This window comes from Talpa occidentalis, unplaced genomic scaffold, assembly GCF_014898055.3.
Source record: "Talpa occidentalis isolate TD23 unplaced genomic scaffold, MPIMG_talOcc4v2.1 talOcc4.8, whole genome shotgun sequence".
Lineage (NCBI taxonomy): Eukaryota > Metazoa > Chordata > Mammalia > Eulipotyphla > Talpidae > Talpa > Talpa occidentalis.
Window position 1 is genome coordinate 32,125,155 of NW_023605194.1, and position 144,179 is coordinate 32,269,333.

The window sequence follows — 144,179 nt, forward strand, 5'->3', positions numbered from 1 at the left end:
ATAGAGGAAAATAAACACCTGCATATAGGAAGAGGAAACTAATGGAGTGGGGAGGAACCAGAAGAAATTTCAAGCCTAGAGAGCAGCTCAGCAATTGCTGCTTAGCGCAGACACCATGAATGTCATCTTTTAGACCCCATGCTCTGCATATCCCTGACCCCCAAACTGCTGCCAGGCCCACAGCAGTCCTTCACCATCTCCTGCTGCTGGTCCCACACCACTGACCTCCAAGCAGTGCACAGAATATTGGCAGAGATGTCAATATGGGAAGTACAAAAGTCATTCTCCAGCCTCACTACTTGTTCTAGTTGGGAGTCCTGTGAAGTTTCTGAGGTCTAAGAATTTAACCTGGGGATGTTTGAACCTTCCTTGGTGGCATCTCTATTCAAAGCAGCATTTGGGGGATAAGCATGGAGGTGAAGTCTTCCAAGAGGCCTTCTCATCAGCAATGCAATTTGATAAATTCTGGAATGGGCTGGTGTAGGGTAAATGATTTTTCAGGCTTTTCTGCCCTTCCACCATTAGGATTGCCCTCCCTGATGGGGCACCCTCAGTTGGTACATTGTTGCAAACTATCTTACTTACTTCTATGGGCCATGGGAGGAGTATTGAGATAGCAGCTGAGAGAAGCAGAAGCAGGAGAGAGGCAGGAGAGAGAAGGGGTGGAAGAAGCCAGAGAAGCACAGAGTGAAGACTTCTTGGGGGCTTGGAGGACTGCCTGCCTCCTGGCCCCTGGCCCCCGGCCCCGGCACCCCTGCCTGCCGTGTACCTGGTTGCTGCTCTATATGTAACAGCTCAATAAAAGCCTGAGAAACCCACTGAAGGCTCCAAGATTCTCCTTTACCCATCTGCCAGATCGTAGATAACATGCTCAGTGGCCATCCTGCCCCTACAGCTGGACTAAGGAGGTAGGGAGTGAAACAGAGAACACAGACATAAGTCCTGTCTCAGGAGTGTGCCAATCATAGTAACAAAGACAAACCTAATGATGACAAAAGGTAGGAAGCAGAGGGCTCTGTGTCAGAAGATTTAACAAGTTGTGTTATAGGACAGGAAGAGGGGTAGCCCAAGCCCCGCAAACCTGCCTATTTTAAATGGGTTCGGCCATCCGCTGCATCAACACAAAACATGAGACTTTAATGGGAAGGAACTTTAATAAAACTAGGGAACAATACAGGTAAGGCAAAGAGTCTAGTTTCTAAATGAAGCACCCAAAGTTACCCATCCCCTCGTGGGTAAAACTCCATCCAAATGGGATCGGCCCAGAACAAAGCCCCAAAGCCTGCTACAAGTCTAAAGCATCTTCCAGTGGGGACCCACAGAAAAGGGTCACAAACAACCGGACAAGCCCGGAAGGAAAAGAGCAAAATCAACATCAAGATAAAAGCTGCCATGGTCACCTCCCCACGGGTCTCACCCACATCTGTGTCACCCAGTCCACGACCAAAAGACAAGCACAGTTTCTTCACGTGTCTCTAGGCTCCATGCACCTCCTCCAGGTCTCCTTCTGGCTCCATCCTGCTTCCTTCCTCAGTCTCTTCTGCAGCTTCTCCCCTTCCTGCTCAGCTCCACCCTCCCTTGGGTGGGGCAGGGAACCTCCCCCTTTCCTGGGGACCACCCTGTTGCAGTTGCTGTGGCAGTTGGCAGGTAAAGATGCCTAGCTTTGGTGGAGGGAAAGGACTGCAAGGGAGGAAATTTTATAGGTAGCTCACTGCTAGCAAAAACACTGAAGCTGGACAGCCCAGGTAACTGCAGGAGAATAACAATTAGGTTAGCTTGGCAGGACAAAGTTGCATAAGCAGGGAAGTTGAGTCTGGGACTGTTCTCGGCAGGGGTCCTTAAAACTTGGGTCTGGATAAATTTCATGACCTGGAACCTGAAACCAGATGCAAGGTTTGGAGAGTGCATGCATTTTTCAGGACACAGGGTTAACAGAGCATATCAGTTTCTCAAAGTTTGAGACTGCTAAGGAGTCTCTGCATCATCAGGAGACTCACAGTGGCTTCTGGGCAGAGAGAGATAAAAACCTGCCTGGGATCTAAACTCAGTGTATCAAAGGGGGCTGAAGTCACATGGCCCTGAACTCACTGATGCTTTATAAAACCCTTTCAGGAGTTAGGAGGACTGGTATAATTGTCACGCCTCTGCGGTGAGTAGGGGAGGTCCTGCATGCTATAAACATCCATTCATCCAATTAACTTTTCTTAGGAACTGGGGCTGCCCATGGGAGGGAAACCTTGGACCCTGTCCCCAGCAAAGCCAAAGCCAGAGGAGGCCGAGGGTGCACACACCTAATTATAACTGTGACTTCAGCTTCGTGTTTAAATGCTACAAATGGGTGGCAAGCAGCTGAGGGCGGGGAAAATAGGCCAAGCGGGGAGACCTTGGGTTTGCTGTGCCAATCAGTTTCAGCCGGACCCAGAGCTGGAAGGGTGAAAGCTCGTGAGCCTTGCATCTGGCCGCAGAGCCCCGGCTCCTGGCCGGGTGGGCGCTGCAGCCCGTCGCGGTCCACGAGGCTGCTTCTGGCCCCCAGGACCTGCTCCGGAAGCCCAGTTCGTGGCCCCACTTCCTTCTTGGGGCTGCTCTGGGCGAACATCGAAGAGTCGCGGCAGGGGGGAGGCATGGGGACCACTTCGTCGGGGCTGGCTCAGTGCTGGTCGCTACTCAGCCCCTTTGCATTTAAAAGTCTGCGAAAAGGAGATCAAAACCCAGGAGGGGGTAAAAGGGCCATCGCGGCCGCCGCGCTTTCTCGGAACCCCTTAGGCTCGGAGTCCCGCGTCCTCTACCTCGGCTGCAGCCCCGGGACAACCCCGCGGCGGGGTCACCGATCAGTGCAGGAAGCGCCCGCCGGGTCATCCGCACAATAAAGGCGGCTCCCAGCGGCGCTTCTGTCTTGTAAATGCAGGGTCCGGCCCCCAGGCGGAGTGGAGGCCCAGGGGAGAAGCGCCCCACCTACTCTCTCCCATTTTCCCCTCCCGCATTCATTTGAAATGTTAATTTTTGAAGCTTCTTTCTAGGCCCAGATGTGTCCCCTTGAAAGCCGCCTGAGACCTCTGGGATTGAAAAAACAAACCGGCTTTTGGCCTGGGTGGGAACCTGGCAAGCATCTGATGGTCTAAGAGAGAGAGGCAGGTGTTTGCAGGCAAACGTCGGTGAATTATTACACAGTCCTGGTCACTGGCTTAAAAAAAAATCCTTTGTGCACCTATTCCGAGTTGGGGTTTTCCAATCAACAGACTCTTATTTGCACCCCTAGGCTGAGAACCCCTGTCGCGCCTCTTGCCACCCCCGCGCTGGCTCCCGGAATCCAGGTCACAGGTGGGAGGCGGGACTGCGAGGCGCTCGGGTGTAGGCGAGCACAGGCCCCGCCCAGGTGCTGCAGGCCTGGAGCCCCGCGGGCAGCTCCGGTGCCAAGTGGCCCCAAGGGCTCGGATGTTCCCGCGTAACTTGACCACCGTGCGGTTGGGTGTTGGCCGACAGACGTGAGCCTAACATGCCCGGCCACTGTGTGCGAGGAGAACTCAGAAGAGTGTCACCGCGGGTACTTTTAAAAAGTCTTGGCACGTGGGGCCTCCCTGCTGGCGCAAGGGGTTCAGTCTCAGCACTATGAAGCTATCCGAGCCACTGCAGCACGACAGGAGCTCTATGCCCGTTTGCCAGGGAGCTAACCCCGCATGGCACAGCAGATCTCTCCTGTTTTGCCTGCTGCTCCCCTCAGCAGTGTATCTCCCACCTCTGTCTCCGTGAATCCTCTCACACACACCCCCATACCTCTGGCCAGTACCCCAGTTTTGTATGCATAAATAAATAAATCTTGGCATGTGTTTCCTTGTCCACAACGACGAGCCTGTCAGGTTATTGCCAAAATATTATCAAGTCGGGTTCCTTGCCCAGCCCAGCTGCTGGTGACAATAGTAAACTCTAGCACCCGTGAAAACACCAGGGGTGCTGACACTGTCAGGTACTGTTCACATGGATTAACTTGTGTGACAAGTGACTCATGTAACTCGATTCTAGCATGAGTACATCACCTGCTCTCCATTAAGGCATGAGTTCCCGCTGGATATGGGAGCCCAATTATGCAGGTAAGACTCCAAGGCTCATGTGTGCTGGCAAGGGGCTTGGGAGGTCACCAGGGCACCATGATGGTCTTGGAGAGTTGCCAGCCTCCCTGCCAATTCCCCAACTTCAGCACTCTTTAATCCACTAAATCCTTCAAGCAGGCACTACCTGGTCTTCAAAACGCTTTTGCCTCAAGCTGGGAAAACCAAACAGAGAAATGATCACATTTTAAACATGGGAGCCAACAATACTCATACATAATCAAGCAAGTCACACAAAGGACAAAATTCTTTCTCACTCTCTCAGGAATCTGCCCAAACTATGAGGTTGACTGGGCTGTATACAGAGGGGTGAGATTTGTTGAGGAGTCTTCTTACCCACTAAAATGCTGGAGTTTGTCACCAGAAGAAATCCCAGCCCTAGTTAGTTAAGCATTTCTTAGAAATCCCAATTCCTCTCTTTTCTGTGCCCCAAGGACCAGTTGTGGATCCCGTAGGCCAACTGAGGGACATGGAAGGAAGAACAATTTACAGTAGAGGAGCCCCCTCTCTCCATTCCAGGCTCAGCATCTGCGTGCTGTCAAATGACTCAATGGGCAGGGTGGGAATAAATACATCATCCAGTTAAGACAAAGTGCTGTGACCTCAAATTGGTGAATAAACCTGGCCTTGTAGGCACCTGACTATCCCTTTACTCTTGGAGATCAGTTACATGATCCCTCAGGTCTGTTATGCCTTCTCGCAGCTACTAGACCATTCCTGACTCATTGAAACCGTCTCTTCCTCTAAACATCCCTGGGGTCTCTCAGCTGAGATCCTTACTCCTCCAAACAGAAGGATGGGGTTCCTCTACTTGGCTTGATATTGAGGGCTCAGAATGACACAAACTTTATGTCTGTGGCCTTTGAAGAAAGACAGATTTCTGTTACATAGCTGAGTGACCTTGGGCAAGTCATTTTTCTTTTTTAAAGGATTTATTTATTTATGTATACAAGAACAGGCCAGAGGTGTGGGTATGTGTGTGAAAGGATTCACCAGAGACAGAGTGGGAAACAGAACAGGCGGATTGACTGAAATACACATAGGAGGGGGGGCAGTGGGTGAGACAGGAGAGGTCTGCTGTGCCATGTGGGTGGCTCCCTGACCAGCCAGGGATCAAACTTGTGGTGCAAAGGCTGCGGATAGCTTCACAGTGCTGTGCTTGACCCCTTGCACCACCAGGGAGGCCCCAAGTCATTTTTCTTTGTATAGCATTCCTTAGGTTTCCCATCATCAGTCAAAAAATAGAACATTCTTGAAGAGGAGATTTAGGGAAATTTGCACTGTAAACTCAGCACATGCTCTCCTGAAGTTCACCTGTAAGACTATAGAAAGAGTAATGTCACTGCCACACTGTCATCTGCCATGGAAGTGAAAAACCTGAAACTGAATCACCTTACCATAGGTGAGCCCCAGACAGAGGCAGATTGGCTTTCAAAGCAGATGACAGACAGCCCTGAGCCTCTTTCCTATCATGCTAGGTAGCCAGTTCAGCTAACACCACTTCTCTGTTGGGATGGATCTTGAAATGAGTGGGTTATCCCCCTTGCTTCATGCCTAGGAGTTGAGGCCAAGTACATCTTCACTGATACTCAATAGCCTTTTTCTGCCTCCACTGTTTCCATCTCAAAGATATTAATCACCAGCTTGCCTGTAGCTATTGGAATTTTCTGTCAACATTTCTAAGAGACACAGACACACACATACACGCATATCATATCCACTTTCCAAATATACTAGGAAAAGCCACAGAAATTACCTAAATACCATATAGTTAGTTTTCTGTAATTTTTAGAACCTATGGGAACAAGGGTATGTATATGTCTCTTGAAGATTCCAAAATTGGAGAGGGAAAATGCTCCAGAGGGGACTGCATGGTCTGGGAATGGAGGTGTGACACCTTGAATAGTTTGGAATAACAGAGAGGGTTAGGTGACAGACAACTGTAAATGCCAATGAACTTTCTGATAGTGGGGAGCCACCAAAGTTTTCTTAAAAAAGGGAAGTGATTTGTTAAATTTTTGCTTTAGAAAATCATTCTTGTGACCGGGGTCGATTCATCTTTTAGAATATTTTCTGGTTTTAGAACAGTTTAAAGTTCACAGAAAACTTGAGCATAGAGTATAAAGAATTCCCATGTATGGAGCTACCTATTGCAAAAGTTATTAACATTATTAATATATTTCATTGGTGAGGTGTATTCGTTACAATTAATAAACTATTATCGATAAACTCAAGTCCACAGATTACATTAGACTTCATTTTCTGTGTTGTGCAACTAGTTCTGTAACAGGGTGGTCCCCAGGAAAGGGGGAGGTTCGAGGTTCCCTGCCCCACCCAAGGGAGGGTGGAGCTGAGCAGGAAGAGGAGAAGCTGCAGAAGGGACTGAGGAAGGAAGCAGGATGGAGCAAGGGGACTTGGAGGAGGCACATGGAGCCTAGAGACACGTGAAGAAACTGCGCTTGTCTTTTGGTCGTGGACGGGGTGACACAGATGTGGGTGAGACCCGTGGGGAGGTGACAATGGCAGCTTTTATCTTGATGTTGATTTTGCTCTTTTCCTTCCGGGCTTGTCTGGTTGTTTGTGACCCTTTTCTGTGGGTCCCCACTGGAAGATGCTTTAGACTTGTGGCAGGCTTTGGGGCCTTGTTCTGGGCCAATCCCATATGGATGGACTTTTACCCACGAGGGGATGGGTAACTTTGGGTGCTTCATTTAGAAACTAGACTTTTTGCCTTACCTGTATTGTTTCCTAGTTTAATTAAAGTTCCTTCCCATTAAAGTCTCATATGTTTTGTGTTGATGCGGCGGATGGCAGAACCCATTTAGAATAGGCAGGTTTGCGGGGTTTGGGCTGCCCCTTTCCCTGTCCTATAACAGTTCTATGGGTCTTGACAAATGTTATTATGAATCCATCATTACAGTATCATTTATAGCATTTAAAAAATCCTCTCTGCTTTATCTGTTCATTACTTCTCCCTCCTCCGTGTAATCCTTTGGCAACTACTGATCTCTATAGTTTTATCTTTTATAGAATGTCATAGTGTTGGAATCACATAGTGTGTAGCCTTTTCAGATTGGCTTCCGAAAATATGCATTTAATGTTCTTCCTTTAAAGAAGATGCTAAGGTTCTTAGCGTCTACTTTTGTTATAGAGCAACCCCGATATTAAACGGGTTCCTGGCTGTGGGTCCTCACCCGCGCGCTTTAAAGGGACTTATGAATACTCTACTACAGACACACGCAAAAGGGTTAATAAAAGGTTTATTTACAAGAGGAAAGGAAATAAGGAAAATGTACAACTCAGGGAGAAAATAGGGAAATAAAGTCTTTAATGCGTCCTACCCGATCCGACGACCTGGAAACCCAAAGTCACTCTCAGAGCTGGCCGGACGCTGTGAGCTGGTCCAGAGCCCAAAAATGGAGAGAGCCCCAAAGCCCACGTGTCTGCCTTTTGTATCCACCTGGCTGCTTAACCCCACCCTCAGGTCCCAGCCACCTTCCCTTTGGTGGTGATGGGATTTGGAGTTCCCAGTGTCTTTGGCTTTGACCTGGGGTGGGGGTGGAGTCCACAAAGCCTATATGGAATTTGCTTTGGGACATCCTTTTTCCCCTAACACTTTGAGTAAGGTTTTTAAGAGAGCCAAAAAATTCTCTGCCCTCGCATACTGGCTTGATAGCTCATTTCTTTTGGTAGATTATATTTTTAAATTTTTGTATTTTTTAATCTGGTAGTTTTTCTATTTCTCTTCAAAAATATTTACTTCTATATTGATGCTATCAGATATGAGCCATGAATTTAATTTTTCCAGTAGCCACATTAAAAAAAGGTAAAACATGACATTTTAATAATATATGCTCCTTAACTCAATATATTCAAAGTATTATCATTTTAACATTAAGTCATATAAAAATTGAGATACTTTAGTCTCTTCTTTTTGTATGAAGGCTTTGAAATCCAGTGTACATTTCATTAATCCAGTGTACATTTCAACTTAGACTAGCCAGGTTTCCAGCTCTCAGTGGACACACACAACTCCTGGCTGCCCTGGGGGACAGTGCAAGTACTGTGTGGGGTGCTGAGGCTAGAGTAGGGAAGAGAGCAAAAAAGTTCTCTGCCCTCACATAGTTGACAGTTCAGTGTGAGGGACAGATAACAAATAAAGAACTTAGAAGTGACAAGAGTGAGAAAAATAGCACAATAGTTTATTATACAGAGACTCGGGAGCTGATTTAGATTGCCTAGATAGTCAGGAAAGTCTTTCTGAGGCGGAGACCCGAATGAGGAAGCATTAACCATCAATTATTTATTATCACAATAATGTAGCAGAACAAACCACTCTAAAATTCAGAGGCTTAACGTAGTAACTAGTTATTATTGTTCATGAATCTACAAGTCAGGTGGGCAGTTTTTCTGGTCCGGGTGGGCTCACATGTACATCTGTGGGCAGCTGCCAGTAGGTGGCTATACTGATACCAGCTGGCTTGTATGTTTGGATTCTGCTGACTATTTAGTGGTGTAGGATGATCTTAGCTCTTTTTTTTTTGTGGCTTCTTATCCTCCAGCTCCAGCAGGCTAGCCCAACCTTGTTCTCATGGTGGAGGCAGGGATCCAAGAGAGAACATGGAAATATTCAAGGTTTCTTAAGGCTCAGGGTCAGAACTAGATCACTTCTGCTACTTTCTTTTGGTCAAGGCAAGTTACAAGGGCAGACCAGATTCTGGGGAGAGCTGTAAAGTTACAGTGCAAAAGGCGGGCATACACGAAGAGATGGAAAACTCAGGTGAATTGTGCAATTAATCTCACATATTACTTAAAAAGCTTCAAATTCAAGGAAGCTGTAACAATTCTCAACTTGTTTGTGCTCAATAAAATGCCCTCAAAATATAAAAATAAATGTAGAATCATAGGGAGAAATTGACAAAATTGTTTTTATAGTAGATAGTTTCAGTGTATATTTTGTAATCTTTGCCAGGTCAAATACATAAAAAAATTAGTAAATACATGGAATAGTTGAACACAATCTTCAATGTTACATTTTAAAAAGGCAGGTTTATTGGGAAAAGCATAGAGAAAAAGAGATACCTACATAGACACTGTGGGCAGGGAGCTACTGCTGCTTCTGTTGCTTTGCAAAAGGAAAAGGTTTGTGAAAAGAAAGAACAAATATTTATGGCATACTTTTTGTGTGTGAAGCACTATTCTAGGTGTGCTGGGCATACAGCTGTGAACAAAAATCAGCAGTCCCTGTGCTCACAGAGTTTATATCCTAGTGGATGTAAACATAATAAACAAGTAAACATGTAAATTAAACATGATGATTACTACAAAAAAACAACACTAAAAGACAACATGGAGTGCTGAGAGGGCAGAGCTTCACTTAAATGGCAGGGACAGGGCCTCCCTGCTGGCACAGGGGGTTAAGTTACAGCACTATGAAGCTACCAGCAGCCACTGCAGCACGGAGTTTGATCCCTAGCCAGGGAGCTACCCACATGGAGCAGCAGACCTCTCCTGTCTCTCTTGCTGCTCCCCTCAGCAGTGTATTTCAGTTGGTCTGCCTGTTCTGTTCCCCACTGTCTCTGGTGAATCGTCTCAACCCTCGTACCTCTGGTCTACACCCCAGCTCTTATATGCATAAAAAAATAAATCTTTTAAAAAATTAAATAACATGGACAGGGTAGGCACTACTGAGAAGACAACTGGGTGAAGGCCAAAAAGAGGTAAGGGAGTGTCAGGTGCACATCTCTAGTACTTGTGGAAGGAACAGCAAGCACAAAGGCCCTGAGGCAGAAGCTTGTTTGACAGGTTCTAGTAGTAGATAGAAGGCTGGTTTGGCAGGTGGAAAGGGATGGCAGTAGTCAGGGAACAGACCATGTTGGCATTGTAGGTTATAAGGATTTCTGTGTGTGATGGGAAATCCTAAGTGGGTTTTTGTTGGGGGCCAGGTAGGGATACCATAGGGCATTAGGGGTGAGGTCCCCGGAGAGAAGAGAGCTATTTCAAGATAGCAAAACCTCTTCCAGGTTATTGGGTACCAATCCTTATCAGGCAGTACATCTTCAGACAATTTACCTTGCTTTGTCTTTCAACTACCTACATAGCAGTTCATTCCCCAAAGGATGCCACCATCTCTAGAGAACATATTCCAATTATCCTGGAAAACAAGGTAATTGGGATTATAGTACTATTCATCTCAATTCTCAAAATGAAAACCTATCTGAATCAAGAAGAAAATAACTCCCCTACCATTGGGAAAATGCAGTCAACAATTCACGTGAAACTATTGTTAATTTCAAGTCATTTTTCTTTCAAGATATAATCGTAGATGAAAGGAAATAAATGGAGGCATTTACTCAACGAATATTTATTGAGCACCTATTATGTGCCGCATATTCTTCCAGGTGCTAAGGATAGAGCTGGAAAGAGAGGCAAAGATCTCTCTCCTTGTAGGGAAGATAAATACATAAACATGCAAATTATGTGATTTGTTAGATGAGGTAATAAATGCCCTGGAGAAAAAATAAAGTATGAATAGTGAACATTTGGGAGTGGGAATGTTTCATTGGTCAGAGTAGATTAACTAAAAAGTCATATGTGACCAGTATGGTATAGTAACACAACCACTACAATGTGCAAGTGTACAGTTTGTACTTTTATTTCACAGTCTATGACAAGGAAAAATTTCCTGCAGCCAAGCAGCAATTTTTGACTTCTAATTCCCTGAACTGTATTCTGTAAGTTGTAATATTTTAATACATGTTATCAGAAAAAGACTACACAGCTATTTAGCACCAATTGTTCTGACAATTCCTGTGCTGGGCTAGAACAAATTCTTTTACTATTTTTTTTTTTTAAGATTTATTTATTTATGCATACAAGAGCTAGGGTACAGGCCAGAGATGCGGGGGTGAGAGGACTCACCAGACACAGAGTGGGGAACATAACAGGCAGACTGACTGAAATACACTGGTGAGGAGAGCAGTGGGCGAATCAGGAGAGGTCTGCCTTGCCATGTGGGTTGCTCCCTGGCTGGAAGGGAATCGAACTTGTGCTGCAGAGGCTGTGGACTGCTTCATAGTGCGGTGCTTAACCCCTTGCGCCACCAGGGAGGCCCCTGTTTTGTTTTCTTTTATTAGATTTTCTATTTTTCAGCTAAAGTGAAATATGAGTTCATTTGAGTGGAATTCAAGGTAGTGGAGATTTTGGCCCCCTCCAGGTAGCATAAGGGAGAGCAGCCTGCAGTATCAGAGTACAGCTTGACTCAGATCCATGATTTCTCTCTGGCATAAATGTGACATTAAATGGGAAATAAAATCAGACTTCTGAGTTTGTATAGAGGCATTCCAGCAAAGGGGAAAACACCTACTGGCTACCTGTGTGTGTGTGTGTGTGTGTGTGTGTGTGTGTGTGTGAAAGAGAGAGAGAGAGAGAGAGAGAGAGAGAGAGAGAGAGAGAGAGAGAAGCAGATTTGAATGAAGTGAAGAAAACCAATCTAAGGTCTGGAGGGAATGGGCTGCTAGAGTGTGGAGCTGAGGGAATCTAGAAAACAAAAGCAGTAACATAAAAATAAAACAAAAATTTGCTTCCCTGTGTAATCCGCAGTGGAATTCAGGTAGCTTACTCTGGTGTGAACTCAGGGCTATAGTGGGAAATGGTGTGGGGACCTGAGGACATTTGCTTGCCTCAGTGGTGCCAGGGAGGAAAGTGGTGCAGTCTGCAGGCCATTTGAACTCCTCCAGAAGGGGTCTAGGATGAGTATTCTCTGCCTGTCTTTATCATCAGACATAGAGAGTGAAGATGGGGCCTCCTCGGTGGCGCAAGGGTTTAGGTCTTGGCACTATGAAGCTATCCACAGCCACTGCAGCTGACCCACATGGCACAGCAGACAGACCTCTCCTGTCTCACAGGCTGCTCCCCTCAGCAGTGTATTTTAGTCGATCAGCCTGCTCTGCTCCCCACTCTGTCTCTGTTGGATCCTCTTGGCCCCTGCACCTCTGGTCAGTACCCCAGTTTTTATATGCATAAATAAAATAAATCTTAAAAAAAAAAGAGGCTGAAGAGCCCTAATATAGCTCTGCTCAGTATTCATATAGTAAGCTTCCACAGGCTAAATACACATAATTAAAAAAAATTTCAAATCGTATACCATTTTCTACCAAGAATGTCTACAAGAAATAATGGGTATCCGATGTTTAAGAAGAAGTTGATTCCCTCATTAGTTATAATATGTTGAGCAAATGTCAGCCTCTTCATTTCCTTACCTATAAATAGGGATAACAGGCAGCGATGTAAATGAGGACTTCCATGATACCTGATGCACAGTAGGTTCTTAATGTTCTTTCTTTCCCCTCCTCCACCCTAATGAATATTAAATTGCAGTCAAATGCTATGGGTATACTCTACACCAATGCTGTCATCTTTTAGTGTGTGGCCCAATTACCTGGAGGAATCCTGTCAAAGTACTGATTCTGACTCAGGGGAGTTGGGGTGGAGTCAGGGATTCTGTATTTTTTAAAAAAATTATTTCCCTCCCCCCAGGGATTCTGTATTCCTAGCAAGCTCCCAGGTTATGCCTATAACCCACTGACCAGGACCACTCTTTAATTAGCAGTAACACTACCAGTTTCCATTACTTAACACAACTACCCCACAAAAAGCACTCAAAAGGATTCTGCAGATTAGCTATCTTTAAAAAAAAATAATTCTTCCATTTCAGCTTCATGTGGAGTCACTGACACAACCAAGTCCCCAGTACTAACTAGGCCAGGGCAAAATGAACTGTGCTAGGGTATCCTTTGGTCTTGGAGGAGTCACAACACTTTTCTATAGGAAGATCTTGCATTTGTCTGTCTACCACTTCTGGTTTTTTGATCTTAGCCTTTGCCTCTGATGATAATTACCTGTTAATTAGCACCCACCACAGTGTCATCTAAATAATTATAGTAAGTGCAGATTGCACCTTTGCCTGCAATCTTCAAACAAACTGACAAAACAAGATCCTATGCCTTTTTTTTTAAAGACAAAACTGACCCAAATAAAAGTCACTTGCACACCACCCACAGTGGAACACACAGAGACCTGCTAGAGCTTCCACTCAAATAAACTACCAAAGAATTGAAAGTACTGATACACTATTTGGGAAATAGTAAATGTCAGAATATAAATTTTGCAAGCAAGACCCTCAGAAGTAAAGCAACTCAATCATGCTAAGATCAACCTTAAATTCCAACTGGGGAGGGCTGCAGGATCTCTGAACTAGTTCTAGTTTTTCTTTATTCGCACTTTCTCAGGTACATTGGAAGAGCTTGGTAACTTCTGGGTGCACTCAAAGGCAATTACCCATTTGTGGAATAAGGGGAGGGATTTTCATTGAAAACAATTAGCATTTTTTTATTTTCCAAGTTGACTCTCCATTAACCTGCGACCAATGATACAAGCCTGATGCATCGTGCCCCTTTCCAGGAGGAATAGACTGTGCCACTCTAGAACTGTTTACCACTGCAGCCTTAAAAAAAAAAAAAAAATCCCTTCAAACTTTCCAGTTTTCTGAGTATGAAATACACTAAGAGGGAGAAACCTCACCATCACAAAGGGTGTGTAGGGAAAACACTCTTTCCTCCCGTCACCCGCCACCCGCCACCTCCTTTCCTTCCCCTGAAGCAATCACTGGTTCAGTTCTTTAAACATTTTATTAAGGAAAATTTCAGATCTACAAGTAGAGAGGCTAGAATAAAGAGCCCATGTTGATTACGCAGCATCCACAATTAAAAACAACCGACTGGCTTCTTTATTCTCCCTCCAGTTTTTTGGTAGGAGTTATTTGAAGGGGAATCCCGGACACCGCATCATTGTACCCGTCAGAGTTTCAGTATGCCTGTGTTTGTGTGTAACAAAACTCCATTACTGTTATAACACCCGACATGGGTAACATTAATTCCTTAATATTATCCAATTCTCGGGGCCAATGTTAACAGGTGTGAGACAGGCGTTGAAAGAAGTACAAAGGGCCGAAGAGTAGGAGGGAGAGCATTTAAGGGCTGGGGCGACATCTCCTCGCGACCCCTGCAGTCGGGTGTCTCCCAGCTCCCGCCGTCGGTACCCGCACGGGGCCAGCCCCGGGTCGCGGACAGCAGGGAGCCCCAAGTTCCCCGCCTCCCTTCTCCCGGGCGGCGGCCCCAGCAGGCCCGAGCAGCTGCTCAACCCAGCGTCCCCAGACACCGGCGGGTCCCTGGAGGGGAAGCGATTGATACAGCTGCCTGCACTGCGCCCTCGGCCCGCCCCTACGGCACCTGCATCTCCCGGTGGGGCTCGGAGCTGGAACCAGCTCCCCAGCCCAGGCGGGCCGGGCCTGCCCCGACCGCTCTGCCCGCGGCCGGCTCCCGCGCTGGGCTCTCAGCACCGCGACCTCGCGGACCCGGACTACAACTCCCGTCGGGCCGCGCGGCCGGGCCAATGGCGGGCGCCGGAGCATGCGGGACGCAGCGCTTGCGCGGCGGTTTGAGTAAGAGGCCGCGCGATTGGCTGCGGGGTCGGGCGGCCGCGCGGGGCCTGTGGGAAGCGGAGTGACGGAGCGAGCGGCTGTTGGAGGAAGGAGGTGGGGGCCGGGAGCGCAAATGGCGTTGAGATGGTTCAGGGCCCTGTTCAAACTCCAGCGCTGACCATTCACCGGCGGAAGCGGCGGCGCAGGAGGCGGCGGCGGCCCAGAGGGGGCACGTAGCTGGCTCCGGGACCGGCTGTGGCGGCGGCGGCCCGGGAGGCCTAGGCTCGGGCTCTGCTGGCGGCGCTCAAGGCGGGGAGGGAAGTTGCGGTGCCGCCGCTCCTCCCCCCCTCCGCCGGGTTTCCTATTTACCGAGAGCCGAGTCGCGGGTTCTGACGGCGGCGGAGCGCCGGGCCCCTCTTGGCGCACCCGCCGGCCCTCTTCTCCCGCGCGGGCTTCCCGCGCCACCCGTGGGCCGTTGGGAGCGGGAGAGGCGGAGGCGGCCTGAGGCCAGAGCACCCGCCAGGCGCCGAGGGTAAGTGAGGTCTCGGGCGGCCGCCTAGGCCCGGAGCTCGCCGGCGAGGGTGGGGGAGGCAGGGGCTCTGGACGGGGAGAGGGGAGTGGAGCGCGCTCCCCCGCCCGGCCTCCGAGGAAGTTGGGCAGGGGAACGACCTGAAGAACTCTTTTTATTTTCCTGCTTTTCCCGAGTTCTTTCCGGGCGCTGCTGATGGACGTCCCTCTCCCAGCGCGGTCAAGTGTGTTGGTTTCAGCCCTGAGCCCTTTGCCGGCTTTTCCTCTCGCCCCGGCCGCCCCCGAGGCCTCACACTGCCCTGGGGATTTGGTGGCGGAGGCTTCCGGGGCGTCGGAAGCGACATCCCTTTCCTGGGCGGTGGGGGTGGGGAGGAGAAAAGTTGTGCGAGCGTCCAGCCGGCGGGGGGGCGCCTCCCCGGCTACCTCCCGTCGCACCGACCACCCCCAGGTGAGGATTTCGGGGCGGTTAGGGCTGCCCTTTGCTGCTGCTGTTTCTTAGTGGAAGCCCCTGAACTCTCGGAGATCCGCCAAGACGCTAGACGTGGTGTCGGGGCTTAGGGGTGAAGACTTTCCATCCCCACGCACCTCCCTGAAAATTCGACCTGGCCTTGGGCTGAGGCAAAGGCCTAACGACCGAAAAGAATTGGTTGTGAATCAGTCGTTTTTTTCTCTTCAGTTAGGCTGCTCTTTGGGATTTGAAGCCTGAACCTTATAACCCTGTGCACTTGAAATGCACTTACAATACAATGTCGGATAGGGCTGCACTTATTTTTAAGTTTATGTATACTTCACACTCTAGGCTTAGCTAATGCCATTACAATAGACTACAGGGGCTTTCTGAAAAAGACGTGGAAAAACTATACAGGAAAGCAAAAGTAGGGGCTATTATATAATGAATTGCCTTGCACTTGGGTTCTGAACTTAGGTTACTAAGACAAAAGTGTTTCATCTACATTTTCCATTCCATACCTCTTAGAGTATGTATTTGTAAAAGACACGGACTATTAAAAGCCAAGAACGATTTTCTTAGCGCTTAAAATAATTAACTCCTTAATATTAAATATTCATCTCAGACTTTCAACTTGGAACAGTGAATGCTTTGTGTTTCTAAGACCATTTTTACAATGAGTATTTCTGGTGTGGGCCTAAAGGAGCTCAAGTCCAGGATTTTGGCTTGGCCTTTAGTCAGCATTTTTAGGTGATTACTGTGTTAAGTATATTCAAAGTGGTCCAGCTTTGTTGGTGTACTATATGTAAATGTAGGTCTGTAAATTAGTGCTTTACATTCTTGGAGCAGTGGAAAGAAATGACTTTGTTCTTGCAGCTGCTAAATATACTTAGTTTAAGTTTCACTTAAAAAAGACAACAGGCTCTAAGTTTCAAGAATTCAAGTTATTAAAGGAAAAACATTTGAAGGACAGATCGAAACATATCATAAAGTAAAGGTCAGATATCATTCCAGTTGTAAATTTCAAAATATGGAGCTTTTTTCTCTAAGCCTCTAAACTGTACCTCACTTTTTCCCAGTTATATTTAATAATTGATATTTAAACTTTAGAAGGTCAAAGTATGAGAAATGAATAAGCATTGATAGTATTTAAAAGTATTGTAATTTGTTTTAAAAAATGTTTGACTCTTGATTTACTGTCCTAAGATTTTTTTTATCCAGTATTTGTTATTATGTAGATAAAGCAAATTGATTTGCCCTTTTATACAGCAAAGAGGAAAATAGTGTCCTATGTTTATATTGCTTCATTTAATAATCCAAGGCTCCAGAAATGTAACTCAGCAAATGAGCACAGCTCTGTAGGGACAAAGAAGATAGAATAGGTATGGTTTCTTGCACTTAGGGAGATGACCAACTAAGGAGTATTTTTGAAGTTACAGTTCAAATTATATTAGGCCAAGAATCATCCTTAAGGTTGGGTTAATAGTGAGGGTTATAACACATGAAAAAATAGCATCATCTTTTCTGATTGTTTTTCCCCTTGTGAATAAATTTGAAATTTCTCTGAAATTTCAGAGAACTAGATTTAGTTAATTGACATTTTTGAAATCCTGAAAGTTAACGTTTTGTGCTTAATTTCATATTAGAGATAACTATCCTTCAGATTTTTTTAAGGGGAAAAATGATGTATATGAGGAGAATAAGTCGGTTCATTTGAAACTTAAAAAAAAAAACCCTCTTCCACTGTAACTTGGCTTTGTGGATGCTGTATAAGTTAGTAAGAAAGTGGTCAATACACTTTCTTACTTTATAAGTAGCATATGAATGAATATGTACTCAATGTCTAAAAAACGGACATGTAATAGAAAATAGAGTTAAAAAAAAAATGAGCCTGTCTTTATAACCCCCTTTATATTTATTTAACCATGTCAGAGATTTGTGTCTTGAATGTTAAAAAGCCACATGGGGAGAATCCTTAGGTTCTTATTTTTATATTTGCTGTTAATACTTGTTAAAAATTTAGTGATTATTTTTTTTTTTGTTTGTTTTTACTTTTTCCCACAGAGAATATGAAACAGGTGTCAAAATGACATCCAGATTTGGGAAAACATACAGTAGGAAAGGAGGAAATGGCAGTTCAAAATTTGATGAAGTCTTTTCCAACAAACGGACCACTCTTAGCACAAAATGGGGAGAGACCACATTTATGGCTAAATTAGGGCAGAAGAGGCCCAATTTCAAAGCAGATATCCAAGAAATTCCGAAGAAACCTAAGGTGGAAGAAGAAAATACTGGCGATCCTTTTGGATTTGATAGTGATGATGAGTCTCTACCAGTTTCTTCAAAGAATTTAGCCCAGGGTAAGGGTTCCTCTTATTCAGAATCTAGTGACGCTGCTCAGCTGGAAGACATCACTTCTGTACTTGAAGCTAATAGCAAAATTAGTCATATGGTGGGTGAAGACAGTGTTGTATCTGATAAATGCTTACATTTGGAGGATACTTTGCTTGGGAAAGAAAAGAGCACAAACCGTATTTTAGAAGATGATGCAAGCAAAGGTAGCTGTGCTAAATTAATGACTTCAGGTAAGTTTTGATTTTCTTCATTCTGATCCAAGAGAGCATTGTGTAAGCCACTTAGTTAAATTCTACACTGTTGTATGTACTTGGGATTTCTTTCTGAATGATGACTATTAGGGATTATAGATCATTTTTAAAAAGATTTAATAAACCAGTGAAGGGTGAAATTTTACTTAACCAACTTGGATTTCATTGTTTCTATACTATTACAATACTGTTACAGAAAGATTGGAAGCAGTTTTTATAAATCTCAAGCTCCAGTTCCAAAAAGAAATATCTCTTGTGTTAGGATTACATAGTATTTCTATTACTGGAAGATTTGGATAGTTATTGATAATAAAAATGAGATGAGCATTTCCTAGTACTGAATCCTTAAGAATAATTTGTCCTTTGCCCTTAATTTACGTGCCTCAAAGAGTACTATACAAGGCTGTCTTGCCTAGCTTCACTAAATATGCTGAACATTTTTCACTTTTCTTCTCACCCTTACATGAGAGGATGAGCTAGTTGTTACTGTCCTTCTCTTGGTTCCTCCCAGTTAATTTTGATTTGGTTGGCTAGTGGCAGAATTGGAATGAAATTCATTTATTGTTTTTCAACATGTTGAGCCACTTATTGTGTATCCTCCACTGTGCTAGACTCTGGGAATGCTGTTCCACATCAGTTATCCAGCATTTTAGTGTTCTGCTGATGCTTGCTTTCTGTTGGTAGTTAATCTGGAAAATGGGGCAGATAGGCTGGAGAAAGGAAGATGAGGCTGAGCAGTGGTGAAATTGGTCAAAGAAGGCAGACATAGGCTTCTCTAAGTGCTGTCCTGCAGACAAGTACATCATTCCAGGCAGAGATGTAGCAATAGGAAGAATGTTTAAGAAGAAAGGGAATAGGAACTTTGAAGCTACCATATTTATAGGCAACAATTGCTTGTATAGCTCCATCTATGTATGTCCAAACTGCCATTTGAAATTGTTTGTGAGAACTGGAAACTTTCTGTACAGATGAGATGTTAGCTTTCTGGTCTGATGTAACTAAGTTGTAATTTTAATTCTGGGGCTGATACCATTCTATAAAAATGGAGTTTTGTAAGAGAAAATGAGTATTAAAATGTAGATAAATCATGTTCAAGAACAACTTGTCCCTCTCCTTCCTTTATAAGATATCCTTTGTAGGAGGAAATGGTGTAACATACTCTTTTTTTTTTTTCCTCCTCTCCCTTGACTACCTAGAGTTGCAAAAGCCCTGGCAGCCCTCTTGAGGGTAAGAAGGGAAATTGTTTATAGTTCTGGGGATCCTTCTGTACCTTGTTGCTCCTTTTTGACTCTCTGAAATGTGCCTAGACACTTTTCTTGCATTGTGTCTGTCACATAGTCATTGCCTTTACTCATTCAGATAGCCTTCAGATTTTAGTCAAAATTTAGAAACCCAAACCTAAGATTTTTGATAAAGGGGGTCTCTGACAATTTAAAGTGTGATTCTTTACATTTAATGAAATTGAGATCCTTCTGAGAATAAAGTTTTGAACTTCAGATTAGAAATGCTTGAATATCTATTTAGGTCTTAGACATCCTGTACAGGTCATTTACAGGCATTTTATTCAAGAACATTGAGAAATTCTGTGATTAGCTTATTCGAGGTATACAAATCAATTTCCATTGTATTTTTCCAGTGGAATCTTCTGCTCATTGAGACCATTTTCACTGTAGAATTGTATTTTGTCAGTAAAGAGGGCTGATCCAAGCTCAAATTTATATCATCTCTCCTGGCATTGTTTTAGCAGGCATCTCTTTATAGGGAGGAGTATGTAGTTAATTTTTAGGTTCTATTAAATATTTTATACCCGATAATGTTTTTTAAAAGTGTGTCTGATTTGAAGAGGAAACTCAGAATGAGGGCATGATAAAATGTAAAGTGGCTGGTACTTTCCAAATAGATGCTAAGGGATCTGGAAACAAGATTACCAACTATGACTGACAACTTCAGGGAAAGGTTGACTTAATTAAAAAGAAAAAGAAGAAAACCATTACTATGGAGTGATTAGACACGTGAAAATAGAATGTTAAAAGAACCCTATGTATCCTCTTTCCATCTTAGGCAGATGTGTGTATATGGCACATCTTGTTCCATTTATTCTACACACTACTCTGCCTCCTATCCTTTACCTTTTGAATTATTTTAAGACAGAGTCAGGATTTCATCTTTTTATCTGCAAATAATTTAGTTACAGTTGCTATTAAACCCAGTGAGTTCTCAAACAGGTGTGCCATTTAAAAAGGACTACTAGCAGGACGTAAAGATTTACCCTTTTGAGAGATCTCAGAGCATTCCTTATAGTGTGGAATTCCAGGGCTATGTGCATTAGGGGTAAAAGAGTGAGACTACTTCTAGTCTCCATCTTTCTGCTGTCTGCTACAGGTTTTTAATCTGTACTCTAGAGTAACATGTGTAAAGACTTACATTTCTATTTGGCATACTTACCCTGCCAGCCAGCTGGGATTCAGTCTTCATATCCTGCCAAATATTAAAAGACAACTCTGGCATAGGCTCTTAATTTGCATGACTGGTTTTGTAGCCAGTAAATTTTTTCCCTTTGCTTAAAGCTGTTGTATATGTATAAGTTAGATGTTATTGTCAGAGAATTAAGAGGTTTGATTTAGAATTGAAGATGATTTTTAGAAAGGGAAATGAAAGCTTTAATTAGGCAAGGAATATGTGAGCTGAGATGAGATTGTCCCCTAATCATTGGATAAAGTTCAGGTGATTAATGTGAGTTATTAAATTCTGAAAGTACAGTATCAGCAGGAGTTAAGAGAAATAGATAAGAGACCTATTATTATGTTCCTATTTTGTGCTGAACCTTTTATATATCTATTGATTCTTAATCACAAGTATGTAAGGCAGGCTTTATTCCCAATTTATAGAGGTAAAACACAATTCAGAAAGATTGAATAGCTTACACTGTTAGTGGGAGAACTGAGATATCTATAGGGTTCTTTTCATAAAGTGCCGTTATATTCTGATGTCAGTGAGACCAGTGTTTTTATATTTAAAATAAGACTGCCACTGTATGATCAGTTTTCACTTTAGTATTGGAAATAACTTTGACATGGAACAAATTATGGATTCCCTCTTGCCTCTATTTAAATTTTTATTTATTTATTTATTTTTTTTTTAATAGAGGCATGTTTTTATTTATTTATTTATTTGTTTGTTTGTTTTGTTTATACATGCACTGGGTACAGTCAGAAGCGCGGGAGGGTGAGAGAATTCACCAGAGCCAGAGTGGGGAGCAGAGCAGGCAGAAGGACCGAAGGACACTGCTGAGGGAGCAGCGGGCGGCAGGAGAGGTCTGCGCGCCATGCGGGACCCTCCTCTGGTGGCCGGGGAGCAGCCGGGGATCGAACCGGCGCCGCAGAGGCCGCGGGCAGCTTCGCAACCGAGCGCTCAACCGCTGCGCCACCGGGGAGGCCCTCTTGCCTCTATTTAAATAATTTTTTTTAAAGATTTATTTATGCATACAAGAGATAAAGTGGGGAACAGACAGGTGAATCTACTGAAACACACTGCTTTGGGAGCAGTGGGGCAAGTCAGGAGAGGTTTGCTGCTCCATGTGGATTGCTCCCTGGCTGGCTGGGTGCTGCAGAGGCTGCGGATAGCTTCATAGGTTGCATCTTAACCATTGCGCCACCAGGGAGGCCCTATTTAAATAATTTTTTTAACAAAATAAAATGGTGACTGAACTACTTAAAATACTAGGTGAATAAAGCTGTCATTTTTTTTTTTTTTACAGGTAATAAGTATCTTGAACATTTTTTGTTCTGTACACAAATGGTAATTTAACATGCAAATTATTACATTGTAATTTTAAGTAAATTAATTTTGTTTCAAAGTAGAACTTAATGTTTAACAGATACCTTAGTGAATGAAAAAGGTCATTCTCAAGGTTTGAGCAATATCAAAAATATAGGTGACCACCACCAACTTTCTTCTCAGATTCACGTTGAACACCAGACAGGGACAGTACAAGAAAACTGTAGAAGTTTCTGCCTTCTAGGAATAGAGCCATTGACTTCTGCTGGTCATGATGAACAACTGTTAGAAGTGTTTGTGAGCTAGGTTCAAAGAGATAGTAGTATAGAATTTAAATAAGAAATCTTGGTTGGAGGTGATTAACTAGCAATTAAGTGTATGTTACTTGAAAGTGGAGGAGTAGAAGAAATTAAGGTGCATATAAGAGGAAAAAGTATTGCGTTCTGAAGAACTTGACTTGTGTAATAATGAAGAAAAATAAAGAAATAGAGGAAAAGCAACTAAAGCACCTGAATGTTATTTAAGTTAGTGATATTTTATAGAAGGCAGCAGAAAAGTGTTTTTATGATGGATCAACTGAATTGGAACTCTGCAGCAGAGTGAACAAAAACGAGTACTGCAAAGCAAGCATTGGTTTTTTTTTTTGGGAAGAGATTTATTTATGCATACAAGAGTTGGGGTACAGGCCAGAGATGGGGGGGGGTGAGAGGATTCACCAGAGACAGAATGGGAAGAGAACAGGCAGACTGACTGAAATATACTGCTGAGGGGAGCAGTGGGTGAGACAGGAGAGGTCTGCTGCGCCGTGTGGGTTGCTCCCTGGCTGGCCTCGAACCCGCGCTGCAGAGCCTGCGGACAGCTCCACAGCGCAGCACTCAACCTGCTGCGCCATCCGGGAGGGCCTAGCATGATACTTTTTTTTTTTTTTTATAGAGGCATGTTTTATTTATTTTATTTGTTTTTTTTTTTTGTTGTTGTTGTTGTTTTTACATGCACTGGGTACAGTCAGAAGCGCGGGAGGGTGAGAGAATTCACCAGAGCCAGAGTGGGGAGCAGAGCAGGCAGAAGGACCGAAGTACACTGCTGAGGGGAGCAGCGGGCGGCAGGAGAGGTCTGCGCGCCATGTGGGACCCTCCTCTGGTGGCCGGGGAGCAGCCGGGGATCGAACCGGCGCCGCAGAGGCCGCAGGCAGCTTCGCAACCCAGCGCTCAACCGCTGCGCCACCGGGGAGGCCCTAGCATGATACTTTTAAAAGCATTCCATGTTGTTGCATGTGTCATGAGTTCATTCTTTTTGCTAAGTAGTATTCAATCGTGTGTATGTACCACAATCCATTTCACTAATTGAAGGATATATGGCAATTATGAATGAAGCTGATATAAACAAACTCACATTTATGTGGACATGTCCTCATTTCATTTGGTGTGGGATTACTGATCATGAATATATTGATTTTAAAATACTTGCAGAGAACATAATTTTCTATAAAATATTTCCTGTAAATATTGACTTTTTTTTTTTAAATTTTTTTTTTTTAAAGATTTATTTATTTATTTCTACAAGCACTGGGTACAGTCAGAAGCGCGGGAGGGTGAGAGAATTCGCCAGAGCGGGGAGCAGAGCAGGCAGAAGGACCGAGGTACACTGCTGAGGGGAGCAGCGGGCGGCAGGAGAGGTCTGCGCGCCATGTAGGACCCTCCTCTGGTGGCCAGGGAGCAGCCGGGGATCGAACTGGCACCGCAGAGGCTGTGGGCAGCTTCGCAACCCAGCGCTCAACCTCTGCGCCACCGGGGAGGCCCCTGTAAATATTGACTTTTAAAAATAAAACTAAATTGCAACTTAAGTATCTAGTGATTTAACCTTTTTCTCTGTAAAATAAAAGATACAGAAAATCACACAATATAATACCTAGAAAGAAAGAAGTTTAGCTTATTCAATTAATAAAAACCACCACCCATGTCAAGAAATAGTTTTGCCAGCCACTCTACAAACTCTTCTTTGTGTCCCTCTTGAACCCCCCAAATAAATACTATACTCTTTTTTTTTTTTAAAGATTTATTTATTATTTATACATACAAGAATTGGGGTACAGGCCAGAGGTGTGGGGGGTGAGAGGATTCACCAGAGACAAAGTGGGGAACAGAGCAGGCAGAGTGACTGAAATATACTGCTGAGGGGAGCAGTGGGCGAGACAGGAGAGGTCTGCTGTGCCATGTGGGTAGCTCCCTGGCTGGGGATTGAACTTGTGCTGCAGTGGCTGTGGACGGTTTCATAGGCTGCTGCTTAACCACTTGCGCCACCAGGGATGCCCTCAGCTGGCAATTTAAAGCATTTTTATAGGGGCCTTCTTGGTGGCACAGGGGTTAACATCTTAGAGCTATCAAGCTATTGCCAGCCACTGCTGCCAGGAAGCTGATCCATGATGCCCAGCAGATCTCTACTGCTTCTCCCACTATTCCTCTTAGCAGTGTATTTCAGTAGAGCTGCCTGTTCTGCTCCTCACTCTGTCTTTGGTTAATCCTCTCACCTCCCATACCTTTGGACTACACCCCAGTTCTTGTGTGCATAAATAAATAAAAATGTTCAAAAAAATAAAGCATTTTTGTATTTTATAACACAAAAACTAAAATTTACATGTAAGTTTAAAGACAAACAGCAAACTACCCAGCTGGGCCCAATACACCAGGCAGTCAGTACAAGTCCACTCAATCCTCTCCCTTCCCCAAATCAACACAGCCTTACTGCCAACTTCCCTGGGCCACCTCATACCAAGGAGGCTATTCTCTCTAGGTGGCAATTGACTTTTCAAACTAAAATACACAGATTTTTGGGGTTACACAAAGACCTTCTAAAACATAGTTGGTTTTTTGACTTTTTTTAAGATTTAATTTTATTTATGCATACAAGAACTGGGGTGTAGGCCAGAGGTGCTGGGGCGGAGGGGACAGCGGCAGTAAGCGGATTCACCAGATTCCATGAGGAGCAGAACAGGTGGAACTACTGAAATACACTGCTAAGGGAAGCATGGGGCAAGCCAGAAGAGGTCTGCTCTTCCATGTGTGCTTTAGCTCTCTGGCCAAGGATCTAATTCAGACCATAGTGGTGAGAGTGCTGAGACTTAACCCCTAGACCATCAGGGAGGCTCTACATGTGTGTATTAAATCCTTAGACTGATAACTTACTGTTTTGTACCTTGCTTGTGATTTCACGTAATGTATTTAGACCTTTCTCCCTTTATTTAAAATACTTGCAGAGAGTATTTAAAATACTTGCATGGAGGGCCTCCCCAGTGGCGCAGCGGTTGAGCTCTGGGTTGCGAAGCTGCCCGCAGCCTCCGCGGCGCCGGTTCGATCCCCAGCTGCTCCCCGGCCACTGGAGGAGGGTCCCACATGGCGCACAGACCTCTCCTGCCGCCCGCTGCTCCCCTCAGCAGTGTACTTCGGTCCTTCTGCCTGCTCTGCTCCCCACTCTGGCTCTGGTGAATTCTCTCACCCTCCCGCGCTTCTGACTGTACCCAGTGCATGTATAAAAAACAAACAAACAAACAAATAAATAAATAAAAAACATGCCTCTTTAAAAAAAAAAAAAATAAAATACTTGCATGGAGTATTTAAAATACTCCATGGTCTGTCAATTTCTATACATGCTGTAAATTCCTTAACTAGTTCTTGGTTGATGTCACACTTTTGGATTGCTTCCATTGTTGCTTTATTTTTTTTTTAAGATTTATTTATTTGTGCATACAAGAATGGGGTTATTAAGGCCAGAGGTGTGTGTGTGGGCGGGGGGCGGTGAGAGGATTCACCAGAGACAAGAGTGGGAAACAGAACAGGTGGATTGACTGAAATACACTGCTGAGGGGAGCAGTGGGCGAGTCAGGAGAGGTCTGCTGTGCCATGTGGGTTGCTCCCTGGCTAGGGATCGAACTCCTGCTACAGTAGCTGCCGTTAGCTTCATAGGTTGTGTCTTACCCCTTGCGCCACCAGGGAGACCCTGTTGCTTTATTTTTAATTATTTTTTTAAGATTTATTTATGCATACAAGAACTGGGGTGTAAGGCCTAGGTGTGGGGGATGAGAGGATTCACCAAAGAGAGTGGGGAGCACAACGGGCAAATCCACTGAAATACACTGCTGAGGGGAACAACGGGTGAGGGAGGAGAGGTCTGCTGCCTCATATGGGAAGCTCCTTGGCCAGCCGGGGTTTGAACTCGTGCTGCCGTGGTTGGTGATAGTTGATAGCGTTTCCTTTAATCCCTGTGCCACCAAGGAGGCCCCTGCTTTATTTTTCAGACAATAAACACCAGTTAACTCTGACTGTCAACCAGTAACTTAAGTTACTATCCTTCATGTGCAGGATGGGATGGATACAGGTTTACTTTTATCTACTTAAAACCTTTGGTGTCAAATTTGTCTTGAAATTTACAAAGTATGTTTTTTCCCTTACCACCACCAGGGTCTGGTCTAGTGTGGCTTGCTGTAATCAAGGAGACTATTTCCTGAAGGAAAAAAATGACCCAAAAATGATCCGAAGAGGGTAAATGCTATAAAACCTCATTTAGGTTCAAAATGCATTGTGAGAAAACTTAAAATTTTCAGAGCTTTTTGGATGTTGAAATTGTGGAGAAGGGCTTGTGAACTCGTGATAGTATACACTTCAGATGGTTGCTATGAGATCAAATAAATTAGTAGATGAAAAATATTTTGAACAGTGCCAGACACATATTAAGTGCTTATAAGTGTAGTTTAGCTTTGTTTTAATTTTTTGTCAGCTTGATTGGGATGTAATTGACATGCAATATTGTATGTTGTTATTTTTATTTTTTTTAAAGATTTATTTTTATATATTTATGCATACAAGAACTGGGGTATAGACTAGTGGTGTGAGGGTGAGGATGCACCAGAGACAGAGTGGGGAGCAGAGCCAGCAGATCTACTGGAATACACTGCTGAGGGGAGTAGCGGGCCAGACAGGAGAGGTCTGCTGCACCATGTGGGTTAGCTCCCTGGCCAGGGATTGAATGGACGCTGAAGTGGCTGGCAATAGCTTGATAGTGCTGAGACTTTAACCCCTGTGTCACCAGGGAGGCTCCTGCTTTGATTTTAATTGTGAGTGAAATTATCTTTTTCAAAAGTTTCTTCTGTTTTTGTTATTGCCTTTGTCTCTTTAGTTTCTTCTTCTGGGACATATTGATGTGTAAGAGTTCATAACATAGTAAAGAAATTAGTCTTTTGTATTTCCCTAATGACACATGATAAATACTTTTGATGTGCTTATTTAATAACAGTATGGTTTCTTTGGTGATGCCTGTTCAAATTTTTGATTTTTTTATTGGGTTGTTTATTTACTCATTGAACTTGATTGATTCTGGATACAAATCTTTTTTCAGATACATTTATTACAGACATTTTCTGAGTCTCTGCTTTGCACTTTTTTTTTTTTAAAGATTTATTTATTTATTTATACAAGCACTGGGTACAGTCAGAAGCCAGGGAGGGTGAGAGAATTCACCAGAGCCAGAGCGGGGAGCAGAGCAGGCAGAAGGACCGAAGTACACTGCTGAGGGGAGCAGCGGGCGGCAGGAGAGGTCTGCGTGCCATGCCGGGGATTGACAGGCGCTGCAGAGGCTGCGGGCAGCTTCGCAACCCAGCGCTCAACCGCTGCGCCACTGGGGAGGCCCTTTCTTTCTTTCTTTTTTTTTTTTTTTAGATAAAACAAGAAGAGGCTTAAGGAAGTAATATGAATTGTCTAATTTTTACACATCTGGCTATTGGCTTAAATGCCTAGTTCAACTCCACATTCTTTGTATTTTTCATTATGCTAAATTTCCTCCCTTATATGTTATCTCATTCAAAGGATTGCATGCCAGTCTAGTGATACTAAAATCTAGTAATGTTTATTAAGCATCTGGTTGCAGATGGTACTGGACTAAGTTTCATATTGAGAATTTTCTACATACTCAGTCTTTGCTCTCTAACTTGAGCATTAGGCCTTAGAGTATTTTTTTTTTTTTTAAGATTTATCTATTTATACAAGCACTGGGTACAGTCAGAAGCATGGGAGGGTGAGAGAATTCACCAGAGCCAGAGCGGGGAATAGAACATGCAGATGGATGAAGTACACTGCTGAGGGGAGCAGCGGGCGCGGCAGGAGAGGTCTGCACACCATGTGGGACCCTCGCTGGTAGCTGGGGATTGAACCGGGCGCTGCAGAAGCTGCGGGCAGCTTCGCAGCCCAGCGCTCAACTGCTGCGCCACCAGGGGAGGCCCCAGAATATGGTTTTATATTCCTTTTAGGAAGCTGATAGATACAGGGTCTAAAGGAGTGTTGATGAATTTATATTAGTTTCCTCTATGAATCTTACTAAAAGATTAATTAAAAATATAGCCTGTACTCTAATATAGTTGTAATGATTATGATAATTTGCATTTGTGTGATGCTCTATAACCTGCAAAATACCTTTATTTTTTATATGTTCAACCTGCCTATGACTTTGATGTTATTAGCTCTTATTTTCAGATGAAGAAAGGAAACTTCTTAGGAGGTAACATGTCCAAAGTTACTAACCAGTAAGGTGCAGATCTGGCATTCATTCTTTTAACTCAAACTGTTAACTTTTCTAGAAATATGTTTTTCTTATATAGTCAGTTTAGATTAAAATGGATTAAATGTAAGAAAATAACTCATTTTCCCCCCTTTCTCCTTTTTTAGTTTTTATATAGTCATATTTAATGATAGGGATTGGGGGTAGTTAAGCAATTTTGGCATTGTGGAACACCATAGAGTATAATTAACACAAACATAGGTGATGTAGCCTGCTGTACACCTAGACTCTATGATATAGCCCGTTGGGACTACCCTTGTATATCTGTGGTCCAAGACTATACTTGATGTTTTGAAATGTTCAGTCTGTCTGGAACTGGGAAGCTGGCATGTTTGAGGGAGGAGGGCAGTTGAAAGTACTTGCTGTTCTGCATTTTAGGATAAGATAACCTTGCTCTTCTGAAGGCATAATTAAGACTCTTGGAGAGCTAAATTATGATGAGTGATATAGAAACTATTTTGTAAGAATACTGTTGTGAAGAAATAGGACAGGAGAACTCTTTTATGCAGAACTCTTTGTAAAGTGATTCAAAAGTTTAAAAATACATAATATACTTCATTTACTTAAAAAAAATGATTTTATTGGGCCTCCCTGGTGGCACAGGGATTAAAGACAGTGCTGTAAAGCTGTCACCAGCCACTGCAATATGACTTCAATCCCCGGCCAGGGAGCGTCCCACATGGCGCAGCAGACCTCTCCGGTCTCACCTACTGTTCCCCTCAGCAATGTATTTCAGTAGATCTGCCTGTTTTGCTCCTCACTCACTCTTGTGAATCCTCTCACTCCTCCTCCCCTGCACCTCTGGCTTACACCCCAGTTCTTCTGTGCATAATAAATAAATCTTAAAAAAATGATTTTATTTATGCACACAAGAACTAAGGTGTAGGCCAGAGGTACCGGAGGTGAGAGGATTCACTGTAGACAGAGTAGGGAGCAGAACAGGCAAATCTACTGAAATATACTGCCGAGGGGAAACAGTGACAGTGGGTGAGATGGGAGAGGTCTGCTGTGCCATGTGGGTCAGCTCCCTGGTCTGGGATCAAACTCATGCCGAGTGGATAGCATTACCATGATAACTTTGAGACTTTAACCCCTGTGCCACCAGGGAGGCCGTAAGAATACATAATACGTGTGTGTGTGTGTGTGTGTGTGTATTTTTTAAAATACCAATTTTTTTTAATTGATTTATTCATGCATACAAGAACCAGGGTACAGGCCAGATGTGCGGGAGGGCGAGAGGATTCACCAGAGACAGAGCAGGGAACAGAACAGGCGGACTGACAAAATATACTGCTGAGGGGAGCAGCGGGTGAGACAGGAGAGGTCTGCTGCTCCATGTGGGATTCTCCCTGGCTAGCCGGGATCAAACCTGCGCTGCAGAGGCTGCGGACAGCTTCACAGCGCTGCGCTCAGCCACCTGCGCCACCAGGGGATGCTCTAAAAATACATAATATATTTTAATTATAGTTTATCTGCTAAGGCCATATAACTGAATGCATGTATAGATTATACTTGCTAATGGTATAACTTAGTTAAAACACTTATTTTTATATTGCTCTTTATTACTCTTTGCACAGAAAACACATTTACAAAATAAACTCACAAGGTTAAACATTGTATGAAAGGCAACCTACAGATGAGAATAACTATACGTAATGTGGACTTTGATTTTAGGGGAAATGGGAGTAAAAAGTAAAGCTTATAGACATTTTAAAATACATGGGTAGTGAAGCTTGTTCACATAAGCTTTTTTTTAGTCAGAAGAATTTTTATTTTTTTAAAATTTTATTTATGCATACAAGAACTGGGGTACAGGCCAGAGGTGTGGGGGTTGAGAGGATTCACCAGAGACAGAGTGGGGAACAGAACAGATGGATTGACTGAAATCCACTGCTCAGGGGAGCAGTGGGCGAGGCAGGAGAGGTCTGCTGAGCCATGTGGGTAACTCCCTGGCCGGGGAGCAAACTCATGCTACAGTTGTTGTGGATAGCGTCATAGGTTGCATCTTAACCCCTTGCACCACCAGGGAGGCCCAGAAGAATTTCATTATATATAACAGTTAGAAATAGTCAAAACATTCTGTGACTTATTTTTTATATTTTTTTATATCATTCTTCATTTTTGTACAGTGTATGCTTTCTCATCTCAGTTATAGTCCCCGTGAAATTCCCACCACCAGTTCACCTGTGTACCATTACCATAGTCCCTTGTGTTCTTCCCACCCCTGTTTTGATCCTACTCCCTTCTCCCTCCCAGCAGAATGTCTCTTGTTTATAGTTGCTTGTTGATTTTGATTTTCACTTTATTTTAATTAATTTTTAAAAAAAGATTTATTTATTCATTTATACAAGCACTGGGTACAGTCAGAAGCGCGGGAGGATAAGAGAATTCACCAGAGCCAGAATGGGGAACAGAACAGGCAGACTGACAAAATACACTGCTGAGGGGCGCAGTGGGCGCAGCAGGAGAGGTCTGTTGTGCCATGTGGGACCCTTGCCGGCGGCCAGGGATGGAACCTGTGCCTCAGAAGCCACGGGCAGCCTCGCAGCCCAGCACTCAACTGTTGCGCCACCAGGGGAGGCCCTAATTAATTTTTTTTTTTTTCTCTTCATGTTGCTGCGGCATTCTGTGACTTTAAGGTAGTAAGTAGTATGTGGGCCTCCCTGGTGGCATAAGGAGTTAAGTCTCAGCACTGTGAAGCTATCAGCAGCCACTGCAGCAGGAGTTAGATCCCAGGCCAAGGAGCTGACTGACCCACATGGTACTGCCAACCTCTTCTGTCTGGCCCGCTGCTCCCTTAGCAGTGTATTTCAGTCAATCCACTTACTCTGCTCCCCACTCTCTCTCTGGTGAATCCTCTCATCCCCCAACCCCCGCACCTCTGGCCTATACTTCAGCTCCTGTTTGCATAAATTAATAAATCTTTTTAAAAGAAGAAAAAGATAGTAGGATATAAAAATGAAGTACTATAGTTTTTAATGCTATCTCATTAACTGCTCTCTGTGCAGCTAAGCATACTAAGCTTTCCCATTGTCATTTGTTCATAATAATTCCTTTGACAGGGGTGTATAGAATAGTCTAGGTAGTGGCTTCCATTTTGAGCAGTGAGGAAGTTGAGGCCCTCAGGAAAACTCCCAAATTTAAGAGTCTTGTCTAAGCTGCTAAGAGCTAGTTTAACCAGAGCAGCAGAGGTCTCAGGACTTGGCTACCCGTGTTCTTTCCATTTGTTATAAAAGCAGTGCTGGTATTTTTTTAGGTTTGGTTTTACACTTTGCTTCTACCTTAAGTTATAAGATGCCAGGCAGCTTGTAATTTTTAGCTATTTTTAGTATCTTATGGTTTAGTGAGTTGCACTTTTTAAAAAAAAATTATGCATACAAGAATTGGGGTACAGGCTAGAGGTGCGGGGGTCTGTGTGTGTGAGAGAGGATTCACTAGAGACAGGATGGGGAGCACAACAGGCAGACTGACTTAAATACACTGCCGAGGAGAGCAGCAGGCCAGACAGGAGAGGTCTGCTGCACCATGTGGTCACTTCCCTGGCTGGTTAGGGAATCGAACTCATGATACAGAGGCTGCGGATAGCTTCACGGTCCTGTGCTTATCCCCTTATGCCACCAGGGAGACCCTGTGATTCACACTTCCAAGATTAAATCTAAGAATATAAACAGGTAGGGCCTCCCTTGCGGTACAGGGGTTATATTTCTGCACTGTCAAGTTATCATCAATCCACTGTGGCAGGAGTTTGATCCCCAGACAGGGAGCTAACCCACATGGAGCAGCAGGCCTCTCCTGTCTGGTCTGCTGCTCCCCTCAGCAGTGTATTTCAGTATATCTGTTCTGCTCCCCACTGTCTCTGGTGAACCCTCTCACCCTCTGTACCTCTAGCCTGCACCCCAGTTCTTGTATGCATAAATAATATAAATAAATCTTAAAAAAAGAAACAGGTATATCTGTAAATTGGATGATTTCTAAAGGTAAGCAGATAACAAATCTTAACATATTAAATTAGGTTTAAACCCATTGGACATTTAAAAATTACACAGTAACTTTATGGTAAAGCATTTCCTTTGTCTGTATTTGATATTTTGTTAATTGAAGGTTGTAAATGACTTTGCTTAAATGTGGGTATACCCTTTTTTATTTTAAAGATTTATTTCTGCATGCAAGAACTGGGGTGCAGGCCAGAAGTGTGGGGAGAGGGGTGAGAGGATTCACCAGAGACAGTGGGGAGCAGAACAGGCAGATCTGTAAATCTGCTGAAATACATTGCTGAGGGGAGCAGCGGGCCAGACAGGAGAGGTCTGCTGCACCATGTGGGTCAGCTCCCTGGCCAGGGATGGAATTCATGCTGCAGTGGCTGGTAATAGTGGTAATAGCTTGACGGTGCTGACTTAACTCCTTGCGCCACGAGAGAGGCCCAAATGTGGGTATACCTTTTTAAAGTAATTTTTTTGTTTTATATAAGTATTTTACCAGTGTTTTGTTTTGTTTTGTTTTACCAGTAAGTGCTGGAAGAATTAATCATACCACCAATTTGAATCATATTTCTGTCTCAGAAAGGTTAAATGTTTCTAATGATGGAAGACTGCAGAAGTGAATTCTTCAAGAACATGTGAATAAGCAGTTTAAGATTTACTTTTGATTAATATGCATGAGTAGCTATTGTAGCTACCTAACATCAGAGTCACTGCTAAAAATAAAAAAATACTGAAATTATGTGGTATTTAGAAATACAAGAAAGGATTAGAGGAAAGAAATAATAGCTAATGAAATCTGAACCAGGGACAGCTTTCTAGATAGAACTGGTATGCGCAGCCTATGGGCAGCCCTAGCCCAGAAAAATAAATATTGCCAGAATGTTTTCATTTGTTGTGTTACAGTGTTTAGGTTCTAAATAAGTTTTAATTTAAGCATTTTTATTTGAGAAACCCATAACATTTCTGTTTCTGAACATTCTCATTTTGAATTGATGGAGTTGCTCTAAATACTGCTGAAATCTCTTATGTTTAGGATAACAATATTAGGGCACTGGGGTGCCTAGGGAGAGGTCATGCTAGAAGATCTGAGAGCTGTATATACTGAATGGTGGAAAGGAAAATTTTCAGATGTGTAAACAGTAATTTCTGCACACTTTAAAATTAGTGCTATTATTTCAAGATTGATTCTATACTTCTGGCCAATTATTCCTAATTTTTGTTAACTTTTACATGGATGTCACTCATGTTTTTATCCTTCGACTTCTTTTTTCATTTTTATAGAAAAAGTGGAGAATTTTAGTGAAGAACATGAAAAGAACAGTCACCATATTTACAAAAATGCCGAAGACAGTACCAAGAAACCCAGTGCAACAACTACAGTGACTTCTGGACACAAAACTGATGAAATCAAAGAAACAAATGATACTTGGAACTCCCAACTTGGAAAAAGATCAGAATCTCCATCAGAAATATCCCCAGTTAAGGGATCTATAAGAACTGGTATATATGAATGGGATAATGATTTTGAAGATATCAGATCAGAAGGTTGTATTTTAAGTTTGGATAATGATCCTCTTTTGGAGATGAAGGATGAGGATTTTAAAAATCGGTTGGAAAATCTAAATGAAGCCATTGAGGAAGACATCATGCAAAGTGTTCTTAGGCCAAGCAACTGTAGGACGTACTGTAGGGCTAATAAAGCAAAACCCTCACAAGGAGCATCAAATTTTGATAAGCTAATGGACGGCACCAGTCAGGCCTTAGCCAAAGCAAACAGTGAATCAAGTAAAGATGGCCTGAATCAGGCAAAGAAAGGCAGTGTAAGTTGTGGGACCAGTTTTAGAGGGACGGTTGGACGGACTAGAGATTACACTGTTTTGCATCCATCTTGCTTGTCAGTTTGTAATGTTACCATACAGGATACTATGGAACGCAGCATGGATGAATTTACTGCATCAACTCCTGCAGATTTAGGAGAAGCTGGACGTCTGAGAAAAAAGGCAGATATTGCAACTTCTAAGACCACTACTAGATTTCGACCTAGTAATACTAAATCCAAAAAGGATGTTAAACTTGAATTTTTTGGTTTTGAAGATCATGATGAGACAGGAGGTGATGAAGGAGGTTCTGGGAGTTCTAATTACAAAATTAAGTATTTTGGCTTTGATGATCTCAGTGAAAGTGAAGATGATGATGATGATGATTGTCAAGTGGAGAGAAAGACAAACAAAAAACGAACTAAAACAGCCCCATCACCCTCCCTGCAGCCTCCTCCAGAAAGCAATGATAATTCCCAGGACATTCAGTCTAATACTAATAATGCAGGTAAGACTTTAATTTTTTTAACTTTAAATAATTGTTTTTCTGGCTTAAATCAACAGAGACTTAGATTTCAGCTTGTTCTGTTTAATTTTAATAGATGTATACCTATTCAGAGTCACAAATTATCAAAGATACAATTTTTAAAATGTTAATCAAGTTCTACCCTAATAAGGAACCATTGTGTAGACTGAGGAGTCTTCATATATGGATTTTCTGGTGTGTGTGTGTGTATCAAACATACTGAGTTTTTTTTTTTTTTTTGGTGTAGAAGAACTGAGGTGTAGGCCAGAGGTGGGGGAGGTAACAGGATTCACCAGAGACAGAGTGGGTTGCAGAACAGGCAAATTTACTGAAATACGCTGCTAACGGGAGCAGTGGGTGAGACAGAAAAGGTCTTCTGCACCATATGTAGAATAGCTCCCTGGCCAGGGATTGAATTTATGGGATCAATCTGGGGCTGTAGTGGTGATAGCGCTAAGACTTAACCCATAGACCACCAGGGAAGCCCAAACATACCGAGGTTTTAGCTTTGAAAATCTAAATGCAGTGGAGACATAGGATAGATTTTTAGATGATTAGAACTGATGGTTGTAATGAGGGCTATATTAGGAAATTAAAATTAGTAAAAATTCTTTGACTTTTTTTCAGTGAATGAACTGCTAAATGTTAAAAAGCATCTCAAGAAGTCTTCAGTTTAAAGTTGAGATTAAATCTCGATCTTATGAATCATTCTCTTTAATTGATTAATAGCATTGGAAAGTGCTGGTTAAGTCTTTATTCACTCTTAATAGTGAAAGGATAGTAGGACCAGTAATGGTCCTGAAGGAGTTGACTGTCTTCTCTGTGAGAGACGAAAGATATAGCTTAGATTTGCTATAATTAAGTCATACCTGAGGACGGCTATATGAATGAGGAAGAATATGTGAAATCCTCTGGGGCCATAGGAGCTTTAGTTATTTATCCTTAGTCCAAAGTAGAGTATTTTTGTATGGGTTTACTTGTTAAATAAAGTTTTTGTCCTCTCAGGATCACAGGAGTGTCATAGCAAATTAGAATTATAGTAGTGTTCTTACACGCACAGTCTTAAATGTAAGTCATACTTGAGACTACATAGCATTTTGCTTTATTTGGCATAAAAATAGTTTCGCAAGATTAGAATTATTCTTACCTTCAAAACTAGAATTATACAAGGTTAGCCCTTAGCAACTTAACCTTTATTCCCTATTGCAAAAACTAAATTAGAAGGACGATATTTTCAGAATTCACTAATGCTGTCTTGACTCTCTTCTGGAATACTGGAATTTGTAGTAGTTTTGCTAGCAACTTCAGACCTGCCTGACAATTTTAAGGCTGCTTTCTCAGGAGGAGGATAAGTAACCAGGAATGAAACCTGTGCTCCTATTCTACTTAGCTCTTATGCTAATCTTGATAACAAGTTATCCTGGTCTACATTGAAAAATCTGTGGCTAAAATTTTTATATTGGGGTAAAGTGATCTTTTAAACTTTAAAATGTGAAATCATTAGCTTCTTTTCAAAAGCTTCAATTTGGTGCCAAATAAATTTAAAAATTAGAGTATTTGATATCCAGAGTAGAAATTTGAGTCTTAATATATATGAAGCAGCAAACATTTTTAAGGTTTGGGATTGAGAAAATTTCTCTATTTTTGTTTAGAGTAAAAAAATGTAGCCATTTGATAATTAGTCCTTTGGTTTGTGTGAAGACTCATATAAGTCATTAAATACATTGCACTGGGTCATTTTATATCTTTTGCCAAAAGTAGCGTTTGTTGTTGTTTTTTAAATTGTGTTTGTAGATGAATGCTCAGGCTTTCTTTGAAGGTCAGTATTAATCATTGTATTTAAATTCTAGAAAATTGTTACAGGTCGATGTTAAAGGGGGGTGTGTGTGTTTGTACACACCAACCCATATTGCATACTAAAAATCTAGCAGTAATGTGAACTTTGAAGAATAAATTATTTTGGAAAAGAATTGATTTTGCCATTTACACAAAAACTAGAACACATACACAGCAATAAAGTTTCTGATTTTTTTTCTTGGTTGGGGAAGACAGCCAGAGGTAAAGAATGGTAAAATGAGACTTAAAATTGTTGGGAGTATTTTGGCAACTACTGGTCCTTTATTTTCTCCTCACAATATGCCTGTTCCACAACTATATTCTTAGGTTGTCTGGTAGATAATTTGAAAAGCTAGCTAGTTTTGATTACCATTTCAGAAAACTTGGATTTTACAGAGGACTTGCCTGGTGTGCCTGAAAGTGTGAAGAAGCCCACAAATAAACAAGGAGATAAATCAAAGGAAAATACCAGAAAGATTTTTAGTGGCCCCAAACGGGTAAGTACATCACAATTAATGATTTGTTCTATTTCTTATCAGAGGGCTCAACTCTTTTTTTTTTTTTTAAAAAGATTTATATTTTGTTTACTTATGTATATAAGAACTGAGGTGTAGGCCAGAACTGTGGGGTGGGGGTGAGAATTCACCAGAGACAGAGTGGGGAGCAGAACAGGCAGCTCTACTGAAAATACACTGCTGAGGGGAGCAGCAGGTAAGACAGGAGAGGAGAGGTCTGCTGTACCACGTGGGTTAGTTCCCTGGCCAGGGATGGAACTCACGATGTAGTAGCTGGTAATAGCTTGGCAGCACTGGGACTTTAACCCTTGTGCCACCAAGGAGGCCCCTATAAAAATGCTTTAAATTGCCAGTTGAAATGCTTTTTCACTTGAATACTTTCAAATTTGTTAAGGAAAATTGATCGACTGAGGAAGATGTGCTTTTTTGATGCCTCTGATAGTCATGAACTCTTGTTGAAAGTGAAAACTCCCTTCCACACAAGCAGAGGTTGTTAAAATACATATCTTCTCACAATCTTTAATCATCATAGTATGCAAATTATGTATCCTCCCAAAACACATTGTGCCACCAGGGAGGACCAGAGGGCTCAACTCAATTTCTCTTCTAAAAGTTACAAACATCATGACAATTACAATTTGTCTTTCAAAGATAAGTGTAAGTTTTAAATATTGAAACCATTTTTTAATTGTAAAATGTACATTATGTTTGTGATATGCAAAAGTACAATTTAGTGACATAAAATACATTCTTTTTTTTTTTTTTTTTTAAATTATTTATGCATACAAGAGCTGGGGTGTAGGCCAGAGGTGCGGGGGTGCGAGAGGATTCACCAGAGACAGAATGGGGAGCAGAACAGGTGGACTGACTGAAATATACTGCTGAGGGGAGCAGAGGGTGAGACAGGAGAGGTCTACTGCCCCATGTGGGTTAGCTCCCTGCCTGGGGATGGAATTGGAGCTGCAGTGGCTGCTGTTTGCTTCGTAGTGCTGAGACTTAACCCCTTGTGCCACTGGGGAGTTCCCCATAAAATATATTATTAATGTTGTGTATCCATCACTGTTATCTATACCTCCAGTTTTTTTTTTGTTATCTTTGACACAAACTCTACCCATTAAATCATTACTCCCCCTGTCTCCCTCAACCCCTACTATATGCTATTCTACTTTCTGTCTCTATGAATTTGCCTATTCTAAGTATGTCATATAAGTGGAATGATACCTTATTTGTCTCTCTCTGGCTTATTTCATTAAGTATAATGTTGTAAAGGTCCATCCATATTCTAGCATATAAAAGCATTTCATTCTTTTTTTCTAGACAAATAATATTACATGGTTATATACACACAACATTTTGTTTATGCATTTGTTGGTAGACACTTGGATTATTTCCATGTTTTGGGTATTGTGAATAATGCCATGAATGTTTGTATACAAATAGTTGTATGAGTCCCTGAGTTTAGTTATTTTTGGATAAACACACAGCCTTTCATAGAACTGCTTTCAAACACCTAAAGAATGAGTATCCATTTTTTTTTTTTAAATGGCTTCATCTTTTCATTCTTTTATTTCTTGGGAATCTGTTCAAAGTACTATACTATACTTCTGCACCCCCAGGTGCCTTCTCCCGCTTAAATCTGATTGCAAGAGACCTAACTTGCTCTAGAGTGAGAGTAGTGTGGTGCAATGATAATAGTTATTAAATGCTTAGGTGAGGTTTTGGCTTGTATAAAATCGTGTATTACATGTGTAGACTTCCAGAACAATAGGTACCTTTTTTTGGTCTTAGGACCCCTTTCCGGTGAATTTCCTAAAAGCTTTTTATGATATGTGTTTCACCTATCAATATTTATCAAATTAGAAGTGAAAACATGTTTCAAAGGTACTTATAATATTCACTTAAAACAATAATCCATTAAATGTAAATAAAATGTTTAGGAAAATTCTTTTCCTAAACATAAAGAAGTAGTGAGAATAACACTGTTTTACATTTTTTGAAAATATCTTTAAATTTTGACATAATAAAAGAGAGGTGGATTCTCCTATCTCTTGTGTGCAATTATTTTTTTTGTAAAGATTTATTTATTTATTTATACAAGCACTGGGTACAGTCAGAAGCATGGGAGGGTGAGAGAATTCACCAGAGCCAGAGCGGGGAAAAGAACAGGCAGACCGATGAAATACACTGCTGAGGGGAGGAGTGGGCGCGGCAGGAGAGGTCTGCATGCCATATGGGACGCTCGCCGGTGGCTGGGGATCGAACCGGTGCTGCAGAGGCTGCGGGCAGCTTCACAACCCAGCGCTCAACTGCTGCACCACCAAGGAATTTTTGTGTAGTTTATCCCCCAAATCTCCTGAGACAAAAGAAAGACTAGGGGCTAGGTACGTGGGCGTAGGAAATGTTCTCAGCAGTTGTTTCATTTGTCCATCATAATAGAAACATGCTCATATAGTTGATAAGTCGCTGAGAGTGTCTGGGTCTCTGAGAATAGTTCTCTAATCTGACAAGATTTAAGTCCCCTGTGACCTGGTTTCACAGTGGCAAATTATTCAAGATAGCCCATTTCTTTTAGTGGCAAGTTTTCCTTCTCCTACCTATGAGAGTTTCATAGCCTCAATGCTGTTGATGGATTGAATAAATTTTTTTTAAAGATTTATTTATTTTTATACAAGAGCTGGGGTATAGGCCAGAGGCGGGAGGGTCAGAGGATTCACCAGAGACAGAGGTGGGGAGAAGAACAGGCAGATGACCAAAATACTCTGCTGAGGGGAGTGGCGGGCATGACAGGAGAGGTCTGCCGTGCCATGTGGGAATCTCCCTGGCCAGCTGGGAATCGAACCCATGCTGCAGAGGCTGGGGACAGCTTCACAGCGCTGCGCTCAACCTGCTGTGCCACCGGGGAGGCCCCGGATTGAATACATTTTTGTTGTGGAGGGTCTACTGTTCCTTAGAGGATATTTAGCTGTATCTGACCTCTACCTACCAGATGCTAGTAGTACCAGCCTCCCCAGTTATAATTAAAAATGCCTTTTAGACATTACCAAATGTTCCATGGGGGTCAAAATAGGTCCCCTTCGCATTGGGGTGTGTGTGTGTGTGTGCACACACCACACTACTGTGACCACGCTACTATGAGCTACACTGAGTACAGCTGTTCATCAAAACCAGGAGGCCAGTAACATTGATATAATAATACAGCCTAATCCTAGGTACCATTCATATTTTACTAACTTTTTAGTAATGGCCTAATACAAACAAAACATATAAACCATACTCCCACATCTCCCAGAATGCCCATGATTCAGTCCAGAATTAAATGTTGTGTTTAGTTGTCATCAGTCTCTCTCGTTCATCAGTCTAGAGCAACATCCATGTCTTTCTCTATCTTAACCATGATTGGTATTTTTAAAGAGTTAAGATCATTTGTTTTCTAAAATGTCCCTCAATTTGTGTTTAATGTTTCTTCACGATTAGATTTAGGTTATATGTATTAAGTGGCAATACCACAGAAGAGGTGCTATGTTCTCACTACTTTGTACCACTTGTACCATTACTGTTTATTTAACTGATTACTTAGTGTCCGTTAAATTTCTCGACTTTCATCAAACTTTCACCCGCCAGTTTTAGCTTTTTTTTTTTTATTTTTTATTTTTTTGCTCGAGTCAGTTTTTATTATGATAATTGCTGGGTGTTTTTACTAATGTAATTCTTTGTACATTTATTAATAGTTGGCTTTCTACTTTAAGGTAGGACCACTTTAAGGTAGATCTTTTCCTCCCCTCCATGTGTATTTATTATTATTTTTAAAATATTTAGTTATTGGGCCTGCCCTGGTGGCGCAGTGGTTGAGCGCTGGGCTGCGAGGCTGCCTGCAGCCTCTGCAGCACCAGTTCATTCCCTGGCCACCGGTGAGGGTCCCACAAAAAAAAAAAGATTTGGTTGTTTATGCATACAAGAACTGGGGTATAAGCCAGAGGTGTGGGGGATGAGAGGATTCACCAGAGAGAGTAGGAAGCAGAACAGGCACATCTACTGAAATGCACTGCTGAAGGGAGCAGTGAGCGAGGCAGGAGAGGTCTGCTGCACCATGTGGGTCAGCTCCCTGCGGCAGTGACTAGTGAGAGCTTGATAGCTGATAGTTTGATTGCGCTGTCTTTAACCCCTGTACCACCAGGGAGTCCCCTGTACTTATTATTTTATTTATGTCAGTATGAATATTGACTACTGTTTTATTCAGTCATTTGTTAGCTTTATTTTTTAAAATATTTTGTTGATTCATTTTTGCATGGAAGAACTAAGGTGTAGGAAAGAAGTGTTTGGAGTGAGAGGACTCACCAGAGACAGAGTGGGTAGCAGAGCAGGCGGATTTACTGAAATACACTGCTCAGGGAATAAACAGAAGAGACAGGGAGAGGTCTGCTTTGCTGTATGTGGGTTAGCTCCCTGGCAACCTAAGTGGGCCATCGAGGTGATAGCGCTAAACTTAAACCCTAGGGCACCAGGGAGGCGCACATTATTTATTTTGATGATAGTACTATCATTATTTTGAAGCACAGATTTTCTTAAATCTGTAGATGTTTCTTCCCCTTCACCTAACAGTTTGCATTTTCTTTTTTAATGATATAAGATAAACATCAAAGTTTATCATATTCATATGCAGACCTGAAATCAGCAATTTCTCTAATAATCTTAGTTTTGTTTTAGGGGAGAATGATTTTTAGAAATAAAGATCTGGCCACATGTAAATGTATGCATATACTGTTCTCTCTCACGATACATACCTATATCGAATCTGTGCATATTCAGAACCGTGTGTTCACCCTGATACCTCCAATTCTAATTCAAACCCAAATTTTATTCTAGCCTCCTCACTTCCCATATTTTACTTTGCTGACAGTTAGAAGTCTGTTTCCCATTATTCTCAGTATATTTACATATTTGCTCAAGCTTAATGTACATAACCAGTTTCCTGACCCCCACAGTCCTCTGTTTTAATGCCACTGATTTGGACTAAGAGGTGTCTATTCCTTTTCCCCACCTCACCATGTTAGAAAACTCTTTAAGCATGCCAGCTGTGAAAATTTTTATCAATCCTTCACCAGGGATACAGAGAAAGGTTCATACCAGGATTGAGGGCTAGCTGGGGAACACACCCCACAGAAATGTCATGAGGAGAATGACAATTTCTGGTAAGAACGTTGTTAAAATGATTACTCAAACATCCTCACTTAAGAAAAGTAAAGATAGGATTTGGGGTTAGGTTGGAACTTAACCTGAATATTTGAATACCCATTGTCTCTATGCAAGGTTATATTGATCGTTTTGCGATTTTAGTGCTTTTACTCTTAAAATGCCACCCTGTTTCTGATTGGTGGCTACAGTTTCTCTGTATCCCACTTTTTGCAGTTGTCATATATTTGCTGATATTAGTACATCTATTTCTTCTATCTTCCTTGCTTTTAATTTGATTACTGCTCTGTCAATATAATTATCTGACTAACCTTCAGGACTTGGAGGGCTGCATTTTACCTGGAACATTGGCCATCTTATTTTACTAGCCAACACTTTTGGGTTATTGATGAAACCAACGATAATGTCAATCTCAGTTTCAGTTCTCAAATATTTATACCTTCACTTTCATCTCCCTGTGGTTTAATGCTGGGCCCATCTGGCATTATCTTTTGTCTGATTCTCAAAGGAACATTATGGGCCTAATTTTTTTCCCTCTCCTTCTGTCATTCAATATGATACTGGATAATGGGCTTCTGGGCAATTAAATTAAAATTTGGTTGTCAGTATAAATCCTAAATATGTATTTAGTTATATTAGAATGTTAAAATTACACAAAACTAGTTTTAAAGTTACGTGTAGCTTTATAATATTATAAGCTCTTTTGTTTCATAAAGTGATTTTAGTTTGTCAACTTAAAAACAGAATCTTACACTTGAAGCGATTTTAAAGGACAGATAGTCCCACCTCCCACCCAACAAATGTTTCTTCCACACACTCCTGTAGCAGTTAGAACTCACTCTCATGAAGCAGCTTGTTTTTCTGTAAAATTCTTGTACCCGTGCTCCTTTCTTTCTGTTTCTGAGGATTCATTGACCAACCAGGCATCTAGAGTCAAGATGCAGGTATAAGAGCCACTATAGTCCTATGGACTCGATATCTTAGACATGATAAATGAAGCCTGAAAAAAAGAAAGACTAGCAATGGTCTGCTGATAAGGAATATTGGTCAAAGTATAAAAGTAAAAAGACCACTATCACCCATTTATAGCTCCTAGTTTGATAATCCAAAGAATTGTTGAATCTGAACATGTTTCTAGATGAGTGTGAGTTCTGGGTTAATTTTAGTTGGCTTTTACTTTTTACTGTTCTTATGCAACATTTATGTTGCATATAGTATGTGCTAGTGGATACAAAAAGGAAAAAGATAATGTCTTTAAAAGACAAGTGAGGTATAAAATTTGTACCCCATTGGAAAATTTTGAGTGGTTTTATTTCCTGAGTGTATGTATTCCAAAGCAGAAACATCTCTTCCTTTTATAGAGGTATTATTTAGCTTTTATGTGAAGTCATGTACGTAACTCATTGATTTTTGTTACCCAAGACTTAGGGAAATGAAAACTAGTTTCTCTGTGATTTAATTCTTCTGTTTTTCCTTTAATAGTTTATTCTAGAAGGGCTTTAATAAGGAATAAAAGTACTATTAATTTTTAGGTATCTTTAAAGTTTGAAAGGCTAGAATACTTAACTATAACTTATTTCCCAGAAAATGAAGTTTGAAATGAGAAAATTTTGCCACAGTTTAATGAAGAGCCTGAGAGTGTTGACACACATTTGAAAGAAAGAGAAGAAAGAGAAAATAATAACATGTATTTAGGGTCTTTATAGTTCAGAATTTCATTTTTTTTTCCCCACTGTGTAATGCTTTATCCCATTAGAACTTTTATCTGTTAAAGTATATTTTATATCTTTTTAGTATCTATTTACCATATTCATTGTTTCCTCTACCTTCTTAAATACATGGAATATAATAGTTTTTTTTTTGTTTTTTTTTTTGGTGGGACCCTCGCCGTTGGCCGGGGATCGAACCGGCGCTGCAGAGGCTGCAGGCAGCCTCGCAATCCAGTGCTTAACCACTGTGCCACCAGGGGAGGCCCTGTAATAGTTATTTTTAATGTCCTTTTCTACTAATTCTAGCATCTGTATTTCTGGGTCTGTTTCTTTGCATTGATTCTTCTCATTTTGGGTTGCATTTTCCTGCTTCTTTGCATATCTGATAATTTTTTGAGACATGCTAGTTATTTAGAAATTTCCTTTGTGGGTGCTGGATATTTCCCTATAGGTATTCTGAGATACATTTAAAAGTTATATTTGATCCTTACAAGACTTACATTTTGGATGGGTGAGCAGCCTTTGGGGCCTGTATCCCAAACTTCCCACAAAATATATCTACCTGATTCCCCTGAATTATAAGGCTTTCCATTGTGGGTAGTGAGAACATGAACTTTTTTGCAGCCATAGAACAAAACAATTTGGAATTGTTTGGTTTGCTCTTTTTGGAAACATCCTTCCCCTTGCTTCAGTGACTTCACTTATTTGCTCATCACTACTTGGCTATATATTTGACACTATAGATTCACCTGTCATCGTCTGTCAACATTGGCCAGCCTGCTCTCAAGACTGTTATAAGCCTGAGTCTCCCCTTCTTTGTGTTTGTTTTCCTTTATTAGTATTGACTCATGGATCTTGGGGTTTTTTTTATTTCAATGGTTCATAATTCATTGCTTATTTTGAAGCTAAACTTGTCCTGATTTGGCTAATGGAGCTTCATCAAGCAGGCTCTGTTGATCCTGCGATATATCACTATCATTCTATGAGCACTTACTTTTTGGGGGCCCATTCTTTGAAGAGTCCTTATTCCTATTAGTGGAGTATGATATTAGACCAAGATCGGGCACTAGATGTGCTCATTACTTCCTGACCCTTAAAGCAGATGGAGCTAGGAAACAAACATGTGTATACATGTGCATTCATTTCTATACACCCATACATCCCTGCATATACACATGCCTAGAAATCATGAATTCGAAGTATTGCTAATCCATCCCTACAGAGTTCTTTCTTGCCTTTGGTCTTCATCTTGACTCATGTGGACACCAATACATTTACTCAAAACTTAAATAGTTAAAGAATTTTTTTTGTCTGTTGAAGGATGTGTGTGCAGTCTGCACTTCTCCCATTCTATCTTACTCATGAAACACTATGTTCACAAATTACTTGGATTAATTTTACCTGCCTCCCCTTTAGTCTCTGTCTTCCTTTCACTGTGTTTGCTACTCATTTGAAATATGGTTAGGTTTATTTGTTCGTTTGCTTTTTGGGTTGTATTTTCCCTTTCATTCTCAGTGGTGGTGGTGGTGATTGTTTTTGAGAATGTACAATGTTCACATGCCCCCAAAAGTCAAAATTTTTTATGCAAAAGCGTAAGTAAGGTCAGTGATGTTCATTCTAGTCCATCACACACACTTTGTAGGGAATGGACTTCTTTGTTGTCTGCTTTATCTTTTTTGTATTTCTTTTTATAACATAAGCACTGGTTTTCTTTTTCTTTTTCTTTTTTTTGCATAGAAAAGCTGGGGTATAGGCCAGAGGTGTGGAGGGTCAAGAGGGTTCACCAGAGACAAAGTGGGGGAGCAGAACAGGTGGATTTACTGAAACACTGCTAAGGGAGTAGCGGTTGAGACAGGAGAGGTCTGCTGTGCCATATGTGGTATTAGCTTTCTGGCCAGGGATCCATGTTGGGCCCTAGTCTAAGGGTGATAGTACTGAGACCTAACCCCTAGGCCACCATGGAGGCCCACCACTGATTTTCTTATTTTCCTTCTTACATAGCAGCTAAATGTATTTTTTTGTACATGTTTATTTAAAATTTAGTAGTAACTTGGAACTCACTCTCTGTGGGCCCATGGAAGTCTTCAGATTATGTTTATAATTTTTTTTTTTTTTTATAGAGGCATGCTTTATTTATTTGTTTGCTGGTTTGTTTGTTTTGTTTATACATGCACTGGGTACAGTCAGAAGCGCGGGAGGGTGAGAGAATTCACCAGAGCCAGAGCGGGGAGCAGAGCAGGCAGAAGGACCGAAGTACACTGCTGAGGGGAGCAGCGGGCGGCAGGAGAGGTCTGCACGCCATGTGGGACCCTCCTCCGGTGGCCGGGGAGCAGCCGGGGATCGAACCGGCGCCGCAGAGGCCGCGGGCAGCTTCGCAACCCAGCGCTCAACCGCTGCGCCACCGGGGAGGCCCTATAATTTTTTTTTAAGTTGGCTTTCAGAATGTATTTTTTACTTAATTTCTTTGTTCTCTTGTTTCTTTTTAAGGTTGCATGTGTTTAGGTTATGTATATATACAAATTATGTATTGATATGTATGTATATTTAGCACATCCCTGTCATTATTTGCTCCTAATTTCAGATGAAGATTATTGCCCAAATTTATCTTAGTTAGGACTTGGTACGGCTATTGTAAAAGACCTTGGATTGTTTTTTTTTTTTTTTTTTTTAAGATTGATTTATTTATGCATACAAGAACCTGGGGTGTAAGGCCTCCCCTGGTAGCGCAAGGGGTTAATTCGCAACATTATCTGCAGCCATTGCAGCATGAGTTCGATCCCTGGCCAGGGAGGTGACCCACATAGTGCAGCAGCCCTCTCCTGTTTTGCCCGCTGCTCCCCTCAGCAGTATATTTCAGTAGATCTGCCTGTTCTGCTCCCTACTCTGTCTCTGGTGAATCCTCTCACCCCCTGCACCTCTGGCCTGCACTGCAGCTCTTGCATGCATAAATAATTTTTTTTTTTTAAACAGGGGTGTAGGCCAGAGGTATGGGGGGGAGGGGGCAGTGAGAGGATTTTCAGAGACAGAGTGGGGAGCAGAACAGGCAGATCTACTGAAATACACTGCTGAGGGGAGCAGCAGGCTAGACAGGAGAGGTCTGCTGCACCATGTGGGTCAGCTCCCTGGATAGCTTCATAGTGTTCAGACTTAATCCCTTGTGCCACCAAGGAGGCCCTTAACAAATGTTTATTGAGTAACTACTAGAGGTGCTAAAATGATTGGGTCAAAAGGAGGATATGTTCACCTCAAGGAGTTTACAGCTCCCCTCTGCTACTTCCCCTCCCCCTTCATACACAAACATAGAGTTGTGCATCACAGTATTTTTTACTTTTTAAACTTGCTTCTAGAGCATGCTGATTAAATTACTGGTGAAGATGTGATTATGTTCTCATGATATCCTTGTGTGGGTTAATACTGGATGAATTCTAATCAGTTTACTATTTCTGTCCTCTTCTAGTACACAGTCTTCTTTAAAGCTTAAATTTGGTACTTAATGAAAATTCTTATCCTTAAAAGCAGTAATTTCCATATTTTTCCTTTTTAGCAACCAAGTAAATGAGGGATAACACATAATAATGTCATTTCTTCTCAGCTTTTCATGAAGGAATTACTTCCTTTGCTTTATAATTGTGATTCAACAAGCCAATCTTATTAACTACAGCTTTGGAATTAGAATTGTTAAAACCTGCAAATTATAATAAGTTAAAACTGATTTTTATTTATTGTTTTCATACATAGAAACTTAATTCTTCCTTATGGATAAATGCTTCATAGATCTCCCATTGGCATGCATTTTTCCTTAGCTGAAATAGTGTTGCTTGTTCTTCAGACCATTGTATAATAAATAAAAAATGATAATATGTTTAGGAATACCAGGACTGAAGTATGTGAAAATGGTTCTCTATCTTTAGACTGTTAGAGTATTTGTAAGAGCTTTCTACCTATTTTGTCCTGTTTTTCTCATTAGGTTGCAGAACATATAATTCACAAATATTTTATATTTTAACCAAAAGTTAAGGAAGTGCTTAATATGCTTTTTAAACTGGAGTAAAAGTAACAAAATTGAAGATAAATCTGGTTGTACAATTCAGGTGATAATTTCTTAAAACTTAGCTAGGCTGTTAAATATTGCTAAGGGTGATTTTTCATTTTCCATGAACTGTGTGGGTTTTTTTTTTTTTTAAAGATTTATTTATTTTATGCATACAAGAGCTGGGATACAGTCCAGATATGTGTGGGGGTGTGTGTGAGAGGCTTCACCCAAGACAGAGTGGGGAGCAGAACAGGCAGATGTACTGAAATACACTGCTGAGCAGAATAGCGGGTGAGTCAGAGGAGGTCTGCTTTGCCATGTGGGTCACCTCCCTGGCCAGGGATCGAACTCCTGCTGCAGTGGCTGCAGATAGCTTCATAGTGCTGCATCTTAACCTCTTGCACCACCAGGGAGGCCCCTGTTTTTGTAGATACTGTAGACAGTCATTTTCACAGAATGATACTAGTATGTGATAGAGTATTATGTGGTTTTTAAAGGTTTTTATATACAATTTAAGTGCATGTGGAATTGTCATTTTGAAGTCTTGTAAACTCAGAGTCAGTCTTTAATCCTCCCACCCTCCCTCCCTATTTCATTCTTCACTGATCCCTATTCTCTGTGTGTGTGTGTTTGTGTGTGTGTGTGTGAGAGAGAGCGCGCGAGCGAGCGTGCGCACACACAGATGTTATTTTCTATTTTTGTTTTTAGATACTAGAGACAGAGTGGGAAACAGAACAGGCAGATCAACCCAAATACACTGCTGAGGGGAGCAGTGGGCGAGTCAGGAGAGGTCTGCTGCACCATGTGGTTAGCTCCCTGGCAGGGGATGGAACTCATGCTGCAGAGGCTGCAGATAGCTTCATAGGTTGCGTCTTAACCCCTTGCGCCACCAGGGAGGCCCTATCCCTATATAATTCTTCTCAGTGCTGTTGTAAAAAGGATTTTCTTAAATTTCACTTTTGGATTGTTTTTTTTTTTTTTTGTTAATGTGTGTAAATGCAACTAATTTTGTATGTGGATTTTGTATTGCACAATTTTATTGAATAAATTTATTAGTTCTAACAGGTATTTCGTTAGAATTTTTAGGATTTTTCTGCATCTCATTTGTGAGAGATAAATTTTACTTTTTCCTTTCCAATTTGTATGCCTTTTCTTTACTAATTATTTTTGCTTGTATGTGTCTGGCACTCTGTTGATATAAGCAGTGAGAACTGACAATCCTTACCTTATTTCTTATTTACTATTGAGTATAATGTTAACTGTGTGCTTCTCATAGATGACCTTTGCATTGTTGAGGTAATTTTCTTCTGTTACTAGTTGTTTGAGTGTATTTACCATGAAAGGGTCAAGAACTTTTTTCTGCATCAATTGAGATTATGTGATTGTTAATGTTCTGTTTCCCACTCTGTCTTCTAGTATCTAAAAACAAAAATAGAAAATAACATCTGTGTGTGCGCGTGCGCTTGCTCGCGCTCTCTCGCTCTCTCTTCTTTCTGTAATGCAAATCACATTGGTTGATTTTCATATGTTGAACCATTCCTCCATCACTGTGTATAAATTCCTGTTGGTCATGGTAATGGTTGGTCTTAACTTGGTTTTTCTGGTATTTTGTTAAGTTTTTTTGCATCTTTATTTTGCAAATAATATTTTGTTGAGGCCTACACTAGAGTGTAGGCCAGAGGTGGAGGGGTGGGGGGTTGGGTGGTGAAAGGATTCACTAGAGACACAGTGGGTAACAGAACAGGCCCATCTACTGAGATACACTACTGAGGGGAACAGCAGGCGAGACAGAGACAGGAGAGGTCTGCTGAGTAGTCTGCTTTAGCTCCCTGGCCTGGGATTGAACTCATGCCACAGTGGGTGGCAATTGCTTGACAGTGCTGAGACTTAACCCCTGCACTAGCAGGGAAACCTTGAGGTAGATTTTTAACCAATTTTAAAGTGTTTCTCCACTGGTAGTCTTTTTAGATATGGTGCCAAAATAGGAAGATGATTATACTCCTACAAAGAGAAAATCTCTAATGAGAGATCACACCATTTATTTGAAGTTAAAGGACATAATTTTAACATTGCTTTTGTGAAGGGTGGAAATGTTGTCAGTCTTCACTTAATCTCCTTTTGAAAATGAAAATTTGTTCCTCCGATACAGATTTAATCCTATGAATTTCACTGTGCATGCTCACACCTCCTTATTTCAATTTTGAAATAGTTTTTTTGTAAGTTTATCGTAATTGACAGCAAGCTAACCTGAATGGAGGTGAGGAAAATTATGGCTTTTTCTTATTCCGTGTAAATATTTATATATTTTGCTGCACAAATCAATTGTTACTAGATGGCACTGCAATGAACTCCACTGTTATATTTATCATACTTTATATAATTTGAGAACTTCTGATTGGTAGTACTCATCTGGCCCTAGTATTTTCACATACATGAATATGGACAACCTGTATCACCTGCCATAAGCTGTCTGATTTCCATAGTTGGAAAAATATAGGGCATGAATCAGTAGTATGAGGAATAAAGAACATGTTGCAATAACTTAATTATTAAGTTAGTACACGCCTAGCAAGAAGTTTAGTGTGTTCTCTAGGTTGGTAATAGTTGCTCAGAGCACTCATTGTCAATTTTGTGGTAGAATACCACAGTGATACCATGTATGCCAGAGGCGAGTCATGGGAGGTACAATAGGAATATGAGCCAAGTATTATCCATCCTACTCTGTCTTGAATATATGTTTACTAAATGAGCATTTTTATAAGGGCGCAAAACAGTCCATCTTTTTCTTATTTCTCTAGTCTCCCACAAAAGCTGTATATAATGCTAGACATTGGAACCATCCAGACTCAGAAGAACTGCCTGGTCCACCAGTCGTAAAACCTCAGAGTGTCACAGTAAGTGTACTGTAGTTTTTAAGTCCATGTTTGTTTAATAGATTATAAATTAATCTGCTATGATAATTTGGAAGTCTCTGATTTTTCTATTTAACTGTCTATTTTGGTCTTCTACACTGAAATTTAGTGGCTTTGATTTAATTCCTTGGAAAAGTGAGGATTGTGAACCAGGACAGCAAAAATTCTGGTACAGCTTCTACGTAATAAATAAAAACCTTAGAAAATATTGAATGACTTTCTACTCCACACCCACATTTTGTAAAATTACAATATCTAGTGTCTTAAGAGCAAATTATTCCATATTTGAAATATGTATTCGCTGTTAAAAACTACATTGTAAATCACATCTTGTACTGGTCTTAAGTGACTGAGTGCTTAATTTCAAAGGAGAACTTTCCCCCTGCATTTCAGTAATAACCTTTCAATTCAAAATACATTTGAAAGATTTTTTTTTTTTTTTTATTATTATTTTTTATAGAGGCATGCTTTATTTATTTGTTTGCTGGTTTGTTTGTTTATTTTGTTTATACATGCACTGGGTACAGTCAGAAGCGCGGGAGGGCGAGAGAATTCACCAGAGCCAGAGCGGGGAGCAGAGCAGGCAGAAGGACCGAAGTACACTGCTGAGGGGAGCAGCGGGCGGCAGGAGAGGTCTGCGCGCCATGTGGGACCCTCCTCTGGTGGCCGGGGAGCAGCCGGGGATCGAACCGGCGCCGCAGAGGCCGTGCGCAGCTTCGCAACCCAGCGCTCAACCGCTGCGCCACCGGGGAGGCCCTGAAAGATTTTTTTTTAAAAAAGGTTTATTTATTTATACGTATAAGAGCTGGGGTACAGGCCAGAGATGTGGGGATTGAGAGGATCCACCAGAGACAGTGGGGAACAGAACAGGCAGATTGGCTGAAATACACCAGTGAGGGGAGCAGCAGGCGAGACAGGAGAGGTCTGTTGCGCCTTGTGGGTTGCTCTCTGGCCGGCCGGGGATCGAATTTGTGCCGCAGAGTCGGGAGAAGCCTCTGAAAAGCAGGCTGGGGACTGCTTCATAGTGCAGTGCTTAACCCCTTGCGCCACCAGGGAGGCCCAAGATTTTTATTTTAAAGATTCATTTATTTATACAAGAACCGGTGTACACGACAGATGTGTGGAAGGGTGAGAAGATTCACCAGAGACAGTGGGGAACAGAACAGGCAGACTGAATAAAATACACTGGTGAGGGCAGCAGCGGGGGAGACAGGAGAGGTCTCCTGTGCCATGTGGGGTATCTCTGTGGCTGGCCGGGATCAAATCTGCACCACAGAGGCTACGCACAGCTTCACAGCGCTGCACTCAATCCTCTGTGCCACCAGGGAGGCCCTACATTTGAAAGATTTTTACTAAATTATTTTCTTCAGAATAACTGGTCTTATCATACATTAATACTTTAGATTAATGGTAATATCTCATGTCTGAAGCAATCAGTGAATGACTTCATAGAACTAGGGAAAAGTTAGAAATAAAGGTCTTTTAAGAATTTCCTGTCTTGAGTATATCAACTTGATTATTTATTATTTTGCTAATACAAAATCGTTCTGCATATTTATAATTTATACAATGTTGGACTATACTAATCTCTTCCTACGATTATTTCTACCCTAAACTGTAGACTACTTTGCTTTTATTTTTTAATTTTATTGTTTTTAAAGATTGATTTATTTATGCATACAAGAGCTGGGGCACAGGCCAGAGATGCAGGGGTGGGGGTGGTGAGAGGATCCACCAGAGACAGAGTGGGGAACAGAACAGGCAGATTGACTGAAATACACTGCTGAGGGGAGCAGTGGGTGAGATAGGAGAGGTCTGCTGCGCCATGTGGGTTTCTCCCTGGCCGGCCGGGGATTGAATTTGTGCTGCAGGGGCTGCGGATGGCTTCGTAGTGCGGTGCTTAACCCCTTGAGCCACCAGGGAGGCCCCTACTTTGCTTTTAAAGTAAAGTTTCCCTTTTGACTTTTCAGAGGCTTCTCCCCACCTTTTGTTTTCTTCTTGTTTGGCGTTTATCACTCTGGGTTTTTGAAGCTTAATTTGCTAGGTAATATTAATATTTTTATATATTTAAACAACTAATTTAATACCTTTATTAATAGGTAAGGCTGTCTTCAAAGGAACCAAATCAAAAAGATGATGGCGTTTTTAAGGCTCCTGCACCACCACCCAAAGTGATTAAAACTGTGACAATACCTACCCAACCCTACCAAGATATTGTTACTGCACTGAAATGCAGAAAAGAAGACAAAGAAGTAAGCAGACTTACACAGTTTTATTGCATATGGATAGATTTTTGTATGTAATGTTTAGCTTTTCAGCTGTCTTGAACAAGTATCAGTACACAGATAATCACATTTTTTAAATCATAAACTTATTGTGTCCTACCACTACAAATATTTTTTAGACATTTCATCTGATTGACATTAAGGAACTATTTTATATACATGTAAATAAAGTATATGTGCTGTTCATAATTACAAAAGAGTTGGACTTATTTTTTGTTGGCAGTTATATACTGTTGTCCAGCATGTGAAGCACTTCAATGATGTGGTGGAATTTGGTGAAAATCAAGAGTTCACTGATGACATTGAGTACTTGTTAAGTGGCTTAAAGAGCACTCAGCCTCTAAACACACGTTGCCTTAGGTAAGATCTTATGTTTATATTTGATAATATATGCTTGCTATATATATCTCATTAAAAATATTCAGCTGGATAGAACCATTTATGATTTTGTTATCATGGATGTAGTTTATGGCCTGTCATAGTCAGTTAAAATGTGTTTACTTATATAGAACATGATGCTACATGAATAAAGAAAATTTGGGTGACCTGTAGCCTTTTAGCATAGTAGTCTTCAGTTTTCCAGATGCTTAAAAAAAAGTGTTATGCTAAAGAATCTTTAAGTTCTCTTTCAGCCCAAATTTCTGGTCATGAAAGGGATAAATTAGTTTAAATATGTTGATTTAATTATCCAATCAGTTGAATCTATCCAAATATGATTTGTAATTTTCTTGTGACCAAACATTATAAAAGGTAGATGATTTGTGCTTTTTTTAATGGTGGTAATAAGGCATAATCTAAAGATGATCATGTAAATATAATTACTTGTATTTTTTAATAGGGCATACCAAATCACATTAGTAAATTCTTAATTTCTTTTGCCTGCGATTTTTATATTGTGATTTGTATGGGCAATGCTTTAAACCCTCCCCCCCCCCATTTGCTTGGTTTTGTATTGGGCAAACAAACTAATGCACTAGCTATTTTCAGTCCCTCTAATCTAGTGTATTTTTCTTCTAGTGTTATTAGCTTGGCTACTAAATGTGCCATGCCCAGTTTTCGAATGCACCTGAGAGCACATGGAATGGTAGCAATGGTCTTTAAAACATTGGATGATTCCCAGCATCATCAGGTATTTTTAAGTTTCTGAAATTGAGAAGCATTATTTAAAAGTTCTAGTCTATTTGGCTATCAAAAAATATCTTCATTGGATATTAATTTGTAATATTTCCTAATTAAGTTAGTTTTATTCATTAAATATGTAAAGCTTAATGCCATAAGTTTTGTGGCTTTTTTAAAAGATTTATTTATTTATGCATACAAGAACTGGAGTATAGGCCAGAGATGCAGGGGGCGCGGGAGGGGGAGATGACTCTCCAAAGACAGAATGGGGAGCAGAACAGGTGAATGTACTGAAATACACTGCTGAGAGGGGAGCAGTGGGCCAGACAGGAGAGGTTTGATGTACCATGTGGGTTAGCTACCTGGCCAGGCATCAAACTCGTGCTGCAGTGGCTAGTGATAGCTTATAGTGCTGAGACTTAACCCCTGGGCCACCAGAGAGACCCTATGCCATAAGTTTTTACTTAAAAAAATACTTAAGATTGGGCTTCCCGGTGGCGCAGTGGTTGAGCGCTGGGTTGCGAAGCTGCCGTTGACCTCTGCGGCGCCGGTTCGATCCCCGGCTGCTCCCCGGCCACCAGAGGAGGGTCCCACATGGCGCGCAGACCTCTCCTGCCGCCCGCTGCTCCCCTCAGCAGTGTACTTCGGTCCTTCAGCCTGCTCTGCTCCCCGCTCTGGCTCTGGTGAATTCTCTCACCCTCCCGCGCTTCTGACTGTACCCAGTGCATGTATAAAAACAAAACAAACAAACAATAAATAAATAAAAAAAAAAAATACTTAAGATTATTTTCTCAGACCGCTAATATACCTACTATACTAGCGATTTAATTCTGTTAACATTGATCCTTTTAATTGCAAAGTACTATGGAAAATCTTTTAGTATTTGATATTTACAGTGTGGAAAAATGGCTTTGAAATACAGCCTTAATTTTTTTTTTTCCTATAACATTTTATCTGGATGTAGAATCTAGGACATAACCCACTGTGAAAAGGAATAAATTCCTCATTTTCCATTATAACTGTCTTCTAAATTTTAGGCAGTAAAAATAATAATTTTGAAAGTAGAAGAAAATAGGCAGTGATCAAAAGGGGTATTTTGAGATAACTTGATTACCTTTTTGTTCAAGGAAGTTATGTTCCCAATACAGATTAAATGACATAATGCAGTAATGAGTCTGAATGAGGTAACTCCCATTACCACGTTTTATAGCATCTACAGAATAATGAGGGAGAAAACATGGGAGCTAAAATTAAACTTCTTTGTTTTATACTTATGAGAGGACCAATGTGTTCTGGAGGGCAGTGGATCTCCCATGGCCTATATTGAGACATCTTAATTTCCAAAAATAATTTTTGTATAAACATTAATTAACTAGTCTAAACTTTTCCTACTTTTTTTTTTTTTTAAAGATTTATTTATTTATTTATACAAGCACTGGGTACAGTCAGAAGCGAGGGAGGGTGAGAGAATTCGCCAGAGCAGGGAGCAAAACAGGCAGAAGGACTGAAGCACACTGCTGAGGGGAGCAGTGGGCGGCAGGAGAGATCTGCGCGCCATGTGGGACCCTCCTCCAGTGGCCCGCCCTCTCACCCTCCCGCGCTTCTGACTGTACGCAGTGCTTGTATAAATAAATAAATATTTAAAAAAACTAAATGTTTTTTTAAAAAGTATATTAATAATTTTTTAAATTAGTTGGTTCAAACAGACTTGATTCATTTATTTTAAAGATTTATCTATCTATCTATCTATCTATTTATTTATTTATTTATTTATTTATTTATTTATTTATTTATACAAGCACTGGGTACAGTCAGAAGCGCAGGAGGGTGAGAGAATTCACCAGAGCGGGGAGCAGAGCAGGCAGAAGGACCGAAGTACACTGCTGAGGGGAGCAGCGGGCGGCAGGAGAGGTCTGCGCGCCATGCGGGACCGTCCTCTGGTGGCCGGGGAGCAGCCGGGGATCGAACCGGCACTGCAGAGGCTGCGGGCAGTTTCGCAACCCAGCGCTCAACCGCTGCGCCACCGGGGAGGCCTTCATTTATTTTAAAGAAAGTGGTCCATGTGTTAATTTGATCATCCAAGGTTTATATACTATATCCTACAGTTTATAAAAACTCACTATTTTGCAGAAAGTAATAGCTAAATTGTGGGGAAAGATTTTAAAACATTCAGTTTATTGATTTAAAAAAAACTGAGATTTGATTTTATTATATCATAAGTATTAGATACACGTATTATAGTAGGATATATATTTTGTAAAGTTTTTTGTTTTTAAAGATTTATTTATTTATGCATACAAGAGCCAGGGAATAGGCCAGTGTTGCAGGGGGTGAGAGGATTCACCAGAGACAGAGTGGGGAACAGAACAGGCAGACTGACTGAAATACACTGCTGAGCGGAACATTGGGTAAGACAGGAGAGGTCTGCCTTGCCATGTTGGTTTCTCTCTGGCCCGCCAGGGATCGAACTCATGCTGCAGAGGCTGCGGACTGCCTCATAGTGTGGTGCTTATGCCTTGCGCCACCGGAGAGACCCTATATTCTGTACAATTTTTACTTAACTCAGAATGGCCAAAGATATGTAATTCTACTTACACTCTCCTTGCTTTGGGGTGTTCTTATGGGGAAGGTTTCTAGGAAGGAAAATTTTAAGCAAGTGATTATTTAATCTATGTTTCCTTAGACTATTGTAAAAGGGGGAAATTTTACTGAAAACATTTTCAGCATGTGCACAAATGTCAAAACGATGGTCTTATTTTTGAAATTGTCACTAATTGCTTTATATTACCCTTTTTTTTTTGGGTCTGTTGAAGAATCTCTCCCTTTGTACAGCTGCCCTCATGTACATATTGAGTAGAGATCGTTTGAACATGGATCTTGATAGAGCTAGCCTGGATCTAATGATTCGACTCCTAGAACTGGAACAAGATGCTTCTTCAGCTAAGCTACTGAATGAAAAAGACATGAACAAAATTAAAGAAAAAATTCGCCGGCTATGTGAAACTGTACACAACAAGCATCTTGATCTAGAAAATATAACGGTAGGTTCCTTCTTTCCACTATAAAATGAAAATATTTTAAGAATGTTTTTAATTAGTCATAGCAACTGTGTGACTTTGGGTAAATCATTTAACGTCTCGTAACCTCTCTTAGTTTACAGTGCAGCAAATTCTTGCAGGTTTTCTGCTTATAATTCCTAAACTAGCCCATTTGTATTTAAATTTCTTAACACTAATTTTCTATTGCATTTTGCCTTATCCTTTTTCTAGATTTTTTTTTTAAATGCAGAACCTACATTTAAGCTATTAAGAATTTGAAGTCTTGGGCCTCCCTGATGGCACAGGGGGTTAAGACGCAACCTACGAAGCTGTCTGCAGCCTCTGCAGCACAGGTTCGATCCCCAGCCAGGGATTTGCCCAACATGGCGCAGCAGACCTCTCCTGACTCGCCCGCTGCTCCCCTGAGCAGTGTATTTCGGTCAGTCTGCCTGTTCTGTTCCCTGCTGTCTGTGGTGAATCCTTCACCCCCCCACACCTCTGGCCTGTGCCCCAGTTTTTGTATGCCTAAATAAATAAATCTTAAAAAAAAAATCTTTATTAAAAAAAAAAAAAGAACTTGAACTCTTGCTTACTGTGGGCTTCAGGAATAAAGATTCAGAGGATTTGCAAGAGTCATTTTCAATGAATATTTTCTTACTCTGGAGTGTCTCAAGGTGTCTGATTAACTGCTTCAAAAACCCATGACTCAGAAGAAAGATTTCTGTGCACCTGCCCTCTTTCTTAGAGCACAGTCCCATATAATTGGAGTCATGGCTAGCTGCAGACCTCAACACTCAAAACAACTCCCCATGTTTAAGATGACTTACGTTGCCTTTGTTTGTTTCCAGTTATTTTAGCTTTTTCACTTGTAGAATCAGTAATACCCCAGAGGTTACTAGGCCTGTGAAGATAAAACTATTTAGGGCCTCCCTGGTGGTGCAAGGGGTTATTAAGATGCAACCTATGAAGCTCTCCACAGCCACTGCAGTACGAGTTCGATCTCTGGCCAAGGAGCTACCCACATGGCGCAGCAGACCTCTCCTGACTTGCCCGCTGCTCCCCTCAGCAGTGTATTTCAGTAGATCCCCCTGTTGTGTTCCCCACTTTGTCTCTGGTGAGTCCTCTCACCCACCACAACTCTGACCTGTACCCCAGTTCTTGTATGTATAAATAAATAAATCTTTAAAAAAAAAGAAAAAGAAGATAATTTAAACATTTTTCTAAACTGTTCTTAGTTAACCAAACTGAGGACTGTAGTGTTTGCATCAAAAATGGTAGAATATTTTGTGCTAGCCAGATACGATTTTGGGATGTTGCTCTGTTAAGGTAGAGTAGGGAATTGATTTGGATAGTGTGGGAATTAAGGGGAAAAGCAAGTTAACTTGAAATGGCAAGATACAAAATTGACATGTATTCATTCCTTTCTCTGACTAAAGTAGCTGCCATGATCAGATGGTGGATAAATGGTTCCTCTGTCTCGACAAATTATTTAAATATTGGGAATTTTTATTTACTTGTACTGTTTCTGCAATATATGCTATTTTTAAATGATATAAATAATACATTTGAACCTATAATTTGCTGCATAGCTGAATAAATTTAGCTTTATTTTTTTGCCTCCCATATTCTTCAAATTTTAGATTTTGTCTAGGCATTTGCTATTAAGTGGCATGATAAACCTGTTCATTGACCTTTTCCTCCATGGTTTGTTGAATTTATTAGGATGTCAAATACCAGTGTTGTAACCTTCTTACAACACTTCTTATCTTCTTTTTTTTTTTTTTTTGGTGGGACCCTCGCCAGTGGTTGGGGATTGAACTGGCGCTACAGAGGCTGCGGGCAGCCTCTCAACCCAGCGCTCAACCACTGCGCCACCAGGGGAGACTCACTTCTTACCTTCTTAAATAGTTTACTCACGATTAAAATTAAAACAGTTGCTATTTTTTTTAAGATTTATTTGTTTATTTTAAAGATCTATTTATACATACAAGAGCTGCGGTGTAGGCCAGAGGTGCGGGGGTGGTGAGAGGATTCACGAGAGACACAGTGGGAAGCAGAACAGGTAGATCCACAGAAATACTTGGCTAAGGGGAGCAGCGGGCAAGTCAGGAGAGGTCTGCTGTGCCATGTGGCTCAGCTCCCTGGCCAGGGATCGAACACATGCTGCAGTGGCTGTCGATAGGTTCATAGTGCTGAGACTTAACCCTTGTACCACCAGGGAGGCCCCTAAAAGATTTATTTTTATTTATTTATGCATACAAGAACCGGGGTGTAAGGTGAAGGTGCGGGAGGGTGAGAAGATTCCCCAGAGACAGTGGAAAGCAGAACAGTCAGATTCACAAAAACACACCGCCGAGGGGAGCAGCAGATGAGACAGGAGAGGTCTGCTGTGCCATATGTGGGTCAGCTCCCTGGCTGGGATCAAACTCATGCCTCCATGACTGGTGATAACTTGATAGTGCTGAGACTTTATCCCCTGTGCCACCAGGCTCTAACAGTCCACCCTTGAACCTCTGTTCTAAACAATAACATCAGTACATATTTTATTGAACAGTTAAGTACTTAAATATTTTTTTTAAAGATTTATTTATTTATGCACAAGAGCTGGGGTACAGGCCAGAGATGGGGGGAGGGTGAAAGGATTCACCAGAGACAGAGTGGGGAGCAGAACAGGCAGACTGGCTGAAATACACTGCTGAGGGAAGCAGTGGGCGAGACAGGAGAGGTCTGCTGCACCATGTGGGTTGCTCCCTGGCCGGCCAGGGATTGAACTCGTGCTGCAGAGGCTGCGGATCGCTTCATAGTGCGGTGCTTAACCCCTTGTGCCACCAGGGAGGCCCCCTGTCGGGTACTTTAAATGGTGGATTTTTTCTGTTAAACCAAGCCAGTGTTATAATAATTTCTTCAGCTCAGACTTTTCTGATAAAATTTAAAATTAGTTCACTTCTACTTCTAAAAGTATTTCCTATAATAGAAAAAAAAAAAGTGGGGCAGGTCAAATGCAGTGAACTTTCGTATAGCGAAACAAATGGCTAGAACTTTGCTAAGAGTCAATATTGCTAAGAGTCAGTATTCATTAATGGTGCTTGTGATTTTTTTAGACCGGCCATTTAGCAATGGAGACATTGCTGTCCCTCACTTCTAAACGAGCAGGAGACTGGTTTAAAGAAGAACTGAGACTTTTGGGTGGTCTGGATCACATTGTAGATAAAGGTATTGTATGCATGCTTATAATATTTTAATATACTATTTAAAGCCTGAAGAAAATAATTTTATTTAAATAATTCAGTAATAATTGTCCTTTTGTAGAAATCCTGTGTCAGCTTTTAATTTAAGATGATCTATATATTTTTCTAATCATTTAAAGGAAAGGCCTATAACAATTTGATATTGGGTTTTATGGAAATAAGGTTATAATAAAATGGAATCTCATACATTTTAATATTTCATAGTATAAGCCAGAATAAAGTTCTGAGAGGTTCTAGCATATGTACTCACAATTTTTAATGTAATTTAAGCTTAGGTAAGTGTGGAGATGATGAATATACTAACATTTATCCATTTCATTTTTCCTAGTGAAAGAATGTGTAGATCACTTAAGTAGAGATGAGGATGAAGAGAAACTAGTAGCCTCACTCTGGGGAGCAGAGAGATGTTTACGAGTTTTGGAAAGTGTAAGTATGGACAGCTACTTGTTTTGATTTTGGTTCCCAAGTTTTATTCACAAACTCATACAAAATATTCCAGATAAATGAGCTTTAATCTTCATCTTCCTCCTCTTTATCCTGGTTAATCTGGAAATAATGTAATTTGTAACCTCCTTGCTGTTGGCAGGTACATCTAACCAATCACACAAGTGATTATTCTTCAGATACTCTTTTTTTGGTGAGATAATTTCAAAAACCTTTTAGAAAAAGGCACCTCAGAAGTTACAGTGATCTTGTTCTTGCTTTAGTCAATGGTCACACCCCTCCACTGCTTTCCCTTTCACTTTGATTCTCTCCTGAAGTAACTGCTCAAAATTGACAACATGCATGATTCATTTTCAAGGGTGGGTGTAATCAAGGGTGCACTTTAGAACCTGCTTTTTTTTTCCTTTTGTCCCTTTGTCACAGTTTTTTCATGGACCCCCATGGTAGCAGTGGAGGCAGAAAGGGTTGGACAGCTATTTGGGGAAAATAATCTTAATCATGACTGAGTTTGTGTGAGACTGCCAAATATTTTCACATTGGTTAATCCAAATTGAAATTGTAACACATTCTTTTAGCAACCAATGTTAATGAACAAATTTAATGAGCAGCTTAATTTTGAGAGAATATGCATATTGTTCCATGTGAAAGTCAAGTTTGTTATATTGCAAAATATTAATATTCTTAATGTGTAATTTTGCTTAAATATATTTACTTGTTTGTGAAAAATAATAGTTAAATCTAGTCAGGGTTTTTTTTTTTAAATTAAGGATTTTCTCTATTTAGCTATTTGAGACAGTTTGTAATAAAATTTGACTTTGAAGTATGATACCTGTTATATGTCAAAGTATATTTGTTTTTTGGATAATAGTAATGACTTAACCTGGATCAGCATTGATTAGAATTCAAGCTGTCTCTGAATTTCAGGGTCATAGATTGTGTTACCACATTTTATTTGCTGGGTATTGAAATTGAAATAGCCTGTTCTCTCTTCTAGTATTTCAGTTATATTGGATAACAGATAAAATTTTAATAATTCTGAATGAACCCACTTAGGCACTTTAAAGTATCATTTGCTTATAAATTGGAAACTCTTCTTTTCTTACTTTCAAAGTGGTTGGTAGTTCATTACAGTGAATATTTAGTGTAGAAAATGTTAATTAAGAACAAGCACTTAAAGCAGTGATGTTTTAATTGTGTAATAAATCAGTGGCTCTATTATATTAAATCTAAACATGTGGGTTTTTATTTTCTTAGATATAAAGGGCTGACTTACTCATGTTAGAGAACTAGACATAGTGTTTTATATATGAATGAATGAAAATTATAGATTGCCACACATCATTTCAAATTTTCACTTTTAGGTAACGGTGCATAATCCAGAGAATCAGAGCTACTTGATAGCGTATAAAGATTCACAACTCATTGTTTCATCAGCTAAGTAAGTTTTCTGAAATATTTTATCTACTTAAAACATTTGGATTGGTCATAAAGTAAAATACAATATGTATGTTATGTAAATATTGTGGATTATATGTAACATTTAAAAATAGAAACTAATGCATATTTTGAATTATTTTTTTAAGATTTATTTATGCATAGAAGAACTGGAGTGCAGGCCAGAGGTTTGGGGAGGGTGAGAAGATTCACCAGAGACAGAGTGGGGAACAGAACAGGCAGACTGACTGAAATACACTGCTGAGGGGAGCAGCGGGCGAGACAGAAGTCTGCTGTGCCATGTGGGCAGCTCTCTGACTGGCAGGGATTGAAGTCGTGCTACAGAGGCTGCAGATAGCTTCACAGTGCTGTGCTTAACCCCTGTGCCACCAGGGAGGCCCAATTTTTAATTATTTTAAACGTGTGTTGCCTATAATAATACGTAAATATATAGAAATGCATATTGTATGACAAGTGTATGTATATATGTATGTGTGTGAAACCTAAAGTAGTGTTTGGCATGTAATTAACACTTAATAGTCCTTATTTTATTATAAATGAACTTTACTAGATCTGGTCTGCACTTTATTTATACCTGTTTTCCCAGACCTGTATCTAGCTTCCCCATTCCACACTCTTCCCCATTTGCCTTGCATGACAGCTGGCCAGTGCTATCACCTCAGTGATGTAAAATTTCCAAATATGTCTGCAGTCCTGGTTCTAGCTTGGTACAACAGCCTCTTTCTATCTTTATCCTATTTTTTGGTGTCTCTGCCCTACTTCTCTGACCTCTAACCTAGCATAAAACTACAGGGAGTTAACCTTTTCCAAATCTCTGCTTTGTAAAAATAAGCCCTAATTCTTATGATTTCTTATTATCTTTAGGTATATGTCCTAAGTCCCTAGAGTAGTATCAAAGGTCCACTACAGTCTAACTCAAGTTTATGGGTTTTTTTTTTTTTAACCTTTTATTTTGGAGAATTTCAAGCATAGACAGAAATAGACAAATTGTATGATAAGCTCCAGTATACATGTCAGTCAGCTTAAATAAGTACCAATCATGGCCATTCTTATCTCCATCTGTAATGCTATATATTCCCTGTTCTATATTTTGTAGCAAATTACAGATTTCATATTTCATCTGCAAATATTTGCTTATATAATCTCTAGGAGGACCCTAAAAATATAGTCATAATACCATTTTCATACCATAAAAATTAATCACTTAATATCATATATCTAGACAGTGTTCAAATTTGTAGTAGTCTCTGCTATCTTTAATCTATAAGGTTTTTTCACATCTCTTTTTGTCTTGCATCTTAAATTTTCTGTCATACTGAGTCCCCTTAAAAGCATGTATTCTAATTGTTACCATGTTTTACCTTCCCTTACCAAAAGAATATTCTTACTAGTTAAATCTGTCAGTTTTCAAAATGCCTGTATATATATCAAGATCTCTGACAGGCACCTTTTTAAGAGAAGTTATTTAATACAACAGCCCTATTGTAGTAGAGATGGTAGTAGATGGTACTATATGGTAGTAGAGATCAGAATTAGATGTGTTTGATAGAGCATTCATCTGACTTTCACACACATACATATATATGTTTCAATAGAACCCTGGTAAATATAGGGATCCCATATTGCAAGATTAATATATCCCTGTCATTCTCCCTTGCATTTCCCAACCAAAACCACAAGTTAGCACCATCCCATATAAGGCACTTAACAACAAAAGCATGGTAATTCTGGCCAGCATCCCCAACCATCCTAATGATTTATTTTAGAATAGACAGGAGGAACACTTCATGTCTACTAAAGGGTACGTTTTGCTCTAATCAAAGGATATGTTTTCAAGAGCAGCTAGAGGGTGATTTACATATAGTACAGTTTTCATTAAGGGTTTCCTGTGGTATAAAATACAGAAAAAATCAGTTGACACAATCAATTTACCTTCTCTCTCATAGATTTTATCTTTTAATTTATGGACTTGGTGATTTAGAAAGTTTTCAGAAATACTAGATTATTTAAGAATCATGTTTCCTTGTTATTTGGGTTAGCATCTTGAGAATTCTTGGGTGCACCTAATAGGCTTGTGTGGCTGGCTAGGAAACAAGCTAACTGACCTCATGTTAAAAAACATGATTTGCATTAATGCTTATAAAATGTTTAATACCTGTTTATACAAGGTCATTTTATTATGAAATAATAATAGTATATATAATATTCTACCTGCTAAGCACTTGCATTCTATTTTTGTTTTAAAGATTTATTTATTTATGCATACAAGAACTGGGGTACAGGCCAGAGGTGCGGGGGGCGGGGCGGTGAGAGAGAGGGTTCACAAGAGACAGAGTGGGGAACAAAATAGGCGAGTTGACTGAAATACACTGCTGGAGGGGAGCAGCGGGCTGCGGATATCTTCATAATGCTGCAACTTAATCCCTTGCCCTACCAGGGAGGCCCCAAAACACTTGCATTCTAAATGAAAAAAGCATGTAAATGAAATTCAGAAGTGTCCAGTGTTAGCTCTTAAAGATTTCACCTTGTTTGGGGAGGGGTTGTGGTAGGTCTGTTGTGTTGGAGAGATTGGTAAAATGGGGAACAACTCATGGGAAATAAGGAGCCGACTAATAGTAGAGTAGGTAGTATAGATATAAACTTTTGCATCCATCATTTTTAAAATTGCTTAGAAAATTTAAAATTGTGTTTTTCCTAAATCAAATTTACTACCCAGTGTGGTATTAGACATACTTGGTATATAGCTGACTTGTTAATACATTAGAATTTCTGGAAAACAAAAATGATTTTGATAGTATTTATTACAAATTAAAAAAAAAACTATTATCTAAGTAAAAATAAGTTCTTAGTATAGTTATTTTTTTGTTTAGCTTAACAGTCTTAATTTTTGTTTTCTCTTTAGAGCATTACAACATTGTGAAGAATTGATTCAGCAATATAACCGAGCTGAGAATAGTATATGTTCACCTGACAGTAAGTCTCTGCCTCACCAGAATGTAACTAACCACGTGGGCAAAGCAGTGGAAGATTGCATGAGGGCCATCATTGGGGTGTTGCTCAATTTAACCAATGATAATGGTAAGTCATTTTTTCATTATATTCTCATTGAAAGATTGCATAGTAGAAGTAAAAGCAAATTATTTCTATTTGTATCTTTTTCCTTGTAATTATTCATATATGAATTTAACTGCTCATAGAATTTGCTATTTTTAGAATCAGTTTAGAGCCATTTGATATTTTTAGCTTGACTTTGAAATATTATAGTTCTAACAGTGTATTTCACTAAAGGAATACTAACACATTTTCTAACTTTAATATTCATTTTATTTTGATTTAATTTATTTTATTTTTTGTGGGACCCTTGCCGGCGTCCGGGGATCGAATTGGTGCTGCAGAGGCTGCGGGCAGCCTCGCAACCCAGCGCTTAACTGCTGCACCACGAGGGGAGGCCCTTAATACCCATTTTAATAAATAGTTGTTGTGACAAAGAAAAATGAAAACAGCTTTTATACTCTTCCCATTCTTTGTTTCAGAGTGGGGCAGCACTAAAACAGGAGAACAGGATGGCTTGATTGGCACAGCAATGAACTGTGTGCTTCAGGTTCCAAAGTACCTACCTCAGGAGCAAAGATTTGATATTCGAGTGCTGGTGAGTTGAAGTGACTTTCAGAAATGCATGCTTGAACCTAGTAAAATGATGAGAATGTCTTTTTTGCCTTGAAGAGTCAGTTGTTTGATGTATGTTTCAGTGGGTTCCTTATGAACATACCTCTTACTGTACTAAAGAAAGCCATGACAGGGCCAATGTAAAAAATAAAAAGAAGGTAACTAACAGGGATTAAAAAGTAAATCTTTTTTTTTTTTAAGATTTATTTATTCATGCATACAAGAACCAGGGTACAGGCCAGATGTGTGAGAGGAGGGTGAGAGGATTCATCAGAGACAGAGCAGGGAACAGAACAGGCAGGCTGACTGAAATACATCGCTGAGGTGAGCAGCAGGCGAGACAAGAGAGGTCTGCTGTGCCATGTGCGTATCTCGCCGGTTGGCTGGAATCAAACCCATGCTGCAGAGGCTGCAAACGGCTTCACAGCACTGCGCTCAACTGCCTGCGCCACCAGTGGTGGCCCAAAAATTAAATCATTTTAAAAAAAGATTTAATTATTTCTTTATACATAAAAGAACTGGGGTGTAGCGGGTGAGACTTTTCACCAGAGATAATAGGCAGGGGAGCAGAATTGGCAGATCTACTGAAACATACTGCTAAGGGGGTACTGGGGCTAGACAAGAGAGGTCTGCTGTGCCATATGTGGATTAGCTCCCTGGCTGGGGATGGAACTGAGGCCATCACGTGCCCTCTCGGTGACAGTGCTAGACACTTAATCCCTATGCCACCAGGGAGGCCTAAAAATTAAATCATTCTTTTGGAAGGCTACAGTCATACATGATGACTTTGAACCAGTTTTTTGTTTATAGAACAGATAATAGGTTTCTAACTACCACTGAAAGTTATGCATTTTGTACTCATTTGCTTTTAATTCTCTTTAATTTTTTGTAGGGTTTAGGTCTACTGATTAATCTAGTGGAGTATAGTGCTCGGAATCGGCATTGTCTTGTCAACATGGAAACATCGTGTTCTTTTGATTCTTCCTTTTGTGGTGGAGAAGGAGATGATAGTTTAAGGATAGTAGGACAAGTTCATGCTGTTCAGGCTTTAGTTCAGGTAAGCAATAACTTAACACCTTTGATTTGTTGTACCTGTCCAATTTCTTTATCAATTATACCTTCTTTTCCTCCCTCTTCCCCTCCTGCACCAGTCAGCGATCTTAGGTAAACTGGGTTATAGTGTGCCATTATTTTACTCTGCTAGTTGTCTTCAACTGTGTAATGACTCATTAGGCATTGTTAACAAAAAGCAGAAGGCATATTTATGTCTCACAAATAGATCATTAGCAACAAATTAGGACTCAGTCTCTAGCTCCATCCCATCCAGATAAATTCCTCCAATATATACTATCTGATCTGTGCCTGGACTATGAGTAATTTCCTGACTTAGGAATTATGTCAGAATATACACACTTAAAATTCATGTCCCCATCTTTTCCCACCCCGATCACCAAACACACACCACCACATCTCCAGTATTATTTATTTATTTTTTAAAGATTTATTTATTTATACATACAAGAACTGCAGTACAGGCCAGAGGTGTGGGAGGTGAGCGGATTCACAGAGTGGGGAGCAGCACAGGTAGACTGACTGAAATACACTGCTGAGGGGATCGGCGGGCAAATCAGGAAAGGTCTGCTGTGCCACATGTGTCAGCTCCCTGGCCAGGGATCGAACTCGTGCTGCAGTGGCTAAGGATAGCTTCATAGAGCTGCGTCTTAACCCCTTGTGCCATCAGGGAGGCCCCACATCTCCAATTTTACTTCCCCACCAAAATCTGTATATGTCCTTGTATCTTGACAATGTTGGGCATTAAAATTTTTGCCCATTTAGTGGGTTCCTAGCTACCTTTGTCACTTCCTTAAGTGATAGTTTGTACCTGTTTAGAAGCAGTAAGGAACCATCCCATTCATTGTTTCCAAAGCCATTACCAACCTGTTCACCCTTTTTATTTTTAAAACCTGTACTGCTGTCTTCAGAAACAGCTTCATTGTTTTGAGTCATGAGTAGCCCATCAACTTCTCAAACATTTTGATCTCATTACTTTATATTCTTAAAAACGGTTAGGAATCCCAAGAACTTTTGCTTTCTATTGATATTTACTGAATTAGAAATTAAAACTGAGGTAATTATAAAACAGAGGCACTTGTTTTGTTACCCATTGAAGCGATAAGTCAGTTGACTTCTTTAATACTATTATGAATATAATTTTGACCTCACAGATTTCTTGAAAGGAGCGCCAGAAACCCTGGGAATTTCTTGAGCCAACTTTAAGAAATTTTGCATTATATAAAGCTTAAATTTATTTTTTAAGAGTATTAAACTTTATATACAAACTCTTCTATATAACAAGCAAATCTTTGAGTTCTACTTGGCATTTAACTTTCAGATATTTGTATTTAACCCCAAATCATAACAGTGAGTATATTAAATGTTTTCTGTATTTCAACACTATACCAGCAGAGAGGGAAGGAAAAGGGAAAATGAAGTAAGTGAAGACAAGGGATTTGGTGTGTTCCCTGTTGACTAAGAGTTTTTAATGTGAACTTTCACTGACAGTTATACTTCCATTGTCAGTACCAGTTGAGCTACAGTTCTGGGTTTTTCTCTGAGACCTTTCCTTCTTATTTTTACTGATTGTTGTTTATCTTTTTGAATTTCTTTCAATGAAGTCATGTTCCTTTTCCCCAATGTTAAATAGTTTTACTCAATGTTCTTTCTTCCTTCCAGTCTGCTCATGAAATTTTTTTTAATCAAGTCTGTTTTTTTTTTTTGTTTGTTGTTTTTTTTTGTTTTTTGTTTTTTTGCCTTGAATTTCCTGTCATATTCAAATTAAGGGGCAAACAGTATTAAGACTTTCATTTTTACAAACAATGCCTGCATCATTGGTAGATACACTTAACTTGATTCACTCTCAGTAGCACTTACACTTTGGTTTTGGTCTCTAATAGGATCTAGAGCACGGGCTTTTACTGGTACCCTTTTTACTAGACAGCATGCTTCTTAGAGCTATTGATGCTTAAAAGCAAACAACCTTTTATTTGGGTACACACATGTTGATTGATGATCTTCTCTTTTTAATGATCTTCAAAAATAATTTTTATCAGCTATTCCTTGAGCGAGAGCGAGCAGCCCAGTTGGCAGAAAGTAAAACAGATGAGTTGATCAAAGATGCTCCCACCACTCAGCATGATAAGAGTGGAGAGTGGCAAGAGACAAGTGGAGAAATACAGTGGGTATCAACCGAAAAGACTGATGGTACAGAAGAGAAACAGAAGAAGGAGGAGGATGATGAAGAACTTGACCTCAATAAAGGTATAATTATTTTGAGTGGTGTATTCAAATTGAAAATAATGGTTTGATTTTATTTTCTCCTAAACATACTTTATGTGTTGTCATAATCTTGCTATTTTTCTGGTGCCTCTAAAGTGCTGACAAGCTTTGAAATTACAGTGCTCATAGGTGTTCTTTGCTGGCTTCTCAAAAGTGAGGGGAGGCACATATATAGGTCTGCCTAACCAAGTCACTTTTCCTCCTGGACCAGCCTTTATTTACTCATCTCTAAAGAGAAGTGACTGAACAATATGACTGTTAAAGGCAAACAATTTTGAAATTTTGAGAGTCTTTTATTTTTCCCTTACTTCATGAACAGGTATATTTGTCATAAACTACAGTAATACTTCTGAAATGGCATATAGTAGGTGGCAAACACAGTAAGGAATACACTAAAGGTAATGTCTTCATTAATCAAACATTACTATTGTACAGAATGGTATTCCGAATGGTATACTTGATTTCATACCAATTCTACACAAAAGCCATTTGTAAGATATTACTGAAGTTTCAAAGTTGAAGTAATATGTTCAGCCTTACCCAACTAGGAAGCAACCTCCAGCATTGCTTGATTCTGAGTCTAATCTTTTTGTCTTATAGATAACCAACTTAGCTCAGTTTTCACATGGTCTTCCCTTTTTTTATGAAGCCATCAGTCATACTAGGATTAGGACTCATCCTAATTATCTCATTTAAACTACCTCTTTAAAGATCTTCCCCAGGCACCGCAGACTTCTCCTGTCGTGCCCGCTACTCCCCTCAGCAGTGTATTTTGTCAGTCTGCCTGTTCTGTTCCCCACTCTGTCTCTGGTGAATCCTCTCACCCTCCCACACATCTGGCCTGTACCCTGGTTCTTGTATAAATAAATAAATCTAAAAAATGGCACTTCCCCAGTGGTGCAGAGGTTGAGCGCTGGGTTGTGTCTGCAACGTCAGTTTAATCCCCAACCACAGGGTGAGCATCCCACATGGCGCACAGACCTCTCCTGCCACCCGCTGGCTGCTCCCCTCAGCAGTGTATTTCGTCAGTCTGCCTGCTCTGCTCTGCTCTCCACTCTGCCTCTGGTGAATTCTCTCACCCTCCCGCGCTTCTGTCTGTACCCAGTGCTTGTATAAATAAAATCTTTAAAAATAAATAATAAACAAACAAATGAATAAATAAAGCTCTTTGCCAAATGATATCATATCCTGAGGTGTACTGGAGGGTAGGAGGTCAGCATATGAATTGACGGTAGGAAGGAGGAGCCAGTTCAGCCCATAAGATAAATTTCATGTACTATAAAATCCACCCTTTTTTAAATTATTTTATTTTATTTATTTTTACTTTGTTTTTTTATTATAAATTTTATTTTTATATTCCCCATACAATTACAACCCCTTTATTTTGACCCCAATCCCTCCCCTTCCTGCCCCCCACCTCCATAGAGTGTCTCTGGTTCATAGTTGTTTGTTGATTTTGATTTTTACTTTCTTATAATTATTCTTTTCCCTGGTCCCTTATTTAAATTTTCTAGATTCCTGCTATGAGTGAGACCATCCAGTATTTTTCTTTTTCTTTCTGGCTTATTTCACTGAGCATGATCCCTTCCAGCGCCATCCATGTTGCTGCAGATTGCATGTGTTTATCTTTTTTGAATGCTGAGTAATATTCCATGGTGTATATGTACCACATCTTCTTGATCCAGTCATCCATTTTTGGGCATTTGGGTTGTTTCCAAAGCTTAGCTATTGTAAACAGTGCTGCTATAAACATAGGGGTGCAGGTGCTCTTTGGAATTGATGTTTCTGTGTCCTTTGGGTAAATACCTAGGAGTGGAATTGCTGGATCATATGGAAGCTCTATGTTTAGTAGGTCCAGAAATCTCCACACAGCTCTCCATAGTGGTTGGACCAGTTTGCACTCCTACCAACAGTGCAGGAGAGTTCCTTTTTCTCCACAACCTCGCCGGCATTTGTTGTTGCTAGTTTTTTTTTTTTTTTTTTTTTAAAGATTTATTTTTTTATTTATGTATATAAGAACTGGGTACAGTCAGAAGCGCTGGAGGGTGAGAGAATTCACCAGAGCCAGAGCGGGGAGCAGAGCAGGCAGAAGGACCGAAGGACACTGCTGAGGGGAGCAGCGGGCGGCAGGAGAGGTCTGCGCGCCATGTAGGACCTTCCTCCGGTGGCCGGGGAGCAGCCGGGGATCGAACCGGTGCTGCAGAGGTTGTGGGCAGCTTCGCAACCCAGTGCTCAACCGCTGCGCCACAGGGGAGGCCCGTTGCTAGTTTTTTTAATATGTGCCATTCTCACTGGTGTAAGATGGTATCTCATGGTAGTTTTGATTTGCATTTCCCTGATTACAAGTGATGTTGAACATTTTTTCATATGCCTGTTGGCCATTTGCATTTCTTCTTCAGAGAAGTTTCTTTTTAACTCTTCTGCCCATTTTTTGACTGGATTATTTTCTTTGTTTTTGTTGAGTCTCATCAGCTCTTTGTAGATTTTTATGATCAGTCCTTTATCATTAGTGTTGTGTGCAAAAATGTTCTCCCAGTAGGTGGGGTTTCTCTTTGTTTTGGTTATTGTCTTTTTTGCTGTGCAGAAGCTCTTTAATTTGATATAGTCCCAGCTATTTATCTTTGCCTTCACTATCACTGCTTTGGGTGATGTGTCTGTAAAGATGTCTTTGATGTGCTTATCATGTAGTGTTTCGCCTATATTTCCTTCTATGTGTTTTATGGTTTCAGGTCTTATGTCTAGTTCTTTAATCCATTTTGAGTTGATTTTTGTGTTTGGTGTGAGGTAGTGGTCAAGCTTCATTCTTTTGCATGTAGCGACTCAGTTTTCCCAGCACCATTTATTGAACAAACTTTCTTTGCTCCAATGCATAGTCTTTGCTCCTTTGTCAAAGATTAGTTGACCATAAATCTGTGGGTTTATTTCTGGATTTTCTATTCCATTCCATTGGTCTGTGTGTCTGTTCTTGTTCCAATACCATGCAGTTTTGATGATTATGGCTTTGTAGTATAGCTTGAAGTCTGGGCATGTGATGCCTCAATTCCCTTCTTTTTTTTTTTCAGGAGAGCTTTGGCTATTTGGGGTTTTTTGTGATTCCATATGAATTTCATCAATAATTGTTCTATTGCTTTGAAGAATGACATTGAAATTTTGATTGGAATAGCATTGAATCTGTATATTGCTTTTGGTAGGATGGCCATTTTAATAATGTTTATTCTTCCAATCCATGAGCAGGGGATGTCTTTCCATTTCTTTGTGTCTTCTCTGTTTCTTTTAACAGTGTTTTATAGTTTTCTTTGTATAGGTCCTTTACCTCTTTTGTTAGATTTATTCCCAAGTATTTGATTTTTTTTGTTTCGATAATAAAAGGGATGGTTTTTTGATTTCTTCTTCTTCAGATTTATTGTTTGTGTATAGGAAGGCTACTGACTTTTGCATGTTGAAAATCCACCCTTTTAAAGTAGTATTTGTTGGGCCTCCCCGGTGGCGCAGCGGTTGATCGCTGGGTTGCGAAGCTGCCCGCAGCCTCTGCAGCGCCGGTTCAATCCCCGGCTGCTCCCCGGCCACCAGAGGAGGGTCCCACATGGCGCGCAGACCTCTCCTGCCGCCCGCTGCTCCCCTCAGCAGTGTACTTCGGTCCTTCTGCCTGCTCTGCTCCCGCTCTGGCTCTGGTGAATTCTCTCACCCTCCCGCGCTTCTGACTGTACCCAGTTCATGTATAAACAAACAAAAACAAACAAACAAATAAATAAATAAAACATGCCTCTATTAAAAAAAAATAAAGTAGTATTTGTTATATTTACGAGGTTATCCAACCACTCCCACTAATTTTAGAATTTCTTCGTTACCAAAATAAATCCCATAGCAGCCACTGCTCTTGTTCTCCCTTCCCCTAGTTATTGACAACCACTAATACAAGAATCTGTCTCTGGAATTGTCTATTCTGGATATTGCCTATAAATGAAATAATAGGTTGCCCTTTGTGGCAGACTTCTTTCACTTAGCCTAATGTTTTCATTGTTCATGTTGTAATGTCATTGCTTAATTGGTTTTTTATAGCCACATAATTTTCCTGTGTATGTGTAGAGCACATTTTGTTTAGTCATTAGTTGATGTGCATTTGGGTTGTGTCTACCTTTTGACTTACGAATAATGCTTCTATGAACATTAACGTACAAGTTTTTGTGTGAACATAGGTTCTTAGTTCTCTTGGGTATATATCTAAGAGTGGAATGAATTGCTGATTTGTCAGCTCTTTGTATTATAAGGAACTGCCAAAATGTTTTCTAAAGTAATTTTACCGTTTTCTTCCTGTCATCAAACACTAAAGTTCTAGTTTCTCTTCATCTTTTTAATTTTAGCCTTCCTAGTGGGTGTGAAGTGATAAATCACTTTATTTCTTTATTTGCCACTGCCAGTTCCCTTAAAACGGTATTGAATGTGTTTCCACATGCTTGTTGACCATTTATGTATTTTTGGAGAAATGTACAGATTTTTTGTGCATTTGAGTTGGGTTGTCTTTTTTTTGTTGTTGAGTTGTAAATATTTTTTACATTTTCTAGATACTTGACCCTTATAAAATTACGTCTTTTGTAGATATATTCTTTGTGTGTCATTTTGTGAATTATCTTTTTAATTTCTTGATCTTTTAAGAATTTTATTATTTTAGAGCGCGTATTTAATCCCTGTTTTATTTTGAGTTGTTTGTTAAATTGTGTGGATTTTCAGTTTTCATAGCAGGTTAACTGGTGATTACCAGTTTTTTTTTTTTAAAAGATAATGGACAGAGTTGTTGGTTTCCTGGTTTTTTAATTTATTTTTTGATAAATCTGTTACAATTTGTTTAAATATTCTCAGCCCTTCAGCATGCTGGCAAACACATGGAGGATTGCATAGTGGCCTCATATACAGCGCTGCTTCTTGGGTGCCTCTGCCAGGAGAGTCCAGTAAGTAATAGTTCAGTAATAGTAATAGTTGTGATAGCTTCATGCCATTAACTAATATATTTATTGTTCTGTTTTCCTCTTAAAGTTAAAAACTATTTGGTGAACTTGAAGGGGATACTCCAAAATAAGAATATGTTGGGCTTATATTGGGCTATTGAATGATAAGTGAATTGATAGATGAATCAATTCATATGTAAAAAAAGCATAATATAAAATCTGCACTCATTTTACTTTGGGAAAGTCTCATTTAGTTTAAATGCTTCAGAAGCTTCCCCTTTTCTTATGTCCCCAGATTTTAGGACAACATATTTTTAGTGAACAATCTTAGAAGTGGTTTCCTCTTATTCTTTAAGCACCTTTAACACATTTTTAAATTATATTGAATTAAAACAATTTTTTAAGGCCATATTTTCCTTTTAACAAATTGGCTCCTTCTTTGTACCAATGAAGAGAAACACCTTTATCTCCTCTCCTGATGTTGCTAATAGTCTCCTCATAAATAGATTACCTTTGGGAACTCTGCTTAATTCCTGGGCTACATAATTAAATTCGCCTGTGGAACATGAGTCTGTTTTTTTATTCTGCAAGCAGGTCTGTGAGTATATTAAGTATATTTAAAGTCTGTACTCCTTGCCCTTCCTCTTCTGTCACCCCCAGCTCAAGCACACACACCTCTATTCAATATATTTTATATTATTTGAGGCATTTTTTAAGAGTAAATACACAGAAATGTTTCTTTGTAACTTTTGCCCACTTTGCCTTCCTTTCTGAGGATGGGGTGGGATAAGGAATGAAGATCATACATGCATGGTTGCGTGCAGAATAGGAATTGCATGTTAAACAGGGAGTTCAAGGACCTTGCAGAAATTTGGAACAGGATGTGGGCCAAGACGAACAAACAGTACAGTGCAAGGTGCGAGTTACGTTTCCTGCTGCCTGACCGGTATGTCTTTGTGATCTGTTTCCTCAGATCAATGTGACCACTGTGCGGGAGTATCTGCCAGAAGGGGACTTTTCAATAATGACAGAGATGCTCAAAAAATTCTTGAGCTTCATGAATCTTACTGTAAGTAGTTTCTGTTGTAGTTTTTGTGATTTTAAGTATGTGTGATACATTGTGACAACAGAAGTAAAAATACTGTGGCCGTAGTGTTTGGAAACAAAAATGGTTTCTCTTGATAATTACATTGTTTAAGATAATCGTTGTTGTGACCAAATATGTTGATATTATCAAAGATACATTTTAACTCATGTTTTGAATCATTATTTTAGTAAAGCTAAAAAATAAGCTTTGTTATAATGATTTTTAAAAATTTGTCAAATAATAACTATAACTTACTTCTCCCCCCCTTCAGTGTGCTGTTGGAACTACAGGCCAGAAATCTATCTCTAGAGTGATTGAATACTTGGAACATTGCTAGCTGCTTTACCTTTGCTTCAGGTGCTCGGTATTGCTGGAGCTATTGTTAGACAAAGAAAGAAGTCCTTGAAGATATACCAAGAACATTCATCAGTATCATGTTTGGATTTTTAAGGCCACCTGATTTCTTCGTCATGCGTTCTGCATTTGCTAAATGACAGTTACTACATCAATCTGCAACTATCAAAAATGAGGGAAAAGGTTCAGGCTGTTAACAATTTCCATGCAGTATTTAAATACACTTACTTTGGCAGAGTTTATACTCTCCCCTTGTTCTCTTGCTTTATTCTGGGCAAGTTTTAAGGGGAAAATTTGCTGCTGTTAGTGCAACTGCTGTGTATGTTGAGCCACTGTTGTCATGCCAGCCAGGTGCAAAGGCAGCTTAGCTACTGAGGTATTGAATGTTCTAAGGACATTCTAGACAACAGCTTAGTTCCTTTTTCAGGCTCATTTGCTTTTGCTTTTTTGTTGAATGATTCCAATCGTAAATAAAGCTTTTAATAATTTTGTGAATTTTTTTGTTGTTGTTCCCTGAACTACTACTGTCTATTTAAAATTAGATGGAATCCAAAGACACGAGGGATTAATAGTATATTTTTTTATTCTTGATTTGGTTTGGGTTGTCAGTCTATTTTTCACTCTTAAGACCATGACCATGTTCATTATCATAATGAGTCATAACTATAGATGCAAGAAAGCAAATAACAGTTTGAGGGAATATTATATGAGATGAGCCCTGTTAAAGGCTAAATCAAAAGTAGATAAACCCAGGGTAGTTTACATTTAATGCTATGGGGGGCTGTCGGGTGGGGGGGCTCTTGAAACATTAAGTTTTGAGGGAGAACTCTCTAGATATATTTTCTAATGTTCAGTACAATAAATATAAGGAAGCTAAAACACCAATGTGGATTTCATGTTTCCAGATAACGTGTATATTCTTCTATAGAGTGACAGGATCAAATGCATAAACGCAAAGCCTTAAATTGCTGGTTTAGAGAAGGTCCTTTTTTTTCATTCAGATTCTTAGTTCATAGAAGAGTGTGTTTGGAAAACAGTCATAGAACACACAAGACACATTTTTAATACTAATTTCACAACATCGCAAATTTTTCTTGTTCAGACCACTGGTATACATTTTTCTTTTTATTGATCAGGCCTGAATATAGGCTTTCCAGATACCTATTTCATTAATGCTTTTCAATACCTTTACGGTAGTTATATCATGTTTCTTCATTGGATTTGTAAAACTTGAAGCCATAAAAATATTAGTTTGGTGTGTATTGGGAAAATAACTAAAAGTCTAACTTTTACCCATTTAGACTTTGTTATTTCCTTGTATAAAGTGACAAATCGGGGCTCTTGTTCAGTGCCAGCTGTAGTTTTTTTTTAATACAGTGGCTGCCTTCTATTGTCTTCCTATTTTTGATAATGCAGATTGTTGGGAAATCTATAAGGAAGTAACTGATTCCAGGCAAATTGTTAAAATTGTTCCTACCCACCCTATCCCTACCCATCACCTTTTAAGAGCATAGTATGCCAGTGTAACTTGGGAAAGATTGAGATTGTATTTGCCCTGAGTATAAAAGATAGTTTAGCAAACTATTTTAAAAACATATTGGTAAATAATCGTAAAATTAGATATATTTTGTTATTTTAAAATAAATTGATATTTATTAATCATTGGATTTAGGTAAAGGAGCAGATTTTTGGTAAAATTGACTTGTAGCAGATGGTAAGGAATATTATGAAACATTTGGATGCGAACAATCAGGGCGAACTACATTTTTCTGTTACACTGGTAATCATTTGAGAATTGATTTACCTCAGTGTTTAACAGGTTTTTTTTGTTTCGTTTTGTTTTTTAAATAATTAATTGTCAAGCACTGATAAGAGATGCAGATTTTGGTGAGGGGGGGTGAGAAATCTCACCAATTGCAGTGCATTTGTGTGTTTTTAATCCTCAGAGAACTCTGCATTTTAGGGTACTTGAGGCTGACTTGCAAATTGACTAAAGTTTTAAAAGTAACCTTTTTTTTCATTGTAAATAATTATGTAAATACTACCAATTGGAAATTAGAACAGTAGAGTACTTTTCTGAATCCAATCCTATTTTTATTTTATACAGTATTTCTCAGCTGTGACCTTTGGAGCAAAAGCCAACGGCAGGAAAAAAATAGTTTGTACCAGTTTCATGAAGTATGTCTTTGGGTTTTTGTAAATAATTTTAACTCAAATAAAATTGCTACTTTCAATACATATGTTGTCTTTAACATAAATCTATTGAACTATTTTGGGAGGAGGAAGTCTCATGAAGTTGATACAGCTGGCTAATGGGAAACGTCACTTAATTTTTCACAGCAACATACCTGTAAAACTTTGACCCATTTTTGTTAAAAATTATGTATTTACCCATGTTTTTAATAATACTCATCTGAATATAATGTCAACTTTCAGCAACTCGGGTTCTTTCCTTAGGAATGGTGGGTGGGTTTTTGGTTTGGTAGTTAATATCCCTGGCGTGTAAGTTAACTTTTAGTGGGTATTTTTTGTTTTGTTTTCAGTTTTCTTTGTCAGTCTTAAGCTTTCTGTTTTTACTGCAAATGGGTTCTTCAACCTCTCCTAACTGCTTTTAACCACAAAACTATTCTCCTAGTGTTCCAGCTCCTCTGTTCTCTTATACACACAGATCAAGTCTCTAAGCATGTTTAAGAACACAGGCTATGGATATGAAAACACCTAAATCACACATAGAAATTTGGAATATTAGTGCTGTCACTCCCTTTGACCAAAATACTGAACTAATATTTACTCTTTATTCAACTAGAAAATAGAAATGATTGTCTTAGAGTTGTGAAGATTAAATAAGACAGTGCATATGAAGCATTAACACAGAGTTCCCAGCGTAGTTCTTGGTAAATGGTAGCTTTTACCAAACAATTATGCTTTGGCTTTATCACGAAGCTGTGACTATTTGGACACGTGGGATAATGCCTTTACATGTCACAGGGCATTGAGTTTTCCTTACTTTAACAGCAAATCTCTAAAATTAATTGGTATTACTAATACCTTGGTAGTCACTAATAGAGCAGAGGGGGAAGTAGATCATTAAAATCTTTCAAAAATGTCCATCAGAAAAAAAAAAAAAATGTCCATCAGACTTTTTTTCTTTAATTAGAAAGGATTAGAAGAGGTTTGTAAAATTCACTCAGTTAATGGTCATCTGATTTTGGATGCAGTTTAGTAACTAAAGTCTTTAAACTGAGCAAAGAATTTGAATAAATACAGAATGTTTTGGTCAAATGTCTTTTCCTAGTGTCCATGTTTACAATTTGAATACTCCAAAGGCGTGTACTCTCTTAAGCAAGGGTAGAAAGCCATGCCTGTTCTCAGTCTTACCTACTTAGAAGGAGTTGTTTGCTTTTAAAAAAAAAAATTATGTATACAAGAACTGGGGTGTAGGCCAGAGGTGCAGGATGGTGGTGGGGGTGGTGAGAGATTCACCAGAGACAGAGTGGGCAGCAGAATAGGTAAATACTGAAATAAACTGCTGAGGGGAGCAGTGGGCCAGACAGGAGAGGTTTGCTGTGCCATGTGGGTCAGCTCCCTTGCCAGGAATCCAACTCATGCTGCAGTGGCTGCCCATAGCTTGATAGTGCTGAAATTTAACCCCTTGCACCATCAGGGAGGCCATGACTTGTTTACTTTTTAGTTAATTATATGGGCTTGTTTGCTATCCAGAGTTGTATTACAGAGGGTTTGGGTAAATGAAACTCTCAAGATTCATAAATTTTACTATAAAATAGTATAATACTAAATAGGTTGTAGTACATTAAAGGTGAATGTTATATAATCTCTACAGCCTCCAGTAAAAAAAATTATGTAAAGAAATATAGCTAGAGCTGCTTACAGGAACCAAATGGAAAATGAAAATATTTGATTAACCAAAGGCAGGTGGGGAAGGAAGAATAGAAACAAAAATAAGATGAGAAAAATAGATGAATAGCAAGAAAAATAATCGTAAGTATAAGCCCAGGAATAGGTCAAGGATGTCCACTAAATTATATCAATAATTATACACTTATTTTTATATACTAAGTATGAGTACACTAAATATTCAAATTGCCAAAAACAATACAAATATACAAATGGTTTGAAAGAAAGGATAGGAAAAGATACTGTGCAACACATCATAAGTAGGCTTAAGATAGGAATAGTAACATGTCTTAATTAAAACTTATTGAAATGGGTGGGTGGGGGGAGAGGATATATCAATAAGAAATAATTATGTCTGTGCACCTAGCAAAAGAGCTTTAAAAAAAGAAATCACAATTAGATATTTCAGCACCCCTTAGAAATTGATAGAATACTATCTTTAAAAATCAGTAAGAAGAAAAGCTTGACATCAACTACCTTGGTGTAATTGACATCTATGCATCACTACATTCAATAGTTTTTCAAATGGACATTTGAAATTTTGAGATGCAAATTTCACCAAGACAGATCACATGATGGGTCATGAGAGTCAAATTTCAGGCTATTGAAGCCTTAACTACAAAGAGAAGTCATAAGAAGTACATCTAGAAGATACATGAAAATTGTATAGACATATAAACCCATGGATTAAACAAAAGAAATCACCAGGGAATTTAGATCATTTGAACTGAATGACAAAATACAAACAAAATTTGTAGGATGTAATCAGTGCTTGGAGGACAATTAGCTTTAAATGAAGGTTTAAAATGAACTACCATAATTTCTACCTCAGGAAGCTAGAAAAAGATGAGTAATAAAAAAAAAAAACCCCATGTAAGTTGAAAGAAATGAGCAGAAACCAATAAAAAAGGCAAGCAAAAAAGAAACTACTAAAACCAAAAACTGACTTATTGAGAAGTCAATAAATTGATAAACATTTAGCAGTAGTAAATAAAAAATAGTCACAGACTGCTAATGTTAGGAATGAAGGAAGAAATTATATTTTCAATAGGCATTAAAAAGGATAAAGAATATTATGAACAACTTTTTTTTTTATAAGTTTTACAACTTATGTAAAATGACCAATTTTTTTGAAAAATAGCTTACCAAGACTGACTCACATAGGAACCTTAAGAAAGGCCACACTAAGCACAAGGGGTTAAGCGCTGCAATATGAAGCCATCCGCAGCCAGCCAGGGAGCAACCCACATGGCGCAGCACACTCTCCTGTCTTGCCTGCTGCTCCCCTCAGCAGTGTGTTTCAGTCAGTCTGCCTGTTCTGTTCCCCACTCTGTCTCTGGTGAATCCTCTCACCCCTCGCATCTCTGGCCTATGCCCAGGTTCTTGTATGCATAAATAAATAATCTTTAAAAAAAGAAAAAAGGCCACTAAGGCTAAAGAGTTTTACTATTCTAAGCTTTGCTGTTAAAAAAAAAAAAAGGAAACCCGATTTGCCCAATATCTACAAAAAGCAATTTAAAAATCTTCCTACAAATAAAAGTTCTGACCCATTAGATCACTTGTGCATTATAAAACATTTAAAGAAAAATATTCACAAATACATTGAGAAAGTAAAAAAGATACTTCTACAACCATTTTAGGACGCTTATATATCCTCAATATAAAAGGCGGACAAAGCTACAGACCGTGACTATAGATGTAAAAATTAAAATATTACAGGAGGGCTTCCCTGGTGGCGCAAGGGGATAAACAGTACTGTGAAGCTATCTACAGCCTCTGTGCAGCACGAGTTCAATCACCAGCCAGGGAGGTGACCCACAAGGCACAGCAGACCTCTGACTCGCCCGCTGCTCCCCTCAGCAGTGTATTTCAGTACCTCTGCCTGTTCTGCTCCCCATTCAGTTTCTGGTGAATACTCTCAACCCCGCCCCTGCACCTCTGGCCTGTACCCCAGTTCTTGTATGCAAGAATTCTAATGATAAATGGGTAAGTTAGATTTTACCAAAAGAACTTCTGCTCTTAGAATGACACTGCTCAGAATACGACACATAATCCACAGAATGGGAGAAAATATTTGCATATCTCTTGTCAGATAAAAGTACTTGTATATAGGGCCTCCCCGGTGGCGCAGCGGTTGAGCGCTGGGTTGCGAAGCTGCCCGCGGCCTCTGCGGCGCCGGTTCGATCCCCGGCTGCTCCCCGCCACCAGAGGAGGGTCCCACATGGCGCGCAGACCTCTCCTGACGCCCGCTGCTCCCCTCAGCAGTGTACTTCGGTCCTTCTGCCTGCTCTGCTCTCCGCTCTGGCTCTGGTGAATTCTCTCACCCTCCCGCGCTTCTGACTGTACCCAGTGCATGTATAAACAAAACAAAGAAAGAAAGAAAGAAAGAAAACATGCCTCTATATATAAAAAAAAAAAATTAAAAAAAAAAAAAAAAAAAAAAAAAGTACTTGTATATAGGGCCTCCCTAGTGGCGCAAATCTCAGCACTATCAAGCTATCAGCAGCCACTGAAGCAGGAGTTCCATCAGGGATGACTGCTGATAGCTTGATAATACTGAGACTTAACCCCTTGCGCCACCAGGGAGGCCCACCTAGTTGAATTTATATCAGGACGAAAACCAATCAGAGGAAATGTACAAAAGCTTCTTGAGTGTTCCTGATCTCTATCTGTGGCTCTCTTCTCTTACAACTTGCTGGTCTTATCCAAACTCAAGGTTTGGTTAAGGTAACTATGTATTCAAGACTCCCAAATTGATACCTACAATCCTCATCTTTCTCTGAACTTACCTATCCAGGTACCTATTGACACTTCCCCCCCATTGCTTAGACTCTCATACCAAATACATCTAAAGTGAGCTCTGGGTCCCTTCCCACCCCCTAACTGTACCTAATCCACTAAGCTATCTCATCCCATCCTTTCATTTCACTCTAAGGTTCTCCAAATTTGAAATGACTTGAACCCTCCTTTACACTGATTTCATCCTCTCATTTACATTTTTAAATACACCCACCCAGAATTCAATGACTGTATCATCTCTGCCTGACTAAGATTGAGTTTCTCAAAGGCAGAGTCTCCTTCTCACCTCTTTCCTTACTAATAATTCCAGTGCCCAGAACAGCACCTGACAGAGCTCCTGACCAGTGTTTTTACAGTTAATGACTTACAGTGATTTTTCACACATCACAAAACTTAAAAGATTGATACATGGGCACACATTCATACACTGTGGCTATGAGTATAATTGTCACATTTTTTAGAAGTAAATTTAAAGGGATCTATTGAAATTTTAAAGATGTTTATCTTCTGACCCATAAATTTTATTTCCAGCAATCCATTGCCGACAACACTTGCATAGAGCATAGAATGAACATGAATATGTTCTCTGCAACACTGGAATAGTGACAGGTAAAACTACCTGAATGTTCCCAAGCAGGGTAACTACTGAAATGTCATACATTTAATACTGACAAAGTTGAAAGTCATATTGTTGGGGGAGTATTGCATAGTAATAAGTACTGTATATCACAATCAGATAAAATATGTAATTACACAGTATCTACATATGCTTGCGCATATACAGATAGAAAAAATCTGGAAAGTTATAAATCAAACTAACAACAATGATTATTTCTGGGGGACAGTGAGATTAATTTGAGGGGAGATATCAAAGTGATCTTTAGTCTGTATTGACTAGATTTCTTTTTTTTTTCCTTTTTAAAAGATATATTTATTTATGCATACAAGAGCTGGGGTATAGGCCAGAGATGCAGTGAGTGGGGGTGAGAGGATTCACCAAAAACAGAGTGGGGAGCAAAATAAGTGGATCTACTGAAATACACTGCAGAGGGGAGTAGCAGGCAAGACAGGAGAGGTCTGCTCTGCCTTGTGTGTCACCTCTCTGGCCGGGGATAGAACTTGTACTGCAGTGGCTGCAGATAACTTCATAGTGCTGAGCCTTAGCCCTTTGTGCCACCAGGGAGCCTCTTGATTAGATTTCTTTTAAAGAAAATATATTCATTTGAAATATATTCAAATATATTCATATGAAAAATAAATTTGGGGGGGCCTCCCTGGTGGCGCATGGGATTAAGACGCAACCTATGAAGTTAACTGCAGCCACTGCAGCATGAAGTTCGATCCCCCGCCAGGGACCAACCCACATGGCACAGCAGACCTCTCCTGATTCGCTCACTGCTCCCCTCAGCAGTGTACTTTGGTCAATCTATGTATTCTGTTCCCCATTCTGTCTCTGGTGAATCCTCTCACCACTTGCACCTCTGGCCTATACCCCCGTTCTTATATGCATAAATAAATAAATCTTAAAAAAAAAAGAAAAAGAAATTTGAAGAACCAGAAAATCAAATGAACAGACAAAAAATTGGTATCATTGACAGATACATAGTCACAATATGCTAAATATTGAGCCAAGCTTAAATAATGATTTGGATATATCCCAGCAAACCATGCTTCACCTAGTTGAAAGCGTCCAGTATCGGGAGAGGGAGGCAGAGGAGAAACTGGCATGGTGGCTTGGTGGAGAGTGAGTGGAACATGGGCTCAAATGAAGACAAAAATCCAAAAATTACTCCAAAATTAAATTAAAAATTTTAAAAATGGTTTAATAGCTCACTGAAAACATTTGTGGGAACAGATTATCATTATTCATATGATAGGCAGTGACTATAACTAACATGTTGCATGCAACTAACAAATGGATAGATTAATGCAAATTGGGAATGGTTCTTAGGTCTTTCTGCTGAGTGTCTCCATGTTCTAAAACAACCCTGGAAGAGTGAATACTATTGAAAACAGAATAGCTTTCCAAAGTCTCTGTTGAAGGTATTTAAAGTGTCTAAAAACATCAGGAGGAGGGGTATAACTCCAAGTAATTCCACACAAGCATGACAATGTGGCCACTATTTTGCTGATAAACAATCAAGACTAAGGGAGGAAAAGCAGGAGCCCAGCCCTCTGACCGAGTACCCAACTGAGCTGGGCACTGTCAGGTCACCGTGCTTTTTATTTTTTAAGATTTATTTATTTATTTATACAAGCACTGGGTACAGTCAGAAGTGCGGGAGGGTGAGAGAATTCACCAGAGCCAGAGCGGGGAACAGAACAGAACAGGCAGACTGACGAAATACACTGCTGAGGGGAGCAGCGGGTGGCAGGAGAGGTCTGCGCGACATGTGGGACCCTCGCTGGTGGCCGGAGATCAAACCAGCGCTGCAGAGACTGCGAGCAGCTTCATAACCCAGTGCTCAACTGCTGCGCCACCAGGGGAGGCCCAGGTCACTGCGCTTTTAAACCTACCCCTTAGCATTCAAGTAATGCTAACTGATGGGCCAATTGAAAGTTTATACTCCTCTTTGAATGTGAAACATCAGAATACTTACTGGGGGGACTTTTCTCACTATTACAAGAATTTCTGACACGCAAAACTTGAATCAAGTTCTGAAATGGCCATGAACTGAAATGAAGTTTTCACCTTCCAGTAAAATTGAGCTTTTTATTCCCCTGGTTATAAAAACTAAAAATGCAAGTTTTTGTGGAGACTTTTGGCAGGACAATTGCAATATGGAATTCATATTGGTGCAAATCCTAGGGTACGTGATCCTTGGATTTTATTGGAGAGTTTGTCATTGCAACTGTTGAGATTAGGAATTGGCTACCAATACAAGGGTCCAATGTGGTGCTAGGTGACCCCATACGTCTCTCCTCTAATATAATCTCTTGGTGTCCTGTAAAGGTGAGTGTGTGCATTTCACAGAGAAAAGTTCTAGCCTCTGGAGGCTTGGTTGGTTACCTGAGATCCCACAAGCGGTAGAATCAGAATTCAAAGCCAGGTCTGCTAATATCAAAGGCATACAGGGGTCCCAGCACCCCATTCTGTCCTCCCTGGGGTGACTTCTCATTGTATCTCCAAATCTGGTCTCTGTTAGTGTCCTAGTTCCTTTCTGTATCAAGGGTTTCCTGGTCCAGACTCAGTTTGTTGACATGGAGTTACCCATGTTTGAATGTTTGTTTGGGGTCCTGATTAGCTTAAAATAACTAGAATTTAACAAGAATTAAAATAACTAGAATTTCAAAAACAAATTCTGATTTCTTACAGCAAGGACAAAAACTTTTTAGTTTTATGGAAGAGGGTAATTAGAAATAGGAAGACTCCAGAAGTGTCATTGCTAAGAATTAATAAGCTAAACTGATATGCTACCTCATTGGTTTGAATTTGTTAAAGATTTTTTTTAATTGATGCATAGAAGACTGGGGTGTAGGCCAGAAGTGCAGGGGGTGAGAGGATTCACCAGAGACAGAATGGGGAGCAGAACAGACTGATTGACTGAAACACACTGCTGAAGGGAGCAGCGGGAGAGACAGGAGAGGTCTGCTTCGCCATGTCGGTTGCTCCCTGGCTGGGGATCGAACTCAGGCATGGTGGTGATAGCATGATTGCACTGAGACTTAACTTCTAAGCCACCGGGGAGGCCCTGGTTTGAATTTTTTGAGAAGCAATTATGTGTCAGTGATTTGGGGTGAATTATAGTTAGGGACAACAAAAAGCAGCATAAGAAATATAATCATGATAGAGTAATATTTGCATAGTTATAATAATGAATATTGAACACTGATCTTGCCAAACTTGGGATACAGCTGTATTGGGAGGATGAGTATGTGTGTTGGGGGAGAGGGGTATAGGTGAGGGGAATTCTAGGGTGGTCAGTTAATGGAAAAAATCAGTAAATAGCTGCATACACATATTGTTTAGGAATATGTAGGTAACAGAAGAGAGTGGAAAGAGATGGAAGTAGGTGCTTCTGGGGGCTAGGATGAGAGCCAAGGGAATTGTTTTTCACTATAAAACTTTGGCTTTGTCAGGTGCCTACACGTATTGCTCTGACAGAGGTGAAATTTCAATTATAAAAGTAGAGTTGAGTGGCAGCTGCAACTGGCTTGGGGTGGAAACCACATCCTGAGTTGGGCCTGCAGACCATGGAACAGTTTCTGAAGTGCCTGAGCATGAATTCCTGCATGGCTGACCATCTGAAGCATCAAATAATCTTTGATGACTAAACTGAAATAATAAAAATAACTCTCAGGGTTTCAGTGTTATAGTTGTCAGCACTCTAGCTAGATGGCATGTTATGGAAAATAAGACAACATAAACCAATTGTTATTTAAGTACATATTGCTGCTCCAGCTTTTCCTGTTTTTTTGTTGCTGCTGCTGTCATCCAAGGTGAAAATGTAAGCACAATTTTCATAAAAATCTCTCACCCGTCCTGAGCATTCACCATAAATATGCCAGACTCTGTAGAAACACATCCTGCCTTTAAACTTTGGATCACTGAGCAGCATCTGAAATGGTAAGCATGAATTACTGCACAATCTACCATGTCCAGAAATAGTTTAAGTGGACTAATATTAAATACAACATTTATTTTTAGGGCTCTAGCAGTGACATAGCAAAATCACATTCAAGAAAAACTAAAATGGAGTAAAGCAAACCATCTTTTTAAAGCACCTGGTTATTTTCCCAACTACTACTACACATCTTGCCTCTCCAACTTAGGAAGACATTTTGAGGGATGTTCTTATAAAAACTACTAACGTTTTCCTGAGTCCTTAGGATATGCCTAGCAGTCTTTTTAGATACTTCCAGAAGAGATGATGTTTCAGTTCTTGGTTTCCAGATTTGTGCTTGGAGAGGTCATAAAGTGGGAATGTGCTGACTCTTAACCAATATTCAAGGTAACTGAGGTTAAAAAAAAATTAGGTTTATATAGGACTCTTGCCGCCATTTAATGAGTTGCTAATTGGTGGTGTAGCATGTAGGTTTCTTCTATATATAGGATTAAAACGAAGGCATTTTAGTCAACTCTCTTATCTGGTAAAATGACTTCAGGCTAGGAAAATGAGCAATCCCTTTGTAAGGGGCAGTGCCAAGTGGGAACATTCTGCATGGGCCTACTTCCAGTTTGGTTGACTAAGTGGATGGACATGGCCAGCAGCCTGCAAGGCTGAGTTGCTCTGGTTGTCCCCCTAGAAGCCAAATTCTACCAAACATCTGCTGGGTCCATATGGTATGGTACTAGGGGTTTATGCACAGCCTCATCAATCCTCACACTGACAGATGTGGCACCTACGGCCTAGAGTCAGCCAGGAGCACAGCAGACGAGGCCTGAGTCAGTGCTGCTACCCAATTCTCCAAGCCTGTCCAGTAATGCTGGTGCTCCCCAAGTCTGCTAGCTCTGAAGGACACAGCATTTCCTGTCTGATCTCCGTGGGTGTTTCCTGGAATAATCTGCTGCTTTAGAGGCTGGTTGGTGTTTTTTATCTGTGCAATCTTTGACAATTATTTCTGTTTACCCCTTAAATTTGTAGCAAGGTTTTGGTTTATGAAGATCTAGTCCAAATGGGAGATCTAGGAAGAAGCTGGGAGTAATGGGGGCAGAGTTAAGAGAGAGACTGACTTATTTGTCTAACCTGGGTTATACCCAGGGTAAAGTTTTCTTTCCTTTCTTAAATAAAGAAAATAATATATGTTTAGACCAGGCTTAATTTCATAGCCATAGTATGGATGGTATTGCTGTGTATTCCCTTTGGCATGGTTTTTTATTTATTTTATTTTAGTTTTTAAAAGATTTACTTTTATACAAGTAAATATATACAAGTACAAATATATACAAATATATACAAGTAAATATATACAAGTTCTTATATATACAAGAACTGGGGTACAGGCCAGAGGTGTGGGTTGTGGTGAGAGGATTCACTAGAGACAGAGTGGGGAATAGAACAGACAGGCTGACTGAAATACACTGCTGAGGGGAGCAGCAAACGAGTCAGGAAAGGTCTGCTGTGCCATGTGGGCAGCCCCCCTGACCGGGGATCGAACCCGGGCTGTGGTGGCTGTGGATAGTCTCATAGGTTGTGTCTTAACCCCTTGCGCCACCAGGGAGGCCCCAGGCATGGTTTTTTAGAATCAGGGAAGGTAGTTACTTGGTGCTGGTGCAAAGTTCCATCCCTGGTTGAATGTTTATGTCTGGTTTAGGGGTTGTGGAAGTCACAAGAGCTCAATGGGAAATGAGACAGTGTCTTAAAGTAATGCCTAACGAGCTGGCGTCTTAAGAAGAGGGAAGTCCTACTTAAGACACTGCAGATGACATCGTGTGGAGGATAAAACTGCCCCCTGGATCCTGCTCATATTTCCAACTCACAGAATCGTGGGTGACACACTGACCATTGCTTTAAGCTACTGAGCTTTGTTGTTGTTTTTGTTACACAGCTATTGCTGACTGAGACAAATGCTTATCTGGGAATAACCTAAGTTGGATAGATTTATAGGCCAAAGTTGAATCCATGTAAGCTAAACTCATGAGATTGGAAGGTCAGAGGCACGCACAGTGGGAAACCGTTTGTGGGGACGATCAAGCCAGTTATGTCACTGAGTGGTAAATAAGATGGCCTGATCTTTAGAGGAGAGCTTTGCATGATGTGTGCACATGGCAGAAGTCTGGAAAGTATTTGTTGAATAAATGAATTCATATGGCAGTCAGCTTCCCTGTGCCTCTTATCTCCATCACATCAGCAAAATACATTCCATTTAACTGTGTCAGCTGATTTCTTGTTTATCTTGTGAGCCATTTTTGTGCTCTGATTAATACTTAGTTTCTGTGCTGAGTGTGTTTGCTGTGATACAAGTGGCTTTTCTCAGGCAAAACAGGAGTTCCAGAATGTCTATACAAGACATGCTGAAGAAGAAAAACCTGGATGAAAGGGGATACTAGAGGACTTTTTTTTTTTTTAAATAAGGTATTATAAACTATATATAATAGACTACACAAATTTTAATTGTACAATGCTATAAAATCTGCATATGTAACCAGTTAACCACTACTCAGATGAAGATCTCTAAATCTTCATTTCTATCATCCCATCATTCTATTACTATACATCTTCCTAGGAAAGACCTTCCCCCACCAAGAAGTAGCCACTATTCTGTCATCTTAGATTTATTAACCTGCTCTTGAGCATCATATAAATGGAATTTCATAGCATGCATGTGTCTGACTTCTCTTGCTCAACATAAAGTCAAAAATTCATCTATCCTGTGTATCATTTTTTTTTCATTGCAATAATATACCACAATTTACATTGTTGATGAACATGGAGATTATCCCCAGTTTGGAGCTATTATAAATAAAACTCACAAATGTCTTCTGTGATCACAGATATCCACTTCTTTTGTGTAAAAAATATAGAAGTGAAATTGCTAGATCATAGGGCTGGGTATATATTTAACTTGAATAGATAATATCCAACGGTTTTCTGAAGTGGGTACTCTCCCTCTGGCAATCAATGACAATTTTAGGTTCTTTATATCCTCCTCAGCACTGAATAGTGTCAATATTTTGTGCATTAGCCAGCCTGGCTGGTGTATAGTGGTATCTCACTAAAGTTTTTTTTTTTTTTCAATTGAAGTAACACTCAATTCATATGCCAACAGGCACATGAAAAAATGTTCATCATCTCAGCCTCCCTGGTGGCACAGGGTTTAAGTCTGCACAATCAAGCTATCACCAGCCACTGTGGCATGAGTTCCCATTCCCAGCCAGGAAGCTGACCCGCATGGCATAGCCGACCTCTCCTGTCTCGCCCGCTGCTCCCCTCAGCAGTGTATTTCAGTCAGTCTGCCTGTTCTGCTCCCCGCTCTGTCTCTGGTACATCTTTCTCACCCCCCATACCTCTGGTCTACACCCCAGTTCTTATACACATATATAAATAAAAATAAATCTTAAAAAATGCATACAGCTTTGGAAAAAAGTACAATTAAAGTCACAGTTTCATTTTCCCCCTCTCCTCCCATTCCCCTTTATCTGGCTCCCTTCAGAATAACCTCCCTTACAATTTGGGATTCCTTCTGACCTTGAATCACAGAACTAAGGTTTTATTGATTTTTTTAACATAAATTATATCCTATTTTATACTTCAGTGACCCCTCATCATCTTTCTCACTGTTTATTTTGCAAGGTTTTCTGTTGAGCTACTGCTTGGAAATGAAAGAGATGATGAGGTAGCACACTCACAAGGGAGACCTGGATAAACAGCTAAACTCTTTACCGGTCACAGGAGGGAGACCCTCTGCACCTCAGACACCTCTCCCACCTTACCCTGATGAACTTGTTCTCAAGGTTCTTGTTGCCAACTGACATAGAAGAGGAGCCCGTTTTGGCCGCTCCCTGGATGGTAGGAGGCTGCAGGAGAGGAGGAACCGAGTCTGTCTCACCGCGCCTCTCCCAGCTTCGAAGCCCCTCCCTGCTCTCAGACCTGTGCCAGGGCCCAGACGGCGGCTCTACCTGTCCGCGCAGGGCTAAGGGAGAGCCCTGGAAAGTGGCCAGAGAGGGCTGGGGAGCGGCAGACCTGGGAGTGGAGCGATGTGCGTTGAGGAAGGGCACAGACAGAGAGTTGAGGACAGAGGTCAAAGTGGAGGGAGTGAAAGGATGGGGGTGGGGGTGGTTGACAGACGTCTAGGGCGTCTAGGGCGGAGTGGGGACCCCTCGAGCGCAGAGTCTTGCCTGCTCCCTTTCCAGAGCACTTCTTTGTCGAGGGCCTCCAATGAGTCCTCCCACCCCCTTGGCCTGAGCCGACCTTGCAGTAGGCACTTCAGAGGCCGGCCTCCTAGGGCTGACTTGTCCTTCTGACCCCAAACGAGCTCAAACCAGTCAAGGGGGGGGGGAGCGGCGGGGGGAGGGGGCGATGGGAACTGCCCCCCAGGGCCTACCCTGGCTGGATAGCTGAGGGAACCGGTCTTTGATCCCAGCCACTCCAGGCACTTCCTTCGCTGACCTGCATTAGCCAGCAGGAGAGGAATCGGAGGCACCTGGAGGGGCGCGCCGCCCACCTGCTGCCCACGGATCCCCGGCTGCTGGCAGAGGGCGGCCTTAGCCCCGCATCTGACCTTCGTCCTTTCTGGCCTCTCCTGGCTTCTCGCCAGCACCTGTGGCTGGAGGATCCGGCCCGGCCTGGCCTGGCGGAGGGTGTCACCCACTCGGGTAAGTAGTGGGCGGAGTGACGCACGGAGCTTTCCTGCCCGAGGCTCCACCTGAGGCCCCAGGGAGTGGCTTTTGGAGGCACCCCTCCGACCCCCAGACTTGCGGCAGATCAGTCCACAAAGTGGGTGAACGAAGTCAGGCAAAGCTGCGTCTCCCACTCTGCACCGTCCGTGCAGCAGCCTGTCAAGCCCAATCCACACCCCGGCCCCGGGCCCCACGCCACCCCCCGCCCCCGGGCCTGCCACGGGGACTGTGCGAACTGGGAGCGGCGGGCACGCTGGCCCGTCCTTCCCTGGCGTGCTGCCAGCCGCCCTCGGGGCCTGCCAGGGCTGAGGGTGGGGGCAGCCGGCGACCGGGAGGCTGACGGAAATCCAGCACCCGCAGCTTCAGAACCCAGAACCACGCTGGAAGCTTGCCCAGGCGTGGGCAGAGGGGTCGTCCACGAAGGTTTCCCTGCAGGCGACCCCGAGCCAAGGCCTGGGGATAAGAGCCCCACCCCAGCCTCAACAATCCCCCCTCTTTCCAGAAGTCCATCGACCGAAGGAGCCTGGCAGCGACGCTGGTGTTGGCTGGGGCTCGGCTAATTGCAGGCCGCCGCTCTGCAAGCTGGTGCTGCCCACCGGGCCAGTTCTCCTGGTCCTCCGCCGCCTGTCCCGGCCTGCCCGTCTGACCCCAGGTCGGAGCCAACCCGCGCGGGGTGCCGAAGCCCGCCCCCCGCCCCCGCCGGGTCCTGCGCTGCGCGGCTCGCGCTGGGTCAGAGCGCAGGACGCGCTGACCTCTAGCCCTGTGGCCCCGGGCTAAGCTGCGCAGCCACCAAAGTAACTTGGGGGCGCGGGGGAGGGAAGGGAGGACTGCCGGCTCTTTCTGCACCCCTCTCGGTTGGGTTGGGGGCCAGAGAGAGGCCGCCGGGAGACCTGGGCCAGGGCGGGAACTGCGGTCCTCTCCCGGCTCCAGGGCGCCTGCCTGCGGCGCCCCCTGCAGGGAGCCCCCCCACCGCGACCCGAAACACACCCACAAACCCCGCGGTGACTGATCCCCCAGGTGGAGCCGCCTCCTGGCCTGTAGCCTTGAGCACTGGAGTTAGAAGTTTGAACCAAATCTTCAATACGCAGAAAAGGGCCAACACAATTGTGAAGCTAAGCGAATTATTATGAAATGAGCGCTGGTCTAACCACCATCTAGGGCAAGAAATACTTTTCTAACCACCCTAGAATCCTTTCTTTGTGCCTCATCCCATTTATTTATTTATTTATTTTTAATTTTTTTTATTATTATTTTTTTTAATTAATAAATTTTATTTTTATATTCCCCATACAATTGCAATCCCCCCAGTCTGACCCCAATCCCTCCCCTCCCGCCCCCCACCCCCCAAAAAGTGTCTCTGGTTCATAGTTTTTTGTTGATTTTGATTTTCACTTTCTTATAGTTATTTATTTTCCTGGCCCCTTATTTAAGTATTCTAGATTCCTGCTATGAGTGAGACCATCCGGTATTTTTCTTTTTCTTTCTGGCTTATTTCGCTGAGCATGATCCCTTCCAGCGCCATCCATGTTGCTGCAAATTGCATGTGTTTATCTTTTTTGAATGCTGAGTAATATTCCATGGTGTATATGTACCACATCTTCTTGATCCAGTCATCTGTTTTTGGGCATTTGGGTTGTTTCCAAAGCTTAGCTATTGTAAATAGTGCTGCTATAAACATAGGGGTGCAGGTGCTCTTTGGAATTGATGTTTCTGTGTCCTTTGGGTAAATACCTAGGAGTGGAATTGCTGGATCATATGGAAGCTCTATGTTTAGTAGGTCCAGAAATCTCCACACAGCTCTCCATAGTGGTTGGACCAGTTTGCACTCCCACCAACAGTGCAGAAGAGTTCCTTTTTCTCCACACCCTCGCCAACATTTGTTGTTGCTAGTTTTTTTAATATGTGCTATTCTCATCCCATTTAAACCATCTCCTCTTCATGGGAGTAGATCTTAAAAGTTCTCTTAAAAAGTTAGAACATTTTTTTTTTCCTGTAATGTATGGGGACAGACTTATTGTGGTATTATTCTGCAACACATAAATATCTAATCTTTGTGTTATATATACATCTGAAACTAATATAATGTTGTATGTAGTTGTACCTCAATTAACAAGCTAATCTAAACTAAACCAAAATCAAATCTAAAAAATTTATGTAAAGTGAAAAACACATTGGAACTGTATATTCATCATTAATGGAAATAGACACATATATGAGAGGATAGAAGAGTCAATTAGACCTTATGGCAGCATACTTAACCCAATAACTGATACTGTACCCCAGCAGCCATGTGGCCCTGAGGATTCTGGGTTAGGGAGGAGAGTGGGCCTCAGCTAGATCCAGGATGATTTATGTCTATTATATGAAGACAGTAAGAATTCTACAGCAAAAGGACATTGTGGGTTATTTCTGTACCATGGGTCTAGAAGTATGGTTATATATTTACTTTTCTGTATGTTTAAAAATGTTATCTAAAAAATGTTATCATTGGAATATATTAGCTCTGTATTGAAACTTCTTTTTCTTGGAAGTACTAAGTACTTCCAAGTACTGAGTTGTAAAAAAAAAATATGAAGGTTGAAATAACTCTCATTCTGTTATCTCTGTGATCAGTGTTACTTTTTTTTTTTAAGATTTATTTATTTATTTATACAAGCACTGGGTACAGTCACAAGCGCGGGAGGGTGAGAGAATTCACCAGAGCCAGAGCGGGGAGCAGAGCAGGTAGAAGGACCGAAGTACACTGCTGAGGGGAGCAGCGGGTGGCAGGAGAGGTCTGTGCGCCATGTGGGTCCCTCACCAGGGGCAGGGGATCAAACCGGCGCTGCAGAGGCTGCCGGCAGCTTCCCAACCCAGCGCTCAACCGCTTCGCCACCAGGGAGGCCCAGATCAGTGTTACTTAACATTGCATCCCTGGAAATCTGAAAATCACCTCCCCCATCTTGTCCCCCACACCCCAAGGAGCTTTGAAAACAGTCTGAGAAGAGGCTTACAGCACCTAGCCTGTGCCCAGCAGGTTTCCTTAGCCCCACCCCAAATCCCAGCCCAGCAGACCACTCCTCATGTCTTGCTTAGAGGTGTGCCTCTCCACCCCAACCCCTCTCCCTGCAGCGCAAGCAGAGCTGGAAGTACACATGTGAGGTCAGGGGTCTCAGAGTCAGAATAACAAAGGAGTGTTGTAAAAATAGCCCCCCCCCCCACTCACACAACAACCATGTTCTCCCCAGGCAAGCCCACATTCCTGACTCACAATTTTAAGGTTGGTGAGACTGTGCTGGGAGACAAGTGGGAGCTGGTCCCCTCTTCCCTCCACGCCACCTGGGCCTGTGAGATAGTGGAGTCTGTTTTTCTTTCTTGTCTTTGGAGAACAGTGAAGCAACCTTATCTGGCCAGCTCGCACACCTTCTTGCCTGGCACCTCCCTCCTCTTTCCTTGCTCTGAAGTGGGCCCACAGACACCCCCGTCCCCAAGCTTTCTCAGCCCTCAGGAACCTGCTTTCACCCTTCTCCTTTTCTCTTTCTTCTGAAGACTTCCTCCTTCACTCCAACCTCCCCAGTTGGCTCTATCCTAACAAGAAAACCAAACTTCCCTTGGATCCACTTCCCTTCCAGGTCTCCTCCTCCTTATACCTGCGCATTTCTAAGGAATTGTCTGCTCTTCCTGGCTACTCACTGTATCCCCTTCCTATCAACTTTGGTGCCTCTACTATTGGGTTCTGTCTTTTATCTCCACCCAACATTTCCTCTGCCAAGGTTGCCAGGGACCTCTGGGGGCCACATCCAAACCCTGTAGCCCTGAACTGCCAATCTGCATGCCTGCCTCTTCCCTTGTCTCTTCAATGCTGCACGCTTCTGGGTTTGCTCCCACTCCAGGACCCTCAATCTCCTCAGTCAGCCCCTAAAATTGCAACTATCATCCCTCCGCCTTCTGCCATAACTCAGCTCTTGCTGCTCTGCCAGACCTCCCTAGACCAAAGGTCCTCAACCCTAGCTGTGCACTAGCATCATCTGGGAAGCTCCTTAAATGCTGATGCCCAAGTCAATAGAGTCCAAGCCCCCAGGAAGGGTCAGGGTCATTGTTTTTCCCAAAGTTCCCTGGTGCTCCTTAAATGCTGATGCCCAAGTCAATAGAGTCCAAGCCCCCAGGAAGGGTCAGGGTCATTGTTTTTCCCAAAGTTCCCTGGTGATTCTGATGACATTTGCCTCTTGGCCTGATCCTTTTGTTGAGCCCCAGCAGCCTGTGTGAGAGCTCCCTCTGGCGGCTATCTCAGGTCATGAGGCGGGGTGGAAAGAAGCTGTAAAGCCGGTGAGCTTTTTAAATAAATCAAGTGGCTGCGGCTGCAGATGGTCCAAGGGCTCTGCTGTCCCCACAGACTCGCTGGTCTTCTAATCAAATGGAAAACTCTTTATAATATTCCCAGCACTGTTATAAGGGTCTTGCCACAATTATTGGACACGGAAGACATTATTTCCAATCTACAGAGGTAGAAACTAAGGCACATAAACTTGCCCAAGACAATGTAGGTAGCAGAGCTAGAAACCCTAGGGTTACAATCTGGCTTGACTGTCTACACGCATAACTGCACTGCTGGCTGCAGCGAGGTTGCTACCTGTAGGGTAAGTAAAGTATCAGGCTTTTCTGCCCTCCTGCCATTAGGATAGATGATGGATCCTTGTGGTCCTGAATGCATGCGTGATGGCGGGCACCTGGAGTAGGGTGTGGGCATGTGTAAGTGGGTACACCTGGGCTAAGACGGCTTATAAGGACGGCTTCACGGGGATGCCAAGAGCAGAAAAGCAGAACCATGAGAAGAACCACAAGAGCAGCAGAGGATAAGGCCATAAGAGAACGCCGGAGAGCCCAGGTAGAGTGAAGACTTGCTGGGGGGATGGGATGCTGGCCAACCTCCTGGCCCACCCAGCACCCCTGCCTACCACCAAGGGCTCCGGGACTCTCCTTCTTTATCCCGTCTGCTGGAATCATAGAGATCCTGCTCCGTGTCCTCCTGCCATTACACTACCTTAGTGGGGACAGTGGCTGGAAGATTGCTTTTTGGGGTGAGCATAAAGTGTCTCAGGGACAGACAGTCAGGCAGCTGATGAACTGCCATCATGAGATTCACTAGCCAATCTCATTTGCTGCTGCCTTTGCATTCCTATTCTTAAGTGCCTCTCCTCAAGACTGAGGCAGCTTTCCATTTTATCCAGGTCCAACCCCAGCATGAACAGAGTCCATTTTCACCAGTAATAAGAACATTTTTACACAGCTGGAGCCAAAAGATCCTCAGCTGTGCTGGAAATCTCCTGGTAAGTAGTTCCTCCCAGTGACTTCATTAGGAAAATGGATTAGAGTGAGCTAAGCTCCTAATTGCTGTGGTCTAATTGGCCCCAAATGCCTTCTGGAACTCTCTTCCCACAATCTATGTGTTCCCATGTTCCTACAGCAGCAGTTCCATCTCCCCAGCTTCTGAAACCAGAACCCTGGGGGGGGCCTGTCTTTGTTCCTCTTTCTTCCTCACTCCAAATACAATCAGCTCTTACCAAGTCCCATTGATTCCAACTCCAAAATATATCGACCAGTTCTCTACACCAGCGCCCACTCTCCTCGTCCAGGAGCCACCCCTGGCACTGTCCTTGATTCAAGCTCTTTGCTGTTTCTCACTCCCTGGCAGGAGGCGAGGGTGGTAGTGGAGGATTGGGGAGAGAAGCTGGAAATTGCATGTGGCTATCCAGTTTCTCCCAGACCACCTGTTGAAGAGAATGTCCTTTCTCCAGTGTATGTATGCCACAGACCAGCTCAGCGGTGGCGGGAGATCGAGACAGTCTCAGGGTTGAGTGAGAACGAGCAAAAGGTGGTCGAAGGAATTAGGGCGGGGGACAAGAAAGAATGACACACAGACACACTCAAGGGAGAGTGAAAATCTGAGTGTAATTTGCTCAAATCATTATGCATATTTATACATTTTCAAAAGGCATTAGGTCACACAAAATCTATTTTCCCAGCATAACAATGTTTCTTGTTACCTAGGCATAGAATACAATTTTCTAGCTAATAGTTTACAAGTTGCTAAGCATATGTGGTTACATTTCCTGAAACTGATTTTTACATATATAGAAAAAGTCAGGTAAGAAAATTAATTATGGACAAGTTGCTAAGTTACTACTTATTCAGAAACAATGATTAACTGGTTAATGGTTAAACTGCTTTGTAGGTAATTCCATCAGGCTTGTTTGTAGGCAACGCTCTCAGCAGCCTTGTTTTCAAGCAAAGAAGGGGTTTCTTACTGCAGGCTTATTGCCTAGATTGGGCTTATAGGCTTGTAGGCCTTGTTTGATCTGAATGCCAAAGTTTATTATGATGAAGCCCCTCGGGGACTGCGTCTGTCTTAGGTCGTCAGGAATCACAGACATGAGGCTGGCCAGTGCCTTCTTTAGTCTGCCCCCAATCTTACCCGTCATTGACTGTCCAGTCCAGCGCACAGGGGAAGAGGGTCTTACGTACTCTATTTGTGAGCATCCACAGTACAGCCACTCTTTATTTCATCCAATTACTGGCGAGCAATGGTGGCAACAGTGGCATTGCCAACCATGGAGGCAGGAGCTGCCACATATGTATTTGGCCCACTTTTTATAAATTAACTGTCCATATAAGTGTGCATTTATTCCTGGGCTCTCAATTATATTCCATGATCTGTGTGCCTATTTTTATTCCAATAACACTGTTTTGATTACTATAGCATTGTAGTATAGTCTGAAGTCTTGGGAACATACCACCTCCATTCTTTTTTTCTTAGGATTGCTTTGACTATCACGGTCTTTTGTCGATCCATATAAATTTTAGTAATGCTTGTTTTATTTCCTTAATGAGTGCCATTGAAATTTTGATAGGGATTGCATTTGATATGTATAATATACATTTGTGTTACCCACAAATGCTATTTGCTTTTGGGTCCACCTTCTGTATCAGTCTGTCCATCTGGGATGACTCTCCTTCTGCCTGAAATACCTCCTATAGCATTTCCTTTATTTATATCTGCTCCGAAATGAACTCTGTGTTTTTGTTTGCTTGAAAATTTTGATTTCACAGTCATTCTTAAAAGATACATTTTTCTCTGTCTGGAATTCTAAGTTATAAATGTTCTTTTCAGTTCATTGAAGTCATCATTTCACTTTCTTCTGCTGTGTGTGTGGAGGCTTATGCATGCACATGTTACTGAGCAGCCAATTCCATGTAACGAATCTGTTTTTCTTATCCAGATGGCATCTATGATTTTTCTCTGTGTCTTTAGTTTTCTGTTATTTCCTATGATGTATCTAGATGTAGAGTTCTTTAAAAAAAAACCCATTTATTTATGCATACAAGAATGGGGTTACAGGTCAAAGGTGCAGTGAGGTGAGAGGATTCACCAGAGACAGAGTGGGAAGCAGAACAGGCTGGTGAAGTACATTGCTGAGGGGAGCAGCAGATGAGACAGGAGAAGTCTGTTGCACCATGTGGGTAGCGCTCTGGCTAGCTGAGGATTGAACTCGTGTGGCAGAGGCTGCGGATAGCTTTTCAGTGCTGTGTTTAATTCCTTGCTCCACCAGGCAGGCCCTAGATGTAGAGTTCTTATTGATCATTTCATATTGATTAGGAATTCCAAGGACATAGTGAACGGGTTTTAGGCAGTGGGGAGACTGTGAGATAGGATCAGATCAAGGAATGTATAGAGTTTATAGACGGCTAGCCTGGAATTCCACATTTTTGAGCCTCAGTTGATTGTTCTATAAAAGAGGGTTGATGATATTTATTTTGAATTTTTGCATTCATTTAAGGAGCATTTACTGAGCACTATGTAGGTGCCTGATGCTAATCCGTTAGTAGGGACAGAAAGATGAGCCTCTGCTTTTAAGACTCTTCCAGACATTTAGGAGGCAGAGAATAACAGACATGGGTGATGGGGAAGAGGGGTTGGCTGTTACAGCCACACTCAGTAAAAAGAGAATTAAGTTCCATATTGGGTTAGGAGTATGGGTAACAAAGCCTTCCTGGTTGGTGGAGTTTAAATGTTATCTTAAAGGTTGAGCAGTTTTCACTCAGGGGAGAAGTATTCATAGGAGAGGAAGCAGCGTGAGCAAGAGCTAGGAGACAGGAAATAGTGTTACTGATTATTTTGTGTTGGGAGCCCTTTCGAGGGTCTCTGTTTTAGGCTTTAGGCTTTGGCTACTAGTGACTAGCAAGAAATTCACACTGCTTTGCAGGGGTAGGGGGAGGAACAGGAGGACACCCACACATCTGTTCTCAGCTGTTCTGGCTTCCTCTGTGTAGCAAGGATCACGTGTGTCCAGTTACCTGAGAACATATCTGAAAAGCCTTTTACCTGAGAGAGACCAATTATCTTTATTTCCATTAAAAACATCTGGGGAAAGGTGCCCGTTTGGATGAAGTGGCCACACTAGACCACTCAGGCATAGCTTGTGCAGAGTCTTGTAAGAACTTGGTTACTCGCCTGCAGCCCAAGGGTTGGAGCAGTTCCCAGGGAGGAGTGGTTACTGGGGGACCTACAGATGTTCCCTGTAGCTTGAAGTGTCTGACCTTTGCTCTGCAAGCAGATGGACCAGTAAAGTTTATATTTTAATTTAATTTGTATTTTTCATTGTGATAAAGAACGCATGCCATAACATTTACCAACTTGCCCATTTTGAAGCAGTTCAGTGGCATCCACATTGCTGTGCAACATTCATCACCATCCGTTGCTAGAGCTTAACAAAATGTTGCTATTACCTTTATTGATGATGCAAAATGTAACTTATTTAGCACGATTTAACTTATTCACAACTTCCACATGACCTAAATATTTTCAACTGAAATATTATTTCCACAATTCAGTTACGTTTCATTTTTACATACACTCAACAGCATCATATATGGTTAAGTATAAAATTTAAACCAAAGTTAATTTTATAATCAATTTTGAATACAACAGGCATCCCAGAAATGCAGAATTCTGTTTATTCAGAACTTCTTTATCTTCTCAAATTGAAACTCTGTCTCCATTAAGCAGCTCCCAATGTCCCCTCCCCCCAGCTCCTACCATCTCATTCTACTTTCTGTCCCCATGAATTTGACAATTCTAGGAACTTCCTGTGAATAGAATCATATGTCTTTTTTTAAAAATTTATTTTATTTATACAAGAACCGGGATGCAGACCAGATGTGCAGGAAGGTGAGAGGATTCACCAGAGACAGAGCAGGGAACAGAACAGGAAGACTGACTGAAATACACTGCTGAGGGGAACAGCGGGCGAGACAGGAGAGGTCTGCTAGCCATGTGGGTTGCTCCGAGCTGGCGGGGATGGAACCGGTGCTGCAGAGGCTGCAGACAGTCTCACAGCACTGTGCTCAACCATCTGCGCCACCAAAGAGGCCCTAGAATCATATATGTCTTTCTGTGAGTAGTTTATTCACTTAGTATCATGTCCTCACTCTTCATCATGTATCAGAATCTCCCTCATTTTTAAGGCTGAATATGGTTTGTAGATGCCACACTTTGGTCATTTATCTGTCATGGGCACTTAGGTTTCCTCCACCATTAAGCTCTTGTGAACACGGGTGCACAAATACTTCTTTGAGAGCCTGCTTTTAGTTCTTTTGGGTATTTACCCAGAAGTGGAATGATTGGGTCATACGTTAATTGTTTTCTTAGTTTTTTTTTTTTTTTTAACTGCCTCATCTCCTTTATAATACACAAAGAAGACAGAGGGGGAAAAAAAAGAAACTCATTCTTAAATTAAAGCGTTGATAATCTTATTTTCACATGCTACACTCAACATTGTTCTTTTTTGGTGCCACTTAGCTCTCCTCCAAAACAACTCCCTCTGACAGGAGGGAGCAGCCAGTCTTCCTGCTTTGCTGTTAGAGAACCAGAGTGACAACACAATGGTCTCCTGGCAAAGCAGAACAAATAATAAAACCAACACAGAGAGGCTCTCCTCTCCCTTATATGTTTTAGTGTGCTGGCCAGGGGAACACTATCAAGGGCCGGGCTGGGGGTTCTCACCAGGACCCAAACATTACTGGTATGTGATGTTTGGGTCAGTGGCCCCATGCCAGAAGAAGGAGGGCCTGTCACTGGCATAAAGGGAGCACCCCTGGCCAGGGTGCTGGCTTCATACCAGGGTGGGGCCCTGGGAGATTGGGTGGAGGTGGGGTCACTGCTGCTGGAGGAGGGGGAGCAGGGCCCAAATAGAAGGAATCTTTCCTTGTTGAAACATGGGGCGGTTTTGTCAGTCAGGCCTGGAGCCTGCTCTTCCATCCATTTCTGCTAGCAGCCTCTCGCTTCTCTTTGTGTTTCCAACTACCGCAGTGTGTCTTCTAACAAATGCAGAGCCATGGGGGAGGCATGTATCTCAGCAGCTACAATGAAACTTGGGCAGGTTACAGACCTTGAGCCCCTCCATTCTACACTGTCCCTCTATTTTTATTTTTTTGAGGTACTGCATGCTGTTTTCTATCAGAGCTATACCATTTTTTATACAAGTTTCTCCACATCCTTGCTACCCTTGTTATTTTTAATTTTTAAAAAAGATTTATTTATTTATACATACAAGAAATGGGGTATAAGTCAGAGGTGCCAGAGCACTCAACAGAGACAGAGTGGGGAGCAGAACAAGCAAATCTACTGAAATATACTGCTGAGGGGAGCAGTGGGCAAGACAGGAGAGGACTGCTGTGGCATGTGAGTCACCTCCCTGGCCAGGGATGGAACTCAGGCTGCAGTGGCTGCTGATAGCTTGATAGTACTGAGACTTAACCCCTTGCACCGTTAGGGAGGCCCTATTTTCAAAGTTTAAGATAATTTTCTTGATCATAATGAGAGTGAGTATCTCACTGATCCCTAGTGATTAGTGATGAGCATTTTCCCCTATGTGTAGTGGCCGTTTGTATATTTCCTTAAGCATGTGGCCCATAGAAGGCCACATGCCAGTGATGTCTGGGCCTTGGTGAGACCCCCAGCCTGGCCCTTGATAGAAATGTCCACTTAAGTCCTTTACTTTTATTTTTATTTTTTATTTTTTTTTTTTGTAGGACTGTAATTTTATTTTATTTTATTTTTTTTAATATTAAATTTTATTTTTATATTCCCTCATACAATTGCAAACGCCCCATTCTGACCCCAATCCTTCCCCTCCCGCCCCCCACCCCCCAAAAAGTGTCTCTGGTTCATAGTTTTTTGTTGATTTTGATTTTCACTTTCTTATATTCATTTTCCTGGTCCCTTATTTAAGTTTTCTAGATTCCTGCTATGAGTGAGACCATCCGGTATTTTTCTTTTTCTTTTTGGCTTATTTTGCTGAGCATGATCCCTTCCAGTGCCATCCATGTTGCTGCAAATTGCATGTGTTTATCTTTTTTGAATGCTGAGTAATATTCCATGGTATATATGTACCACATCTTCTTGATCCAGTCATCTATTTTTGGGCATTTGGGTTGTTTCCAAAGCTTAGCTATTGTAAACAGTGCTGCTATAAACATAGGAGTGCAGGTGCTCTTTGGAATTGATGTTTCTGTGTCCTTTGGGTAAATACCTAGGAGTGGAATTGCTGGATCATATGGAAGCTCTATGTTTAGTAGGTCCAGAAATCTCCACACAGCTCTCCATAGTGGTTGGACCAGTTTGCACTCCCACCAACAGTGCACAAGAGTTCCTTTTTCTCCACATCCTTGCCAACATTTGTTGTTGCTAGTTTTTTTAATATGTGCCATTCTCACTGGTGTGAGATGGTATCTCAAGGTAGTTTTGATTTGCATTTCCCTGATTACAAGTGATGTTGAACATTTTTTCATATGTCTGCTGGCCATTTGCATTTCCTCTTCAGAGAAGTTTCTTTTTAGCTCTTCTGCCCATTTTTTGACTGGATTATTTTCTTTGTTGTTGCTGAGTCTCATCAGCTCTTTGCAGATTTTTGTGATCAGTCCTTTATCATTAGTGTTGGGTGCAAAAATGTTCTCCCAGTTGGTGGGTTTCTCTTTGTTTTTGTTATTGTCTCTTTTGCTGTGCAGAAGCTCTTTAATTTGATGTAGTCCCAGCTGTTTATCTTTCTCTTCACTATCACTGCTTTGGGTGATGTGTCTGTAAAGATGTCTTTGATGTGCAAATCCCGTAGTGTTTCGCCTATATTTCCTTCTATGTATTTTATGGTTTCAGGTCTTATGTCTAGTTCTTTAATCCATTTTGAGTTGATTTTTGTGTATGGTGTGAGGTAGTGGTCAAGCTTCATTCTTTTGCATGTAGCGACCCAGTTTTCCCAGCACCATTTATTGAACAAACTTTCTTTGCTCCAATGCATAGTCTTTGCTCCTTTGTCAAAGATTAGTTGACCATAAATCTGTGGGTTATTTCTAGATTTTCTATTCGATTCCATTGGTCTGTATGTCTGTTCTTGTTCCAATACCATGCAGTTTGATGATTATGGCTTTGTAGTATAGTTTGAAGTCTGGGAGTGTGATGCCTCCATTTCCTTCTTTTTTTTTCAGTAGAGCTTTGGCTATTCGGGGTTTTTTGTGATTCCATATGAATTTCATCAATAATTGTTCTATTTCTTTGAAGAATGCCATTGAGATTTTGATTGGAATAGCATTGAATCTGTATATTGCTTTTGGTAGGATGGCCATTTTAATAATGTTTATTCTTCCAATCCATGAGCAGGGATGTCTTTCCATTTCTTTGTGTCTTCTTCTATTTCTTTTAACAGTGTTTTATAGTTTTCTTTGTATAGGTCCTTTACCTCTTTTGTTAGATTTATTCCCAAATATTTGATTTTTTTGTTTCGATAATAAAAGGGGTGGTTTTTTTGATTTCTTCTTCTTCAGATTTATTGTTTGTGTATAGGAAGGCTACTGACTTTTGCGTGTTGATTTTGTATCCTGCCACTTTACTGAATTGATTGATGAGTTGAATTAGTTTTCTGTGGAGATTTTGGGGTTCTCTATGTATATTATCATATCATCTGCAAATAGTGATAGTTTGACTTCTTCTTTTCCTATTTGGATTCCTTGGATGTCTTTCTCTTGTCTTATTGCTCTGGCTAGGACTTCCAGTATTATATTGAAAGCAGTGGTGAGAGTGGACATCCTTGTCTTGTTCCAGATCTTAATGGAATTGCTTTCAGCTTTTCACCATTGAGAATGATACTGGCTGTTGGCTTGTCATAGATGGCCTTTATGATGTTGAGGTATGTTCCTTGTATCCCAAGAATTTCAAGGGCTTTTATCATGAATGGGTGTTGCACTTTGTCGAAAGCTTTCTCAGCATCTATTGATATTATCATATGGTTTTTATATTTCTTTTTGTTGATGTGTTGGATAACGTTGATTGATTTTCGGATGTTAAACCATCCTTGTGCCCCTGGAATGAATCCAACTTGGTCGTGGTGAATTATCTTATGGATACATTGTTGGATTCTGATAGCTAAAATTTTATTGAGGATTTTTGCATCAGTGTTCATTAGGGAGATTGGCCTATAGCTTTCCTTTTTTGTGTTGTCCTTATTCGGTTTTGGTATTAGTGTAATATTGGCTTCATAGAACGTGTTTGGTATTGTCCCTTCCTTCTCAATTTTTTGGAAGAGTTTGTGAAGGATAGGCACTAATTCGTCTCTGAATGTCTGGTAGAATTCATTTGTAAATCCATCAGGTCCTGGGCTTTTGTTTTTGGGGAGGTTTTTGATTACCATTTCAATTTCGCTGCTTGTAATTGGTCTGTTTAGGTGATCTATTTCTTCTTTATCTAGCTTTGGGTGATTGTAGAGTTGTAGGAATTTGTCCATCTCCTCTAGATTGTTGAACTTGTTTCCATATAACTGTTCATAGGAGTTACTGATTATTCTTTTGATTTCTGCTGTGTCCGTTGTGATTTCTCCTCTTTCATTTATGATTCTGTGTATTTGTGCTTTCTCCCTTTTTTCCTTTGTGAGCCTGGCTAGGGGTTTGTCTATTTATTTATTTTTTCAAAGAACCAGCTCTTGGTTTCATTGATCTTTTGGATTGTTTTTTAGTTTCAATTTCATTTATTTCTGCTTTGGTTTTTATTATTTCTTTTCTTCTACTGGTTTTGGGTTTTTTGTTGTTCTTTTTCTAGATCTTTGAGCTTCGAGATTAGGTTGTTTCTTTGAGTTCTTTCTTGTTTTTTGATGTGAGCTTCTATTGCTATATATTTTCCTCTTATTACTGCTTTTGCTGCATCCCATACATTTAGGATATTGGTGTCCTCCTTGTCATTCAATTCAAAGAATTTTTTAATTTCTTCTTTGATCTCCTCGTTAGTCCAGTGGTCTTCCAGTAGTGTTGCTTTTAATCTCCATGAGGTAGGATAGTTCCTTGCCTTCTTTTTATGATTTATTTCTAGTTTGATGCCTTCGTGGTCAGAAAAGATGGTTGGTATGATTTCAATCTTGGTGTATCTGTTGATGTTTGTCTTGTGCCCCAGTATGTGATCGATCCTGGAGAATGATCCGTGTGCGCTTGAGAAAAATGTGTACTCCGTTTTTTTTGGGTTTAGTGTTCTATAGATGTCTGTTAAGCCCAAATGCTCTAGGTCCTTATTTAGAGCTTTAGTTTCTTTACTTATTTTTTGTCTTGTTGATCTATCCATTGTTGATAGTGGTGTGTTGAAGTCTCCCACTACATATGTGTTTTCTCTGATGTCTGTTTTCAGAGAGGACAACAGTTGTCTGATATATTTTGGTGCTCTTTCGTTTGGTGAGTATATGTTAATGAGTGTTATTTCTTCTTGAAGTATTGTCCCCTTAATCATAATGTAGTGACCATTGGGGTCTCTTTTTATTTTTTTGAGTTTGAAGTCTGTTTTATCTGATATAAGTATAGCTGTTCCTGCTTTCTTTTTTGGCCCATTTGCTTGTAGGATTGTTTTCCATCCTTTGACTTTGAGCCTATTTTTATCTTTTGTAGCTAAATGTGTTTCCTGGAGACAGCAAAAGGTTGGGTTTTGTTTCTTAATCCAGGCTGCAACTCTGTGTCTTTTTATTGAAGAGTTTAGTCCATTTACATTTAGAGTTAATATTGATATGTTAGCATCTGTATTTGCCATTATGTTTGTCTTTCCTTTGATTTTATTTATTTATTCTTTTAATAACTTTTTTTTTTTTTTTTTGGTCTTCTTTCGTTGTTATTCGTCCCTCTGAGGTTCTGGCTTTAGGATTCCTTGTAGTATTTTTTGGAGTGGGGGTTTAGTCGCAATGAAATTCCGGAGTTTCTCTTTGTCTGGGAAGGTCCATATTCTTTCTTCATGGAGGAAAGAGAGCTTTGCGGGATAGAGTATTCTTGGTTGGCATCTGTTTTCTTGGAGTCTGTTGACTATGTCCCTCCACTCTCTCCTTGCCCGTAGTGTTTCTTCAGAGAAGTCTGATGTCAGCCTGATTGGTTTTCCTTTGAATGTTATCTGTTTCTTCCCTCTTGTCAGCTTCATTATTTTTTCCTTGTCCTGGATTCTTGGGAGCTTTACTATTATGTGTCTTGCCGTGTTTTTCCTTTCGTCGTGGAAGTTTGGTGTTCTTCTTGCTTCTTGTATATCAATTTTCAGCTCCTTCTTCGCATTTGGGAAGTTCTCTTCAATTATATCCATGAATATTTTCTCTGTTCCTACATCTCTCTCCTCTCCTTCTGGAATTCCTATAACTCTTCTATTTCCTTTCCTCATGGAGTCAGATAGTTCCCGAAGTCTTTCTTCATTCTTTTTCCTTCGTACTTCTCTTTCCTTTACTGTTTTGGTTCTTTTTATTTCTGTGTCTTCAAGATTACTTATTCGTTCTTCCATTTCATCTATTCTGCTTTCATTGCTTTTCCCAGAGTTCTTTAGTTCCTCCATTAATTCTTTGATCTCCTGCATTTCTCTTACTTCCCTCTTTAGGGACTCAATTTCCTTCTTCTGATCTATCACTTTTTTAATCATGGCAATTTTAAATTCTCTTTCTGGAAGGCTCAGAAGTTCTTCCAAGTTGCTGTCGTTGCAATCTGGGGAGTGGTTTTCTTTTTGTGGTGTGCTTCTTTCCTGAGGAGTTGTTAGGTTGCGTGTGGTTCTTCTACTCCCTACTGTCTGTTTTCTAATTTGTCGTATGCGTTGGGACACTGTGTTGCTCGGACTGACTGATATCTTGGGTGAACTTCTCCGCTCCCCTCTGGCTCTTCCAGGAGCCATCTCTGTCTTCTGGGGGAGCTTTCTGCTGGTTTTAGGCAGTTTTTACTGAAGAAATGTCCCTGTTCTCAAATGGCGAAGCGGGATGTAGTCCCTGCGCCCCCGGTTTCAGGCACACTCTTCTGCGCACCCGGTCTGCCCCGGACGTGGGTGCCTGCTCCCTCTGTGGGCTCAGACTGCTGGTCGGAAGGGGCCTGGCGTGGAATAACTTCCCGGCTGGCCACTGGGTCCTCCAGAAGCCTTCTGCCCTTTTCAAGCAGTCTTAAGAAATTTCCTGTTTTATGGGGTGTTAGTGACTTTTTTTTCCTGGTCACTAGGTGGCGCCAGAGATCTCTCCTATTGTCCTTGGGGGGCTGTTTTTCGCCTCCCCCCACCCTGTGGGACAGGGAACAGAGCGGGAATGGTAGGGTACACCTCAACAGCTTTGGGGTGCTGTGTCTGCCTTGCGCCCCACCGTCGTGGAGAACCCACGCCCCGAATTTTCGTGCCCCGGGTCTCAGTTCAAAGCCCTCAGTTCCAGGACGCGGGCTGTAGCCCAGTTCAGTGGCGCAGGAATGGCGCCTTTTGCACCGCTCCCGTGCCTGGGCGCCTGGTTCCTGCTTACTCAGGGAGGGACCTTCACCTCAGTGAGGACCTCCGCGCGTCTCCCCGCAAGCCTAGGTCATCTCCCCGCAAGCCTAGGTCGCAGGCGCGGGGACCTGGGCAGCAGGGATCCCGGTCCGCGTTTTCTTTTCAAGCTCGCCGAGCGCGCCGCTTTCCCGCGCAAGCTTACCGGCAGCCCGGGCTGTGTGCGCGTCTCCCGGGGTCTTTGTTCTTCTCTAATGGCGCCCAGAGCCGTTCGCTCACCGCCGCGGCGGATCCTGCAGGGTTTGCCTCAGCTCCCGTTCACGGGGTGTGGTGGCTGCAATAGTTCCTTTCCACTCACAGTCCCACTTGCTGCGTCGTTTGTTTTTGTTCTACTTTTATTTTTTTTAAAGATTTACTTATTCATGCATACAAGAACTGGGGTACAGGCCAGAGGTGTGGGGGTGGGTGCGTGAGAGGATTCACCAGAGTGGGGAACAGAACAGGCAGACTGACTGAAATACACTGCTGAGGGGAGCAGTGGGTGAGACAGGAGAGGGCTGCTGAGCCATTTAGGTTGTTCCCTGGCTGGGGATTGAACTTACGCTGCAAAGGCTGGGGATAGCTTCACAGGTTGCATCTTAACCCTTTGTGCCACCAGGGAGGCCCTTTGCGCCACCAGGGAGGTCCTTTGCTTTTAAATGGAGGTTTGCTATTTTTTTGGTTTGTTGAGTTGTAGTAAAGAGTTTTAAGCAGAATGTCATATTTGACCTGTGGTTTAGAGTGGAGTGAGAGTGAAACTTCTGTGGTAATCAGGGTGAGAGGAGAGGAGGAACAAAACTGATGGCTGCTGGGTAGACAGATGCTGCCCATAGATGCCTGGATAAAGCCCCACCTGGGCCCCTTCCTGCTTTGAATCTTGAAGTGGTCTAGGATGAGGGTAGCTCAGGTTATTTCCTTGGATTCTGAGGTCTGTTGGGCTCCTGGCCTTTTCAAATTCTGAAGGAAGGCGCTGAGTAGTCCCCATTAGGCCTCGGACCTGCCTTACAGCTGGTACACATCTGTCTGCTGTTCTGCTATTCTTGTGGCCTGGCCACAAGGACCAGAGGAGAAATCTCAAAAAGTGACACCAAGTTGGGACATGTAAAGGCAGATTACCCCACCCCCTTTCTGAATGCTAGGTGGTTCAAAGGTGCAGGGCACAGACTTCCTATGTCCAAACCTTACTCTGTATCCTTCTAGTGCCTCAGTTTCCTCCCCCGTAAAATGGAACTAAGGAGATTGCCTCCTTCATTAAGAATTGAGTGAGGATGAAATGACTTAATAATGTATGTAAAACATTAGAACAGAGGGCCTCCCTGGTGGCACAAGGGATTAAGATGCAACCTATGAGGCACTGTGCAGCCACTGCAGCACAAGTTCAATCCCCGGCCAGGGAGCAACCCACATGGTGCAGCAGACCTCTCCTGTCTCATCTGCTGCTCCCCTCAGCAGTGTATTTCAGTAGATCTGCCTGTTCTGTTCCCTACTCTGTCTCTGGTGAATCCTCTCACCCCCCACACTCTGGCCTGTACCCCAGTTCTTGTATGCATAAATAAATAAATCTTTAAAAAACAAAACAAAACGTTAGAATAGAGCCTGACTCAGGGAAATGTTGGTGATTATTGTGAATATTTTCACTAAGACCCAGTCCCACCCCGCTTCCCCTTCTGATTGACAGGGCAGCTGGCCTAGCTCGCGCCTCCCAGGCGGGGAGCCAGTGCTGCCGCGGAGCTTGTGACCGCCGCGGTCCGGGCCTGTTCCCCTAGTTGCCGGCAGGGGGCAGCATTGCACCACGGCTGCCCTTGGCGGCGCAGTAAATCCGGCTGGAAGCCGCCTAGTCTGGGTCCTGCTCCCCATCTAAGTCTCTGGCGAGGCCCCCTCCAGGCAAGGTTGACACAGCAGAGGGGAGACCATGGTCTCAGCCTGGCCCAGCGCAAATCTCGGGTCCTGGCGTCCCACTGCCTTCCCCAAAGTTTCCTGACACCCGGCGTCACATGTGATTTTTTTTCTTGGTTCTCTTGGGCAGCCGGCAGGCTCTTGACCTTGCAGGTCACTGGTGCTGACCTCCCCATCTGTGAAGTTGGGTAAGGCACGGCACGTTGTCGCAGGGCTTGGCCAGCCAGGTACAGAGGCAGGGGTAGGAGATATTTTAACAACCTCCACCAAAGAGTGCCTTCCAAAGAGTGGACTTGGGCCTCCCCGGTGGCACAGCGGTTGAGCACTGGGTTGCGAAGCTGCCCGCAGCCTCTGCAGCACCAGTTCGATCCCTGGCAGCTCCCCGGCCACCGGAGGAGGGTCCCACATGGCGCGCAGACCTCTCCTGCCGCCCACTGCTCCCCTCAGCAGTGTACTTCGGTCCTTCTACCTGCTCTGCTCCCTGCTCTGGCTCTGGTGAATTCCTTCACCCTCCCGCGCTTCTGACTGTGCCCAGTGTTTGTATAAATAAATAAATAAAAATAATTAAAAAAAAAAGAAGAAAGTTGACTTGGCTGGGCTGGGTGCACACTAGCTGTGGCTTATCTGGGCCTGTGTGATGACTGAAGGGAAGTGTGATCTTGAGGGTTTCTGCTGGCTGCTGTGACTGGCTGTGCATTCCTGAAGAGAGGGCTGATCTGGGCAGGAACACACCCATTCTTTTTTTTTTTTTTAAGATTTATTTATTTATGCATACAAGAGCTGGGGTGTAGGTCAGAGGTGCGGGGGGAGTGGGAGTGGTGGTGGTGGTGAGAGGATTCACCAGAGACAGAGTGAACACACTCATTCTTGAACTTGCTCAGTGCCTTTGATGGTGCTGGGCCTGGCTCCTGGGAATGCCTCCCTTTTTTCTGCTAACTCTGCCAAGTCTTCTCAGAAGTCAGTAACAGCCGTCCAGGTTTCTCAGGACCTGCTGTCACCTTCCCTTGGTCTTGGCCTGTCCCCACCTGGGTTCACCCAAGATTCCACTGCTGGCCTCTGGGGCTGATTCCAGGATATGTGTCTCTCTCCGTGGCCCTTAGCAGAGGCCCAGGGAAGTGGTCTGGCTTTGTGTGAAGGAAGGTCCTAGCTCAGTGGTTCCAGTTCTAGAACCTCATGGATTCTAGGGTTCTAGCCCTTTGCTACCTTCTCCCACAAACCCTTGAGGGACTTGAACCCTGGCCAAGGGGACTCCACCTTCACTGTCCATGGTCACACACCTCCAGCAGGTGGTGGCTGATGAAGGTCACCCCAGTTAGGAACCCAGGGCAAGAAAAGACCCGCTAAAGCGCCGCAAGCTAGTGAAAGGACATGCATTGGCCCCCTTGATGAGGAAATACACAATAAGCAACTTTGAGATACAATATTTCATTTATGAAAATGAAAAAGAGGGGGCCTCCCCTGGTGGTGCAGCCATTGAGCTGCCTGCAGCCTCTGCAGTGCCGGTTCCATCCCTGGCCGCCGGCCGGTGAGGGTCCCACATGGCGCGCAAACCTCTCCTGCTGCGCCTGCTGCTCCCCTCAGCAGTGTATTTCGTCGATCTGCCTGTTCTGTTCCCTGCTCTGGTGAATTCTCTCACCCTCTCACACTTCTGATTGTACCCAGTGTTTGCATAAATAAATAAATAAATCTTAAAAAAAAAGAAAAAGAACAAGAAATTAATAATACCTAGTGTTGGTAGAAGTGCAGAGAAATGCTCTCACGAATTGCTCATGGAAAATGTAAATTGGTTTTATTTTTTTTGAATACATGTAGAACTTTTTTTTTTTTTTTTAAAGATTTATTTATGCATACAAGAACTGGGGTATAGGCCAGAGGTGTGGGGCGTGAGAGGAGTCACCAGAGACAGAGTGGGGAACAGAGCAGGCAGACTGACTAAAATACACTGCTGAGGGGAGCAGCAGGCGAGACATGAGAGTCTGATGCGCCATGTGGGTTGCTCCCTGGCTGGGGATCGAACTTGTGCTGCAGAGGCTGCGGATATCTTCATGGATTACGTCTTAACCCCTTGTGCCACCAGGGAGGCCCTAAATTGATTTTATTTTTTATTTTTTTTTTTTTGATTTATTTATTTATTCATACAAGCACTGGGTACAGTCAGAAGCGCAGGAGGGTGAGAGAATTCACCAGAGCCAGAGCGGAGAGCAGAACAGGCAGAGTGACGAAGTACACTGCTGAAGGGGGCAGCGGGCGGCAGGAGAGGTCTGCACACCATGTGGGACCCTTGCCCGGCGGCCGGGGATCGAACCGGTGCTGCTGAGGCTGCGCGCAGCTTCGCAGCCCAGCACTCAACCGCTGCGCCACCAGGGGAGGCCCCCTAAATTGATTTTAAAAGACAACTTTTGAGGGCAATTTTGGATTATGTTTAAGAGATTTAAATTATGCATAACCTTTCTTGGCATTTATCCTAAGAAAATAATTACACAGGAACTGAAAATGCATGTATAAGTATTTTTACAGTAGCATTGTTTATAATGGGGAAAGTGGAAAAAATTCTCCAATAGCAAATGACTAGTTAAATAAAGCATGATAGATCCATGGGATAGAACTGCATTCAGCCATTAAAAATCATGTTTTCACAAAACAATTTCATGGCAGAGGGAAGCGCTCACATTAAAATGTTTTTTCTCTCATTAATTAATTCATTGATTTAACTAACATTTATTGAACATCTAGACATGCCAGGCATTATTCTAGATACAGGGAATAAAACTATAAACAAGACAGGTACTCTCCTTCTCCTGAGGCTTATCTTCTGTAGGGGGAGACAAACAATAAACATGTGAAAAATAAGTTAGCATCAGGTAGTGACATTTTTGCTCCTATTTAAAAATTATACGTGAATAGAAAAAAAGACAGGAAGAAAAACAATATCAACAGTCTGGTTGGTGGTATCAGTTAGGATTGTGTTACAAATAACTGAAAACCTTCTGCAGTAGCCTCAGCAGTCCAGGGTTTAGCTGTCACGTGTCTCTGGGGTTGAAAAGCCCACTGCTGTCGTCTGTGGGCTCTGCCATCCTGGGATGGAGTGGTCAGCCCCATGCTTGGCTTCTCAAGGTCACAAGATGGCAGCCTCTGTCCTGGATCTCATGTCCATATTCCGAGTCCAATGGCAGAAGCGGGATGGGGGAAAAGCAGAGTCTTTCTTCTTCTGAGGTGCTGACTTTTTGTCACCCAGGGCAGGGCTTCGACAGCTCTCATTGGTCAGGAAGGGCCCCACGTTCAGCCCTAGCTGAAGGACTCCAAGGAAAAACACGGAGGTGGTGTTATTAGTGATCAGAATTTTCTTCTTCATGTTTTCTGGTCTTTTCTAAATCAAATCAGAATAAGATTTTGCAGAGAGGAAACAAAGGGCTTTTTATGTTTTAAGGTAGGGTAGGGTGGATTGTTACATAGAAATCGAGAGTAGTGTGAAGGCAGCTGCGACTGGACTCAGGCATACCTGAGGACCACGGGATTCTCAACAGCCCCCACCCTGTCCTGTGGGTCCCCAAAAGCTAGAGCAGCTCTGGAGCATGTGGTACAGGCAGACCATGGCTGAGGCTGCTCCTGCGGGCCGCCTTGCTGGCCTTGCCTAGCTTGCTCCATTTGTTGGTCTGTAAGAGGGCACATGGTGAAGTCTGGGCTGAAGCAGGGCTGTGCCCACTGGCACCTTGAGACTTCCTCCATTCTCAGGCCCTGGTGACCCATGCCGGGCCGACCTGGGTTTGCATCCTGGCTTCCTTCTTATGTTCCTATCCTGTGGCTGCTGTGTCAAATGATCACAAACTGGGTGTCTTCAAACAACAGATACCTACGCAATTTGGAAGCAAGAAATCTGAAATCTGGCAGGGTTTTCCTCCCTCCCTAGGCTCCAGGGGGAATCTGTTCTTGCCTCTTCCAGCTTCTGCTGGCTGCTGGCATTCGTTGGCTTGTGCCTGCATCACTCCAGTCCTTGCCTGTGTCACATTTCCTTCTGTCTGTGTGTCTACCTCTGCCTTTCTCTTATAAGGATGCTTATGATGGCATTTAGGGCCTCACCTAGATAATCCAGGTCCATCTCCTCATCCCAATCAAATCTACAATTTTTTTTATCCAAATAAAGTTACATTAAGAGATTATGGAGATTTTAAGTTGTGGATACCATTTTTGCCCTCTCCCAACCATTAATTGCCCAGTGACTTTATTGCTCTGAGCCTCAATGTTTTCATCTACAGAACTGGGATGAGAACCTTGTCTTCAAAGGGTCTGTGTGGCTCATAAACCAGACTGTTCCCTGTGAGAACAGGGTTCTCTCTGGGGTTGAGCCCTGGCCCTCTCCTCTGAACTCTGAGGGTTGATCTGTCTCTTAGGGCAGCTTCTCCTTCCCTCTCTCCTGATTTATCACTTATCTATTCTGATCCTGGAGAGAGTTAAAAGACCTGGGAAGCATGCACACCGGCCTTTGTTCCTGTTTCTACCCCCTTCTCCTCTTGCACAGTTGGCCCCCAACCTTCATGCTTTTGCAGCGCTGCTGCAAGGGTTAGGTAATGCAGGTTCCCTTCTTGCATGGGGGGTTTCTGCTCTCTCCAACTCCTCTTGTTCCTCCTTTTCCAAAACCCTGGGTCCCTCTGTCTGTTTTTCACACAAATCTCTGGGCAGTCAGGGGCCTTCTCCAAGGTTGTCCAGTAAGTCAGTGGTGGATCCAGAACCCGTGCCATCTCCCTGAAGGAGCACTGGGCAGCCCCTGTGCCAAGCTGAGTTCCCAGGAGCATCCCTGGGAGGCAGCAATTTCATCCTTTGGGCTCATAGGGTGCTAAATGCACTGTGATACCCAGACAGGGAAAATCAATCACAATTTCATTTTATCACAAGATAAAAGAAGTTTACAGGCAGAAAACCTGCTCTTGGAAATGGTTGTGTTCATGAGCAGGATGATCAGCTCTGTTAGGGGCTGCGTGTACCAGGAGGCCTGGGTCTGGGAAAGGGCCAGATGCTAGATGAGCCAGGTGCAGCTCCCTCTATCCCTCCTCTCCTGGGGAAGTGTGTGTGGGCCCAGCTCTGAGATGCTGCAGGCCCAGGCTGGTGAGAGCTTCTGGCTGCCCCAACTTAGGGTGGGATGAGGTGGAAAGCTGGGCCTCTCACATTCATCTAACAAAGTGTTGGGGGTGTTTGCTCTGCAGGTCCCAGCTAGAGGGCAGGCTGACACCTGGGGACCCCATCATAGACATGAAGATCCAATGAGCCCTAGAGCCCCATCTCACATGGGGATACCTGCAGTGACAGTCCTGGGGAGGGCAGAAGACCTGTGGTTCTCATAGAATGGCCTGACAGACAGGGTGGACAGTCTCTTGTGAGCTCCCTGGTGCCACCAGGGGCAGAGGGACAGGGGGCTCACCCTCTTGACTGTTACAGATCATTGGCCCTATGGCTCCCTGAGGATAGCCACCGAAGGCTCGATAGTTGATGTTTCTGGCTGCTGTGGTGACCCAGGCTCCTGCCCTGTAGAGGCATGTCTAGGAAGGAATGAATCTGGCTTCAGCATCTGCCACCAGGACATTCTGGCAACTTTTACCCTGGCTCCTCCACTGACTTATTTACTCTCACTCTCTTCTGAGATTAAGCTAACAGAGGTTTACCACACTGCATATGATTCAGAAACACAGGATCCCACCTCTTCAGGTGTAAGTCACCACACCCACCATTGAGGCACCCACAGTCCTCCCAGTAGTGCCACTAGATGCCCCCCTCCCCATTTTGTTTTCCACTGTCCCCCTCCCCCTTTGGTAGCCTCAGGTTTGATAGTCTAGAATTTGTTTTGGTTTTGTCTGACTCTTTGTTTTGTTTCGCTCTATTCCTTGTGTGAGTGAAATCAGGTGGCATTTGTCTTTCTCCTTTTGACTTATTTAGTTTAGCATAATCCTCACCAGTTCCATTCTCGTTGTCAAAGATGTTATTTATTTTTTTGTAGCTGAGTCCATTGTGTGCATATACCACATCTTCCTAAGCCACCCCTCTGTCCTCAAGCACTTAGCTTGTTTCCGTAAGTGGGCTATTGTAGACCTGCAATGAGTATAGAAACCGGGTATCCTTCAAATTAGTGTTTTTGCATTTTTTGGGTAGATACCTAGGAGTGCTATTGCTGGATCATCTGCTACATCTATTTTTAATATTTTGAGAGGCCTCCACACTATTTTCCACAGGGGCTGGGCCAGATTGCATTCTCTGCATCTCTCTCCATGCCTTGCTTCTAGCTGTTCTCTTGCTTACAGTTTGTTCTGCTTCCTTAACTCAGTTCAAGATCTCACATAGCCCGCCTGGAGCCCACTGCAGGGACCCACTGCAGCAGATGGAGTGGGTAGGAGGAGCCCTGGGCAGCGGTGGGAGGGTGGGCAGAGGCCTCTGTAATGCTCCATGGCCTGGGTCAGTGGGGGCTGTGGCTGAGGAGGTTGTGGGGGCTTGAGTTTTACTCTGAGGATATGCCAACCAGCCAGGATTCAGTTCCTTGTTACTTAGCCCTGCCTGGGGAAATGGGAAATTCCTCAAATGCAAAAAGGGCAGAGCTGCAGGGCCCAGAGAGGAGGCATTGAGAGGAAAAGTCCCCTTCTGTCTTGTCGTTGGGAAGCAGGGAAACTAGTAAGCAACCTGGGTGGTGCCTGGTCAGGCTTGGTCCATTACATATAATGGACCCAGAGTACCCATATGTGGACTAATAGAAGTGGGGCACGGTCTTAGCCCCAGAAGCCCTCAGTCTCCTCTGGAGAAGACTCCTAGATCCAGGCTGCCCCCACACAGAGAGGATCATTGTTTTAGGAGGAAGTTGGACACAGGCTGCCCCAGGAGGCCTGGGACTCAGCTGACAGTTGCAGGGGTCCTTCCGGAGAGCTGAACCTTAATTTACTCTTTACTCTCCCATGGCATCTGCAATGCCTTAGTGCAAACTCCAGCCTGCCTTGTCTGACTTTCGAAGGGGCCTAAGGAAGGGATGGACTTTGCTGCAGTCTGAGTGGCTGGGAGCTCTGGATGTTTGCATGAATGCCTTAGAGGGGCCTGGGGTGGTGTCTGGTGCTTTCACCCACCCTCCCTGGAGAGCCTGGGTCCAGGGACCAAATCTTTGGGGTTCCAGCTAGCTTTTGTGAAAGAAGCAACTTTTACATGGGTAACTTTTTGGACAACTATGGTGCTAAGCCGACTGAGCATCCTGTCCTGGGCTACAGTTCCTGAGTATAATGGGGTTAAAGTGGGGTTCCTGCCCTGCAAAAATGAGGTGCATTGGGTATGACTTCCTTTCTTCTTTTTGGCCCAAGGGACATGGCTCCAGCAAGCAGAAGCCCTGACACACCTCGGCTGCCAGCTATGAGCTCCTGTACTATGCCATTGGCAGTGCATGGAAAGGGTACCTGGGAAGGTGTGAAGGCAGGGTGTGGGCAGAGCGTGGGGGCACACCAGTGGGTCCTGTCCTGGTGGATTTTGCAAGGGGAATGCAAGGAGGGGACCCTTAACCTCACTCTCCCCAACCTCAGGGAAGTCAAGGAATATATAAATAGGAACTTTGAATAGTACAGTGAGTGATGCTAAAGATTGCAGGCCTAAGAAATTGAAAAGTAAAAACCCATAAGGCTATCCAAGAGTAAAAATAAAATAAAAAATACAGTAATATAAAAGGGGATCAAATAAAATAAATACAAGTTGGGAAACAGTAAAAATGAGATGGAAGAGGTTGGCAACAAAGGGTGAGGAAGACAATGTAGAGATGAGCCATTAACATGTAACTGAAGAGCCACAGGTAGCTGCTGAGGGAAAAGATGAAACAAGAAATAAATAAGGGTGTCTTTTAAAAAAGAAAAACCTGGTGGGGCAGGCCTTCCTGGTGGCACAAGGGGTTAAGTCTCAGCATTATCAAGCTGTTGGCAGCCATTGCAGCACTAGTTCCATCTAGGGCCAGGGAGCTACCCACATGGCGCGGCAGACCTCTCCTCTCTCACCCACTGCTTCCCTCAGCAGTGTATTTCGGTCAGTCTGCCTGTTCTGCTCCCCACTCTGTCTCTGGTGAATCCTCTCACCGCCCCTCCTGCCACCCCCTCACCTCTCGCCTGCACCCCAGCTCTTATATGCATAAATAAATAAAATAAATCAGTCTTAAGAAAAAAAAAAAAAAAAAAAAAAAAAAAGCCTGGCGGGTTAAGAGAGGGAGGTAGCAGTGGGTTTTTTTGAGCTCAGATCCTGATAGAGGGTTGCTTGCCTGGAAACCATGGGCAGGACCAGGCCTGGCTCCTTCTGAGATGCTGCCTGACCCCTTCCTGAGGGATTGACTATGGGCTTGGGTTGACCTCCTGGCTCTTTACTGGGGAGAGCTGGTCTTCTGTGCCTAAGCTGACACGGAATCCCCTAGACTGGGCCTTGGTCTGTAATTAGCACTAACCTTTTTCCAGAACCTGGGCTGATTTGTCTTGGAAATCCCAGGAAGCTCAATGCTGGTGTAGGAGACACTGCTAGGGTATTTTTCAGGATATAGCGCAGTGTCTAGTCGGGTTCTCTTCAGGCAGAACACAATTGGGAAGGGCACCTCTGTGGGGGGGCAGGGCAGTGATGGTCCACATTGAACAGGTCACGCCTCAGGGACTATGCTGTGACGGCAAACCCCAGGGTTTGTTGGGGTCAGAACTCCAGCTACCCTTCCCTAGTTCAGTTGCTGGCAAAGGGAAGAAAGGAGTGGCACTAAGGAGTCTGTTTTTCTGCAATAACAAAGCTTCAGGTTACAATGATTGTAGCTTCCAAGGGGACCACCATGGCCTCTCTCTTTGCCTTGATATTTCACCTGCAGTGTTGGTTGGTGAACCGCTGGCTTCCAGTAGTGCTCCAGCTGAGATGCCTGAGCGGCCCTGTGGACCTTTTTGCACTCTCCTTCAGCTTCCTCTGTGTAAAATGGGACTGCCGTCTTTTGGGTAAGAGGGAGGGTGCTGAGCACACTGCCTGCATGTGGTAAGAGCTGAATAAATGCAGTTTGAATTAGTATAACTGAAGACCTCTTTAGTAAAAGCCATTGTGTTGGTTGCACTCTGGAAAAGAAGGATTTATTGATTCAGTTTTAATTTCTGAGAATACACCTTTGTGTAGTCAAGAGCAAACCAAGAGGACTGAATCCTGGGTCTGCCAGCAACTCATCTGGTGCCTTAGACAAGTCACTCTGTTCTCTGAGCCTCAGTTTTCCCCTCTGAAATGGGTACGCACTGTAAAATCCAGAGATTACTAATCTGTGTTCTCCTATCAGGATATTATAATAGGAGCAAACTTTTTGTCAGGTAGAGTTATTCCCTTGGATCCTAGTTTTGGGGAGGCAGCTTTGATAGTCCCAGAGTTTATCAGGGCTTATAGGGATGGGGCTGGCAGGATCAATAAGTAAGGGCTTGATGGACCTGATAAAGCCCCCACAAATAGCTAATGTCTTAGGAACCAGGCAATTTCAACTTCAGGCAACAGAGGATTAAAATAATCTTACCCAGAGCAGGGTAGGCCTAGGACCCTGGTGGTTTCTGGGCCTGCTTTCTTGTACTGGGACAAATGGGACCTGTGTCATGTACCCTTTGTGGCCAGAGCAAGGGGTAGCCAGGTGTTCCATTCTGTCAGGGAAAAATGACCTGGCTCAGGATGTATAGGAGGAGGTGCACATCAGGAGACAGGCATTGGGAGGATGAAGGACCCTGCACTTTGGGAGCTGAAGGGGAAGGGAGTACCTGGGACAGGTGAAGTTACCCTAGGTCAGGAGTTGGGGGTTCCAACCTGACTGGTAACCCTCAGGTCCCAAATCAGGGAAACCTCATCATCTAGACTAGAAACTGAGGGTTTTCCCAAAAGTGTGTGTGTTGGTAAGTTGCCCTCTGAAAATTTGGCAGGGTTCTGGAGACTTGTGCCACTGCTGTCATGCTACCTCTTCTGGGCAAAATATTCATCATGAATACTTCTAACAGGGTTGGAAGGATCACATGCCTACTTTACTAACCCACTGTAGGGGCCCAGCAAGTGAGTCTGGAGACCCCTGACCCTGTGACTCTGACCTCAGGTTTGTGCTCCAAGAGGAGCATCCATCATCCATCATCCTTCCAGGGTGGAGACAGGCCTTACAGCAGCCAAATCATTACGTAATACAATCCCCCCTTTACTTCCCTTCTACTGTGTTTCAGCCAGTGAAAGGTGGGATTTTATGGGGATGAGAATCGAAGTGTGGGGTATTTAGAGAGGTTGGATGGGACATGTTTTATAAAGCAAGGCCCCTAAGACAGTTGTTTTAATTTTTTTGTGTTTGTGTGGCTACTACACTGGTACCCAGGCAGGAGCGCCTCTGGCAGGTATGGTTATTCCTCTGCTTGCCTACTGGCCCCTCATCCTGGAAGTCACCTTGTCTGCCCATGTGACTCCTTGTTATTCCTCCAACCCAGCTTTTCCTTTTCACCAGGCTGCCCCTGGCCGGCTGAGTCAATCTTGTCAGTCACTGCAAGGGCTGCCTCACTGTTCAAGTCTGCACAGCCTCCTCCCCCACCTTTCCAAAGTAAAATTTGCCAATGACTCCTCCATGGCTGGCAGCTTGGGACACAGACACACACATAATCCTTTTTCTTCTTGCCTTGGCTCAGATAACCAGCATTTAATGCCTGAAAGCAACTCTTCCTTCTCCCTTGGTAACCTCCACTCAGCCTTTAGAATTGTCACCTCCTCCATGAAGCCGTCCTTGGCTCTTGCTCTCAGGCTGGGTCTCAGTCCAGCGCGCGCGCGTGCATATGTAGCTCATTCATGGTCCGGGCCACATCGTCAACGTTCTCTTTAGGTGTCCACCTCTCCCACTGCCCTGGAAGTTCCAGGCAAGGGCCCGCTGCCGAATCGCTGAATCCCTCCTGTCCTCCCAGCGCACGGTTTGGATGGAGCTCGGTAGGGTCCTTGGGGCCAGGGCAACAACACCTCCGAGGGCTGCTCCTGGGTTTGTGCAAGCAGCCCCTGCACTAGGCGCTGCCAGGCGCGCCCAGGCCAGCCTTCCGCGGGCTCCGGGTCTGGGAAGTCTCAACAGTCTCTCAGAAATCTTGGGTGCGCCACGTGGAGACCAGTCCTTGTGGGATGGGGTCCGGAGTGCCGAGCGTCCGATTTGCCACCTCCTTCCCGGCTTGAGAGGACAACAGCTTTACACTACACCTGGAGATGGCCGGGCCGAGGCATTCAGCGGGCGGCGAGGGCGACTCCGCTCCGTGCTGGCCGCGAGGACCGGGCTGTCCGCCCGGGCTCGCGCTTCAAGGCTCCATGCAGGGTCGGAATCTGAGCCCGCCGGCCGCTTGGAAGGCTCCTCACGTCCAGGCGCCGCGGTCACGGCTGCGCCGGTTTCCGGCCATGAATTGGGCTTCAGAGTCCGAGCCTCCTGCACGACTCCCGGCTGCGAGCACGGCCCGCGGGGCGGGGATGGGCGCCCGCCGAGCAGCGCGCGGCGAGCCAGGGTTCGAGCCCGCGGCCGGGCTCCTGCTCCGCCACTGCCTTAGCATCCCGGTGCCCCGCTCAGGACCCCGCCTCGCCTCTCTCTCGGCCACCCCTGGTCCGGGTCCGCGAAGGGCTCACTGCCCCGGGCGGGAGGGATGACCCCAGCCGCTCGGCGGCCGAGGACGCTGGCGCGTGGGTGCTCCCGGGCGCCCACCGAGGGCAGTGGTGGTCGTGCCTCCTCTACCCTCCTGCCCCCGGCGAGCGGGGGGGCGCGAGGCCCAGGGCCGCCAAGTCTCGGCGCGCCGCAGCCCGGATGGGTCCCCACCGCCGCGCCGGTCTCCAGGCGGCCCCCCGACCCGGAGCGCCGAGCACCCGCGCCCCCTCTGAGCCGCGAGCGGGCGAGCGCGGCGCGGCGAGGCTGAGGCTCCGCAGTCACGTGGTCGGAGGCGGGCGGAGGGGGAGGGAGGCGGGCAGGGAGGGGAGGGGGAGCGAGCCGGGGGAGGGGGAGGGGAGGGGGCGTCCTCCGCAGTTCGCTCCTCGCCGGGGCGCAGACACACAGCCAGCCCCGAGCCGCCGCGCCGGCCCGGCCGCCACAGCCACCGCCTCCGCCCGCGCCGAAGCCGCCCGTGCCGCGGGGAGCGCCGCCGCCGCGGGCCGCCCCCGCCGCGCCGGCCTGGGCACGGGCTGCCAGCGCCGCCGCAGCCACCGCCGGAGCGGGAGCGGGAGCCCGATCGCGCCGGGCTGGGCTGGGCTGGGCTGGGGCGGGCGCAGGGCGCAGGGGCGGGCGCGCGGGGGAAGACGCACGGGCGGGCTCGGCTCTCCCGGGGAGCGGCCCGGGACTGCACCCGGACCCGCGCCTCCCCGCGCTGCGCTGCCCTCGGCCTCGCCCCGGGCCCGGGCGGATGAACCGCGCGCCCGGGGGACATGGAAGCGCTGACGCTGTGGCTTCTCCCCTGGATATGCCAGTGCGTGTCGGTGCGGGCCGACTCCATCATCCACATCGGTGAGCGCAGCGGGGCGGCCGGGCCGAGGCGGGGCGGGGGCCACGGCGGCGCCGGGGGTGCCGGGCGTCCAAACTTGGCGGCCCCCCGGCCGGGGGCTCGGCGGGCGGTGCTCTCCCGGAGGGCCGCGCCGCGCCTCCCGCGGAGGAGCTGGGCACGGGCCGCGTCGCGCTCCCGCGGGCTCCTCGCGACTCTCCCGGGCTCCGATCCTCGCGCGGGGCCCCGCGGCCTCGGCCGACACTTAGGGCCGCAACTGAGAGCCCGGGGCTGGACGCGCGTCCAAACCCGCGCCCGCTGCCGGGCGGTCGGCCGTCTGCGACCCGCGATTCCGCGCAGCTCGGAGCAGCGGGGAGCAGGGGGCGGGAAGGGCCGGGGGTCTCGCCAAGTTGGCAGGGCAGGGTCGAAGAGGCCCGACCCGAGCCGCGCGTGGATGTGGGTGGGTGGGTGTTGTCTGCGTTTGTCGCTTGTCGGCGCGCCTGGCAAGGTGCTGGTGTCGCTGCGAGAGGGCACTGGGGTGTGCGGGGCCATCTGAGCCTGTGTGGTGTGCGCACGACTGTCAGCCTGTTAGAGTGGACACAGTGTCTGCTTGTTTCCCTGGTGTCTGCTCTCTCGGTGTCTGTGTGGGTGTGTGTGTATCTGGTTGTGGCGACTGCAGCCCGATCCTGGACAGTCCCAGAGTTTCCTGTGGTCCAAGTCTTGGGGGCCGGCAGACGGGTGGGGTAGAGGTAGCTGTGAAGAAGCGTGGGCAGGGGTGGGAGGTAGTGTGTGCTGCGGGCTGAGCGGGAAGAGATGGATGAAGGGAGAGAATGGGAGAGATGAGCAAAAGAGGGTAGGAGGAGGGGCCCGGGGAGGGGGAGTGTGTGGGAGTTGGTAGCAGCCTGCGAGGAATCCCAGGAAGTTGGGCTGGATTAGGGGGGCTGACAGCGGTTGCTGTGGGGGAGCCCCCTGCAGTCGCCTTTCCGGAAGTTGGGAAAGACCAGCCAGCCCAGAGAAACTGGGGGTTGGGAGGTGTGAAAGGCTGGGATGAAGGGACTGGTGGGGTGAGGGTGGGATCTTGGGGAGGGGTGGCAAGAGACTAGACCTGGGCTTTGTGAACTGCAACTACTCCCAGCAGGGACGCGGGGCCAAGCCTGCTAGGTGTGGGGGTGTTGGGTCTCTAGGTCAGCATTGCGGCTCTGGGTGTATCAGTGGTACCGGAACCTCCCTTCTTCCTCCCAGCTCCTAGCCCTGGGACCATGGGGACCCTGGGAGCCTGGTGAGTGGGGGTGGACTCCAGAGTTGCCCAGGCTGCAGGGCCAGGCTTTAGTGAGTCTGACAGATCTCTGCTGGAAGCGCAGAGTCAGCCAAGGCAATGCTAAGCGGGCAAAGGGCTAGCTAGCTGAAGGCCGCCCTGGAGGAGCTGTCCAATGGGTCTACAACACCCTTTCATCGTGGCTCTTTCTGAGCCCCTCAGCGCTGCTGTGTCAGAAAGCATAGGGTCTAGGGGAGATTCCCCCCCTCCCAGGGCAGGAAGAAGAAGCCAGTAGGGTTGACGAGCAGGTAGCTGAGCTCAGGGCTCTTGGGCAGCTGCTGCTTGGAGCCAGGCTGAGGCTGAGCTGCTGCCTGTCCAAGATCTCTGTGTGAAGAAGACCCCTGTACAGAAAACCTCTGGATCTGCCTGCTCAGCTTCACTCAAAAGGGGATGCTCTGGGCAGAAGGAAGTCATTTCATTCCGGGATTGGGGCAGAGGACACTGCCCTCTGGGGGAACTTCCTGGTGCCTGAAATGGGACGCTTAGGGCCATGTCAGGGCATTTGGTTACTGTTTGACTGAGTCCGTTGTGTAGGGCATGGCCCAAACATGTGGTGACTTGGTTTTGAGGCATGTGTATGACCTGGTGGTAGCATGTGTGATGTGCATGTGTAAATGGTCAACCATGTGCACGTGTGTGGGCACATTCCTGTCCTGGTCGACCATGCAGAATCTCAACTGCCTAATCAAGCTGGAACCTCACCCAGAACTGCCACCACCTGGCAACCAGCATTCCTGCCAGCATCATGACCATAGGACCAGGGTGTGGTAGGTTGGGAAGGGAGATCTCCTCTCTCGCCTGGGTCTTGACCCCTCCTTTCCTTCAGGTGCCATCTTCGAGGAGAACGCAGCCAAGGACGACAGGGTGTTCCAGCTGGCTGTGTCAGACCTGAGCCTCAACGATGACATCCTGCAGAGCGAGAAGATCACCTATTCCATCAAGGTCATCGAGGCCAACAATCCCTTCCAGGCCGTTCAGGAAGGTGAGTGGCTCAGGGCTAACTTGGTCGTGGTCTGCCAGCTGTCGCAGCAATGGGGACCCCCGGGGTACTGACCATTTTGGCGGTGGGGAGCCCCCAGTACGCCTGGGCATCCAGGGTGCCACGCACAGTGCGCTCGCGCGTCCCGAAGCGGCGGCGCCGGGAGTGCCCTGCGCTGCGTGGCGGAGTGGAGAGCTTGTGTGCGCGGCCGGCAGTGCTCCTCGCGGGGCGCGTCTTGGGGTTGCGCGACTGCTTTCCAGTTTGGTGGGTGCGCGTTTGCACCCAGCGCTGGCTGCATAGGCGTGTGTGGTTCAGGACTGCCTTTGTTTCTCTGGTGTTTGTGGGTGGGCGTGTCTCCGCGTCGGGCACCTGTGCGGGTGCACCTCCCCTGACCTCCATGGGCTGTTGTCTTCCTTCTTGAGAACCGAGGCGCGCCCGCAGTTCTCTTCTCTCCGTGGCACTGCTGGGACGCACCGCATCTTGTGCCCCGCGGCCGCTCAGTGCCTTGAACAGACGTTTCTCCAACGTTCTCCTCCTCCGTGTTTGGTGTAGCCGGTTTCTCTCTCGCTGTCCCCGCCGCGGGCTGAGGCACCGCCAGGGCCGGAGGTGGGCGCTGTTTGACCAGGAAAGGAGCCGAGTTGGGTTAGGACTGGCTGCGGGGAAATCTGGCCCGCGCCGGTAGCCGGTGGTCGCAGCCTCTGTCTGGGGGGTGGGACGGAGGTTGGGGGCGGGGTATGGTCCACCTGTGGGGGTAACAGGTGCATGGAGGGGGTTGGTCCTGACAGCAGGGAAGGGGCTTTGCTTTTCTCTCCTCTCCTTTTCCCTTTCCTCCCACCTGGCTGGAGGCAGGGCTCTGGAGCTGGGATTCCTCCCCATGACACTGCTGCTTCCAGGTAAGGGCCTAAGAATCTCCTCCCCTGAGCTCTGCCCAGTGGCAGTTCCTTTTCCTCTACTTCGCCTTGCTCCCCACACTCCTGGGTTTGACTCTCAGGCATTTGGCCTGAGTGCTGAAGGTAGAAGGAGCATGGCTGGTGGCACAGGTTTGCACAGGATGCACTGTCTGCCCACGTCCTCCTGTAGGGAGGTAGGGGGCTGGTTGAGGGCTCCAGGCCAGCTCCCCCGGGCCCGCCAAGTCCAGATCCTCCTGCATGATGGAGCTGGTGCTGGGAAGCACTTTATGCTGGAGGGTGGTCCTTGGGGGGACTTTCCTATTCTTGGGTGCAACAGAGGAGAGAACTGACCCACTTCTGGTGTCTGGAGGGTCACAGATGTCTTAGGAATTTGAACAATCCTGGAGTCCTGTGTTTTTGGGGTGGTTGTGAATGGGGTGAGGCTGGTGTTCATGATTATGAAAACAGCTGCTTTCAGCCTTGGTAACTGCCAATTTTGGTAGAGCGAGGAGGAATTCCTGTTCTTTGGTGTCTGGTCATGTCCTGTCAGCAGTACTTGCCACCACAGGGCCTGCCTCTGGATTTCTTCCCGATGCCTTCTTCACAGTGCCTGCAGGTGCTTGGGGTGGGCTCTAGCTGGGGAAGAGTGGGTCTCCTTTGGCAGGATTGATCCTAACTTGTTGGGGTTCTGGGGTAATGCAAGTTTTTCACCATGCCACTATTAAGGAATGCCTCCTATTCCTTGATAGTGTCCCTATATACTTGTCTCTGTGGACATTCGTTCTCTGTGCTTGAGAGCTGAGGACACAGTCCACAAACCTGTATTTCCTGCACCCCATTTCTATCGTTTATGCTGACAGCTTGCTTCTGTTGAGTCCTCCTCCGCAGGGTTGAGCATTTCATGCTCATTAGTTTTGCCTCTGAATGATGGCCACTGACCCCATCAGTAGGGGAAGATAATGCTCTTGCAAAGGGTTACAACCTCATGTGGGTGAACTGGTCAGGTGGCCCCTGTGGAACCGGAGTGTGGGATGTGCAGAAGTCATCTCTATTAAAAGGATCAGGTATTACAGTTTCAGCTGATTTGCCATCCTAGTGTTGTAAATGTGCTGCCGTTTTTTTTTCAAGAGGAGCCCAAATGTGGACTTTCATTTATTTATTTTTTTGGTATACAAGTTGATAATATCAGCGGTACCTTAACAAATGAGGGATATGAGAGAAGATTCTCCCCCACCCCAACTTTTATGCCCCTTGGCCCTTCCCCTCCCCTCTCCTTAACCTCAGAATTCTTGTGGCGTTTGTTAGTGTCTAATTTTTGAAAGTATTTATGTTATCAAATCATCTGCTATGTAAATGTCCATTATTTGTTTTCTCATTCTGATGTCTTTTACCATACTTAATTCTCTTAAACACCCTCCATTTTGTTGGAAATGACTACATTTCCTCTTTACTTATGGCTGATATTATTCCATAGTGTGAAATTTGATTTTTAACTGTTCAATTTAAACAACACAGTACAGCTAAACAGAACATAGCTGTGGATCACTCAACCTCTAAGCCCCAATGCAACGCTGTCCTGGAGACACACGGCTGCACTTGGGGGCCTTTTCTGGGGGAGACCTTGCTTTTCTGGGTCTCTGGCCCTCTATTTGTGTAAGTGGAACATGTCTCAAGGATGACAGACTGATACTCTCAGAAGGGTGTGAGTGTGAGTGCACCTCCAGACTAGGGAGTTAGATTCCACATAGTTGTCCAGGCAGTGAATACAGACCAGGTTTGGTGGGCTGCCTGTTGCTCAGAGAGTGCGTGCTGGTTAAAGCTGGCATGGGCTTTCACTTGATGAGTCCACTGGGCAGAAATGTACATTGTTATCCTGACCTTGCACAGCTCTTGGCTGTCTATGATGGATGGGAGGTACCATCCCCTTGAGGACCTTGGGGAGTTCAGAGAGTGCTCAGAGGCTCCCCCCTGACCTGGGGTTCAGCTGGGCAGGTGCTCAGGGCACTCGGAGTCCTTCCTTGGCTATGTTCTGTGCTTCATTCTACTTGGTGGATATCTTAACTCTGCTCTGGACCCCCGCTATCACTGTAGCAGGACAGGGGTGAGAGACACAGTTTGGGTGGGAAAGAAAAGGATTTCTAGCAGGGTCATGACCAAACATGAAGGGCAAAGTTTTGTCTCGAGTCATGGGCTGGATAAACTCACAATGATGCCCCCCGCCCAACAAAGGATTTGGAATTTTTTGGCCTGAGAGGTAGTATTGTGCAAAGATAAGAGCTTGGTTGCTAGAGCTCAAGAAACTGGATCTAAATCCTTCTTGCCCTGTCCACAGTGTGACCCTGAGGAAGATGTTCTCCCCTGCTCAGAGTTTGTTTGAGCTTTTCATGCTCATTATCTGGTAAAGGGAATGACCCTAGTACTGCCTCATAGAATTATTGAGAGGATTAAGTGAGAAGAGACAGAATATAAATTGTCTGCAGGGAGCCTGTGGTAGGTGTTCAGGAAACATGGATTCCCCTGAATTCCATTCCATCCAACTGTGCATCCATCTCAGTTTCTCTTGCGGCTGTTGATATTTTCAGTGGTATTGTTTCTGAAGCTAGTGAATTCCTTGAAAGTAGACCCTAACTGACATTTTCATTTTCAGCTTTTTACTTCACCTTTTCCTCCCTGATTATAAGAGAAATGTATTGCTACAATGAGCATGTTATTAATTTGAAAATGTAAAAAAGAAAAAGGCCAATGCGTGCTTATTATATAAAATGTGGAAGATATGGGAAGGCATCAAGAGAAAGAAAACATTCATTCTGAACCCTACCAGTTATTCCCTTCTGGTCTTTTTTCCCCCACTGTATTTTATTTTATTTTTTTTTAAAAGATTTATTTATTTATGCATGCAAGAGCTGGGGCACAGGCCAGAGGTGTGGGGGGTGAGAGGACTCACCAGAGACAGAGTGGGGAACAGAACAGGCAGAGTGACTGAAGTACACTGCTGAGGGGAGCAGTGGGAGAGCCAGGAGAGGTCTGCTGCGCCATGTGGATTGATCCCTGGCTGGCCGGGAATCGAACTCGTGCTGCAGTGTCTGCGGATTGCTTCATAGGTTGTGTCTCAACCCTTGCGCCACCAGAGAGGCCCTCCCCCACTGTATTTTAGAAGTGCTGAGAGCTCCCATTCTGTCCAGTTAGTAGCCCAGCTTTTTAAATTTGACATAGTGTTGATTTTTTTCTGAAATCATCATGAACTATTTGTAGAGATTACATGCATATATTTTTCAATATTCAAAACCACTTTAAAAAATGAAATCATTATGCTGAGATATGCTTAAGTGTTACTAAGGAGAAGAGAACAAGAAACTCTACTTTGATTTGTTGATCCTAAGACATATACCTACAATTTCTTCAGGTTGATTTTTGTACAAATTCTTTACAAACTACTTTTTAAGATAGTCAGTCAGCTTATGTGAAAGAATGGATCACATTTAATGAAATAAGCATATGTTGAGGATTTAAATTTAGCAAATAATAACACAAGTGAGTTTTCAATCTAAGAATGTGGTATCTTAGATTTAGTTGGCAAAATCCATATTAAAATAAGCATGAAAATTTGTGTTCTAGATACTCAAAGAGATACTGGTTCATTAAATAAAAAATTTTGCATTGTTTTAAAGTGCCTGCTCAACTGGAAGATTACATAAATGCATAAATGCATAAGAGAACTGGCTGAATATGAGTCTTCTCCATTCACAGTATTACCTTTTACTGTAAGTAAAAGACTGGAGTTATTGGCTCTGCTGTAGATATATCCGTCATAGAGTAGAAAGATAACAATCTAGGGAAGAGAAAGAAAAAGCAATGTACGTGAAGCAATATTCCCTTTAGTTACAATAAGCACAGAAGTGTTTTAGGAAGAAAAGGTGATAATCACCCAGGTTTAGCTTGCTGTTCACAGGATAGAATGAAATAAAATGAAAATAGAACAGGGTGAGTTGTTGATGTCCCTCTGGTCGTCCATCTTGTTCATTTTGTGTTGGCCACTTCTAGGTGGTCACCCTGTCCTCAAGGGCCATACTGCTATCTAGACATTCTATAGATGGCCTTCCTTCTGGGCTTTGATACCGCTGGCATTTCCCTTGGCTTCCATTCCAGGCCCCACTGTGGTTGTGTCCTTGCAGCCCCTGCTGGCAGACCCAGGATTCTCTCAGAGAGCAGCTTTATTGGTCCCTGCCTGGGGGGACATCCACAGGGTCTCCCTGAATGTGATGGTAGTGTCATTGTAAAAATGCCTGTAGGCCCAGTGCCATCAGCCCTATCCACTCAGCTGTGTTCATTTACTCTTGGTGCTGAAACAAAATCTGCCTCAAATTTAGTTGGTTAAAAACAGAAATCTATAATCTTACAGTTTTGCAGGTCAGAGGCCTGACATGGGCCTCAGTGAGCTAAAAGCAAGTGTCAGCAGTGCTGATTCCTTTTGGAGGCTCTGGGAGTGAATCCATTTCCTTGCTTTTTTCAGCTTCCTGATGCGCCCACCTTCCTCAGCTCCTGGCCCCTTTATGTATCTTCAAAGCCTGCAGTGGTGCATGGGTGGTGGAGGGGTGATCCTCTCATATTGGGTGCGCCCCGACCTAGCTTCTGTCCGCATATCTTCATTTCTGAATTTTCTGCCTCCTTTTCCACAGGACCCTTGTGATTCCATTTGGTCCTGCTGGGTAATCCCCTTATCTTAGAATTAGCTGATTAGCAACCTTAATTCCATCTGCAGCTAGAAATACTTTGCCGTGGAGCCTAACATATTCCCAGTCCCAGGGATTAGGATGTCTTTTTGGACCATTAATCTACTGTTCCCTTGCCATAATCTCATGTCCTTAGTAGACACTGCTGGCTACCCATCCTCTGCCTGGGGGGCTGCACTCCTGCTTACGCACTGGCATCCCCTTGTCTCAGCCAGACCTGCTGGAGTCAGTTGGGATATATGGCCATGTCTCCATGTCTACCTCTCTCGCTCAGGAGACGGGGCACTGTTAGTCTGGTGGACTCCACACACTTATCAGTGTGCTCCAATGACACATGGACTTCCTTCCCTGGGCTGGGAAGCTTCTTGTGCCTAACTCAGGAAGTTCCTAGAGGAATCTGAGTTTTGAGTAGCCAGACTCTAAGTTTGTGTTACCATGTGTGCCCATGATGTCCTTTTTTGCCTGGACAGGTTATTCTTCCCCTCTCCTGTCTCCATCCCACCCACCTAGGACCCAGGGTGGGGCCCTTACAGAGGTCAGTCTTACTTAGCTGCCTCATAGATCTGCATTTCATGGTTCCCATAGGGGCTGCTGCCAATGATGCTTCAAGCCGGAAGATGACTGTGGCTGTGGCTGCAGGCACTGAGGGACCTGACTAGAGTTTGACTGGGGACAGGTACCATCTGGTCCCCTTTCTTGATTTCTGGGACTGTATAAAAGGAATGACTGCCATCTTTCCACAGCTTTTGTTCCTCAGTTTTGTTACACTAAACCACGAGATTGTGGGATTGTTTGTTACTACAGCCTAACTTAGTCCATCCTGACCAGTTCAAAGACAATCACAGCACAAGACCAAAGTGTAGAGACAAATAGGAACTTCCCTGGGTAGCCAAGTCTAGAAAGATTCACATCCAGGGATCAGACTGGGTTAGAAATTGCTTGGGGTCAGGCAGTACAGTCCTAGGCTTCAGAGTTCTCCTTCATTCTAGCAACATTCCTATCTGTGCGGGCATGTGTACTCACACTCTCACTTTGTAGTCTATATTCCTGTCCCACTCATGTCCTCATATTTTGGATTCTAGAGATTCCCTTTTGGTATTCCCATTACCATGGCCTTTCCCCTCAGTTTGGGAGGTTGGATTTAACTGGCAGTGACCACATGGACATTTCCTATCAGGTGTGTGGGTAGGAGGTCTTAGGTCCAGTGAGACACTTGTCTTGCTGCCTCCAAGCTGCTGCTATTCCTATTCTTGGTGACATGGCCAACCTTCCTGTTCAGCCAACCTTCTTGTCTGGTGAAGTATGTTGGGGCCGCTCATTCAGGTTTCTCTTGAAGACAGCGAAGGCTGTTCCTTAGCATCCAAGTATATATTTTGCAAGGGCAGACAGGTTATCTTTTCTTTTTTTTTTTTCTTTTTTTTTTTTATCATCAGTTAACTTTATTTTATTTATTTATTTATTTTTTAATAATAAATTTTATTTTTATATTCCCCATACAATTGCAGCCCCCCCATTCTGACCCCAATCCCTCCCCTCCCACCCCCGCCCCCTAAAAGTGTCTCTGGTTCGTAGTTTTTTGTTGATTTTGATTTTCACTTTCTTATAGTTATTCGTTTTCCTGATCCCTTATTTAAGTTTTCTAGATTCCTGCTATGAGTGAGACCATCCGGTATTTTTCTTTTTCTTTTTGGCTTATTTCGCTGAGCATGATCCCTTCCAGTGCCATCCATGTTGCTGCAAATTGCATGTGTTTATCTTTTTTGAATGCTGAGTAATATTCCATGGTGTATATGTACCACATCTTCTTGATCCAGTCATCTATTTTTGGGCATTTGGGTTGTTTCCAAAGCTTAGCTATTGTAAACAGTGCTGCTATAAACATAGGGGTGCAGGTGCTCTTTGGAATTGATGTTTCTGTGTCCTTTGGGTAAATACCTAGGAGTGGAATTGCTGGATCATATGGAAGCTCTATGTTTAGTAGGTCCAGAAATCTCCACACAGCTCTCCACAGTGGTTGGACCAGTTTGCACTCCCACCAACAGTGCAGAAGAGTTCCTTTTTCTCCACACCCTCGCCAACATTTGTTGTTGCTAGTTTTTTTAATATGTGCCATTCTCACTGGTGTAAGATGGTATCTCATGGTAGTTTTGATTTGCATTTCCCTGATGACAAGTGATGTTGAACATTTTTTCATATGCCTGTTGGCCATTTGCATTTCCTCTTCAGAGAAGTTTCTTTTTAGCTCTTCTGCCCATTTTTTGACTGGATTCTTTTCTTTGTTGTTGTTAAGTCTCATCAGCTCTTTGCAGATTTTTGTGATCAGTCCTTTATCATTAGTGTTGGGTGCAAAAATGTTCTCCCAGTTGGTGGGGTTTCTCTTTGTTTTTGTTATTGTCTCTTTTGCTGTGCAGAAGCTCTTTAATTTGATGTAGTCCCAGCTGTTTATCTTCGTCTTCACTATCACTGCTTTGGGTGATGTGTCTGTAAAGATGTCTTTGATGTGCAAATCACGTAGTGTTTCGCCTATATTTCCTTCTATGTATTTTATGGTTTCAGGTCTTATGTCTAGTTCTTTAATCCATTTTGAGTTGATTTTTGTGTATGGTGTGAGGTAGTGGTCAAGCTTCATTCTTTTGCATGTAGCGACCCAGTTTTCCCAGCACCATTTATTGAACAAACTTTCTTTGCTCCAATGCATATTCTTTGCTCCTTTGTCAAAGATTAGTTGACCATAAATCTGTGGGTTTATTTCTGGATTTTCTATTCGATTCCATTGGTCTTTATGTCTGTTCTTGTTCCAATACCATGCAGTTTTGATGATTATGGCTTTGTAGTAGAGTTTGAAGTCTGGGAGTGTGATGCCTCCATTCCCTTCTTTTTTTTTTCAGTAGAGCTTTGGCTATTCGGGGTTTTTGGTAATTCCATATGAATTTCATCAATAATTGTTCTATTTCTTTGAAGAATGACATTGAAATTTTGATTGGAATAGCATTGAATCTGTATATTGCTTTTGGAAGGATGGCCATTTTAATAATGTTTATTCTTCCAATCCATGAGCAGGGGACAGACAGGTTATCTTTTCAAATCCTTGTAGCTACTGGGTCAAAATCTTCTAACTTTGTCCCCTCCAACAGGTGTCTTCCCTCTTTACTTGGTCTTTTGGCCTTACAGAAAATGCTGTTAATTATAAACTTAGAACATTCAGACTGTACTGCTTGGTCCCAAATAATTTGTAACCCAGTCTGATCCCTGGATGTGAATCTTTCTAGACTCGTCTACCCAAGAAGTGCCTATTTGTCTTTACCCTTTGGTTTTGTTCTGTGATTTTCTTTATATTAGTCAGGTTGGACTAAGTTATGTTGTAGTAACAAATAACCCCACAATCTCATGCTTTAATGTAACAAAACTATATCTCCTATTCATGATTAATGTCCATCATTGGCCATCTTGGCTCATTATGGCCACTTAGCTTGACTATGTAACAGAAGGGAAGGGAACCTGGACATGACATGTATTACTTCTCCTTCTTTTTGGCTGAAACTAACCTTTGGTCCCAAGTCATAAGTCAATAAGGATCCAGCAACAGTAGTCCTATGAAATACCTAGAAGAGGGAAGAACTAGAAATATTTGGTGAACAACTCAAATACCTACTCTCCTACTTATGTCAAAAAAGTTCTATTTCTTTGGTGACAATAGCAAAAAAAGAAACAAAAACCAAAACCAGTTTTAGTTGGACCCTAGTTTCACCATATCCTTGAGTCTTATCAATTCCCTTTGCTCACTCATTTACCTGTCCCTCTGCTCCAGAAAACTCTGGGCAGCCCTTTGGTCAGGTAGGAAGTCAGAAGGTATAGGTCCCCACCGATAACCAGGCTCCCATCTGTACGTTTCTCTGGGTCTACCAATTTTGTTTTCTGTAAAATAGGACCTTCACAGGCCCAGCTTTCAGAAGATTTGGGTTAAGTGTTTCCTAAGTAAGGAGGTGAAGATTGGTGTCCAGTCTTGGCCACTGATGGCCAGTACCAGTGAGTTCCCATCATTGGATTTTTGTCAGGTCTGTATTTCCTATGACCTCAGCAGGACTCCCTGTTCCTTCTACAGACCTCCCCTGCCTTGGCCTTGTGCCCTTCTTGCCCCTGCTTCCTCACACAGCAGTAGCTTTCTCTGCTGCTACATACAGCACTGGGCTGAGGCAGCAGCTCTTCCTCTGCTATCGGCTGGCCTGTGACAGCCCTTTTCTTTGGGAGTCTGGCTCTCTGACGGGCTTGGGAGTCAGGGGTGTGCAGGATCTATATCCAATACCCATCAGCTGGGTTCTCCAAGGCCTTCCTCCCCACCTCTAAACTGGCCATGGATGGCCATGGACTGGGAAGAGACAGACCCAAAGTTCTCCATTCTGGGCTGAAGCATGGACAGGGTGTTAGGAGGTGATTAGATGGCCCCCTTTATCAGTTTCTAGACATAAGCTATGGGCAGGTCAGTATCCCAGGGAATGAGGCTGGCCTGGTCCTCAGCCCTGGCTGCACCTCTTCCTTCTGCCAGACCCAGATCTGGGACATGTGACCCTGGCTGCTCCTGTCTACCTAGTTGGCTTCTTTCATGTCAGTCCTTCGCCAGAGGTGGTCAGATGCTGTAGCTCCATCTCTGCCTGCCCCTGCATCTGTCTGTGCCCAGTTCTCACTGGTCTTCCACCCTCTGCATGAGAATAGAGGGTGCCCAGAGCCGAGTGCTGGGGCAGAGGGAGTCTCCCTGCTCTCACTTAGACAGATGGTAGGGAGGAGGGCAGCCTCCTCTGCCTGCTCTGCTTTTGACTCTGGGCAGGTTATGTCAGTTTCCACAACTGGAAAATGTGACTGACAACAGAAAGGACAGCTGTGAGGGTGAGCTGAGGAAATGGACTAAAATACCTTGCCAAGGCTGGCACACAGGTAGGATGATTATCTCAGTACCAACCTGAGCAGTCCCAGAGGTCCTTGGCCTCCTTCTACTTCCTGACCTGACCTGGGCAAGCTTCCACAGTCCCTATAACTTTTAGGGCAGGGAATTGAGCTTTAGGGGAATTGAGCCCTGGCATTTCCGGGTGTCCCAGGAGAATAGGGAATGAGGGCGGTGCTGATGACATGGCTTGGATGAGGGCTTCCTGGACCCACATGTGTGGGCTGGGGCTTGGGAGCCAGCAGACCACGCCTGTGTGGTACTGTGATCTTGCTGCAGGGTGCCCAAAGTCCAGCCCATTCCTTCTCCATCCCCCAGCAGGCTACGGGGCCAGCATCACTTGTTCTATTTAGTGGCAAGGTGTCATGCAGGTCCACCTTCAGATCCTAGCTCTGTAACTGATGAACTATGGTCCAGAAAGGCTACTCTCCATCTGTGAACCTCAATTTCAATATCTATAAAATGGGACTGCCAGAGGCTGTGGCGATATATCTAAAGGGGTGATGTATGCCTGGCAGGAGGGAGGCTGTTAGAAAGCCGCTGCCCATGGGGGTACCCAGCAGAGGCTTGCTCAGTCTTGTGCTAAGGATTGGGCTGTGGGGGGGTGGCACATGCTATGCGGAGGAGGCATTCATTCTCCCTGTGTCCTGGCCGTCATTTGCTCTGTCTTCTCGGATCCCTGTCAAAGCCTGTGACTCTCCTTGATATCTGGGCCCTGCAAGGGTGCTGCCAACCACAGGTTGGGGCAGAGAGATGGACCCATCCACTGGACACCATCTCCCCTTGGCCTTTAAAGATTTATTTATTTATACAAGCACGGGGTACAGTCAGAAGCGCGGGAGGTTGAGAGAATTCACCAGAGCCAGAGCAGGGAGCAGAACAGGCAGAGTGACGAAGTACACTGCTGAGGGGAGCAGCAGGCGACAGGAGAAGTCTGCGTGCCATGTGGGACCCTCGCCGGCAGCCGGGGATTGAACCTGCGCTGCAGAGGCTGCGGGCAGCTTCGCAGCCCAACGCTCAACCGCTGTGCCACTGGGGAGGCCCACCCCGCTTGGCCTTAGTTGGAGCACTTGGCTCAAACCATCTATGCTCTATTCCTGCTGTGGCCTGAGCCCTGGCACCTTTGGCTTCAGCCTGGCCTGCTGGCTGACACTCCTTGGTCTCTCTTCCCACACAGCCGCTCCTGCTGGTGCAGGGTGAAATCTTGTGGTCCTTCCTAGGTTCTGCTCCTAGGCTGGGGGGGCGGGGCAGTTTTGAATGCCTTTTATCTGTGTGCCCAGAAGCAGGGTGAGGAGGGAGGGCCACACTCCAGGCCCAAAAGCTCTGAGACCTGAAAAGGCACTGGACTTGGCTTCCTGGGGTTGGCTCAGTGATGTTCACTTGAGGTGTGTGAAGGGGGGCAGTGCTAGATGTTGAGGTGGGCCTGGGGCCCTTGCTGCCTTTCCTGTCATGGTGCAGTCTCAGCTTGGTATGCTCTTCAGGTGGCCACCCCTGGCCACTCTGCTCCCTTTAGCTGGGGCCATGACCAGGCCCCCTCTTTGTCACCATGCTGCCCTGCATGTCTCCTGTCATGGCTTAGTCAGTGCCTGGGAGGCCTGTGAACACAGACACCCTGCACCCTGCTCCTCCTCAGTCCTGGGTGTCTTTTGGGACACTTGCCTTAGCTTGTCCTTCCTGGGGCTCTGGTGGCTCAAGCAACCAGGTGGGTCAGCTCCAAGTTCTGCACATTGCCAGCCTGGGCCTACCTCAGGGCACTTGAGAGCTCTGAGGGTGTATCACATCCTGTCACTGACCCCTACCTGGAGCCTCAGCTCGGAGCTGGCCCAGCGCTTTTCCTTTGTGCCTGATAAAGGCTTTTGACGGCTAAGGGACAACACTGCGTAACCCACAGCACTGAGCAGGGGCTGCACAGAGTGCCTATGTCCAGTGTTCCTCAAGGGACAGGCTGGGGATGGCCATGCCTCTGGGGGAAGGTGGCATGGTCGGCAGTGCACTAAGCGGGGAATGTTGGAGGGTGTGGGTTAGGTTGTTGAGCATTCCATGGAGTCTGGGCAGAGTACCCTTGCTTGGTATGCATGAGTGCGTGTGCATGTGTGATGGCACCACCTCTCTCTCTGGCAGTGGCCGCTTCTCTGGGGGCATTCCAAGGCCAGCACAAAGGATCATGCTGGGATTTCCTACCCTCTCTGGCTGGAATGGGAAACAGTTTTGGAGGCCCCTTTTTGGGAAGGCATTTTCCTGCCTGAGCTGTCCTGTCAGGGCTCAGGGCCTTGACCTGTCTATACCCTCTGTGTCCTGAGGTCTGCCTGTGGGGTGGAGTGAGTGCAGGTGGTAGGGGAAGGAAACCACACAGGGGAAGCTTAAGCTTGGGGGAGCCCAGGGGAAGTGCTCCAAGTGCCAGCCCTTGGGGCTGAGAGGGCTGCTGGCTGTCTGGGTGTTGGGTGTGAGTCAGGACCAGGGCTTCCTTCCTGGGAGTCCCCTGGAGATTTCAGAGCATCAATCTCTTTGTGTGCGGAGTGTAGATGACAGTGTCCCAGCCTCTGCCTCTTCCAGGCCAGGGCAGGAGAAGGGACTGGTGAAGGGAAGAACTATTGTAGGTCTGGGATGATGGCTTGGCAGCTCAGGGCTTGGCGGGGGCAGGGGCAGGGGAAACACTCCCAACACCCCCTACCAGCACCCCCTTTGTGGGTGCCCCGGGGGGCGGGGGGGCTGGTAAGCCGTGCTTGCCTGTTTGGAAGGATGTAGCCACCACTTCTGCTGTGTTGGTCTCTGAAGATGCAGGTGCTAGAACTCTCGGTGAGCTGAGGCTGGAGGGGCTTTGAAGCTCTGTTGTTGTTAATGATCAAAACCTCATCAGGAAAAGCCTGTCTGAGCATAGCTCGGGGGTCCGACTGTGTCAGGCGACTTAGCTCCTGCCAAGAAAATTAACTTCATTAGAGGGAGGACGGCAGGTCTGTGATGAGTATCAGCACCCACTGATCAGTACTGGCAAGTGCTCCAGGGGAGTTTTGAGATGGCAGGATGCAGTCAGATGGGGGCTGCATGCCATCTCTGCCCTGACCACACCTGTGGGACACACTATGTGTGCACAGACAGGCAACGAGTACATCTGCTAAGGCCCCTGCCCAGCATTACCCCTCAGAGCCCACCAGTGCACCTTTCAGACACTCATGACTGGCCAGACCCCTGGGCTCCAGCCTGCAGGTTGATGCCTGTGCTTGGCATTTAAGTCCTCATGGACTTGGCCAGGTGTCCAGCCTCATCCCTGCTGCATGCCCTGGTGCCCATGCTGTGCCAGCAGAAAGTCTAAAGGGCAACAATAAAACAAAAACAACCACCCACTGGGCCCCATGCCTCCTTCTCCCTATCTCCTGACAGTCTCAGCTCTGTATGCTCTTCAGGTGGCCACCCCTGGCCACTCTGCTCCCTTTAGCTGGGGCCATGGCCAGGGCCCCTCTTTATCACCATGCTGCCCTGCATGTCTCCTGTCATGGCTTAGTCAGTGCCTGGGAGGCCTGTGAACACAGACACCCTGAGCTTCACATTGCAGGACTCCCAGGCCAGTTCCAGGCCTGTCCCAGGCCTGGGCATATGTGGGGTTGCAACATTTGTTTACAGGAAGCAGGGAGGGTGCTGGGTTTTGACCTTATATATCAGCTTGACTTTATCGTAGCCTTAATCCATGGCCTTGGCCCTGAGCTCAGCCTTCCCTACCCAGGCAGGTCTTTCCTATTCCTGGGCACATAATAGGAGCAGGGGTCTCTGCACCCTCCTTCCACATGATCTATTGGTGTTGCTCTAAGAGTTCCAGGTTCCAAGGGACTGAGAATGAATTTTGGGTAATAAGGTCTGAGGAGTGAGGTTCTTGACTTAGGTGCAGGAAAGAATTCGTGCAAGAGTCAGAGTGGGTGAGTGAGAAATGAAGTTTTTATTGCAAGTGACAGTACACGCTCAAGGAGAGCGCAGCTGAGTCAAGGGAGAATTGTCTTGGGTCCTGAGGCTGGTTCTGATCAGTTTTTGGTTTCTTATGACTGTTGAGCCATAATAGGACCCTGGAGGTTAACCAAAATTGAGGGAGTTTTAAACAAGTAGGGTTTGGGTCACCTTGTCCTTGAACATGCACAGATTTTTTCCAGAATTGCTAGATGGGGCATGGGGTGGGGCTGCAGTTGACCTCATTCTCCAATCGGAGCTTTTGCCTCTTATATGTTTATTTAACCCTTGTTTAGCAACCCAATGAAAACAATGGGAACAACAAAGCTCTGTCCTAGAGTCCCGTCCCTCTGTCTCTGTCCTGGGCCCTTCCCATCTCATCACCCCAAGAGAGGGACTGCAGTTTCAATCTTCTGTAGCTACTTCCTGCTGCAGGTGGGTGTGGTACCTCCCTACAGGTATGGGAGTGAAATTTTGTCTTGGCCTGAGAGAGACTTTGGGTTCGGGGCGTGTAGTTGTTATGTGCAGTTGTTGAATAATACCAGGAGTTTGAACAGACAAAATCTTGGCATTGGGAGGACAAGAGTCACCCCAGGACCCCTGTGAATGAGGAGACCCAAGATCACCAAGCTGTAAAACAGTCCTCCTGTAGATTTGCCATCTCTTGAATTTTACAGCCTCTTGGAGACATAGGGGACTAAGCCCCAGGACTGAGTGAGTCCGTTAGTCCATGCAAACCAATTTGAAAAGGCTTGTGTACAATAGGAGTGCAGGGCCATGGTGCCGTGCTGCTTCTCTCTGTGTTTTCAGTTTCCACATGACTCTAGGGCTCAGCTCAAGGTTGTTGCTACTACTTGTCTATAAATACAAGCCTCAGAGAGAAAAAGTTAAACAAGTTCTTTCTTTGTCTGTGCATTCTTTAGGGTCTGAGAGCAATGTAACCATTTAGCCTCCATCACAAGAGGAGTCCTGGGCTAAAAGCCAGAGACTTGGCCTTGCCCTGTGTCCTTGGCCAGCTCTGCTCATCCTTCTGCCCAGTCAGAGACGCTTTAGGCCACCACGGACCCCGGGACACTGGGCCACAAGAGGCGGAACTTGGAGTGTCGGAAGGGGCAGCCTTTCCGTGGAGGGCTCCTGCTGCCCGGGAGGCCGAGGCTGCCCCACTCTGAACGACTAATTGAATAGAAATCCTCTACACACTGTGAGGCAGAGCTCGGCCCTGCCTAATCTCATTAAGAAGTCCCCTGACAGTCTCATTAGGCGGATGGCTGCTTGGAGAGGTTTATCTCTGCCAGGGGGTACAGGCCCCGGAGGTTGGACTTGGACTCAGGCCCCTGCCTAGTTGCCCTCCAAACACAGGCCCAGGCAGAGGTGAGGTTGTGCAGCTTCGCCGGCCACTGCCAGTCCTTACTTAATCGGTTACGGTTTGCTGTACTTAATTACTTTAAAATTATTAACTTCAGCTGAAGAAAGCAGGCGGTGGGGGTCAAGGAAGAAATGTGAGCTTTCTTACTGGGTGGGAATGAACAGGGCTGAGCAGGGCTGAGATGGTTTCCAGCCCAGCAAGATCCCTCTCTGGTGGGCCGTGTCCAGTAGTGAGGACCGGCCGGCCTGGCTGCCCACCTTCATGCTGTGGCTACAGGGCTGGCTGTAGCAGGGACAGACAAATGAGTTAAGAATGTGATCCAAGCAATAAGAAAACAAAGCCAGCCCAAAGGCTATGGGAGCACAGATATGGTGCCTAAGCTAGCCCACATTTGGAAGCAATTGGGGGAGGTTCCCTAGAAGTGACCCCTGAGCTGAGTCTTAAGTGGGGAATGAGGGTTGGTCAGGTGAAGAGAGGTAAAGGCTTAGAGGTGTTTAAATGATAGGATCCTTGAGTTCTCCAGGGTTGCTGGGCATTGGTGAAGGAGGCGGTTGCTCACTGCCTGGCAAGTTCTGCAGGAATCCTGATACTTCCTCTCTGTGGTCCTGGCAGAAGTGACCCAGGGCAAGGGGTGCAGGCAGTAGACCCAAGGGGACAGGTGCTGTCTCTCCCTGCTCCTGCATCCTCTGTGCTTTGGGCTTAGGGGCTACAAATGGGGGTTTGTCTTGAGGGTCCTGTATATTGAGAAAGCCCTTTTTGTAGGTTTTGGGATTTTTATATGATGTGGCCTTTTGCTGCCTCCTATGTTCCCAAATGCCTGGTCCCCCATGGAGAGGGGGAGAGGAAGGGCAGGTGCCAGGCTATTCTGAGAATGCTACTTGGCCCCTACCCCAGTCTGGGGTTGCAGGACCCAGAGCCCTAAATTCCTGATGGTAGGTGTGGCAATCCCAGATTTCTCTGTTCTTGACCATCCTGTCTGGACCATTGATTGCATACACTGTTGAGGTGATGATGACTCATAATAACGGGGCCTGCATTTCATAGGATATCAAAGCCTGAGGCCTTTGCCTGAGCCCAGAGCTGAGACAAAGGTTGACAGCTGGTCATCGTCATAGGCAACCAGGGTGCATTCTCACTGGGCTTCCTACTCCCACCAGCAGAGGAAGAGGGTGTATTTATCCACCAGCTCACTCCCTAGTGGTCAGTGGCCCAAGAATGTTCCCTCCCCAGCTGTCCCAGGTTTGCACAGCAGCCTGGTGGATGTGGTGCCAGCAGGGCCCGACAGGTGCTGCCCAAACACACCTGCATGCAGATGGTCACCACAGCAATGTCTAAAGGTAGGCAAAGAGGATGTGACGGGACCACATTAGTAATCTAGAGACTTAGATGCCACCAGGCTTACTAGGATGACCTGCTGGTGAAATTTCAGTCCTTGGGGCAAGGTTTTCTTTATGTCTGGAAATCATATCCTACAAGTGTACTTCAGCCCCCAAAAGGGACTGGTTTAGAAGAGGGGCTGGAACTCTGATGTCCCCCTAGTCCCTAATGCCATTACCTAATTACTATTAATGCAATTAGGCCTCAAAGGCAGGAGCTGGATCCTGTTTGTCCATTTCCTCCCCTTTCCCACCCAGCCTCTGGGCCAGGATGTAGGCCCCTGGCCAGTTCTGGTTAGTGGAGGCAGAGTGGGGTGTGAGAAGTCCCTGAGTGGCCTTTGAATCCCTACCCTGTCTCTCGTTGGCTATGTGATTTAGGGCTGTATTTCTTATATTTCTAAGCCTCAGGTTTCTCATATATAAAGTGGGGATACTCACATCTACCTTGAAGCATTATTTTTAAAGTCCAAAGTTTGGTATAGCTACAGGGCAAAAGACTAGATGCACATTTGTTGCCTACCACATGTCTACCAAGAGTTGACCCTGTGGCAGCTGCTGTGCCAGGTATCTGTGAGCACAGCAGACCCAGTCCCTGTCCTTAGGGATTTCAGAGATGTGTCAGGTCCAGGCTCCACCCCATTGATCCTGTTGCCACAAACCCTGTGTAGAGTCAGGAATGGACACGGTGCAGGTTTTCTGATCCAGCAGACTGGGTAAAGGAGGAGTCAGAGTCCTCAGTGGTTTTTGCAGGTCTTTTATTGGGATTTATCCAGTACACAGCAGGCAGGGGTGCTGGGAGGCTGGGAGGCTGGCAGTCCTCCCAGCCCCCAGCAAGTCTTCACTCTATCCGGGCTCTCCGGCGTTCTCTGCTTTTGCTGCTTTGCTTCTCTCTTGGCTTCTCTTAGGCTTCTCCTCAGCTTCTGTTGGCGTCCCCATGACGCTGCCCTTAAAAGCACAGTCTTAGCCCAGGTGAATCCCATCTACCTATGCCCACACCCTACTCCAGGTGCCCGCCATCAGGCATGCATTCGGGACCACAGGGTTCCCTCATCTATCCTAATGGCGGGAGGGCAGAAAAGCCTGACATTTTTCCTTACCCTACAGTCCACCCCTTAGGGTTTTCTGCCATATAGTCTTCATATATACAATTTTCTTAGCAAACAGCAATGCAACCATGGCCCACAAAAGCAAATACATCACAATATAACAACAAAATACAACAGAACACAAATAAGTCCAGGCAGGGCCCCAAACTAGTGCAAAAGACAATTATTGGTACCAGCAGATGAGCCACCAAATCTGCTGCCGAAGGCACTGCTCATACGAGGGAGGGAGGGGAACCACTCACGGCATCTACTGTAACACACCAGGAGCCCTCAGGCTTCCTGGCCCTCTGTGGCTGTAGTCTCGGCTACAAGTCACACACCGCATCCACCCCCAGGATGCACTCACTCTGGGATTGGCGATTTTATTCTGTTG

At 43.7% G+C, this 144,179-nt stretch overlaps 2 protein-coding genes across 5 annotated transcripts in view; both read left to right on the plus strand.

Moving 5' to 3' along the window:
• Positions 1-14,664: 14,664 nt before the first annotated feature.
• WAPL (WAPL cohesin release factor) lies at positions 14,665-78,276 on the plus strand. 4 transcript variants are annotated; one of them, XM_037497932.2, is made up of 20 exons: positions 14,704-15,115; positions 17,624-18,144; positions 33,807-34,850; positions 37,083-37,201; positions 50,950-51,045; positions 53,163-53,315; positions 53,572-53,708; positions 54,366-54,477; positions 57,281-57,508; positions 60,607-60,718; positions 61,082-61,179; positions 62,559-62,635; positions 65,555-65,730; positions 66,186-66,301; positions 67,211-67,375; positions 69,429-69,636; positions 74,512-74,600; positions 75,571-75,666; positions 75,956-76,041; positions 78,146-78,276. In XM_037497932.2, exons 2-19 carry the CDS (start codon positions 17,646-17,648, stop codon positions 76,019-76,021), a joined length of 3,591 nt encoding a protein of 1,196 aa, XP_037353829.1. In that variant the 5' UTR covers positions 14,704-15,115; positions 17,624-17,645; the 3' UTR covers positions 76,022-76,041; positions 78,146-78,276. The 4 variants fall into 4 exon arrangements, with proteins under 4 accessions (XP_037353827.1, XP_037353830.1, XP_037353828.1 ...); XM_037497930.2 differs by lacking the exon at positions 78,146-78,276 and having other exon boundaries at positions 14,665-15,115; positions 75,956-76,533; XM_037497933.2 differs by lacking the exon at positions 78,146-78,276 and having other exon boundaries at positions 14,665-15,115; positions 37,101-37,201; positions 75,956-76,533.
• A 44,760-nt stretch (positions 78,277-123,036) lies between these two features.
• The window catches only part of GRID1 (glutamate ionotropic receptor delta type subunit 1), a 598,797-nt gene continuing 577,654 nt past the window's right edge, over positions 123,037-144,179 (plus strand). Inside the window, exons 1-2 of the mRNA XM_054690113.1 lie at positions 123,037-123,201; positions 125,317-125,472. Of these exons, the coding sequence (XP_054546088.1) occupies positions 123,123-123,201; positions 125,317-125,472 (235 nt within the window). The 5' untranslated portion in view covers positions 123,037-123,122. The remainder of the gene's footprint in view (positions 123,202-125,316; positions 125,473-144,179) is intronic.

Coding starts and splice junctions, on each gene's coding strand:
- WAPL (XM_037497930.2), top strand. CDS start 17,646: ATGACATCCAGATTTGGGAAAACATACAGTAGGAAAGGAGGAAATGGC. Junction 18,145..33,806: donor TGCTAAATTAATGACTTCAG/GTAAGTTTTGAT, acceptor TCATTTTTATAG/AAAAAGTGGAGAATTTTAGT. Junction 67,376..69,428: donor CTGTTCAGGCTTTAGTTCAG/GTAAGCAATAAC, acceptor AATTTTTATCAG/CTATTCCTTGAGCGAGAGCG.